This window comes from Glandiceps talaboti, chromosome 7 (assembly GCF_964340395.1).
Source record: "Glandiceps talaboti chromosome 7, keGlaTala1.1, whole genome shotgun sequence".
NCBI lineage: Eukaryota > Metazoa > Hemichordata > Enteropneusta > Spengelidae > Glandiceps > Glandiceps talaboti.
Genome location: NC_135555.1, coordinates 4,766,948 through 4,911,126, shown reverse-complemented (window position 1 = coordinate 4,911,126; position 144,179 = coordinate 4,766,948). Strand labels below are relative to the sequence as shown.

The 144,179-nt window shown below is 36.2% G+C and overlaps 9 protein-coding genes across 10 annotated transcripts in view; 4 read left to right on the top strand and 5 right to left on the bottom strand.

Moving 5' to 3' along the window:
• LOC144437802 (cathepsin Z-like) overlaps positions 1-4,335 on the bottom strand; it is a 4,730-nt gene extending 395 nt beyond the window's left edge. Inside the window, exons 1-7 of the mRNA XM_078126826.1 lie at positions 4,139-4,335; positions 3,601-3,764; positions 2,810-2,989; positions 2,296-2,446; positions 1,903-1,978; positions 1,096-1,185; positions 1-520 (exon numbers count right to left, since the gene is read on the bottom strand). The exon at positions 1-520 is cut by the window's left edge and continues 395 nt beyond it. Of these exons, the coding sequence (XP_077982952.1) occupies positions 407-520; positions 1,096-1,185; positions 1,903-1,978; positions 2,296-2,446; positions 2,810-2,989; positions 3,601-3,764; positions 4,139-4,254 (891 nt within the window). The 5' untranslated portion in view covers positions 4,255-4,335 and the 3' untranslated portion in view covers positions 1-406. The remainder of the gene's footprint in view (positions 521-1,095; positions 1,186-1,902; positions 1,979-2,295; positions 2,447-2,809; positions 2,990-3,600; positions 3,765-4,138) is intronic.
• A 1,304-nt stretch (positions 4,336-5,639) lies between these two features.
• Positions 5,640-11,898, bottom strand: LOC144437791 (alpha-L-fucosidase-like). Its single transcript, XM_078126813.1, has 9 exons — positions 11,657-11,898; positions 11,018-11,302; positions 10,282-10,388; positions 9,197-9,327; positions 8,485-8,618; positions 7,992-8,089; positions 6,939-7,071; positions 6,539-6,709; positions 5,640-5,892 (listed from the first exon to the last, which is right to left on the bottom strand). The coding sequence occupies exons 1-9, from the start codon at positions 11,884-11,886 to the stop codon at positions 5,640-5,642; spliced, it is 1,542 nt and encodes a 513-aa protein (XP_077982939.1). The 5' UTR covers positions 11,887-11,898.
• Positions 11,899-38,258: 26,360 nt separating this feature from the next.
• Positions 38,259-87,597, bottom strand: LOC144437158 (CD109 antigen-like). 2 transcript variants are annotated; one of them, XM_078126027.1, is made up of 32 exons: positions 87,411-87,597; positions 80,138-80,232; positions 79,267-79,456; positions 78,349-78,502; positions 77,324-77,394; positions 76,542-76,676; positions 74,678-74,717; positions 73,804-73,888; positions 73,261-73,378; positions 71,645-71,878; positions 70,454-70,624; positions 67,974-68,138; positions 66,242-66,433; positions 65,208-65,357; positions 64,317-64,487; positions 63,338-63,398; positions 60,018-60,213; positions 55,995-56,112; positions 55,282-55,395; positions 54,107-54,202; positions 53,456-53,599; positions 52,758-52,902; positions 50,889-51,065; positions 49,482-49,720; positions 48,750-48,853; positions 47,948-48,111; positions 47,508-47,716; positions 46,277-46,438; positions 41,221-41,393; positions 39,706-39,868; positions 38,757-38,859; positions 38,259-38,610 (listed from the first exon to the last, which is right to left on the bottom strand). In XM_078126027.1, exons 2-32 carry the CDS (start codon positions 80,209-80,211, stop codon positions 38,423-38,425), a joined length of 4,506 nt encoding a protein of 1,501 aa, XP_077982153.1. In that variant the 5' UTR covers positions 80,212-80,232; positions 87,411-87,597; the 3' UTR covers positions 38,259-38,422. The 2 variants fall into 2 exon arrangements, with proteins under 2 accessions (XP_077982153.1, XP_077982152.1); XM_078126026.1 differs by having other exon boundaries at positions 47,948-48,125; positions 48,764-48,853.
• Positions 87,598-87,684: 87 nt separating this feature from the next.
• LOC144437279 (adenine phosphoribosyltransferase-like) lies at positions 87,685-94,170 on the top strand. Its single transcript, XM_078126199.1, has 5 exons — positions 87,685-87,868; positions 89,999-90,102; positions 92,562-92,695; positions 93,149-93,227; positions 93,423-94,170. The coding sequence occupies exons 1-5, from the start codon at positions 87,786-87,788 to the stop codon at positions 93,557-93,559; spliced, it is 537 nt and encodes a 178-aa protein (XP_077982325.1). The 5' UTR covers positions 87,685-87,785; the 3' UTR covers positions 93,560-94,170.
• A 4,368-nt stretch (positions 94,171-98,538) lies between these two features.
• LOC144437280 (ubiquitin-like protein NEDD8) lies at positions 98,539-101,445 on the bottom strand. Its single transcript, XM_078126200.1, has 5 exons — positions 101,342-101,445; positions 101,087-101,104; positions 100,300-100,329; positions 99,878-99,960; positions 98,539-98,899 (listed from the first exon to the last, which is right to left on the bottom strand). The coding sequence occupies exons 1-5, from the start codon at positions 101,357-101,359 to the stop codon at positions 98,815-98,817; spliced, it is 234 nt and encodes a 77-aa protein (XP_077982326.1). The 5' UTR covers positions 101,360-101,445; the 3' UTR covers positions 98,539-98,814.
• Positions 101,446-101,761: 316 nt separating this feature from the next.
• Positions 101,762-107,887, top strand: LOC144437305 (GMP reductase 1-like). The gene is made up of 7 exons (XM_078126229.1): positions 101,762-101,863; positions 103,299-103,502; positions 103,894-104,067; positions 104,767-104,955; positions 105,624-105,666; positions 105,968-106,127; positions 106,544-107,887. Exons 1-7 carry the CDS (start codon positions 101,777-101,779, stop codon positions 106,731-106,733), a joined length of 1,047 nt encoding a protein of 348 aa, XP_077982355.1. The 5' UTR covers positions 101,762-101,776; the 3' UTR covers positions 106,734-107,887.
• A 1,728-nt stretch (positions 107,888-109,615) lies between these two features.
• Positions 109,616-112,813, bottom strand: LOC144438212 (DNA replication complex GINS protein PSF2-like). The gene is made up of 5 exons (XM_078127254.1): positions 112,683-112,813; positions 111,549-111,663; positions 110,995-111,094; positions 110,184-110,310; positions 109,616-109,738 (listed from the first exon to the last, which is right to left on the bottom strand). The coding sequence occupies exons 1-5, from the start codon at positions 112,770-112,772 to the stop codon at positions 109,616-109,618; spliced, it is 555 nt and encodes a 184-aa protein (XP_077983380.1). The 5' UTR covers positions 112,773-112,813.
• A 2,440-nt stretch (positions 112,814-115,253) lies between these two features.
• LOC144437415 (uncharacterized) lies at positions 115,254-122,509 on the top strand (the record flags this gene model as incomplete). The annotated part of the gene is made up of 12 exons (XM_078126346.1): positions 115,254-115,305; positions 115,743-116,614; positions 116,947-117,114; positions 117,230-117,560; positions 118,316-118,635; positions 119,029-119,286; positions 119,590-119,728; positions 120,025-120,195; positions 120,809-120,932; positions 121,450-121,570; positions 122,068-122,202; positions 122,435-122,509. Coding segments are annotated over exons 1-12 (2,766 nt in total), but the record flags the coding sequence as incomplete, so codon positions are not given.
• Positions 122,507-124,359, top strand: LOC144438306 (anillin-like). The gene is made up of 3 exons (XM_078127367.1): positions 122,507-122,629; positions 122,787-122,959; positions 123,803-124,359. The coding sequence occupies exons 1-3, from the start codon at positions 122,525-122,527 to the stop codon at positions 123,924-123,926; spliced, it is 402 nt and encodes a 133-aa protein (XP_077983493.1). The 5' UTR covers positions 122,507-122,524; the 3' UTR covers positions 123,927-124,359.
• Positions 124,360-144,179: the final 19,820 nt, after the last annotated feature.

Below are 144,179 nucleotides of genomic sequence, written 5' to 3'. Positions count from 1 at the left end.
ATTTGATTAAGTTCTTCATTTCATAGAACTACATATAAAGCAAATCTTGCAAGGAAAATTATCGTATAAAAGTACCTTTCACCTTTAAAAGACTAGCAACTTGATTATTAATGACGGTAAATGTCGCGCATAATCGAAAATATAACACAATCCGTTTATCTTATTATTATTTATTTATAAGCTTTTGTTTGTTTGTTTATTTGTTTGTTTGTTTGTTTGTTTGTTCGTTCGTTCGTTCATTTTAATTTTCAAATGTAAATCATTGCTGAAGTCTATTTATGGAAAGGATGGCCGGATTTTTTGATTGGCATATTTGAATATTGTTGGTGTATAATTTTTTCAATAAAATTGATTTCTGTTTAAAGCAATATTCAAAGTCTCACGATTGTTGTCGTTACATAGCGTCTCAAGACACAATAGGATCTGCATATGCACAACCGCTTTCAATACCCAGGTTGTAGTCATCGCCTTGTCCTCCCTTGTATGTGCTGGTAACGATGCGAAGCCAGCCTTGTTCACCCTGTAATGCAACGATGGTAATGTTAAGACGAAACAATGAAAATCGTCATTTTTGCTGTCAGAAATTGATTTCAAATTGTGGATTTTCTTGGACTGATGATTCTTTGTGAATATGGTGAAAGTTCATGAGAGTCAGACCCTTAGAAACATACTAAATACAATACATACAGCGTCTGTGCAAATAACATATACTTATTGGGATTTGAAAATAATTAATATAAAGTAAGTCTCCTCGTGATGTTTTTCTTCTTCTTTCATCTTGAATGTCTACTGTATACAGAATATGCTCTTACTTTGAAAGTGTTCAAATTATTGTAACAATGATAAATTCTTATGTGAATGGAGAGTTCATTCTTTCTGTGTACTTCATGTTCGGCATGTGTAATCTTAAAACTGCTTTCAAACGAAACTGAAACAACTATGAAAAGTCAAGTCATCGAGGTAATCTCTCTTATATTCCGACCGCAAGGGGCGGGCTTCATATTTTAATTCTCTAACCCTGGAAACGGTCAACCTTTCCTTGACAAGTCAGGATTTAGTATTTTAAAGATGTCGTACAGTACGTATATTTCTTACCCATGGTTGTCCCCATGAATTTCTGACTATCCAGTATTCAACTCCGGTTTCATCAACTCCCCACCCAGCTACTGACAGGATATGGTTGATCTGGAGTGTAAAGTGGAAATGGTACATGAAATAGTAAGAATGATTGCTACAACTCTTCTCACCCGTCGATGGTCAAAACGTATCATGCATGCATACTTCCAGTGTTGGCTGGTAAATTTTGACGCTGAAATTTCTCGGTAAAATCTTCAACAATTAATCATTCGTGACAAGAAATTCTTTTAAAACCTAACAGTAATAAGTTGCATGAATATATATTTTTAGGCGTCATTATGCTAATAAAGTCACACATACAGATCAATGCGATAGCGCCCTCAAGAGTAGGTTCGTGTTGTTTTACATACGATAGCGTTCGTCCCTAGCTTAAAAGTACATGTACCTTTAGTAACATGTCACTATGAAAGGTTGCGTGCACACCAATTAAATTACACATATAGTGCGAAGTTCCTCGCACATCATCCAATATTCACACATCATAGAGGATCGACCCTTATATATCATGTATCATTTTTATATTACTTATCAAACCAACTTCGTAAATATATTCATTTGCTGGTTATCGTTTTGTGGTCTGTTTACTTCTTTCACATATCATTCATATTCCGTCTAGATCCCAAAACACTTTGTAATATTGATATATGATATCGTCCTCGCAAGCTTTAGCACGCATTTCTGCTGAAGCAAACAAAGTCTCTTTAGCGGGCTTGGACGGTGCCGTAAAGAGCGAGGCATGTGGTTTACTACAATGTATATACGTACCCCTGGTGTTGGGTTATATTCCGAGTATACACCGCCTGTGTAGGAATGCAATGCTGTCGTGGCGTCAATACCACAGCTGTGCAGAGGAACAAAGGGTGCATTCGGTAATTTTCAAACTTAAATAATGCCAACATATACAGAGTTATTTGAACCACTTAGAGATAAAGATATTGTGTATATTCGAGAGTCCTATCGTATCGTATTCTAATAATATTAGACCTACATCTCATAGAGAAGTTAGGATAACTTGAAGTGGGATTATCAACACAAATTCCCAACAACTTTCCATCGATTAAAATGACTTTATAATAAGCATATGATTATTTATTTATTTATTTATCCATTTAATTGTTTTAGTCATTCACATATTTTATCTCATTTATAATAGAGTACCTGATTGGCCCATTTTGATACACCTCTGCCATCATTTTATCCCGTCCACTGACGCTACCGAAATCACCAACCTTCCATACAGTGTAATTGCTGAGTTTAGCACACTGACCAAACGTTGTACACGTACCACACTGATTGAAGTCATTGCAAGCTGGAATCAAAACATACGTCATTGGCATATGCAGAAGTGTTTAGGAACGGACTGACCAGACACGATACTTATTTTCAATACAGGTACATTTATAATCTGCGATTCTTGGAGATAATTTCTCATTTCTTGACTGTTTACGCAGACCTACAGATAATCAACTTTCAAAACGTCTCAGTAAAGATTACATATATTACTCCACAACAGTAGGCTAAACATAGATTTAGACTTTTCTTGAAGCATCGGCCAGAAACGGGCCACAAATTCTCACTGGGTTTTAAATCTATGGCCGATCTAACCTAGCGAAGGGTTACCACAATACAGAGTTTAACCCCAATCCTAGACACAATATGGACGTGAACTTACGTTGATCCACTGCTTGGTAATTGTTACATGTTTCATCTGGTATGCCTTTATCATGGGCATACTGATACACACCCAAATCACCACCCCCTTCACAGGTACCAGCATTGCCACAATCTATAACATTCTGTACAGATAAATAGGCTGATGGCCACACTCCTTTACGCTTGATGTTGATACGATCTAAAAAGCATGACAACGATACGACACGATACAAATCAAATCATATCAATATACAAAAACAAACACACATACAGTCAGACAAACAAACACTCACATGCTTACACGCAGGTGAAACTCAAACTGTACACACGGTTCTCATACAAATTAAAATAGTTTAGTACGGGTGTGTGGTTTTGGTCCAAAAATGAAATAATACAGAGTATAATTATAAATAAAGTATTAAAATTGAAAGACTCGTGTAGTTGCATTCTATCTAAATGGCTGTATGTCTATCTTCAGTCGAAGTTGGGCTTATTACGGTTTAATCGATGGGCCGTTCCCTTGTAGAATGTGTCTGTAATGTTTACACAAGGTGGTGGGCTGATCCCAAGCTAAGGTACTTCATCTGAGTCCTACTCTTACTATCGAAAGCTATGACATCACTGTCACTCCAAACCATTGTTGTTATCTAGGCTGTCACCTAGAAGTCCTTCAGAAGGACTTTGCTATAATGTCACAATAACGACATACTCCCACCACGGAATATATAATAAGCACAGACTAGGCAAAGTTAAAATTTTAGATTTTTTTCTCAGCTCTGGTATCTGTTTCTCTTTCAAGAGTACACGCACCTGCCATTGCACTAGTACTTCCCATAGCCCAACAAGACCCACAGTATTGCGGTATATGTTGGTTCCTGGTTGTACTTGCATAGCTAGTACCATTGACGTTACGCCAGTCCCATGACTTTGGTAGATCTTTGACATTCAAATACTCGTGAGGCCTTGGATATGTCCTGGAGAAGGGTCATTAAAACAGTTATATGCCTAATATGATTATGAGTAATCAACGAGATATTAATAATTTCCTATATCATGGTTACGTTTATGCGGTCAACCCAAAACTGGTTTATTTCCTTCTTCTGCTGCTGCTATGGGTTTCTTCAATTTCGATCAAAGTTTATGTGACCTTTTCTAAACAGTTCACATTATTTATACAGTGGCGAACATTGCCCCCTTCCATACATGATATACATTTTGTCAAACAAGTCTTGTTATTCGGTGTGATTATATCAAAGCGATCAGGACAATACTCATTGATACAAAAGCTGGTCACACTAAAACATTTTCGGGTATTATTTTTTCTTCTTTTCCCCTACGTGTATATTACCTGACTCCTTCGATACCCTTGTTAAACTCGGGGTTGTAACAGGATCTCGTGTACAGCGAATCGTGACTGTAGACAGTCGCTACCACAAGCGATACGGTCAACAAGAACAGCTTCATGGTGCCGACACTTTCTTCAACAACCTGGCTTCTCAAAGAAATGATGACTTGTAAAACCTACATACAGTTCAGTGACATACCTGAATCATGTGACTCTTCTCACGTGCATTGTTGACGAACAAAGGTCATATATCGTTGACAGTCCTGCGGCTATGAGCGATCGCTACCGTACTCTGACCACGCCGACGGTATAGAAGCTAGGCCGAATATACCGGAGTGATTGCATCATGATAAATCGTCTGCTGTCTACGGATTCCGAATTTGTGTTGGTTAAGGGATTCTTATAACAGGTCAAGCCAATATTTGCAAGTATAACCCTTGACCCGTCCTCCGCCTGTTATTCATTCTACATTTGGAAACTTGCATTGACAGTCGAAACCATTCCTTTTTAATGAGTTAGACAATATAGACTGTGTTAAGCTAAGAGAAAGCCGACTACCACGGGTTAGCATAAAACGTCACCGTTGAAATCGTCATGTTTACCACGTACCATGTTTGCTTTTGCATGCAAGAGTATGAATATCTCTTTTTATCACTTTAATTCCACACTCTGTACGTCGTTTTGCTACTATAACCAATTTGTCTACCGTTTTCAGATTTAGCTTATTGTACATCTCTTCATGATTGCGTCTTTTCCTTTTTCACATAAGCTTTTGAATATAGGGAGTAAACTGCCACTATCAAGCTCTACCGGTGACAGATGCATTTACCCACCGACCTGTTACTGTCATCGTCGTATTAGACTTTTTATTGAACATTCACCCCCCCCCCGCCACACACACACACACACACACACACACACAACTGAATGTTTACTGAGCAACAAGAGACAGAAACATATGCAAATCGGTACAAGTCAACATAATCAACATAAACCTTACGATTACACACGATGCTTCAAAAACAATTTTTATTTTTCAATATCAAACTCTTGTTTGTAAACATGCCAAAACATGCGCTCGCGCTCCGGAAGATGCGCAGCGCACGACCCCCCCCCCCTGCTTTAATATCCATTAGTCAACATCACACCAGGATGCATCCATCGAATGATAAAGAAATTCCATCATGATATAGTGTGAATTTTTTAGCAAGAGGAGTACGGAAATATTTATTGTTCCCTTGAACAAATATACCAGTATCCATGCAGTGAAATTACAAAGACCCTGTGATTCTCCTTTACATTTGAATATGTTAAAGTGTCATTAATTAACCCTAGTGAAATGATAAGTACTGTGGAGAAAAAATAAGTACAAACTCTTCATACTTTGAAAGATGACCATTCAAATATTCCATCCATAATACGAAAATACTTCCAATCTACGATTATACTGTTATGAACACTTTGTAAAGATAACCTCCCACTGCACCTCCACCCCCACCCCCACCTATTTGATATATTCAATCTTCAGTGTCCAAGCCCATTGACATGGCAGTTTGTCGAATGAGATAGTTGATACGTCGATGGTCAATCCTTGTGGTTCGACCGGTTTCCATGACAGCGGTGTTTCGTACCCTAACATATATACCCTTGTTTGTTTGGATATGAGGGGTGCATGTAATTGTATAATCCCACCAGCAGGCCAGTCCAATGCAATCGCATACACAACAAGGATTCCTTCGATGTGTTTACTTGTATACCTAGGATATAAACAGATTAAAAGATGACTTGTGAAACATGTCATGATCACACACGCACACACACACATACATACACACATACATACACACACATACACATACACATACACATACACATACACATACACATGCGCGCGCACACACGCACGCACGCACGCACGCACATACACATACATATTCTGAAATATTAACAATGGTATTCTAAAATGATTGTGCTATGGAATTGTCCTACAGTTTTCATATGTTTTCACATAAATGAAAATAACAACAGCACTACTTCTAAGAGAGTTAGGCCTATTAAACGCAAGAAAGATCTAGCCAAATCACATATTAGTTATTTTCCCAATAACAAGGAGTCGAGAGCAACCTAAAAGACCCATGTATATTTCGATGGACACAGAAAATGTCATGTTTCCCCACAAAATAAATACTAGTTGTTGCGTTTGTTTTACAGCCTCTAAAATATTAATAGTCGGATGTCGTTGATGACATATATTCACCCAAATAAAAGGTTTACATAATATTGCAAAATTGGTTTTGTTAGTCTCATATATGACTGACGTTTCATTATCATAAAAAGACATTCTCATTTACTTAAGATTGCAGTTCTTCCCGTAGCACACATTTACATGTATCTTATACTCACCATACATTTGGTGTTGCCTTGTCCTCCTGTGTTTTCCATGGCTTAGTACCATAGATTGCCTCGCCATTCACCCTAAGCCAATCTCCCAGCTGACGCAATCTTTCCTCGTATATTGGTGGGATTAAACCGTCGGCAGTTGGACCAATATTCATCAACAAATTGCCACCACAGCTAAACGAAAAAGAGGGTAAATATTTAATACCGTGTTTTAGTAACGTACCACTATAAGACATATGCGTAATTGTGTCATTGATATATCTACTTATTTATTTGTAATTAAAAAAACCAAAAAGATTTGTCAAGATGAAAATGACCACTTAACAATTAAAGCTACATCACAACACAATTACCATGGTAACTATACTCCATTCAAAGACACAACACTAAGTTAAAACCATACCTGACAGTTTCTACCAACTTTCGTGTTAAACTATCCATATCCATAAAGTCTTGAAGATTTGCATTTTTCCGATAACCCCAGGATTTCTTATCAATAGTCATACAGTTCTCCCACTTGTGATTCTGTACAGACCCTGAAAGCAAATTTAACATCATCATTTCAAGTTGTAAGCGGGGAATATTTGATTATTTGACTCATGCACTTTGTATTTCTTAATTTGCATAGTCAATGTGACAATTGCTGTACTGAAAGTCAACAGAGCAAGGCAACGAGCGAACTATTGCATAGTGGTAACTATACTGCATACTGTAGTATCAACGTATTCGGTGATTGGTTCAGAGTGCATCACGTGGTAACAATGGTTCCTGTATTAGGAATGATTTGACATCACCATGCACTGGCGTTGTAGAGAAAGGCAATCAGTGTATTGTCATAGACGTTGGAGGGCCCCAACATGAACGGTTGGTGACGTCGTAGTTAATTTACCACATCGTGGGGTCAAATGAATTATAAGGACTACAATACACGAGCAGTGAAACTTTAATTGACTTCTCATTCCTGGTCAACGATCGCCATCCATCGTCGCAAACCTGTTTTACGGCAACGTTCTTAACGAGCCTCCCACTATTTCTATTATTTCGAAGTGTAGTGGTAGAAGTAATAACTCTGGTTTGCGAGAATGTCGTCATCAGAACAAATGTGCATCGTATCGCTCGTTAACATGAGAGGAAACCCTTACAAAAGATGAAGATTTGTTACTTGGCTATACACGTGTGTGTGGTTATACACGTGTGTGCTGAAGCACTACTAAACGTGTGTACGATTTGATAGTAAGAAAGCCAATAAATGGCATATATATGAATGCAATGATTGGCCGTATAGAGACGCTATATGTCAATCATTTTCACCTCCTCCCCATCACTTGCAATTGTGAGGTAAACAGCTATTTTGCTCAGCCTGAGATTCTGGAAAACGCTATCACTCTACGCTCCTTCTTTGGTCATGTAATATCATTGTGATAACGCCATTTGGGAGTAAACTATATGTACATACCTGGATTAAATCTGTTACCACAAGTGTAGTAATCGCCATGTCTACACTGCGCGTCGTTTCCCCAACGATCATTGACAACAACAGTATCCCTAACAGGGCTTTAAATAATTGTAAAGAACAATAATTTCTAGTTAACTCCTAACAAAATGAAAGCTGTCAAAATTGTTATTCTTCTTTCTAAATGGTACTAACTGTATACTGTTGAAACAGTACCAGTTGTATCATGACTGGCAATCTGACAAAAGAACCGTCAAAGAAGCGTCTTATGAATTAGACCAAAGTTGATGACGAAATTGTGTCTGTCTGTCTGTCTGTCTGTCTGTCTGTCTGTCTGTCTATCTGTCTCTCTCTCTCTCTCTCTCTCTCTCTCTCTCTCTCTCTCTCTCTCTCTCTCTCTCTCTCTCTCTCTCTCTCTCTCTCTCTCTCTCCTTCAGTGTAAATAAACCATACGCTCTCGCTAGCTACTTTCACCCTGCTTTGTAAGTACCCTTACCTATTACTGTACAGCCAGGCTAAAAATCCTGTACTATTCCAATAGGTAGAATCCGAACTCCAAGCCCCATCTGCCCAAATTAATTCCGGTCGGTATGTCGTTACCAAATCTATCAACTCGGGCATCATTTTACTCTACAAACAATTGGGAATAAACTGTAAAATGACATATATTCTCAAGTTTGGATATCCTTGATTTCCCGATAGTATGAGAAAGAAACGACTGATATCGGTCAAAATATCTCCACTGTGTTGTATTGAAAAGTAAAGAAAGTCAATGAAAACAACATCTGTACATTGAACCAACACGACAAGAAGAAAGTACTTCATAGATTCAACGATAGATTCAATCATAGACCCTCCATCCTGGTCTATGATTCAACTGACAGTCTATTTATGCTAATCACAGACAAGTCTTCTTACTTGTCTGTGTACTAATTTATACAAGCCATGATTTCTTTGGAATTTTTATTTTCACCCAAAGTAACCCAAACGACCTCATCTTACCATGAACAAATCTGGATAGACTCAACCCTAGGAATATGTATTATATCAAATATAAAAGAAAATCTATATAGCATATATACTGTTTGGGCAACAACAAAAATTCAATTAGAAAACACATAATCATTCTCCCTGGCTTTTTGGTCAAGTTTTGCTATGAATTCAATCAAAGAGTGATAAAGGTCTGAATGAAATATGTTTATACTTACCCATATATAAAGCTGGGTTTTAAAATCACCGTTCTGATCCTCAATATACAGTGGGTTAAACCATTCTAACAATGAATAGTACAGTCCAAACTTAATACCGGTAGTATTACGAAGAGCTGTCGCCAATTCTCCTGTGAGATACATGTTACATGAAAATAAGATTTCATTTTGAATGTTACTGATCGCCAATTTATAGAAAATATTGAAGTCTTCCGATCATGCAATCGTCCCAAGAAACATGTGAACTTTTATATAGATTTGTACCAGGAGGGAAATTAATACCCCACATACACATTATAATTATATGTTTTGTGATATGTAAGACTTCATGTAGGTTTAGTATCAAACCACTTTCTATAGTGGCCCGAGGTTTAGTCAACCTCTTATCATGATGAAAATACTTAAAATAACTATAATGTTTCTTTTATTTACAAGAGGAAAGGTTTAGTATGGGTATCACTCATGAGACATGTCACATGGTGTTGTTTTTACATAAAGATAGACACATTTGGACACACCTGGATGTTATTTCTGCTAAAATGATTACACGTGGCATTGATGATTTCAATGGCAAATGTATTTTCCTATTGACAGAAAACACGTGATTACTTATCTGATTCTACATCCCAACTGTGCGGGGCACCTCAATAATCATTTATTGCCTCCCGTACGGAGAGGTTATGAAATGTGATGTGATGTCTGTCTGTCTGTGTTATCAGCTGGGTCAATTCAAATGAAAGTTAGTACATGTACACATCTTCTTCCTCATGAGTAAACGAAGAACCGACTTTGTTTGGTGTAAACATGATGATTATTAATGAGGCATTTGAATGAATTAACAATTTCAGAAATTAGATAGTTCATAATTTCGCATGCTGATGTGTGTTGGGGACTGATCGAAAGTTTGTTTTTGTCCTTACAGAGTTTACATCACATTAATGTTGAATTCCTACCCCTTTCGAGAAACACATCATTTAAATCTGGGTAAGGGTTTGTATAAAATGTTATGTCTCATCACTGAAACACCATGCTAACCTCATCTCTGTTGTATTTGACTTTGTAATAGTCGCTTGTAATTAACCTACCCACAAGATCTCTATGTGGTCCAGCATCGACCGAATTCCAGTTCCAGGAATACTTAGATGGCCAGTTAGTCCAGCCTTCATGGTGTTTGCTGGTCAACACTACGTACCTATCATTCAGTTGGTGATATTGAGAAAGATGTTATCAAACGTTTACACACGTACTAAATATCTGTAAACATTAATATAAACAATACAAACTGCTGTGTTCTTTATGACATGCATTCATACAGAAGCGTCGAAATTTAATAAAATTAGTAAGACTATGGCAAGATATGTTTTAATTTGTTCAGCTGGTATGTATTAGTACAAATGTTGATATTCTATATTATCATGTAAAATGTTGATAAATTATATATGTATTGAACGGAATACAAATGAATTTGTGAAATAAATATTTTCTCTACACATATTCAGACATGTCAACGAACAATTTGATCAGCAAATATTGTTTCAATGTCCATATTATTTGGGATATATGTGCACTACTATTGTAAAATGAGAGAGAAAGTTAGTAAAAACTAAAATGTACGACTGCGTTATTCAAGTTTCTAAAATTTATTTCAAGGCCAACAACTCATGTTCAGATATTTTCAAAACTGTATTTATGATGTATGACACTTTTTTTTAAAGTTGAAAAAAGTCCGAAAGATTCATCGTTGTCGGCGCTGCAGTAACTGTTCTAACGAGTAATTACAAGTACACACAATGAGTACTATTCCAGTCTGGTAAAACATACCTTGCTCCAGATGCTTGAAATAATTCTGCCCATGAGTTTGGGTCGAAAAACGTTGCGGTAAATTGATCAGCAAAGTCCTGGTATTGGAAACCTGGCTTATAATTCTGCTTCATGAAATCCACGTGTTTTGGATTTTGTTTCCCCTTCCACTTCCACCAAAACCACTCAGTTCCATAAGCAGGTACAGAAAAAAGGCCCCAGTGGATAAAAATGCCTAATTTGGCTTCATCATACCAAGACGGAAGAGGACGAGTATCTAGCGATTCCCAAGTAGCGTTGTATCTCCTGAAAAAATTACAGTGGCATTATTTTATTGTTACCATAGTAACGACTCAGAATGAGGTTAATTGGATGTTTCCCTGGGTTTGCATGCGCGTTTGAGTTTGTGTTTCATGTGTTGTTCGTTTTGTTACAGGCTTCAATCGAATCGGTCTACAATTCTAAGAGTCAATAGCAGATGAATGAATGAATGAATGAATGAATGAATGAATGAATGAGTAATTTATGAGATTATTAATTAATGTTGAAATTTATGAGTTACATGCACATATACACACAGAGATAGTCAAGGACACACACACACACACACACACACACACACACACACATTCATTCATTCATTCACTCACTCACGCTTACCTGGATGGTTCTGTCGGTGAATTATTTGCGTCACGTCTATTGAATACACTTTGTTTCAATTTCGCCTCGTCTAGCTGTTGATGGGGTATGAATGATCGTGAAAATATCCACGGTGACGACTGGATGTACCGAATAAGCGCAACGTTTACAGCCAAGGACATTGCTAAACATACCAATATCATATCGCGTAGAACAAAACGAGACTTCATGCTTGGCAGAGAATCCATCATTGCTGTTCCATGTACGTGTCACCACGAGTTCGAATGGAGTGCAGCATGTAGTCTAGTAGTCTAGTAGTGACGCTGTTGGCGACAGGTGGAGGGAACCAATCAACCGGGCGATATTACTAATTGAACATCTACACACGTCCTAATGAAATCTGCCATGAAAAATATTATGTAGGCCGCTGCCATATTTGCAACGGCATTCTCCATAAAACGGTATAAGCAAATGTTCAATTCAACATGTCACCTGCTGGGGCGTAGTTAATAGGTCACGTACGGAGAGAGTAAAAAGTGGCTCCATAACGGAGAAAAACATACACAAATCCCTGTGGATATAAAAACAATGAGGGCTGTAGGAATTGAAAAACAATCACGTGTTCAGCACAAACGTCATTTTTTTCTGCCATTTGTCATAAACAGTTGTCATTGTGTGCTCGTCAATTGTTTTCTATTATCATCTATCTCGAATCGCGAAAGGTGGGTGAGTGATCTGTAAATTAGGCTGTGTTCGTGATATTATGGGCGATCTATGATCAACAAGGGGCACACAAACAAATAGCAATATACTGAAAATGATTATTGGAAATTAGAATTACCACTCAACATTCATATTATAAAAAGTTATATTTAATTCCAGGCAATAGATGGAATAAAACCCAGTCCACATAGTGGTGATCAGTTGAATCAAGTGAGGGCGTCCTTTTATAGCGTCAAAGGGTGTATGAAGCCATATATATACAAAAATGTATATATATATATATATATATATATATATATATATATATATATATATATATATATATATATATATATATATATATATATATGTATATATATATATGTGTGTGTGTGTGTGTGTGCGCGCGCGTGTGCGTGCGTGCGTGCGTGCGTGCGTGCGTGCGAGCGTGCTTGCGTGTGTGTGTGCGTGTGTGTGTGGAGAAAGAGAGAGAGGGTGTATTTTACTACTTCTAAAAAAATATTTACATTGTTTGCATCACTGAAATAACTCCCGAAAACCACAAATAGCATATCAAATCATATCATATGATTTATCGGAAACAGATTTCGGTCATACCACTTTACAGATAATTCGTGTAAATGGTAACTATTGAACTACACACAAAACCAAAGAGCATGGAGTCGCCTAAGTGAAAACCCTTCCTTGAATTGATTCTCGCCAACTTCACCAAGAACGGAGGAACCTGTTACAAGATTCTACATATTCTTTGTTACACTTTCTTCCGATGAAGAAAGAAAGCATTGTTTAATCCACAGACAAGGAAAGTTCTTCCTTGTCATTAGTCGGCAAGGGTTTGTATTGGTCTACCTAGGTGTGTACGGGTTCCGTATCCCTGTTACCATGTAAGGTATTGCACAGAGTCGTTGTAGTTACGAGGCGCCTCTTCCTCAATGTTTGCAATCGTGATGGTCGATTGGTTATAGTTGTCAACTTGAAATCTGCCAACTGATAGTTATAGGTGAAGTCAGAGGCCCGGACAAAATAATGGAGCTTTACCCATGAGAGTGTCCGATTATTTTCAGTTACAATGGCCGAGGTTATACTTCGAATTCGACGAGTTTTTAGGTTTTTCACCAGAGAGTCAACCTTGTTATCTCCAGCTCTGTTACATAACCTCTTACCCATTATCGTGGTAATTACAAAATTCACTATAGAAATCCCATCCAGTATATCTCGACCAAATAATCCGATGTTTTCCCCAATTAAAGTTCAGTGTGAAATCCATTAACAATAACCTGGCAAAGACTCGTAATGTAGCAAAGTTACAGTTCCAATTCGAACAGTATTTCCGTTTTTACCCACCCATAGCTCTGTTGCTAACCATGGTGCACATACGCGTTGTCATGTCAATGAACAAATTCTCAATGGAAACCCACTTTCTGCTCAAGTCACTTTGTAGTGAAGTGGTTATAGAGCAATGCATGTCTTTGGATAGATACGTACAGAACTAGAGGTAAGGGCGATTTTTTACACACACTTTACAGTATGACAGGTGTAGAATTAGGTGCGGCAGAACACGGTGTTAGGTAGGGTAGCACATTTTGGTTGCATTGTAACAGTTGACAAGTTGGGAACAGTTCTATAGAAATGACAAGATGACAAGATCATTCATTGGTTTAAAGTGTTAGAGGAGAGTTCCTTTCAGGGATTAACGGTATGCAGACACTGTCTTGTGTAAAAAGTGTCCCGTTAACTGAAAAAATGTCCGCTAAATGAAATTGAGAGCACAGTTGAACCAATGGGGAAGAGTCGGAAAGGGGTATAACTGCTGGTTCGAGCCTCCCCTGTTGTTTGTTTCTCGACCAAGCTAAAGTCCTTGCAAGATTTGAAACACAATTGTGATATTATTAAACCGAGTGGGGCACAGATTACTGTTAAAACGACAGTATGTTATTGACAATCTTTGAATATCTTTTCAAGGTCAATAACAACTATCCATAACTTTTAGTAGGGAATTACTCATCGAGGGGTACACACGGAATCACTGTACAGGGACACAACAGAATATAACTTGAAGACATAGCGTCTGGCCCACCAATCAAGAGGAGGTATGGAGATGACCAGAAACATGGATCGTCCAGCTGGATCGATCAGATAGATCGTCCAGCCTAGATAATCTAGCCCCAGATTCTCCAAAGATCGAAGAGACCGAGTTCGAGTAGATAGTTCTATCCTTCCTTTTTTTAAAACACTCCAGGTTACAACAAATATAGCCCACAAAAGAGGCGTTTCTCAATATGTAAAGCATTTTAAAATCGTACTGCAATTCTTATTTAAATGCCAAGTTTCACGTCACTAGTCATTTGAGATATTTGATTGGATTGAAGTTCTTGATATTTGCATAGAATGACGTGATATTCAGATTATCATCTCCGCGTACCGACGCTTGTTACTATTAATGTTATTCTTAAGAAATATATCCAAAATACTTTACTATTAAAATATTCTTATGACAGGTGTTGCCGACTAGCAATGCATATAAATTCTACTCCTTTGAAATTGTAATAAGTTTGTATGATATCAACCCGCCACTTGACGTCAGTAGACAATCTGCTGCTCATTCTGATATTGTATGTAATAGTTTCTTTTGCCTTGAGTCAGATTGAAATTGATTTTACATTAACAAAGGCTATACAAATACAACCTGAGACCAATTTCACACTCATTGTTATCGCTAAAAAATACTTTTCTCCATTGTTTCATCCAGTTGCTTTCTTTTGTTATTCATGTTTCATTGTATCTAATTGGAATTTCTTGCTTTGTTTCCAAACTTGTAAATTGGTTTTGTTAAAGTGCTTAGGTTAAGACAATAGAAGCCATTAAATCGATACCATATTGGTTTTTTCTTAGCTTTAGAGCTTTCTAGGTACAAAATATCTCAAGTTCATTTCTACGTTTGGAATGTATGAGGCATACTGTATGAATGAATGAAATGCACTGGGATGCAATGAATAGGTATAACACATATTTATATTTATTCATAAAAAGTAGCAATATAACTGCGGAAACTGAACTTTCGGCATTCTAAGATAGACACAAATTGTTGTTCGATGTGGTACTACTATTATATATTACATAAGTGCCTTTGTTAGACACTGGTATCAAATTACCTTCTTAAAGTGTCACAAGTTGAGTTTATAAGGTTTTACTCAAGCGAAAAGCCTTACAAAAAACCTTCGACTATTCTAGTATAATGTTAATGTCGATGTGTGCCTTTTAGGACATTGCAATTTATTTTCTGACATTGTTAGAACTGTTGGTGGCATAGAGCTTCTATACATTTTTTGCTACGTATAATAAATTACGTCATTGTATCGTTTGTAAGTTATATCTTGATACCAAGTTTGAGTTCAGTAAATTGTAAGTCTAGAAAACTGGAAGTTCATGGAAGTCATCAGAAATGACACCCTACTATGGGTTCAATTATTCCCACGTTCATTCAAGAACTTATCTCATCAAAATATATCGCAATAATAGTCTTATTTTGTGTCTATCGTCGTTACTAACTGAAAAGTCAGTTTCCGCTGTCACAATTCATAGAAATACAGTTAAACTTGAATTCAGCTATGCTACAAATAAAAGTGACTTCAGATAAATAAACGTAATTCACAAAGAGTGAAGTGATATAAAACTCTCATTGTGACAGTTCATCTCAATAACATTGCGACAAGAAGATGTCTCACCAATCATTGTCAAAGCATCAACATACTCTGGGTTAGAAAGTATGTGATTTATGTATAACCAATCTGCTTTATGGTAATAAAATAATCATTGTGATAACAGATAAAGAATTCATAAATATGAAAGTAGACGAGTGCTCTAAAAATAATTCTTTCAAGTAATAAATAATTACAAGCGTTAGAAATTAGCATGTTAAAGTATACGTAGTGATCGACTGTAGAATTCAAAAACCACTAAATATTGTACATTTGTTAATAAATATGAGTCAAATAAAACTACAAGAACATTGTTTTAACAATATCAAAGCTTTGGCAAAATAAAAAAGAATGTTTCCGATAACATGACTTCAGAAAATAGGGTAGGTAGTTTTTTTTTGCTTTCGTTGTTGCTATTGATAATGAGAAATTGCTTCAACTCTGTGACAATATTCTCATTGGTCACAATACTGTGGTAGTTTGATTGGGTGTAAACGAACTAAATGAAGACAATTATGTGTGAAGTAGATGAACACAATGTGCAATATGAATATCCTGGTTTCTCTGGAATTGGGATATTAAAAATAATTGACCATTGATACTTTAGCGAGAAAATTGGCTTGGAAACAGAAGTAAATTATCACCATTTTACCTTTCTGAATGTAAAAAAAACTGCTTCTGCTCAGGGTCGGCGGCTTACACTAGGGTCGATGGGTTATTGGAAATACACATTTTTTTATTTGGCCTTAGTTTTGATCGATTATAAATAAAATAACAGAAATATAAAAAATAATTAAAGCTTTATTATCAGTCTACAATTATACGATTATGCTTACTACAGAGCACATCGTTTGGTCAAATGGTTTTGTTGGAACAGCTTCTACTGAATCTTTAGACCACTATAGATAAAATAGACGTTCGTGGATGAATCCAAATTAAATATGCATAAATTTTGTTTAAGCATTAATATCAACAATTTCGTTGGAACATTGTATGAACTTAACTTATAGCACACATAGGGTAATCGCAATGTCTTCTATTCCAGTGAACCAAATATACGGAGTTTTCTACTCTGTGCTCATGGTGTAAGGCACGTCTTTCGTTTTGTTATAAATAAACACAAATGAAGACGGTTTATAAATAGCCTTTAAACACTAAACTGAATCCAAATTTCAAAAATTGTACGACTAGAACAAACGTATTAAAACTAATGCAAACATGTAAGTTATTCGTTTAACTTATTACATAAGCAAAATTGCTGAAATATAAATAAAAAATTGCAACCTTGCCTTTGATAGCCAGTTAGTACAATAGTTCATCATAGTCCGTTCTTTACAGTCAGTAAGTTTGGAATACGGAAACTAGAAATCAGCTGATTCACGTTTTCGCAAGCATGTGTATATTTTCGCTCAGGGAGAATGTTCTACCGTTGTCGCAGACAGGTGTAGTCAGATATGAACGACGGTGTAGTCCATGTTGTCCATGTGGTTTGTAAAGACACATGTTATAAAGACGGTACCGGGATATGTTACCTGTTTAACTTTTGGTGTTTCTTGGTAATGTCCGTTTTTTTATATCTCCAATGACTAATTGCAATCAAGCATCTCAGTATTTACAATACAGTCATAGGAAAATGTGTAAATGGTTCAAATGACATAATTTTTGTTTTGTCAATCAGGTAATTTTTAATTGTTGAGCATCTGCAGTAAGCAGGGGCAGGCTTAAAGATTATTATCATAGATACTGATGTTACCCCAATGGAAAAAAAACCCACATTTTATATCACATCCCTTAAACATATGTTAATAAACCTCTAGTAGTAATCTGAGGAAAAATACCCAGTCACACCCAGTAATAATTCATAACGCGCCAAACTGCAAACTATGTTTCTGGTCATTGGCGCCAAAAAAGAACCAATCCTCTCAATGTTCATAATTGTACTGCTTGTAAAGACCAAAGTTTCCAACTAAATGTATCGATTATTTCCCTGATTCTGTAACGTAACATTATGTAATGAAGAATAATCGAACAACTGTAACTTTCTTCTAAAAAGAGGTGACCGGAATCAGTTTTGTATTTTGAGACGTTCATGAGAAGTGAAGGCAACGAAAATAATTTATTTTGATGTTGAAGATGATCAACCTGAACTTGATTTATATTGCATTTACTTCTGTTGTTGGGAACACGAGCAAATGAAATGTGTTGTACAGCAGAAAACGTTCAGACTACAGGTTTGTTTTTCCTCACAACCTGTGCCAGCCGGATTTCTGAGCCCGGAGTCGTTGTTCGCGACGTTTGCGCAGTCTCGTTTTCTTACCGGTTGTTTTGCTTCTTCCTTGCCAACCACTCCGTCTTCGAAAACCGTCTCTTCTAAATCAACCTCGTTCTCATACACGAAATCTTCAATATCTCTTGCTCTACCTTGCTGCCGTTTTGGTTCATCTTTAGTTACAGTGCTCACCATCATATCTTCTATGTTTAATTTTTTACCAACAGCGCATGTAAATGTCCTCTTGAAGGCTCGGCGATATTTTTCGCTGGTGGCGTTGTACACGATGGGATTGATAGCAGAATTGGTATAGGCCATGAAACGACCAACTTGTAAAAATATGCTTGGTAAGATGATTCCGTGATGATATCCGAAATACTTAAAGACAGCCAAAATGTCATCGATGTAATATGGTAAAACGCAGATGTAGAAAATAACAGACGTCACTACTAACATGCGGACAATTTGTTTCCGACCTTGAACGGTTTTGGAATCTTGGGCGGATCCTAAATTTCTACCGCTTTTGTTCAGCGTGCGAATAATGCGAACGTTTAAAGCCAAGATTACGATGGCGCTGAAGAAGAAGGGAATGGTCTGAAGAGCGTAACACTGCAGAGTAACACCACCGGAAAACGTTATTGGAGGTGGGCCGCATTTCATGATAGAGTGAGGCAGATCGGCTGAGTTTACCGACTTGGACCAAATCAGTTTGAAAACCTTGCCATCAATGAAAGAAATGCATGGTGTAGCTAAGATAGCGGATGTTATCCAAATACCGACGACTATACCCAAAGACTTGCCTTTGTCGCTGATATGACGACGTTTCAATGGTTTGCAAATTGCGTAGAAGCGCTCGAACGTGAACATCGTAATAGTCAGTTCGGAGACATAGTGAGGGATGAAGATAAGACCGGTAATTAGTCGACAGCCGTACGGACCCCAAGAGCTGTAGTCTGACGGGAAAGGTGAAGAGTAGTACCGGACCAGTTTATCTGAAACGACTATGCTCAGGAACGTCAAGTCAGCAATCGCCAAATTAACCAGGTAAATGTTCGTAGTCGTGTGCATGTGTTTGTTGACGGCAACTACGATGAGGAATGCAATGTTGCTTACACTCCCTATACCAAGTAGAATAGGCATGACGATCGTTAGGATTACGGTTTGATCGAACTTATAAAAGTACGTCTCCATGTCATCGCCGCCCAGGTACACATCGTCATAATTGTTTGATAAATCTGTAGTGTTATCGTAAACAGTAGATGTATCATTGCCCACCAATTGTCCTGAACTCAGAGAGACAGAAACGTTACCTGTAACATCTTGGGCTACTGTGGATAAAGCTGTAGATACAATTGAAGCCATCGTACCATTTGTTGTGTTGTCACCCATCGCCATGTCTCTGTTTCTCTTCTTATTAATCACCCTACACTGCTGAAAATTCGTCCAGCTATGAATAAGTCGTTCTGTACTAGAAGTGATCTCTCTTCAGAAACAACGAAGATGGAAATAATTCAAACGGCCTTGTAACTGAAGCGTATAAACCAGTGGCCGAAGTGATTGACAGATACAAGTAACCCCTGTCAGGAGGTGGACACATTGTCCAAATTGTAAAATGACAATCACGTGTCGGCAGTACGATATCGATATTATGAATATATAGTGGTGTGAAGTCCCCCAAGCATACAAAATGTCAAACAAATTTGCATGATGCACCAATGGGGAATGATTTCATCCTCTGTCTTCCCATATTTATTGAAATTCCTTACATAGATTTAAGTATACTCCGCCCAACCCAGCGCATATCATCTGTGAAAAAGTAGGGACAACATTTACAATCGGCCACGAGTAACATGGCACATTGACTCCTCAAGAATACAAAAATTATTTAGAAGTACATACATTTCAGAAGATCAATGTTTTTTCATATTTCTAAGGGAAGGTATCAATATGTACTATGAATTCGTTGACCTTTTTTTAAATGTAAAGCATTCGAAAACAAACCAGATACAAACCACACAGTTACACAATTACTTACATACATACATACATACATACATACATACATACATACATACATACATACATACATACATACATACATACATACATACATACATACATACATACATACATATATATATATATATATATATATATATATATATATATATATATATATATATATATATATATATATATATATATATATACGTCATGTTTACTATATGATACAAGCATGTCACATGGTTCTACATCTACAAAACATCGGCCAAGATAGTGATATCCATGATATTATCAACACATTCGATGGATCGGATGAACTACGCTAAGTATTAATTGCCTTAGACTTAACACGCGTTATTGCTTTTCTTCTTATTATACATCTTAGCTTTTAAATTAACTCAGTTTTACTTCCCGACGTCATTTTCCAAAAATTAAGAAAAGAAAATATGAAAGGTTTTGTATTAACATTCTGTAGCTAAGATAACTCCGTGTGTCCAACAAAGAATACCCCGAGGGGAAGCGACAAGCTACAGTGTGTCCAACAAAGAATGGCCTGAGGGGAACCGACACGCTTCAATGTACGCTTACCCGTCATATTGCACAGGCTGATAACTGTGCGATCTTGTTACAATTTATCAATTTTGATCTCGGAGCAAGCCATTAACTTTGACAACACTGAGATCATCTTAAGTTAGTCATTCATTGTATAATATATTAAAATATATTTATTGGTATTTATAGTACAGGTTTGTGGCATTTAGGTTTAACGCATACGATACAGATGTAGTTTAGTTCGTTATATTGGTTTTTAGAGTTGAATACAATTCAATAGCTGAAGGGGTAGGTCCAACTTGGCCCATTGCCAACTCGGCCCATTACCAACTCGGCCCAGGTGATTACTAACTAGGCCCAGGTGATTACCAACTCGGGCCAGGTGATTGCCAACTCGGCCCACGTGACTGCCGACTCGGCCCATTCAGTGATACCAACTCGGCCCACTGTGTCGTATGTTAATTTTATCATAGAAATGATATTCTGAACAAGCAGATACAGAGGACAAGCTAAGGTCCATCCAGACTCGGCCTAGTCCTACTGCACCCCTGCACTTTTAAGGTACACAGGGACGAATTGCCTCAACTATTTTGGACTTTGAACTTTTTATAGCAAAGTCATGAACGTCAAAGAGGAGTAACAGACATCTCGATATTCCTGATCCTTTCCCAAAATATACACAAGAACTTTCATTCCCAACTAAAAATATCTTATTTACTTCACAAATATATTAAAATTCCCGCGATGTCACGACTCATGTGGGCATTGATCGGGCATGATCGCGGGCCCATCGTAGCAATCCATTATGCAAAGAATGGGTGACGCTTATTGTTTGTTTACAACTGCCGTCAATCAAATCATTTGAACTATAATAATAAAGATGCATTCATTTCAAAAGTTATACCGACACGCACAGGTGCCAATAGTGGCATGCATGGTGTGTTACCGCACGCAACTTGTTGTTCACGTCCGTCACTATACCATCAAATTAACCCGAGAAGTTCACACGCTAAAACAATGGTACATTGTATTGTGATAAACTAAGTAACAAATTAATGAAGTGTCTCTGCAAGATACCTTTTGGTAAGAAATCCGACACTCACACGTTATAGACAATTAATGCTGATTTGATCTGGCCATCTCCATTTCAATTTTTTCCCTTTCAAAATCATTTATTAACTTATATTTCATAAATTCATAACGATATATCGATGTGCACGAGAAAGATGTGTGACTTACGCAGAGATACTAACGTGATGATGATGAAAGGTACTACAATATATAGCCATGAATTATGTCGGGTTGCGCCTTAGCCTAAGCATTGCAGCAATTTTCTCTTCAACAATAAAAAAGTACAACCATTTTACTCATTTTGCTTCAAGGCTGTTTCAAAATTAAACTATCATTCTTTTTTCTCAACAGTTGAGGTAAAATTAGGTTTAGGTCTACTTTATATGAAACACCGATAGCAATGTCGGTATCGGCGTATCTCTACAAAAAGAAAAGAGAGTGTGCAAACATTATAGAAAATGTACAAGTTGTTCGGTGTTTGTTTGATGGTTTGATAAATCGGCCGTTATCAAAAGTGGTCGCGGTATATTTGATAGTGATGGTTATATTGTTTCAAAGGACCCTCGTATGTGTTAAACATTCACACATCGTAGAGAACCTCCCTGCAAAAATGGCATCATTATCACCCTCGTCAAAAACAATCGCCGATGATGTCGTGCATGGAGGGATGAAGTTGACGATTTGCAATAGATTCCTGTCGCGTGTATTTTCCCATGGTTTTCCTGAACATTTGTCTTACTTTGTTTGACGTTTTGTTTTACCTTCGCGACTGGACAAACGGTTAAATTGGCATATATTATTAGCATACACGTAGACCTGCCAGTCATACATAGTCTCATAGATCAGTTGTCAGCACTCTGCACACTGCCTTTTGACACTGTTTGCTAATGATCATAGTCATTCAACAACTTCACACTCAAAAGAAACACCATTTCGTCATAACAATAACAATAACACGAACGTAATATCAATGTAATAAACTTTATTTATCTTCGACAAGATCGATAAAAGCGTTGAAATGTGTGCATCAAACAGACCGAAACAACGTCGTTCCAGCATAATGGTGATGATGTGCATATTGTAATCTGACAGCTGACACATGCATGTACGTACGACATACCTCAGACAATGCAATTGTACGTGTATCAAGTCTATGTATGATTTCAATCGATGTCATACATTGCAGGAGTTTCATTCTCAATTATGAATTTAAAAAAAACATCTGGACGTGTTTTAGATTGCATGTCATGTTGAAGTGGACGATTAAAAAAATGATAAAATGTGCTTTAATAAATGAATACAACTGATTCAATTGATTGAAGATAGTTCCAAGATACGTTCAAGATGCCAATACATGTATATTCAAAAGCAGATTCAACATGACACAAGTACGCACGCACCTCTATTTTACACGAAGATTCGAACCGTTATGTAATAATTTACCATTATGAAACAGATACACACTTGAAAACAGCCATTATTTTATAGATAGAAGCTACCAAATATCGTATACATAACATGGTTTGTCATGATTTGTCACATTTACTCTGTTTTGAATAGTCTCGATAGGGTTTCGAGAAGATGTATCGAACTGTTGGCTAGTTATGTTCCTTTATTTGACCAGCCATTGAGAAATCGAGTCATCTGTTAAAAGAGTATACATATCAGATGTCAATTTAGCCTTTGTGTTATCTTTTTCAAAGTGCAGTAGAATGCAATCTTGCGTGTTAAGTAAATTATTGTACGAATGGTGTACATTATATCTTTTTCGGAAAGAGGTAGGGCTCAAAGACGCTAAAGGGTTGTTTGTTTCAAAGGCTTCAAGCCAATCTGAATGAAGTTATAATAGTTCCATCATAGACACTGTCTATGGTTCCATCAACACTCTTAACTTTTTTTGAGAAAGAAGTAAGGTGCATAGACTTGGAACTTTCGGAAAACATTATATTGTATTCTCTAGGCATGAGGATGGATTATTGAAAATACAAAAAGAGTCTCATTCAATATCTCCTTATCTCCCCCTCTCGTTCTGCATAAATGATTTGATGAGCAATGGGGACGAAATACACACTGTCATCAACACCGTGGTAACGTCGTTAACAGAACAGGAAAGAGACGTCTGCAAGTACATTCTTCAAGTGTACCATTGGGCTTCCTTTAATATAATGGTGATAGTAATTCAACCCATGACTTGTTTTCCACATAAACCGTTTCCTTGACAACTGAACCAAACTTGTCTAATTGATTCCATTCTAAACCTAAATCATTCTGAATCGTAGTGTTGAATTGAAACTTATTATACTTCAACTGAAAGAATGATATTGTGATCGAAGAATTTAATCGAACAAGGTGACGTTACTGTGTGTTTCATATCACATCAATGACATACGTTTCAATGAAAATGGCGTTCAAGGATATTCCCATGTCTGTAGCTGCACAGTACAGCTGGACAGGTATATAGAAGACGTCTATATCTGCTGGACAGCATCAATTCCACATAATATTAAATATTTGCTGAAGTATAACGTTACTAACGTTACAATTTCCCCCTCATTGCAATATCACATTTCAATTTTCAACTGCTATTCATTTCTTCCTACCCTACCTATAGACTTGAGAATCGCTATCGCTACACTATTCCGCTTTCCTAACTGTAGCCTACCTGTAGACTTGAGAACTGTTATCGCTACACTATTCTGCTATCCTAACTGTCGCCTACCTGCAGACTTGAGAACGGCTATCGCTACACTATTCCGTTATCCTAACTGTAGCTTGTCTATGGCTACACTATTCCGCTATCCTAACTGACATTTTCATTTTTTGCTCTCAAAAATTCAAAATGTCAGCCGTTCACAAGTCTACAGGCTGGCTATTTTCTTCCTGGGGATTGGAAATATTTAACTTCAGACACAGTACTCATTTTGTTGCCATTAAGGATAACTGCATCAAGTAAGAAATAATTGTATTTCTGCATACATCCTTCACCTACAAAAGACTTCGTTTCAGCAGAGTTGTATAAATGCATTTGGAGTCTGAAAGAGAACGATTAACAACACAGTATTAGCTGGCCGGGCTATTATCTCCAAGACGGCAGTTACATTAATTAGACAAAAAGATGTGATCTGTGTTTAACTGAGAAACTGTGTATAATAAATATATTAGGTAAAGCCAATGGGCAGATTTGTGGTTTTCATTAATTATATATTGTTTCAGACCAAAAATAATGCTTTTATTAGAGTCACCCCCCAAATAAAAACTACCAAAAAACAAAACAACAACAACAACGAGCAAACTAATTGTGGCGAGGGTGTTAGCTGTTTGTATGTACCCTCTCACTGGTGCTTAATGATATCTACCCTCCCTCCCTCCCTCCCTCCCCCTCACTGAGCTTTAACTTGTCCACCAGCTCACTTCCCACGCAATATATTGCGAATGATTATGTAACGTACACAATGTCTCCGTACACAATAGTATAACAGCTCTTCCTGTCCCTTCCCCACAATTCCATGGAATAATTGTGCGTGCGAGTGCAACAACGACAATATTTCACTTCAGTGATAATCATTCGAAATTACCAGACCCATTACTTTCAATACCAGGAGTAGTTGGTTATCTCAGACATGTGACAATAAACATAATGTCTACACCAAATAAAGTATGTCTGAGTGTATTACACCACAGACAAGTAAGTCTTCTTACTTGTCTGAGTGTGTTACACTGTAAATATTCAGTCTGTACCAAACACAACTTTGATACATGTTCAAAGATGCATAGTCAGATGGAAAAACGAAGATTGGTTCAGTACGTTACAATGATGATATTGCGTAGACTATATACAATACTGTGATATGGTTGTAACGATAAAAGTGCTCAAATATCCCAAAGACGAGAGAGTGCGAAATATCATAGATATATCGACACGTCGTCAATAGGGAACTTGCAATCCAGACTGAGCATGCTCAGATGCAAAAGACTATGGGATTATCTGTGGTTATCGTAATATCTTATCTGGAGTTACCGATGAAATAAACCTCCCACACTGGTTAGGCTAAATATGAATTGATCATTCGTGATTATAAACAATGTAGCAATATTGTTTACAATACTAATTGACGAGTATTTATTATCACATTTCCCATGATGCAACATTCAACATGGCGGGTTTGCAAGTTCCCTATTACAGCACTACCATCTCTGTAACCATTATGGCGTAATGGTGATTTCGTTATAACCTCTTTGTACTTAGTGTTATATTCTCCTGTCAAATAGTAGATACAGTGTATATGTATCTATCTCTTTCCTTCACACAAATTTGATATTTTTTATGTACATGTGATTCTGTGTTATTCAGCAGATGGATGTTGTGGCAACATAGACACTCATGTTATCAGTTGAAGGTTTTCAGACGTAATTTTTCAAAGTACAATTATTCATATGTTAAATTGCACTGACAAAGGAAAGCGTTGCCTATTGTTTTGATAATTGAAGCTATGGCAACTATTCAAACTGTGTCTTTTTCAAGATGCCCAAGTCTGTATTGTCAGATTTTCACTTGCCACAGTCTAAATTAACCAAAGTTAATGTCAGCACAATTTTAACACCGTAATTCTCACTTTAATATCGGTCATAACAGTACTTTCACCTTTGCCAGCAATGTTTATATGTTGAACGCTTCTGCATTTATTTATTTTTTTTGTTGATTTTGTTTTCGCTGAAGCGCACATGAGCATTGTTGTGATACATGACACGATATAGATGTACATTAAATTGTATTCATCGTATTAGCATAATGTATCTCGAGTCAGGAAACCTCTATAGAATACATCCTTACTTTGCTGTTGTACGTGATGAAAATTATGAAAAGATCAATGTTTACGTTCGCTGTAAATTCGCCAAGGTTTTGCTAGTCTAAAACAATCCGAAATTCACCTTTTATTCCTAAAAGAGCAAAGTAAGAGAATTGCAATACATACATTAGCTGACTCCCCCCCCCCACCCACCCCAAATTGTTTTTTTAACTCCTTCATTCACCAAGGTAACGATATAAAAATTATTCATTTTATGAAATGCAATATCTCGCGCCATAACTCTTCAGGCATTTTTCCTAAATAAGTAAAATAATTAATATATTAGATTGAATATCAAGTTTCATTTTTCGCATATCCTTATAACATTCATCAGAAACTATTACTTTACAACATTAGACAATTGAGACATTATATCACTTTCATCAAAGAAAATTGAAATACTTTATACCATTATTCATGAATGTACTATCTTTAACACAAATGTTAATCATATACTTCGTATTCGTATTTTCTTTGTAATAAGCCTAAATCTACCAAAGATTTTTGTCGTGGATTCTATTCTATCCATAGATTGTGTCATTGGATGGGAAATTTGTAAAATTTCAACTAAATCTTCTGAATATAACATTAGACTCATCTGAGTGTTGTGTTCCATGAATGGGAATGGTGCGTGTAAGTGTGCGACTGCTATGGTTCTATGTTTGACTCCTATACTTCTATAGAACCCCTGGTATGTGTGTCACCTGTCCTACATGTATCTATATATTGTGTACATTAAAATAATATTACTCAATTAATTACGGCAAAATGTTCTCTCTCTCTCTCTCTCTCTCTCTCTCTCTCTCTCTCTCTCTCTCTCTCTCTCTCTCTCTCTCTCTCTCTCTCTCTCTCTCTCTCTCTCTCTCTCTCTCTCTCTCTCTCTCTCTCTGTGCCTCGATACACACTCATATGTATATGTAATATATATAATATGTGTTTATGTGTTTGTATGTGTGTGTGTTTCACACATTCTCCATCTGTACATGCGTCTGTCTGTCTGTCTGTCTGTCTGTCTGTCTGTCTGTCTGTCTGTCTGTCTGTCTGTCAGTCTGTCTGTCTGTCTGTCTGTCAGTCTGTCAGTGAAATAACTGTTTCTCTCTGTATCTCTTTTGTTTCTCGTTCTTTGTGACATTCTCTTTTGTCCGAAACTCTGCGCATAGTATCGAAGATATCTTCTTGCTGGCCACCATTTCACATCATTCAATAAATAAATGTCCTTTCTGTCATATCATGATTTATTCATATCTAGTGATATTTCCCAGTACCGTCTCAAGGGAAATGTGTATTTTGTACATGAAATATTTACTTGCAATTTAAGTGTGTAATATAGCCAATGGACTTGGAAGTTCTTTATTCAACAAGTGTAATTCGTAATTCGTAATTTTTACAACTTTAAGGATATTTGTACACAAATTAAAACAACCTTAGTTTACTTCATGAAAGCCACAAACCTATAGAACATACTAAGAATTATTTATTTAAACGAAGAATACAAAACTGGTGAAGTCGCTGTCATATATAATGAAAAAAATGTAACAACTTTATATTCCATTATATGGTACTGTATTTAAAAGCAGACAGTTGATTCTAGTATGTTACATTGGTGGTACTGAGAAGAGAGTTAACCTAAGTTTTCAATACGGCGGATTGTTGTTGAACCAGGCTGGTAAAAAATATGTCTAGGATTCTGATACCGAGGACACGTATACTAGCTAAGAATTTTCAAAAGCAAAAACTACAGAATATTTCGTTCTCAGGGATACTACCATGGCACCCCTTTTCATATTTTACACAACAATACGCAAGATGAAAAATGTAAACGTTTTCATGTCAAATGAGTTCATGCAACAGAAATTTCAATAGGTTTCAATCACTTTTCACATTTGACTGTGAGTAATGGGTGAATTATTAATAGATTAATGCGTTATGAAATTTTAATTTGAATTGTCATTGCCTTGAAAGCTATGAAATCACACGTGTAACAATATTGCTTTATAAGTATGAAATAGACGGATTGTTATATGGATCGTATACTAACGTTAATATTAAATAAATCAAATCAGAATAGTGTTTAGGTTTATTACTTGGGAGGGGACGGAGACTTGAGTTTAGCTTCAAGGATAGCTATAAAGTATATATTTTAGATATAAAGGCGGCGATTCTCTGTAGTCTTTGTATTTGTGAGAATTCATTCACTATTTCATTTGTAGTGTTCTAGTTCCTTGCATACGAAATTATCTGTCGATCAATCACGAATTTTATCCTTATAATAGATACACACACGCACAACGCACAAGCACACATACACACACACGCACACACACACACAACGCACACGCACAAGCACACGCACACACACACATACATACACACATACACACGCACACACACACACAAGCAAGCACACGCACACACACTCACACGCACACACACACACATACACATACACACACACACACGCACGCACACACACACACACACACACACACACACACACGCACACGCACACGCACACGCACGCATATATATTTCGTCTTTAGTTTACTAAAATATGTTATGCATAATGTTCAGGCAAAGACAAGAACCAATGTCCTTTCACTACAAAACATTAACTGTTTTTCTTGTCAGCATTTACATTCTATTATTTTTTTTAATTTAACATATGTTTTGTTAAACCCTACTGTAGATTTATTTCAGATTTCTAATGATGCGAGAGACAGAAACGTAATCTTATACACTCGATTGAATCTAGTGACATTCTTCTTACCAAACTAGTCGTCAACGTCTGATCAATCCCCCTAGAGCAACGTCGAAACAACAAAGTGTAATTCTAACTGTAGTGGATTGATGAAATACACTCAATAAACCAAATTATAACAATACATGGCATAAATATGTCGATACGTTTGTGATACCATATGCTTTAGCACGTAAAAAGTATTATAACAATATGCGTTTTAGACAAGTTACCCGCAGTGTAGTCTTAGTGTATAAAGCCGAAGAGAGTGTTGATTATCCTATGTAGTAATCAAGAATGTCAGATAACTCATCTTGTGCTAGATGAAAATCTGTCCTGTCTACACCATGAGTAAAGAGATTGCGGTTTGTAAAGAAACTGGGTAAACAGTCACAAGTAATCATACCTTTTATGATATGAGACTTAAACTCATTGAGACATAAACATATACATGTATTTGATTATTGTGTTCTGGCATTGTTAGAACTGTTGATTTTATTATAGGGAGTTCCTGTACATGTTTTTGATACGCATAATAAATTACGTCATCGGAACTTTTATAAGTTATATCCCAATACCAGGACTAAGTTCAGTCAATTGCAAATGGTGGTTAAGTATACATTAGTAAGTAGAATACTGTGAGAAAATTATATCCCAAAGATGTGTAAACTCAGCTTGTGCCTCTTTGAAGTAAAGGATATGTAACAGGTACGTTTAGCACGTTTTCTCAACCATTTTAATGTTTATTCAAATAGTTCAAACTTACTATTTAGATACATTTCCATACACATTTACAATAAATGCCACATACAACAGTGCAGTTATGATCACAGGACATTCACGCTTAACTGTTACACCTCAGCCTTCTACAAACATGTAATCGTTTACTGAAATAAACACGTTTACTTTGTCAACGATTATGGGATACGAACGTACACAGACCGTGGACAAACTAAAAAGTATTTTACTTTCGTAGAAACCTGCCATGCGGTCAAATGCACTGTTGACAAGTATTAGTACTGCCTGCAAACGGAGTAAGTCAGGACTCGGTTCTGACATTGTCCCAGTGGGACATAGTCAGTATCACGTCCTGTACACCGTCTGCAAGCAGTACTATCAGCCAGGAGACGAATATATATAGTATATCCCGCCATGTCTTACTGGGCACTAAATACATGTGGAACTCATAACAAGTCGTTAATGCTGGACTAGAATGATATGACTGGTGAGGACAAACATATTTTACTAGCGACAGGCAGCCTTTGTATACATCGGGTGTTTAGTTACTAACTAGTGCATTCGTCAAGGAACGTTCTAAACCACCGAGGGTGTTATCATGCAAGCAGACGTCGGTTGTCAGGGGCAACATGGTATTACTTAAATGCTAATATTTAAACCCATAAAACCCTAGACAAACAACACTGATACATGGCCGTAGAGAAATATTAGTGGTCCTTACAGCTGCCAAGTACCTGTTTTGATATCCGAGACTTTTTCGCTGTGGTTCATTTGAATAAAATTCTGAATGATAAATGTGAGATATTATCTGTACTATTGTATACTATTTATTGTACACTACTAAGCTAGAAAGTTACGTTGCTTTAAAATAATATACTTCTACATTTAATATGAATTTGAATTCGATAAGTGTTGTCATACATATCATATTAGATGTTATTTTAGTCCTTCGGGGAAATGGTCTTTCCGATTTTGATGAAATCATTTCATCGTGATTTCTGTTAATATTGCAGCGTCCAATATTTTCCAGAGTCGTTAAATTATTAATTTCTTCATAACTTTTATGTAAACTCCATTTGATTATGATGCCGAATGGTGTCAAAGTGAGTGAGAGAGATAGATAGAGAGAGAGAGAGAGGGGGGAGGGAGGGAGGGGGGAGGGAGGGAGGGAGGGAGAGGGAGGGAGAGAGATGAGCGAGAGGGAGGGAGGGAGGGAGGGGGAGGGAGGGAGGGAGGGAGGGAGAGAGGGAGGGAGGGAGAGAGAGATGAGAGATGAGAGAGATGAGAGAGAGAGAGAGAGAGAGGGGGGGAGGGAGGGAGGGAGGGGGGAGGGAGGGAGGGAGAGGGAGGGAGAGAGAGATGAGTGAGAGGGAGGGAGGGAGGGGGGAGGGAGGGAGGGAGGGAGAGAGAGATGAGAGAGAGAGAGAGATGAGAGAGAGAGAGAGAGAGAGAGAGAGAGAGAGAGAGAGAGAGAGAGAGAGAGAGAGAGAGAGAGAGAGAGAGAGAGAGAGAGAGAGAGAGAGAGAGAGAGAGAGAGAGAGAGAGAGAACCAAGCAAGAGCTCCAGTAATCAATAATACGTGTCCCGGTGTATAATAGTACAAGTCATGGTTCATAGATCTTCATAAAGATTTAGTCATGATCTGTTGACATCTTGCAATATTTCATGCCAGAAATAAGAACCAGAATAGAGATATAAAGTGTTCTATGATAGCTTTTATTTATACAAGTTTTTTTAGTCATGTTCATTTTCCTTCGAATTCAAACTTTATGGAAAATACTCTAACTGCAAAATGTAAACAAATGAAAATGATGACAATTCTGATTTAAAGAAATTAGAAAAAAAGCCTCTCGGAGAACATTATTCTAGACACAGCAATTATTCATTTAATATGTTAACATTTCCATTTTTTAATCTTAATATTGAGGTCAAATGATAAATCGAAAAATTTGGGTTTTTTGTTGACCTTTGGCCTTAACATGTGAATAAAGAAAGCCTATTCTTATTTATGCTATATCACCATACACTGTCTCACATATTAGCGGAAAAAATGTGTTGTACAGTGGTAGTCCTGCCATCACGCATCCCATCACAATAACTTTAGTTAGCTTGTTCATCAATAGATCTACTCCACAACTTGAGTTGATAGGTGTACAATAAACGAAAGTAGTGTGCGTGAAACTTTGATTGAAGCACTGATACTTCATGTACATTAGAATACTTGAAATCGAATTCGTATTGTGTATAGAATATTGTTAGTCAAATCATTCCCATTGTTTCAAGGCAGCATTTCTATTTTGTACTCATTCACAGCATGGATCGATTCTTGAGTAGTACTTGTTTGTCGTGAATATGAAAGGTTCATTACTGTTTCATTGTATCCTGAAACGATTGTTTTCATGTCTGTAGGGTTCTGGTCCGATTGTTACCATGATCATGTTGTTATTATCCACTTCAGCTTTTAGTCTATCTTCTGTTCGGTGGATATCATTGAAAAGCTTACTCAGCATAAGTTTGTTTATTGAGTTTAACATGTGTCGTCCATCTGTTGTTGTTTTTAGCCCCCGACGGACGGGGGGGGGCTATTCAGTACCGTAGCCTGCAGAGGGGGGGGGGGCAGCTGGCCCCCCCTGAGATTTTGGAAAAAAGAAAGAAAAAAGCTACTTTTTGAATACATAGCGATGCTATTAAAATCGTTATATTTATGTGACGATTCCTAGCATGCGCGATTTCAATTGATAGTTCACTAAAGTGACTGTACACTGACTCATGGCTAATATGTATCTTATATCGCTATTGTACGCTGGCTTAACTTTGAATTAAATTGTGTCCCGTTAAAAATTGTAACTTTTTGCAGCAAATTAAAAATTCTTTGCGCGGGAAAGTACAAAAGAAGTGTACACATGCACTGTGCATTTTCTGCGAGTAGTAGTCTTGAAAATCTCCTTCATTTGAAGATAGCAAGTCGCAATTATAATGTCAGCGAGTGAAACTCAAAAAAAAGACGGAAAAAGTCGTTCAACGTGAGGTTGCCCGCTATGCTGCATGCCGTGACTCCGAAGATGCGCTCGATCTCATTTCCATCTTGTTCCTTATATTAAAACATTTCATGCTGATAAAACGGGAGATCTCTTTTTGGAATATTTGGTGGCATGAAAAACTATTAAACTAGGTACGCAGTTTAAGATCCACTATTTGAAGATATTTCTTTCAATAATTGTGTTCGACGTTGTCTTTGGTTAAAATGTTGTTTGATATAATTATCTCATTGCACACTGACACTAGCGTTATTACGCAATTCATTTTGAAGCGATAATTTGCTATGGAAAGAATGGCACTGAATTTGTAAACAGAGCTGTACCTTCGACATCAAAATCCAAACTTCAATTCCCATTATAATGATAATGACAAGGAGAATTCTCTGAGTTCACCTTGGGTTCCGACATAAACGAGGCCATAACAGTTTTGAGAGTTGGGTAAAGAAAATGATTATTTTGTTGTGTTACTTATTTGAGAAAGCACCATCCATTTTTTTTACTTTGAATGTGATATCTCTTCGGCAACTACTTTGAAAGATACGACATTAGGCCAGAAAAAATGAAAAAGCTGTTCAACCTACCCATATATTTTTGTCTGGTGATGGGCAATATAGCCTCATGCGGCCTTCGCATTTTTTTCTTCAAAATTAAGGATATTTCGTTATATTTTCTGAATAGTACATGTAACAATATACATTTGAGTCTATTCCAAATTATATAATATCTTATACAGTGGTTTACTTGGCTCTGATGTTGCATACAAGCATAAATTGAGATTAAATATCCATTGTGCACTAAAAAGAATTGAACAAATGTTTACGACCATTGGGCCATCAAAAGTCTGAAAGTCTTGAAATGTTTTGCTCTTTATTCGGGATTTTTTGGAACGAAATTAAACTTCAGAAGTCATTTACCATGTGCACATCCGCATAATATCTTTCAGCTTTGCCACAACAAAATACACTTCCAGATAATATGTAATGCATAGCATAATTGTTTCAATTCTGGTATTTTATTATGTCTGTGGTTTGATATTTTATGCCTCTAAATGGCCTCCTATACTGTCTTATTTTCAATTTTTCCACCTTTGGAGTTGTCTCCTTCCAATGCATCATTGTACCATATGATTTTATATCTCCACTGTAGTGTAGGTGACAGAAGGGGTGGCTAAAATAATGCTTGAGTTTCAATTGGCGGGGCTTAACATTTTTTGAGAAGAGAGGGTGCGAGGAACTACACCATTTGTTTAACCGTAAATTGTGTACATTTCCTAACTGTAGCTATGCGGACAGATTGCATGAGATAGTATCAAGATGACTGAATAAGTTCTATCTAAACTCGACCTGAAATATTTTGCTGTCATTATATATGGTTTGTTTTATCCTTGTCAAGCATTGTGAAAAAATGAAATCGACCTACTTACCCAATGTGATGGGTTAGGTTACCCGTTGACAAGCATTTTTTATTTTTTCTGACCTTACATATGATATTTAATTGCGTATGTTTATATATATATATATATATATATATATTATGTAAATTGCATGCAAATGTATGTAAATTAGCACTTATCTAAATTTTAAATGCATGATTGCACCAAGACAAAGTTCTGTCCCCCTTGGCAATTTGGTCAGGCTACGGCCCTGCTATGATATTGTCCACGCCACATGTTGTTTTTAGGCCCAACGGACGAAGTCGGGGGGGGGGGGGGGTGCACGTGGGAGGGGGCGCTATTATATCGTCCATGCCACATGTTGTTTTTACAGACGAAATCGGGGGCGGGGCTATTATGCTGGCCACGCCACATCTTTTTAGCCCCAATAGACGAAGGGGGGGGGGGGGGCTACTACATTGATTAAATTCCACAGACATACTAAATATGTTAATTAAACTCATTTATATGCATGGACTAGGCTAAAAATCAAGTCAGTTTAAGTTGAGGTAAGTGTAACTTGTGTATCAAATCTCACAATGATCAGTCCAGTGGGTTTTGAGATATTGGGGATAGAGGGATGATATGGACACACATCCCAATGCAACTGGGATATCTAATCTATAAAAAATAGACACAAGAACATAAAAGAAGTAATGTTAATATACTTTTATTACATATATCTACGAGATCGTCATAACATACACAAACATATACAGAAATATTTAGTTCCAGGAATGATATATTACACCAAATACCAAGAAAATGAAGTAAATACAAGACGATATCTCAGCATTCTTTTATACATGATAAAAATTCAATTATGTCATATAACTAGTTCTTTCCAAATGTTTTTAAAGTTTTAAAAAGTTTGAACAAAAGTTGAACGGGGAAACATTTCTAATACAGATTGGTGTGAATTACTTTTTTTTTCCTCAAACCTTACCGTCGAGGGCGCTAAACAGTCAATGGTGGTACCAAACAGTTATAGGTGTATTTTAAGAACTTCTTTTGTTTTTCTAAAAGTCGAAATGACAGAATGTAAACATTCGAAATCTACTTCATAATCATGACAATTCAGTTTGACTGTCATGACAGATTTACATTATCTGCTCATCAATGAATAAAATCACAAAACATATTTGCTGAAAGATATCTATATAGGTGACATTACAGAATGAGACACAGCCCGGCAGTGAATATTATTAGCTCTAGTGTCTCTACATATACAGATGATAATAAACTAAGGTTAATGTGTAAATGTCAGGTTTCAAAAGCCTGTCTTGTCTTATCACAATTCTTCTACAAATTAGACCAGACTACCACAATTATACATATACAGATGATAATAAACTAAGGTTAATGTGTAAATGTCAGGTTTCAAAAGCCTGTCTTGTCTTATCACAATTCTTCTACAAATTAGACCAGACTACCACAATTATACACTGTGTCTGTCTACTATAATCTGTTATTATTGTATCTGTCATTTCTGGTCATGATGATATCATTTTGTGTCTGTGACCTGCACAGAACTACTTTTTAGCCATAAAATCATGGTTATACATCAAATTGTATAAAATTCATAACATCTTTAATCTGTACAACCTCTATGATTCTTACATTTTGGTTTAGTCTCACTGTGTCTTTTATCGATGGGTAAAACCATTTTCAAAACACAGGGTTATGAAAGAAAAATCTGTTGTCTATTCAGAATCAAATCATTTGCGCTGTTATGAATTTATACACTATTCCATCAATCACATACCAGTTATCTGGTCATTCAACATATTTATACAGACACAGATAAAGCTATGAATATCCTTACAATTCCCATTTTACAAATCATTGCAGTCCGAGTGTATATAAAAACAGCAAATTTTCCATTTCAGTGTTTTTACCAATACTAGCATTTGGAAACCCAAGAACTAAGTCTGGTAATACTTGAATATGGGGTAAATTCAAGATTAAAACTGTTTGCAATTCATTAGCTAGACTGTCCATGCTGCTGTACCTATAACCACACTAGCTGTGGTAGTAGACAAGAACTAGCACAGCACAGCGCCAGCAATGGTGACATTCTAGTTCATGGATCACAAAACATTTTTATCCTGAATCTGCCTGTATATCAATGCAAAGTACTTCATTTAAGGTAGGGAATCCTGGTACAATGCCCAAGGAATGTTATCTTTATCCTCCTTAAATAACAAATACACTGAGTGACAAGTCAAATGAAAGTATAAGTATCAATAACATGGGAACATTCATACTAAAATATCTGTTTGTAAGATGTTCCTCAACCATTCCTTTAAAACCTTCAGAATAATAAACTCAGAACAAGAATGAGTATTGACTGTATTTGTACAATTATCACATGTTGTCTATATCAACTAGTAAAGATGATATACCTTATTAAAGATACCAAGATAGATAACATTACAAATATAAAGTTCTTTTCCATGAAAATGTTATTATCAATTTTATGTAAATGTCAAGATACTAATTCATAAAATTTTAATTTCAAATTGAGTTATACAGTTGATATACAGAGTTGATTATTTTCTAATGACAATGTTATATAAAAATGATGGAAAAAATTTGAAATATGAATAAAAATGTTGGTTCCTAATAGCGATTTGTAACTTTTTTTTTTACATGTACTCTTCATGCAGGCAAGTATTTTGTCTGATTACTACAATTTGGTCTGGGTAAAAACAATTTAAACTCTTACTCAACTTTTTTATTCAATTTTGTCAAATTTTCCATGCAAAACAGCCAGCCATGTATTTTAATGAAATTCAAACATTTTAAAAATATTTTGGACATTTTAAATTCTGCATAATATCTGTTTGTGATCACAGCATGGTAAGCAATGATTCTATTTATAAGTACCAAGAAATTCAATAATGGGAAATTAAACATTCTGGTTGTGTGTGTGTGTGTGAATAAAAGTAAAATTTGGAGTGCATTCTACGACTAAACAAAAAAAACATATAAATAAAACAAATCCAAATTAAAACACATGAATTCAAATCATCTGCTTTTGACTACGATGACCTTTGACCCAATATAATTTTGACTACGATGACCTTTGACCAAATGACATGATATAATTGTATCTGTTTGCTTGTACAAAGTCTACTCCAGGTTTTAGTACTTAAGACACTTCTAGAAATATTCTCAAACCAAAAATTTTATTATCAATAATTTCAACAATATTTTAATACGTTTTACAGGAGATCTCATCTTAGCTTGCAAACGCCATGAAACGATGTATCAAGATTAGTGAGACCGATCCTAAGGTTTCATGTTGAGATAGACACAACAAAGATAACACACAAACATCCCTTACACAGTGTCTGCTCTGTATTTTGTTAAATTTGTATGTTTTTTGTTATCATTAACAAAATACAGAAGATACTATGTAATACGGGATGTTTGTGTGCTATCTTTATGGTGTCTATCTCAACATGAAACCTTGTGATCAGTCTCACTAATCTTGATACATCGTTTCATGGCATTTGCAAGCTAAGATGAAATATCCTGTAAAACACCTTGTATACAAATGATTATGACAAGAGTTACCACTGAATAGTGCAATGAATATTATGAACAAACAATCAAAATCATCTTCATCAAAGCTATTTTATGACAAGATTGTGTGACTTAAGCAGACGATGGTTAAAACTGATACAGAATAGCTAAGGCAATAAAGAGCATGGAGGCAAACAGAGGGAAAGTAGCGGCCATTTTAGGTTTGTTGCTGGTTGGTGTTATTTTCATACATCCGTCTCCACAGTCATCACAGACATCACAAATTCCAGTGTTCTGTAAGGTTTCTGACACATACATTACAGACCCCTTTTTTTCTGATGAAAAATGAGAAAGACAAGACAAGGAAAATTATATACTGTGGGATAATAATCAATATGGGAACAGTGCAACAATCACCCCACCCCCTTCAATATAAGAACAGTGCGACAATCACCCATTCCCCTCCAATAAACTGACTTACCTGGTTTGTAGTAGTCATAGACACGCACTGCAGTTGGTTGAGACTTTGCAACTGCCGCCAACCTCAGTACTGGAAAGTTTACACAAGTTTCTTCAGGCCCAATCTGAAAAAATAATTGAGACAAATAAAAGGGTATTGGTGGTCTGAGCTTCATTTCAGTATTTCATTTTCACCCTACTTTTCAGCAGTGAATGTCAGACCATCCAACCTTTAAGAGGTGAATGTTTCAGACCACCTGACTTTTCAGCAGTGCCAACTCTTCAGCACTGAATGATTCAGACCATCAAACTTTCCAGTAGCGAATACAGAGGTTTAGCTACATGTAATTACATGTGCATAGCATCATAGTCACATGATTCACAGGCAACACATGCATTCCATATATCTGTACATGAAAAGGGTGAACTACTCGTAACTGTAAATACTTGTTAAGTTTTTATCATGTTTCTTCTAGTAATTCAGAAATGTAAGTCTACAGTGAATTTTTCTTTTAGGTATTTTGCAGGAAAATGTCTAAAATGCTAACAACTTTGGAAAACAATAGCATATCTTTGGCCTTCTGAACAGGTGATGCAAGCACACACGCATGCACATGTTTGACTATCTTTCAAGTTTGTGTTATGAATTATCAGGTGTACACCAGCAGCTTATCCTTTCTACTGTTTCAGACTACCCAACTTTTCAGCAATGGATGCCTCAGACCATCTGACTTTTCAGCAGTGACTGTTTCACACAAGCCACCATATCAGTTAGAGAAAACATCATGGTCATACTTTACTTTTTAAAAGACAGCAAATTTGTTTTGAGTTTCTACCTTCAAATTGATTAAATCTACAACATTTTTGGTTTTTGGCGGATTCAAAGTGTCTATAGTCTAGGGTATATTTTGTTTAGAAACTTTACTAACCAAAACAGTTTGGCAACATGACCCTTTAATTGACATACATACCTCATCAAAATAGAACACAACTTTTCGATCTTCTTGTTCAGTACGTTTCAGTTTATTCTCCCCATTGTTAATGAGCTTAGTCAAAGATTCCTCAATGGCATAAAATCCAGACGGCACACCAACTTCCATGACAGCCATGCCAGAGCTCCCATCATTAAGGTAACTATTACCGTTGGTACAAAAATTATAGAATTATAGAATTTAATCATTGATTGTGATTCAGCTCTTGATAAATGTAAAGGACCACTGATATGAATGCATGGAAAGTAAAGGCAAAAGAGGGGAGTAAAGTTAGGATAAGTTGTGAGAGGGCGCACTGTACTGGTATAGGTCTATTGATAACAGAGGGGACTTTCAATTGCTCTCCTCAATGAGCCTTGGGTCAGGGTAAAATGACATGTCACTTGGGCAACTTTGAAAATCAAAGTGACATATTTGGGGTATCCAGGGAAACCACAGAGCCTACACGCTTTAAATCTGTGATTAACAATATATGAATTGGTCTATCTTTCTACAATAGTTGAAATTTTCACTTATCCACTTATCCACTATCCTAAACTACTGACAAGGGGCTAGTTCATGATAACAAGTCATTGAGCATGACATAGTCCTCGCTATGATTGTTTTTTAAGGAATTATCAATACTCTGATCATGCAACAACACCTGTGAACCTAAATCAAACAGACTTAGATATGTTGTGTCTGCTTGTTGGACATGGAACATGCCTACAACAATAAAGGATGGGTCAGGTATGGGGGATCGTATAACGACGAAAATGGATATGCACATGTATGTCATAGAACACTGACCTAATACCAACTTTGAATGAGATCTGTTCAAGCATGTTTGAGTTATGGCTTTGGACATGGAAAATTCGCAAACAAAATGGCTGCTAGGCGGCCATATTGGATCGTATCATGAAACAAATTGACGTGCATATGTATGCTATTGTATGTTTCCCCTGTACCAAGTGTGAAAAAAAATCGGTCCAGGCATCTCCAAGAAACGGCTGCGGACGGACGGACGGACGGATGGACGGACGCACGGACAGACGGAACCCAATCCATAAGTCCCTGTCCCGGACTTTGTCTGGCGGGAACTAAAAATGGTTTGTAATCCATTAGCTAGAATGTTCATGTCACTACTGCTGTGTTGTGCTGTGCTATTTCTTGTGTACTACGAGAGCTGGTGCAGTACAACGCCAGTGATGTGGACATTCTAGCTAGTGAATCACAAACTGTTTTATCCTGAACTCATCCAAGAGTTCCTGAAAAGATGAAATTCTTTTGTAACTGACAAAATTAACTAATCATGCGTCATCCCCAACTTGGGTCAGGTCAGGTCAGGTCAGAGAAACCCCCACCGTATCCCTTGCTCTGTGAAGACAGTCGACTTGGAACACCCCAAGTATGATTTTACATAGTAATTGAAACAACTAATTCAGGCAACTTGAGGTGCCTTTAAGTCTCCTTAGGTAGCAGAATCTAATGCAGCCAATGATATCTATTACATACCTTGCACATGCTCCTATTTCAATCCTGTTTTTATTGACATCATGGGTAACAATAACCACGTTAAATGCATCATTTGAATGTTGTGTTTCTATGTTGTAGCTTACAATGACATGTATTAGGGCTATTCCTGAGCCCACAGCATTCACTGTCACACTACCCGATGTCACTGGTAGCTTAAAGGATACAATGAAAAGTGTAATTAGTGACAAGAAGACAATTAGGTAACCAAAGCCTAGCGACTACAAAAATTCAGTCCAATAAGATATTTTTTCATCAAATATAATTAATCAGCTAGCCCAGAGACTTGTCGTGGTCTCATGTCTTTGAACGGAAAAGAGTTAATTATGTTGGTTTGTCAGCTTGCGATAGCTTACCTTTGATAACATGGATGTAGACACTTGAATGAAGTCTGATAATATGGATGTAGACACTTGAATGGAGTCTGATAATATGGATGTAGACACTTGAATGGAGTCTGATATGGGTGTAGACACTTGAATGGCGTCTGATAATATGGGTGTAGACACTTGAATAGAGTGTCATAATATGGGGGTAGATACTTGAATGGAGTCACATAATACAGGTATAGGCACTTGAATGGAGTCTGATATTATAGGTGTAGACACTTGAATGGAGTCTCTGTGTAATCAACTTCTTAAGTTACGGTAGAGACAAATTTGGCTATTTGACCTTGAAAATGTTGGTAACCAGTTCTGGTAGCAGTGTTGTATTTGATAAGATACCAGACTTTGACCAGAAACCTATGTTTATTAATGATGTAATACTAGGGTAGGTGGCAAGTAGAATTAAAATGATCATTGAATCAGATGCCATGGTCAAGTCATGGCGATTAGACACCTTTTACTGCATAAACTATACTGATTGGCTGCTACCAGAACTGGTTACAGTGTACTAGGAATTGGCCCATTCACTGCTACCAGAACTGGTTACAATGTACTAGGAATTGGCCCATTCACTGCTACCAGAACTGGTTACACTGTACTAGGAATTGGCCCATTCACTGCTACCAGAACTGGTTACAATGTACTAGGAATTGGCCCATTCACTGCTATCAGAACTGGTTACAATGTATTAGGAATTGGCCCATTCACTGCTACCAGAACTGGTTACAATGTACTAGGAATTGGCCCATTCACTGCTACCAGAACTGGTTACAATGTACTAGGAATTGGCCCATTCACTGCTACCAGAACTGGTTACAGTGTGCTAGGAATTGGCCCATTCACTGCTACCAGAACTGGTTACAATGTATTAGGAATTGGCCCATTCACTGCTACCAGAACTGGTTACAATGTATTAGGAATTGGCCCATTCACTGCTACCAGAACTGGTTACACTGTACTAGGAATTGGCCCATTCACTGCTACCAGAACTGGTTACAGTGTGCTAGGAATTGGCCCATTCACTGCTACCAGAACTGGTTACAATGTATTAGGAATTGGCCCATTCACTGCTACCAGAACTGGTTACAGTGTACTAGGAATTGGCCCATTCACTGCTACCAGAACTGGTTACAATGTATTAGGAATTGGCCCATTCACTGCTACCAGAACTGGTTACAATGTACTAGGAATTGGCCCATTCACTGCTACCAGAACTGGTTACAATGTATTAGGAATTGGCCCATTCACTGCTACCAGAACTGGTTACAATGTGCTAGGAATTGGCCCATTCACTGCTACCAGAACTGGTTACAGTGTACTAGGAATTGGCCCATTCACTGCTAGAACTGGTTACAATGTACTAGGAATTGGCCCATTCACTGCTACCAGAACTGGTTACAATGTACTAGGAATTGGCCCATTCACTGCTACCAGAACTGGTTACAGTGTGCTAGGAATTGGCCCATTCACTGCTACCAGAACTGGTTACAGTGTACTAGGAATTGGCCCATTCACTGCTACCAGAACTGGTTACAGTGTACTAGGAATTGGCCCATTCACTGCTAGAACTGGTTACAATGTACTAGGAATTGGCCCATTCACTGCTACCAGAACTGGTTACAATGTGCTAGGAATTGGCCCATTCACTGCTACCAGAACTGGTTACAGTGTATGAGGAATTGGCCCATTCACTGCTACCAGAACTGGTTACAATGTGCTAGGAATTGGCCCATTCACTGCTACCAGAACTGGTTACAATGTACTAGGAATTGGCACATTCACTGCTACCAGAACTGGTTACAGTGTGCTAGGAATTGGCCCATTCACTGCTACCAGAACTGGTTACAGTGTGCTAGGAATTGGCCCATTCACTGCTACCAGAACTGGTTACAATGTGCTAGGAATTGGCCCATTCACTGCTACCAGAACTGGTTACAGTGTGCTAGGAATTGGCCCATTCACTGCTACCAGAACTGGTTACAATGTGCTAGGAATTGGCCCATTCACTGCTACCAGAACTGGTTACAATGTACTAGGAATTGGCCCATTCACTGCTAGAACTGGTTACAATGTACTAGGAATTGGCCCATTCACTGCTACCAGAACTGGTTACAATGTGCTAGGAATTGGCCCATTCACTGCTACCAGAACTGGTTACAATGTATTAGGAATTGGCCCATTCACTGCTACCAGAACTGGTTACAATGTATTAGGAATTGGCCCATTCACTGCTACCAGAACTGGTTACAGTGTGCTAGGAATTGGCCCATTCACTGCTACCAGAACTGGTTACAGTGTATGAGGAATTGGCCCATTCACTGCTACCAGAACTGGTTACAATGTGCTAGGAATTGGCCCATTCACTGCTACCAGAACTGGTTACAATGTACTAGGAATTGGCCCATTCACTGCTACCAGAACTGGTTACAATGTATTAGGAATTGGCCCATTCACTGCTACCAGAACTGGTTACAATGTGCTAGGAATTGGCCCATTCACTGCTACCAGAACTGGTTACAGTGTACTAGGAATTGGCCCATTCACTGCTACCAGAACTGGTTACAGTGTACTAGGAATTGGCCCATTCACTGCTACCAGAACTGGTTACAATGTGCTAGGAATTGGCCCATTCACTGCTACCAGAACTGGTTACAGTGTACTAGGAATTGGCCCATTCACTGCTACCAGAACTGGTTACAATGTACTAGGAATTGGCCCATTCACTGCTACCAGAACTGGTTACAATGTGCTAGGAATTGGCCCATTCACTGCTACCAGAACTGGTTACAATGTACTAGGAATTGGCCCATTCACTGCTACCAGAACTGGTTACAATGTACTAGGAATTGGCCCATTCACTGCTAGAACTGGTTACAATGTACTAGGAATTGGCCCATTCACTGCTACCAGAACTGGTTACAATGTACTAGGAATTGGCCCATTCACTGCTAGAACTGGTTACAATGTACTAGGAATTGGCCCATTCACTGCTACCAGAACTGGTTACAATGTGCTAGGAATTGGCCCATTCACTGCTACCAGAACTGGTTACAATGTACTAGGAATTGGCCCATTCACTGCTACCAGAACTGGTTACAATGTACTAGGAATTGGCCCATTCACTGCTACCAGAACTGGTTACAATGTACTAGGAATTGGCCCATTCACTGCTACCAGAACTGGTTACAATGTACTAGGAATTGGCCCATTCACTGCTACCAGAACTGGTTACAATGTATTAGGAATTGGCCCATTCACTGCTACCAGAACTGGTTACAATGTGCTAGGAATTGGCCCATTCACTGCTACCAGAACTGGTTACAATGTACTAGGAATTGGCCCATTCACTGCTACCAGAACTGGTTACAATGTATTAGGAATTGGCCCATTCACTGCTACCAGAACTGGTTACAGTGTGCTAGGAATTGGCCCATTCACTGCTAGAACTGGTTACAATGTGCTAGGAATTGGCCCATTCACTGCTACCAGAACTGGTTACAGTGTGCTAGGAATTGGCCCATTCACTGCTACCAGAACTGGTTACAATGTGCTAGGAATTGGCCCATTCACTGCTACCAGAACTGGTTACAATGTATTAGGAATTGGCCCATTCACTGCTACCAGAACTGGTTACAATGTATTAGGAATTGGCCCATTCACTGCTACCAGAACTGGTTACAGTGTACTAGGAATTGGCCCATTCACTGCTACCAGAACTGGTTACAATGTATTAGGAATTGGCCCATTCACTGCTACCAGAACTGGTTACAGTGTACTAGGAATTGGCCCATTCACTGCTACCAGAACTGGTTACAGTGTACTAGGAATTGGCCCATTCACTGCTACCAGAACTGGTTACACTGTACTAGGAATTGGCCCATTCACTGCTACCAGAACTGGTTACAGTGTACTAGGAATTGGCCCATTCACTGCTACCAGAACTGGTTACAGTGTACTAGGAATTGGCCCATTCACTGCTACCAGAACTGGTTACAATGTGCTAGGAATTGGCCCATTCACTGCTACCAGAACTGGTTACAGTGTACTAGGAATTGGCCCATTCACTGCTAGAACTGGTTACAATGTACTAGGAATTGGCCCATTCACTGCTACCAGAACTGGTTACAATGTACTAGGAATTGGCCCATTCACTGCTAGAACTGGTTACAATGTACTAGGAATTGGCCCATTCTGCAAAGTTAAGATTAACCAGTACTGAAATTTAAACCATAGATAGTGGTCTCTTCTCTGTCTATGACTACACTAGCAGTATATTCTTCATCACTAATAATAATGACACAGCATCACTTTCAAGGGGAACAAAATTGAGGTTGAGTTTAACTTAGCTGCATTTCTTCACACTTTGGACCAAGAAAAATCATGTGTCATATGAAAATTTGGCAAATCTGGTTTAGAACACATCTTCTGTACACCGGGGTGAGGCATTCTGGGTACAATGAAAGTGAGAAGCTTCTTATCTTTTTAGACAATAGCCTCAGCATTGATTGGGCAAGGGCTGCATGATATAGGGTTGGTAAAAAATGACTTTCTAGGTCCCCTTAATAAGCATACAGACATGCTGCAAAAATAATTCCAAATTTATTCTAATCTAGTAGAAAGAAGGTGAAATGTATCACTTAATATTAACTTACAATGACTTGGTGCAAAATCAGTGAATTATCAGTAGTAATTCTCACAGGTTCAGGTTGGTATGACGGCATTTCCGATGATGTTAATGATATTACGAGATTTTGATGTTCACGTTTCATGGATATGGCAACCTCAGACATCCCCTCAATCGCTAGTACAGTATCCTAAGAAAGTCATCATCAATACAAAGTAAATTTCAAAGTGTTTTTATAAGCTTTGTATGTATGGACAGTTTGACAAAGCATGTCCATCTCAACAGCTGAAATGTTACTCTCAACAAATAATTAGAACCCTCAGTTGTGTAAAAATTACTTTGTACAGACTTGTTTGTTATGACAGAATCTGGTTGATGCCATGGTGTGTGTGTGTGTGTGTGTGTGTGTGTGTGTGTGTGTGTGTGTGTGTGTGTGTGTGTGTGTGAGTGTGTGTGTGTGTGTGTGTGTGTGTGTGTGTGTGTGTGTGTCTGTCTGTGTGTGTGTGTCTATGTGTGTGTGTGTGTCTATGTGCGTCTACGCGTGTGTGTGCGCGTGCATCCCTCCACGTGTATTAATACCAGTCAGTACAGTAATGGTATTAGCCATGGTTGTCTTTCAGTTAGTCAAGTTGATAAAGTGGTGCCAGCAAAGCACTGTAGAACTTGGCAAAGTAAGGTCAACCCCTTTTATTTGTATGTTTTTCAGAAAAACACCATGAAATCAGTCAGTTGGTTAAAACTGCATAGAAAATTATATGTGTGCATACATGTTGGTGATGTTGTAATGTATTTCATTAATTGTACTTTTACAAGGTCTAGATGTCTTACAAATGACAAATGAAGTCACAAGGAAAATACAAACCATTTAATTATTTCATTAAATGTCCCTACTTTCAGTGATAAATAACCATCTTTGTCCAGATGCAAACTTGTGGTGTCATCATCTTACCAACTTTTTGATATGGTTATAGAGGGCATGATTTTTTTATCATTATAATATTATAGAATCAAAGTATGATACAGAATCGGTGGTGCCATGAAAAACATCAAACTAAGAAGGAGCACCCTCATAGCAACTTAGCACACAACATGTGAAAGGTAACTTATCAAGACGTTTTAGTCGCATGGCTGGCTGCCCATGTATTTACATTTTGTAATGGAATTGCAGTAAGATTAGTATACTAGCATTTATATGTTGCTGACACATGATTTTCTGACATAGACTCGATGAAATGTTATGAACACATAGTTTGGCATACCTGAGTAGAACGGTAACCACCTAATGAATTGGAATTCTTTATAAGCCATCGTAAAATCAGTGCTGCCGTGTTATAATCACTTCGTAAGTTGTACGTCAGCAAGGCGTATGAAGTGATTTCAATATCAGCTGATACAGCTGCAAAATAAGCGGGATAACGGTACTTGTCATCGGTCACATCATCTTCGTCAGTCCAGTACATCAAACCATCTGCAGTAATTAAAAAAAATATTAGTTACCTTACTTTGAATGAATGCTTTTAGATTATTTGCACATTTCAAGTTATAAGTACATTGATGTCTACATTCACAAAATCACAAATGAGAACTGGTTGGTCTCAACAAAACTACACTCATTTAGGATTTCCAAATGTTCTGACCTGTGATCACCCTGTTAACAGAGAATCACCAGGTCAGTAAAAAAAAACATAACACAACTTACTTTCAGTGGTTGCCTTCTGGTTCAGTTTAGAGAAAGCACTATCTTTGTGAGCACTTTCAAGATAATGCAATGCCAAGGTCATAATAGCAAGGGTGTATGTATCATCCACACTATCCAACTGCCTTTCCAAATAGATTTTGGCATCATTTTTTGCAGTGCCAAGTCTGTTTTTCAAACCCTACAGGATATAGTGACACAGTATTAAAACCCATTTACAATCTATAAGAACACCCATTTGCAACCCATAACACCCATTTACAGTCTGTTTTGCCAATTGAAAACCCATTTTACCCATTGATAACCCACTACACCCAGAACACCCATTCACAACTGGCTGTAAAATGCAGACTAAAGAGTCTGTAATGACAATACATACATACATACATACATACATACATACATACATACATACATACATACATACATACATACATACATACATACATACATACATACACACACACACACATACATACATACATACATACATACATACATACATACATACATACACACACATATATACATACATACATACATACATACATACATACATGCACACACACATACATACATACATACATACATACATACATACACACACATACATACATACACACACATACATACATACATACATACATACATACATACATACATACATACATACATACATACATACATACATACATACATACATACATACATACATACATACATTCACACATACACACCAGTATAACAATAACACTCAGCATCATTACATATACAGAAGCTCAATATGCATATACTTATAGAACACAACATAATACATACCAGTGACATTTCTTTATCAAGGTTTTGATGGGACTGAGATAGAGCAATCACTACAAAGGATGTCATTGCCACATCACCAGAAATTCCTCCCTAAATGTTGTTAAATTGGAAAGAAAAAGCATAATTCTCCTTCACTAAAATGTATGATTCCTTGATCATTGCAGCAATAGCAGATGTTTGCAACAAAAAATATGGTTGCTACTCAGTCAAATGTGATATCAGCACCAAGGTCATGTGAGTAGGAAATGTGATATCAGCACCAAGGTCACGTGAGTAGGAAATGTGCTCATACATTATGGTACATGATCTTTGTGCTATGTTTAAATGAAATTGGTTGGTGCATGTTGAAGATATGGGGTGTACGAATGGATGTGAGGATAGAACGATAGGCAACCAAACATAGTAGTTGCCAAAAGGTAGGAGCACATTCAACCTCATTCAGTTTATTATACTATAATCTTTCTTATGGGGTGATTATGTCAACATAACCAAGGCGCTGCTGTCCCCAATTGTGTTATCTATTAAACACATGCAACAACAATAGTTTTAGTTTGTACCTATCTCAGTTTGCCTAAAACTTAATATTTGTATTAGTATTTCAAACGAAGAATACACAAAATGCACTGAATAATATGCTAATTAGTCATTTGAAGCCAATGTAAATTTTTCAGATGGCATGAAAATTTACATAATACATGATAAATGTACAAATACTCACTTTAATAATAGTATCTACAACACGTCCAACTTTCAAAAAGGCACCACTGTCACCCTGTGTTTTAATCAACCATTCTATAGCACGGATAAGAACGCTTGGGTCAATTGGGATAAAATCCATAGCTTGTACAAAACACTTCACCACAAAGGCTGTCAGCCATGAACTACCGGAGTCATCGTGTTTACCAAAGGCACTGAAAGATCCGTCTTCATGTTTGTAAGTCAGCTCCCTTTGGTAGCCTACAGAAAAACAAGTACATGCATTGTTTTGTAATACACCCCTTAAACAATGCTGACAAAACATCAGCAAAAATTTGGGATTTGCGTCCATTAAATTGTTTGACTCTGTGAAATAGAAATTTTCATTAATACTAAGAATGAACCCAGAGTCCAAGAACATTCATTCTTGCAAATAGTTTACTGTTGTAAAAATCTACATTTGACAAGACACAGCACATGTGTCCTTCAATGTGTGCCATATGTTTGATCAGTTCAGAGCTGTATTGAGTCTTGACCATTTGGTTTGTCCATTTCTAATGAATGAGCATAGTGCTCAAAATATATTTTAACTATTGCTTCGTCACTCATAGTTTCTTTGTTTCACGGGTTTGGGTGCATACTCTTAATTCCATGTAATAATTGTGAGCACCTTGAGCTCTCAGGAGGAAAGGTGCATTATAAATTCACATTATTAGTATTATCAAAATCATTATTATTATATAAGATTTATTTAATTATTATGTCTCTCATCATAACACCTTAAAAATGATGGGTTGGTCGGTTAAAAATATAAAAACTATATAAAAAAAGTAAGTGCATGAGTATATGTCAATAATACTTTTCATTAAAATAACACTTTAAAACTCTGAATGACTCAGAAATAACAATTACAGTCATCAGGAAACTTTGAACTATTTCTTTTATTACAGTTCCCAAATTTCGGCAACAAATGATAACTGTTACTCAGATATGTGCTGATGGGGTCCCCATCTCTTGTCCCAACATACTTTCTCCTGTAGTTAATAATCATCAAATAACTTCAATCTATATAATGTCATACTTTACACTTTAGAAAGAATGTAAACTGCTGGTGGACTTTGCTATGAGATTTAGGAAAGACCCCCCCCCCCCCCCCCCTCCATACACTCACTTGATGCTCTTTATCATTATTGCCAAAAAAGCCTCCAAAATACCAAATAATTCATACAATCAACCAAATAATCCTGATACTCAAAAATATGTGGTTTCTTTCTTTTTTGTTAAATTTTCATTTTTCTCTGAGACTGTTACAACCAATATTTACTCAATAAATAGGCGAGGAAGATTTATGGAAGTATGAAATCTGGTGCCTGTTTTCTTAAAATATGGACAATTCATCACACATCACTGCTAATTTTTTGCAGCCTACCTGTCTTCATGTATCTGAGTGCCAATGCACGAATCTCTTGGTTATCCAGGCCTGTTGCCTCTAAATATTTGTAGACAAAGACATCTGGTGCAAAACCAATCATTGTTTGTTCACCACAGCCAGTTGGCACTCTCAACAATGCATCCAAATTATTCAATGTTGTGCCCATAATGTCACCTTTAGTAAGCAATGTGAAAAAAAAAAACATGTTAAATTGGAGATTATTTCTTAAAATATTCCAGAAAGGCAACACAGAATAAACATACAAATTTAATTACTGGGGAATGCAGCTGCTGGAAATAAAGACATTTCTTTTAAAGTTTGGCTTTTGGTGTCATTTCATGATTTTACATCACATGTACATTGGGTCTAATTGTCAAAAACACTGAGTTGAAACTTGCTCCTCATGCATTGTCCAGTGGAGGTCAATGCCATGGACATGCATTGCCTAATGGTAGTCAGCAGACATGTTTATGTAATAGCAGAACATAAATATTCATGACTCCTAAGTGCTTATACCTTTCAAATAAAACAATCATTGATACTCATGTTCTGTGATCACATGACAAATTAAGCACACTGACTCTGCTGATTCTCATTGGATAATACATATCCATGGCAAGGCCTTCCACAGAAGGAACCAGTTTTAACATAATGTTTCTCACCAATCACACATAATGTAAGTGATGTGAAGTCATGGTATGACTCTTCAGAAACCAAAGATTACAAAAATAATTTGATTTCCTGTAGTAGCCGTTCCACTTTGGATAACAAAATGCTAAAATAAAAATCATTAACAGCCCTCTACAATGTGGTCAAACACGGTCAACTACTTTCTCTCCAAAATTCAAGGGATTTTGGGCTGAGAGCTGGTTTTATGGATTCTTCTTTGATTTTATTTTTCAATTATTTGAAAAGAGATTCATGCTGTGATAAGACATGATTTGACTGATTCAATTACAAAGGGACAACTGCAAAAAACATTATCATGAAATTATGCTGAGTGAGGATACAGAATACAACACACTGGAATGGCTTCTGGTTTGTAATTGTAACCAGTAGTGCAGTGGGCTAGCTAAAGGAAAGGTCACAAGGTCAAATTGTTGAAGAAAATATGAGGATGACTTTATCTTAGTATCTTAGCTGTCTTTCCCTATGTTATGGGAACCAAGATTTATTATCTTTTGAGGGAGACTTGGGATGAAGGATGGTGGAAGAGTGAGATGACTTTAATGCTAAAAGCAAAAAAGCCAAGATGGCGGTCTTGAAATCTCACTTCATTGGCAAACATAAGTTTTAAGTAACATACATATTGCACATCGGTTTGATTCACCTCTGCAAAAACAGTCATATGGAGTTGACAATTTACAATTGGCCATGATATTTAGAAATGAAAATGCTCATTCACATAATGGTATTATTAATAATTTGATGAACACTGAGAAGTGGAAAATAACTTGAGGTCAAGTCACAGGTCAAAGATCACTTTGTCAGAGAAAGAATAGTACAAAGATAAACAATGTTTTTTCTGTTAAATAGACATTCTTGCATCCTGACAGTACTGCAACGGTGTGATTTAGTTATGCAAATTTTGTCAGTGATAAATGCTGATTCTAGACAAAATTGCAACAATTTTCCATTTGAAGGTTCCAACACCTTTCGTTTTTCACATGCAACATGTGCAATACTGTCCAAAAGAGGGCCAGGTTAACCTGGCCAAACAATTTGCCTGATGAATGCGCACCTGAAATGCATTCCAAACAGCACTCCTAGTGGCCAGACTATAAAATCTTTTGTTTTTTGATAACTGGAATATCGCATGTTCTTTGCTCATAAATAACGTCATCATTAATATTAATATTAACTTACCAACAGCTGAAAACTTGACAACTACAGATCCTTCAACAAGTCCAACTGATGGAAGATTAATATCATAGACATTTTCCTCAATGCTATCACCCTCATCCAAATCAAGCAGTGTGTTGTAGGCGTAGTCATGCGCAACACCTTCAGGCTAAAAATAAATTATTGTATGATTTCATAATCTTATTACATAAATCATATTACATATGTACCAGAGATTACTTGCACTAGTGTGCCCATATAATAGTGGTACTTGCAATTCAGAGCAGTATCCAAAACATTATTGCACACCTGCATGCAAATGTCATGCAAATGATATGCAAATGATCCTTGCACATAAAATTGTGTGATTGTACATACAATGTTCGTGGAAATTTGCTGTTTCAGATAAACATATGTAATAATAACAGAATCCAACGCAACATGAGTGCTCGCATGGGTACTCAGGGATATTTGCATTCATGCTTGCAGTGTTTTCTGCTGCACTTTCACTCACCTTTTGCTACTCAAAAGTACAACTGCAGAGAGCACTGCAATCACTCATGCAAATACCCAGAGTATGTCACTTGCACTCACACGTCATGGTGTTCTACCATCTTTAATAGTCTTTTTTGCTATTATGTTCAAATAAAGCATAGCCATACTGATGTTTTACGTTCACTTGCTGATCAGCTGGTAATGTTTGAAGGTTTGTTATACCTTACCTCCACCAATAAAATTCTCTCAAGGGCATCTGAAGCAGTAGTTGACTGGGCACGGATTTTGATGGGTATTGGACCAAGTTTAGTTGGCTTGATGGGGAAAGACAGTGACTTCCCTTCACCAGCAGCTACAGTAACTTTTTTTATCTGTGAATGTAACAATATTAACACAAATAATTAAATGGCAGAATTAATGTGTCCCAGGGCAAACTTTCTTGAAAATCAAAGCTAATCAAATCTCTCAAAACTTTGTCATATGAAGTTTGTCCCTGATCAGTTTCAAATAATTAAAGATATATCCTTAGTAGGGGTGGAGGTGGGGGTTGGAGGGGGAGGTTTTCCCTCTTGTTTTCAAGGAAATTGATAAATGACTTAGAGATTATGTCAACTGTTTTACATACATTTGCCAGTCAATACTCTCCAAAGGCTATACATGTATGTGATCCCATACTATATTGCAATCACTCACTCACATTGACATTTCACACAAAAGAACACACTTGTGTTTATGAAAAGTATTCAAATACAGACTGAAAAAAGCCGAGAGACTTGAGCAAGTCCTCAAAAACATGAGTGTGCAATCGATCACTGTGCATAAAATTGCTTGATTATATATTGTTTATGTATCGTAAGTAAGGAAATTCAAATACAAACCTGAGCTTCAGACACATATTCTGCAACTTCTTCATTATCTTTCAAAGTAAGCAACACATTCATGAAATCATTAGACTGCTCCAAAGTCACTGTTACCTGAAAAAAACATAAACAACTTTGAAATAATGTATAATAGATTGTACATGTCAATAAGGCTTTGAATTCGAAGAAACAGAAATACAAACTACAACTGAAGGTTTTCTCAAATTTATTGTGCTTTCTGAAAAAAGGCACAACTTTCTGAAGTGCACTGCATATGTGCATGTTTGTCCATCCATCCATCCATCCATCCATCCATCCATACATACATACATACATACATACATATTTAAACATACATACTTGCACTCCGGTGTGGGTGTTAAATGTCGACTGACAGTTACAAATGAGGCTATTGACCAATCAGGGAAAAGCATGAAGACCGGTGTATCAGCTGAGTAGCAAATTTACCTAATATCTTTGGCGGGAACCTAAACTTATCTTGGAGCAAATCAAAGTCGATAAAGTATGACAAGGGTGGTTGAGTTTACTCAGAGGTTTGGTAACTGAATTTGTTATTTTTCAAATATTTTGGTACCCAAAAAATGTATGATCTCATTCAAATCTTAGCCGAGTACATGTGGTTGAGAACTTTACCACTTGCTAGACACAATAAAACTACAAAATGTGTCCCTTGCATCAAGAGAATTTTAATATTCATATCAACATTATAACATATGCAAAGAGATAAGCTTAATTGCTGCTACTTAGATTCCATTCTAAATCTACTTTAAATGATTGAGTCTTGTACATTTTGTATTATATAAAAACTCAGCCAAAATTTTAGGTGATGTGAAGCCATTGCAAGGTTCCAATCCATTGGAAAGCATATGCAAATGTTATCATCATAATCATTAGTAATACAGGCAACATACAAATTTGTCCACTGTTGGCTAACCAATCAGAATGAACCTTATGAAGTGTTTCAAATCAACTGAATTTTTTTTACTTTTTTCTATTTATTTTTTGTATTTGCGTATGCCATGAAATGGAACTGTGAACTGATAACTATGCTTGTCACTAACATTATCTTAGATTATTTTTGAATTTTGCAGTGTACACACTCATCCAAGGACCAACACTTTTCCCAGCTATGTTACTTAGCTGAATTTCCTACAATATATGATTTCCTATACCTCCATATCATAGGTTTGATAGTTGAATACCAATGCCTTCATGGCTAATTCTTCTCCACGGACCACAGAATATGGGAGACTAAGAGACACAAAGAATGGTTTAAAAGCATCCATCTGCAATGAAACAAATCAAGATTCACTGAGTTGAGTCACAAACAGGTATATTTTGTGGAATACTAAATTACAATTTCACACTAGGACACCAATTTTGACTTTCCAGTAAACTTCAAAGTAAAGACTAAATCAGACAGTTTAAAACATTCCACTGCAAAGACCAATGGTATGCACACAATGATACAAGTATCGCTGGTATAGATATTTATAATCACAATACACTGCATATTGCGTAATAAATGACCAATAAGATTAAGAAAACTTGGTTACACACTCTCCTGCCATTTGTCATATTATATTACAAGCTTGACATGGAATCTTATACAAGAATCAATTTTTCTTCTTCTTCTTTTTTTTTATTTCTAATTGAATGTCATGTTTACTAAATGACTTGTACCAAAAACAACAACAACAACAATAAGAAAGTCAAAATTCTTATATTTCCTTTAAATAGAAATGGATGATTTTATGGAATGTATAGAGAAAAGTAACTGGGTGTTGGGAGTCATAAAGTAGTTGGTATTCTATTTGTTAAAGTAGAGCTGATCTGAAAGAAACTGATACTGGGTTTAGAATCAATATTGTACATGTATACATACCGAAGTTGTAGTTGGAGAGACGCCAAAACCATCTTCCGTTGAGACAGAAAATGCACTGGCCACCCAAGAAGTTATAGTATCCGGTACTGTACCAGTGAAGACTGCTCTACCATCCTCACTAGAAATGAAAAAAATTGAACACTTCATATATCATTAAACTTTGAGAGATTCAATCCCAGGTTTTTACATTAGTGTTAACATCTTATCTGTGGAGCTATACGGAAAATGTAGGGCCTAGGGTCATTCTGGACCATCTGTTTTTACCTAAATGTTACAGTCATGGTGTTTACTTATCAACCAGTCATTTAGCTAAAACACTTTGTAGAGTACTAGTCATTTTTGCAAGATTACTTGTGAAGTGGCTGTTTGTTTGACTGGATAACATTTCATGAAATTGTAGACATTGTCACAGCTGGGCTGCCATGTCCAGGTATATAGTACATGTAAAGGGATCATGTGAGTCCCATAAACACTTGAATCACATATCAATACAGCCATAATGATATGCAAATCGGCGACAAGGTGGTTACACAGGGCAATTCATCGGGCAACTCGAGAAGCAGCTTATGACGAGTTGCAGAAAATCTGTCATGTCGGATTCATTGTGACAAATCTAGTGATATCGCAAGGCCCTGCAATTATGATCATACATGAGGCAATTCATCCCATGTGACAAACTACTTCATGCATTGCTCATCAAGTTGCCTCATTTAACTGGGCCTGATAGAGTGACATGAAGTGTAGTAATAGATATTTGATGTATGAGAATAATTTGATTACTGAGTAATTCTACTTTGTGGACTCATTCTTGTCCCTCCATATGTGTTTACTAGTCAGTAGTAATGGTATGAGCCATGGTTGTCTTTCAGTCAAGTTCATTCACTGCAATGGTAGCAGAATGTCCAGGGTTTCCTAGCTAGCACTGTAGATCTAGTTAAAATAATGCTCGCTTAACAAACATCACCATGTGATCACTATGTGATTAGTAATTTACCAAGTGAGTTAGTCTTGTGTAACTGGTTGAAAAGTAAGGAACTCTGTAATCACCATGTGATCACTATGTGATTAGTAATTTACCAAGTGAGTTAGTCTTGTGTAACTGGTTGAAAAGTAAGGAACTCTGTAATCTTAAATAAACTGGTCCTTTCAACAGTCACACTGACTAGAAATAGAATCTAGCCTACTAGGGTCACATAATGTTGTGTGATTTCAATGAGTGAAGCACTCACGGTACTCCTACAAAACTTACTTTTTAGAAACATTTCATTTTTTTCTATACATGTACCAGGTAGTTGGTGGATAAGATAAAACTCTGACCACAAAATTTGTTGGGTGGTTTGAGGATAAATAACCACCTACACAATTCTCGGTACCTGAAATAGCATTTTATCACACGCTAGAGGGTCAAAATAGAACAAGAAGGTTGCCTCATTCTCATGTGTGCCTATAGTAATGCATGGGTAGCGTGTCCAGCAGAAGGTGTGGAGTCATGATGGGTGAATGGTTAGCGTGACCGGCTTGGAATCTACAGGTTGCAGGTTCGAGCCCCGTCGCTGCCTGCTGTTTGTTTCTGAGTGGCTAAAGTCCTTGGGCAAGATTTGAACCACGACTGTGCCTCAGTCAACCCAGCTGTATAACTGGGGACCTGGTAGGATGTAGGTTGCAATGTGAAGGCTTTAATCCTATGCGCTTAAATGGCTGCAATGGATTGTATGCTCCCCGGGGAGTTGAGGAAGACTAAAAGGGCCGTTGTGCTGTTCTGATCCGAGCCAGGGGTAATAATTGTAAAGCGCTTTGAGCACGGAGTGGGAAAGCGCTATATAAGAAACCAACATTATTATTATTATTAAGGTATGGTGTCGACCAGGAAATTGAACGTTCATTATTTTTATGATGCACATTGGCAGTAATAATCTATTTCAGGTACCAAGAATTGTCTGTTACAACTCTCCATGAAGTTTAAAATAAGTGGTAGTAAAATTTCACATTTATGGAGAAGAAAGATATCAAGAGTTTAAGAATACAATAACATAGAAGTGCAAAAAAAAGGTGATGTCACAACCATCACAAAGAAACACATAAGCTCAAAAAAGCAACTAACAAACTTCAAAAGTAACAAATATGAACAGTATTAGTAATAGTAATAGCTGATGAGAGATATTAAGCTTTGTCTGCCACACAACATGATATTTGATTACAGCCATTTTCTTTGGTGAAACAAATTTCTCTTGAATGACATCTAAGGTTGACGTCATTAATCTGATGTACACGTGTAAACAAACATCACTGAAACTGTGAGGCGTCCAGGTGATCGCGTCACTGTATATGACAAGGAAGCAGGCTGTATCTGGTTGTTGTACATTTTAATAACAATAGCCGTAGTATTTCTTATATTTCTATTTCAAGCGTTTGTACGGTTTCTGGAGATGAAGATCCTCTCACTGTCTCAGGCAGAAGGAGGAACAAATTATATTCCACTTTCACACATTGGAAGCAAAAGGAATTCCTAAATAATTCCATTCATTCCTTATCATTTTAATAGGTGGATCTGTTCCATATTTTGAAAAGTGATTCCCACAATAGTACATACTAACTTTTATATTGTTTTTTCCTTCTTTATTCCATTCTACTCATAGATTTCCTACACTTCGAGTAGTGTTAGGCTTTAACTCATTGAAACAGCAGCTATTTACAACTTTGTTGCACCATGAACATTTTATCTCAACAAGATTTCATCTCCAAAACTTGTTCATCCTCATCTCATCCAGACACCTTCTGACACTCAGCTGAAACCTTTCCTGAAACTTCCTGAAAATGAGACACTCCAGTTTCAAGACAAAGTTCAACTATTTCAACCTGAGGCAGGCAGGAGGACCACCAAATGTGGCAGACACCTATGAGCATATGAACCTAATTATGTTAAAATTTGAAGAATTTGTGACTTCTAGGTAAACTTAAAAGTTATTATTGTAAGCAGCAAATGAAAAGTGTATAGGGATAACAGCAAATTTTTAATAAGTACCATACCAATCCGTGTTAGCGCCCTCACTCAGGCAAGGGCCCACTGCTTTTGTTTTAACAAGGCCATTCAATGTATATCAACAAAGGAAGTGTGACAGGCTGACTATAGTGGTATAACGACATCTGCAACAAGTCTTAATTAATTAAAGAGGCACACTTATGCAGAAACATAGCAACATCTGTAAATATGTAATACATAAATAATGATTTGATATCTGATCTTGGCAGTGAAGATCAAGGTCAATTTTCATTTTTGGACAGAAATGTCAACTTTCATAACATGGGTGGGTGTAGTCACATACAATGAACCTCTGTGTATCAAAGTTCCTATACAAATGACGGATGTTTTAAATACAAAAATGGCCACCATTCGCTCATTACAAGGTTTATAAGGTCTAAAAACAAAGTAATGTACACATCTCCTGTTACATTACTGAAATGTGAAAGATTCAAAGATTTACAAGAATTTTTAAAAAGTAATACTTACTACGTATAAAGTATGTAAGAATTAGTCTGAATTTGACCTCAAAGGGCAAAGTCAAGGTCAATATGCATGTATGTCCTCAAAGAAAATTTGAACATGGAGAATAATGGGTGAGACACTTGAATAGAGTCTTGATGTAGTGTTGTTGGTGATATTGAACAAGTGGTGAATTTGAAAAACAGGCCACTGCTTGGCCAAATTGGATCAAGTGACAACAGAAAGACTAGCACTATGCCTATGAAGCAAAAGAGTGTCACACTTATACCAGGTTTGAATGAAACAGGTTACAGATGGACATGGGCACATAGCTGCTGGAGTCCAATGTTAAAACCCTTGTGGGCAATGCCTATTAGTGGCTACAAAGCTATGGAAGATGTCCAGATGTGACTCAGAAACAGAAACTGATGATGAAAAAAATGCAGAATAAAAATAAATTTATAAAAAGGGCAAAGCACGGAGAGGAACAACTAGTTGAAAGCAACCAGGTTAAAGCAAATTGTGTTTGATTATTTGATTACCCAGAAATTGAATCTGTCCAAAACCAGGTCTCTGGGAATATCTTTCTCACTTTCTCTACTGGTTGCAAATTTGCATCTCCCCCTGACTCTGCCTTTTCAAAGGTTGCACCATCATCTGCATTTGCGGCAACTGGAACTCTTTCCATCATATCATATGCAATGCCTGGCTGTAGTTCATCAACATAATCAAAATCATCTACAAATAACAAGACTCACCAACATTAAACATTTTAACAGACTACAAACCATTAACACAATGATAAGTGCAATCACAATACTTTACACTGCTCTGTCTAATATTGTAATGACATCTTCCCGCCAAAATTTTTGAAATCTTCTGTAACATTTTGCACAGTTACATGCCTATTTAGGGTAACAGTGAGATTTTATTAATTTATTGGATGAAAAGATGTTTTTGTTTTTGTTGTTTTTTAATAATTTCCATCCCAAAAACAAACTTTTAGAGAATATGCAAAATGACTGACAACAGGGATTATAAACAGAGTGTTCTTAAGGCCAAGAAAAAAAAAAGCTGGATGGTTTATGTGTTAAATTTTGAAAAATGTTCATTCCCATGACGACTCATCTATGTTGTTACCTATGCAATATACACCATCATTTTACTGTTGCTATGGTTAGTATCTTAAATTCTGGGTCATTATGTCAACTTTTAAAAAGTTTTTCTACTTGCCTAACCATTTCTGTTGCTATATTTGCAATATACATCATTTCACTGTTGCTAGGGTCCTTGGTGCTGTTGCTAGGCATTTGTTAATTTTATTAAATGTGTATCCAATAGGACACTTGCAAACCCACCATCTTGAATATCCTGAATGTTGCACCATGGGAAATTTAATAAATATGACTCAATTACTATTGTAAACTATATATTTATATTGTTTGTAACCATAAATAATCTAGTCATGGTCACCATGACTATTGTTGGAGGCCAAAGTTTATTCTATTGATAGCTCCAGATGAGGTACTACGATAACTATACACTGATCCCATAATCCTTTGCATCTGAGCATGATGTCTGGACTGCAAGTTCCCTATTGCCTATTCATCCCTGTTATCTTTGCAATATACACCGCAATTGACTGATGACATGGGTGTGGTCTTGCTTCAAGGCATGTTTGCATACATGTTTTGAATGCTTATTCACTTGCCTACCCATTAATGTTATCTTTGCAAGATATACTAGCATCTGGCTATTACTAAAGGCATGTTCATGGTTGTGTCATCAGGTGTGTGCTACAATGGGCTATTGGCATCTGTCTTGGAAGAGAAATTTTCCTGCTGTGTAAAGTGCACTTCACAGGTTTGGAAAAAAACATGGGAAAAGGGAGGGGGGGAGGGGAATAGCTCCAATGTTCAAGAACTCAGGTGACAAGCATGAGAACGAAACACAACATGTTTTTTTTTTCTTGGCCGAAAAGATGGAGTAACTGTATTCTTGTCTTGGGCAGGATAACACTACTGTCTGTTTACATGTTAGATAGAGCAGTGTTTTGTTTAGCAAAGAAGTGGTGGTAACATATCACTAATACGACACATCTAAATTTACCCAGAGACACCATGTTGCCACATCCATATCTCTGGAAATACACTTCTTGCAACTATGTCATGGTGGCCTGTTGACATATGTCTATCTCCCGCTGGTTGCTGTCCTTGTCCTCTGTGTGGGTTTCCTGAAGTGTGAATATCCATGAGTTTAATAACAATATTAAGTCCTTTTCACCCCAAGAATCAGTTGAACAAAAATGTACTTTTGCAATTTTTTTTTTTTTGGTAACTTGTTACTCCACTAACATTCAAGTGGCACAAACTGAGTTTATAAGCTTTGTACTCATACAAGTGAAAATACTTGCATAATAACCTTGATTAAACTATTTTTAAAAATAATTTTAATGTCGATGCATGCTCTCTACAACATTACGATTGTCTTCTGGTGTTGTTGAAACATTATATTGCATTTCTTGAACATTTTTTATGTGTATGATAAATTATGTTATCAGATCATTTATGAAGTATATACCAGGTTTACGTTCAGGAAGTGGTGGCTAAGTGTACTTCAGTTTTAAAGTACAGTACATCATAAACTATGCCCAAACACATGTAAACTTAGCATGTGCCCCTTTAAAAAAAATTCTTGAGGGCACATCATATGAAGTGTTTTTTTTGTGTATGTGATACTCTTTATATACACCACTTTTGTACAGATACATGTATTTCACAAAATGTTCATGACAATAATGCTATCAAAAGTACCCTTAAGGATATCAAGTAATATTAGGTAGTCAACATAGTGACTTGTATGAGATAAAGTTTCCTTGAGATGATGCATGTCACCCCTCCCCCCACCCACATCAATATCTGTACACAGTATATGTTTGTTCTAGTATTGAATTGATTGTAATTATGTTTGTTTGCCACAATACACTATATTCCAGTTATCAACTTTGCAGTTAGTTTCCAAAGAAGTGTCCCAAGAGGGCGCCCCACAAAATTGAATTCTAAAATTACATGGCAATACATAGGAGGCGTCAACAAAATGTGGCTATAACAACTCTGAGTTCCTTACAATTACGTGATCTAAAACAAAGCTAGTAGAATGTCTAGACAGGTTGAGAATGCTACTAACTTGCGCCTTGAAACACTGGGAACTAATGATTTTTTTAACAGGAGCCTATCATACTATCATGGTTCTAGGTTTGATCCTGGAGCTTTGTACAGTGCTCCTAGAAGTCATCGTCGCAAAACCACGACCTCTTTTACGGCACCACCCAGAACGCGCCATCCAGAAGCGTAGCAGAAGAAATAACAGCTCTGATTTGCGAGAATGCTAGAAGTCAAAATATACAATACTGTAAATCTAGATACTTTCATCATTTTTAAATTTTGCAATTTTACAGTCATCATCTGGTTCTCATAGACCATTTTTTTTTTACTAATTACCAGACTGAAACCAGTCCATGTACAAGAAGACATTTTAGTCACTACTTATTTTCATGTGTTTGGTTTCTAGTAAAAATAAGTCTTGAATGAAAATTTCCAGGTTTCCATGGTTTTGTTCTCAATAGTGATGGAAACAATATATGTTTTTTCAGGTGCTGAGATACTCAAAAAGGAAAATGTCTTTGTAGCTTTTTGGTTCAGCAATAACCTATTTTGTGTATTAAAGTTGATGTATTTGTGAGTTTTAAAAATGAATAGTTTTGTGGAGACATGCAGCATACTTGTATACATATGTAAGGTCAATGTGTGCAGCAAAAAAACCATCTGATGACAATTTTAGACGACAAGTTTGAAACACTTACTAAAGTGGTTCTTTGTAGTGCGATATATACCAGCATCTGAAAGTACCAATAAGCCAGCATTCTAGAAAGATAAAAACATATGATTTTATGAATTTGATAAAATCCATTATGAGAGAGAAAAATGACATTATATTATATCATGCTACTATGTGCCATTCTGATTGGATAATAACTGTGGCAAATCCCATTTTACCACGGCAGGCAGTGGTAAAATGGGCCCCTAAACTAGCATATGAATAGTACATACAAGCTGAATGTGGAAACCAAAGGGAGGGGGGCGTTTGACTATTAGGAAAATATGGGGTTTAAAACAAATAAATAAATAAACAATATGTAATATATCAAACCCAGCTAGCCAGGGGACCGTGTAGAATGGCTCGAGTCCATGTTTTGTGTTCATGCAGCTTGTGTGTATGGGCGACATGAACGTATCAGACAAAGACAGACATACATAAAATTCTTGTTGTTGCATATACATGTTACATAGACATAATATGGTAAACATAGATATCTTTGCCACGAGCAAATTTTGTGATTTTACAGTCTTCAGCTAGTTCTCAAAGACTAAATTTCATTATTTGCCAGCCTGGTACATTGTGTTCATGTACAAGAATGCATTTTAGTCACTATTTATCTTTGTGGTTTAGTTTTCCAGGGAAATAGGCAATAATAAGTCTTTAGCAAAAATTTCCAGGTTTGGAGTAGTCCTGTAATCAAAAACAGTGAATGAATGAGGTTGAATGTGCAGCCACTTGACAGAGACACCATATCCTACTGTGAATATAACTACACCAATGTCCATTGATAGCTTGTATCAACATGTTGCAACAACAGTCTTAGTTTGAGTCTACATTTGCCTATAGCTTGATTTCAGTAAATCTACTAGTACAATGTAGTACAGTATTGCCTAGCCAAATACTCCCACACCTGAAGGAAGTGTGGGTAGATGGATAAAACAGTATAAATTGATAGAACTTACAGTAATGATAGAATAAGCATCAAGGCCACCTGGAGTCCATGGCATCCACCACAGTGCGTCACGTTTACTTCGCACCGGGGAAGCCGAGCGTTTGTACATTCTTCTTGCCACATCTGGGTTAAAATTTCCCCCACCAACACTGGTATCAAAGCTGCGCAGAGATTCTACAGCCTGTATGTTGAATAATAAAATGTCTTAAATTAGTATTTAAAATCCTGTTTTTCCCAACTTGTAGTTCTTTGTGTACAAACAAATATCCCCTGGTGAAAAGAGGATATGTTATGATACATTCACCGGAGTAAAGGGTTGTCAGTGGCCGTGGGGTTGGTTAAAAATATGTCTCTTGCCTTTGGAATCTGGGTTCACACCTGTTCACACCTGAAAAACAATGTCTTTTGATCGAATATTGTACATTATTACATATGTACCAGAGATTATGTGCCCCATTGCACACAACATACTAGTGGTATTTGCACTATACAACAATACCCAAAACATTATTGTATACCTGTATTCAAATGATATGTAAATGAGGACACACTTGTTCATTGTATATGAAAGTGCATGATCGCACAGTATCCTTTTTTATGGAAATTTGCTGTTTTGGTTAAACATATGTAATGATAACAGAACCCCATTCTGTGTGGGTATTTACACTCATGCTTGTGGCATTTCTGCTGCATTTTTACAAGCATAGCGGGAGAAGTACAGCTGCAGAGAATACTGCAATCACTCGAGCATCATGGGGGTTCTGTCATATTCACCTAATAAATACACACCAATGAGAAACACTATCTAAAGATTGAACATATTGCATGTAGGATAAAATGTTTGAAATTTTGTAATAAACCAAATTGAGAAATACACAGGTGAAAACAGTGCAAACCTCACCTCTGACTCAGTGATGTCATTTCCTGATTTCAGCAACAAGACACTTTGATCAACTGCAAGGATGGCGACAAAAGAATTGGGACTGGCTGTCACATCAACTTGTATATTCTCTGATGGTTCTGCTGTATCTTTGTTGAAGGCTACAGTCACCTATCATTAGGACCAGATAAACAAAGTAGTTTTATGTAACAACATTTCAACAGAACAAATCGTCACTGTTTATCTGTGACCATGCTGCTTAAGCCTAATAAAAAAAAATGGTTTTCCACGGCAACCCAAAACTTTTTTTTTACGTATTCGAGAAAAAAACTAATAAAATCACGAAAATTGTGAAGTCTCGCAAGAAATAGTGGATATGGAAACTGACAATATAAAACTGTTCTTCCATTCTGTAATGGCTGTACATCTGATAAAAAGAAACCAATAATACAGACACCATATGGAAAACATAACTACCTGAACTAGACACTCACATGAAAAAAAAAAAAAATAAAAAAAAATCTACCTAACCCACCTATTGAGTGTAATCAGAACCACACAACTTTTTTTTGTTAGGCTTTAGTGAAAGTGTGACTGAAAATATTTGTATACATGTATCAATGATAATTGTATTTGGTACAGACAGAGTTACAACGTAACATTCGCAGACTTGGTTCATTTGGTATAGAGATTGTTTTCAGTAACACTTTAGACATTGTGTTGGTTGTTTCAGATAATGTCAACTGTTCCCGAGATTTGTCTGGTAACATTGATTGGTTATCACTCTAATGAAACATTGTTGCAGTTACAATTATGCAGTTACTACAAACTCATAAATAGGCATCCAGGCTCTCTCTGAGTGGCACTTTCAAAGGTAACAAAATTGACAGTCGAGTCAATTCTGCCGATGTTCAACAGACTGTACTTTAGACAAAAAATCAAGGTCTTGACTGTTTATAAGCATTATAAGTTATAGGAATTACAAGCCGGATCAGTGCCCCTGTTGCCGCCTTATTTACAAAGAAATGGTTAAGACATTTAAAATCCTTCATTACCTTATTGTCAAACGCACCCTTTACATTAATGGTCAAGCTGTCAATAACCACTTCACCATCATTACGAACGTAATAAACCACAACTTGTGCTGTTGGTGCCATTGCACTGGTAATCACCAAGTCATATGTGTGTACAGACAGGGCAGCTCCTTGGATTACATGCACTGCAGCTATATTTCCTCTGGACAAAACCTGTATCCCCAACCCCCAAAAAAAGATGTTAATGTGATACTTCAGTTCTAGTCTGAGTCTGAGTAGACCTTGTGACTTCAATATGTTTAATAAAAACTGTGATGTTAAACAAATAAAATGAGTTGGTTTAATTCAGTTTTATTTATCAGTATGCCACTAACAACAATCAGAACGTATGTGGCAGTGACATATGAACAACTTCTGTTCAACAGGTTGTCAACTGTATCAATTGTTATTGTAAATGTATAACAATGCCAGCAGACAACAATAAATTTTAACAGAAATTGTCTACCAAGGCCTGTACTTCACTACTGCCTAAGTGCTGATCATTGCTATTTCTGTTCTGACAAGTGAAAGTGAATAACACAATGTATTTTATCTTATTTAACATCCAAGGTTTTACTAACATAGTGATTTCACAACGTATCTTTGCCTTTTAAGATATCTTACACGATGTCATGTAATTTAACAATATTTACTCAGGACAGAAAAAAAAAATTTCTACTTTATGTTATCTTCTAGCTGGACAACAGTTTACCAGTGGCAGTGGGTTGACAATTTCTAAGACAGTGTTGATGAATCTATAGCCGACATCAAATTTTTATAATCAGTTTAATAATTACCATAAAATTCCTAATGTAGGCAGCGCCTTAATTTATACAATAACTGACTTTATTTGTCAAAGTAAAATTGGATGGTTGCCATGGAGCAACACTCTAGTGCCGTAAAAGCAGAAGGAAAGGAGTATCCCAGGAAAACCTGTGTTGTTTGGCAGGTCAAACTGAGTACCACTATTCTTACATACAGACCTGGTTAAAGTTCAATCAAACCCAGTCGATGTTTGGCAGGTCTGAACCCATGCTGTAGAGGTAAGCAGCAAACAAGCTCACTGCTCAGCCACCAACAACCCACTATGTTTATGTTGGATAATCTATTTTTTTAAAGAGAGATTCAAAGTGGACTGAAGTTGCCACGGGGCTTCTATCAAGAACTTTAGTCACACAGAAATTGAACCAGTCGAGGACAGTAAAGAGTTGCCGCGGGTTTAATAACCCCGATTAGGATAAGAAGTATATTTTTTAACCATTCTGAATAAAGATTGTCCTGAAGTTTGCATACATTTGATAACAATACAATTTACAAACACAAATGTAAACTGTATGTTTTTGAAAAAACTCAAAAACCAAAGGTTTCCAAAAATCTGACTCACTAGCTGTTGTCCCATTAAGAGCACTGTCTGGTTAGCAAAAAACACATAATATAATGTCACACAATGTCTTTATCAATAAAAACTTATTTTTTCTATAGGCCGATAAGCTATCATTTTAGTGTCGGCAAAGAATTTTCAAATGCTTGCCACTGGTAAATGGTTGTACAGATAGAAGTAATGCTAGCTAAGTTGTGCAATGGTCATCAACTGCTGTACAGATAGAAGTAATGCTAGCTAAGTTCTGCAATGGTTGCCAACTGTTGTACAGATAGTAGAATATATTCTGCAATGCTTGTAATGTTCTCTATTGGGTCTATACTAGTAACTCACCTCAAGGAAATAGCTTGAAAAGGGCTCAGTTGCTTTGACAGTAAATGTGGCAGTATCTCCAGCTTTCAAATTGTCAGTAGTTGTCGTTATTTGAATATAATTATCACTTGGTGATTCTGCCGCTGTTACTGTGTGAGTTTCAGACAGCCTAGTACCATACTCAGCCTATTGCAGAAATTGGGAAATGCCAAATTAGAAAAAAATAGCACCAATGACGTTGTGGCACAACTGTGTATTTTGGACAATGAGTGATGATGTAATTTATAGACGGTTTGATTTTCAGGCAAATATCCAATCTTGGCAAGTCGATTAATTACTCATCCAAGTTGCTATCTGTACACAAGACAAATTGTTGTTCTGTGTGTGTCCTTTTCTTCTGTATCTTAAGCATAGGACAGTGACTTTTAGTTGTTCCTGTGCTCTAGTTGCTAGGCATATATGTGTCAATTCTTTAAAAGTGATTCAAAATGCTCCACACCACAACCCTGAAAATGACCTTTACATGTCTCTTAGCTAACTATTCAAAATTGCATACGTCAGAGTTGCTATATAGGTGTGTTCTTGATGCTAGGCACATTTACATACATTTTTATACATTTTTGGAATGTTTATTCACTTGTCTATTAACCCCTGTTCTTATCTTTGCAATACCTGGCATATGTGATCATTTGGTTGTTGCTATGGGCGTGGTCATGGTTGCTAGGGATATTTGCATACATTTTTTTAATGTTTACTCACTTGCCTACCAAATGATGTTCTTTTTACCAAAATATCACAGTTGCCAGGGCCAATTGTGTCAAAATGTATTGAAGAAAATCTGTAGAATAACACTTCCAAAAACATCACACCAAGTTTCAGTCTCATTGACCTAGTACTTTATGAGGTTTTGACCTAAATTCACATTTTTACACCTAATTTGCATATCACTGATGAAATAATTATTTGCTTAATACATCTTCATCTATATACCCCCAGGTGCATATCCATTAAATTTTAGCCCAATCTGCTTAGTAGTTTCGGAATTAAAAGATTTTTGACCAAAAGACACATTTTTATGCAAAATTTGCATATCACTGATGGGTTTGTCATGTCATGAACAACTCTTAATCCAAACAAGAATGTTCCAACCAAATTTCAAAATGATCTGCCCAGTACTTTTTGAGTTTGACCAAAAATCCAATTTTTTGACCCAAATCACACACACAAGGTAAAATCATTTTGATTTGAACAATGTCCCAACTAGACACCCACAGTAATACCCCCACCAAATATCAAAGCAATTGGTGTAACAGTTTTTGACTTTAAGTTCTTTACACACACACACACACACACACACACACACACACACACACACACACACACACACACACACACACACACACACACACATACACACACACACACAGAGACAGACACTTTGCCATGCCTACAGCACTATTGAACCTAATATTAGTTCAGTTGTGCTAATAATCAAACATTGGACTTTAAGATATTATAAGGTCAAGTATGGCCGCAGGTACTTAGGCCAGCTTTGTATCTATCTTATAGGAGTATTATATGTGAGTTTGGAATGACCTCTGTTTGTCAAGATTACAGGATTGTATTCTTTAAGTAAGCATGATTGTAAATTGCTGTCGCTTGTGATGCTCTATTAAACAGTCTATACACATTCCTATGTAGCTTACTCAAGCTAGTGGAATAGGGTAGCTGAACAGTTAAAATTGATCTTAAAAATATGCCACACTGTTAGCCTATGGGCTGCTAGCATTGGATAAAGGACACTATACATGTGCATTCCTACTTCCATTGTTTGTGACCCCCTAGCCTATACTTTATGCACACACTTTTATGACTAGAAATTCAATGATTTTCCATACCATAGCCTCACTATTACAGCCATATTGAGAATTATAACAACTGCTAGGGGTCACAGAGTATTTCTATGTCATCGCTAGAGGGTCACAGTATTTCCATGTCATTGCTATGGCTAGCTCTATGGTCGTGTTGGTATGTCACTTCAAAACCTGCATGAAATCACTAAAATGCATGTTTTGCGATTTGGTATTCAATTTTTATAGGCACGCAATTAGTTTTATCTAAAAATGTTTTAATTGTGTTTAGTTTATGCATGTGACGTCTGAGAAAAAGGGGTTATTTTTAGACAAAAGTTGCAAGTTCAAAAATACACCGAAAATATATGAAGAGGAATATTTCAAAACCTGATGTTTTATATTTTGTCTATGAATCAAATGATATGAATAAAAAAAAGAAAAAGTAACATTTTAATGTACTGAATGACAGAAAATTAAAATTTTGGAATATTCATATTTACATCATATTTCATGATTTGTTTACAAAATTTGAATTGACGACAATTCTTCAAATTTTATTATCTATTCTATCATACTTTCAAAACAAGAGCACATTTCGCTTAAAATAATACTCATCATGCTAGATGAGAGAGTTAGGTTCTTCCTTACCGAAATGTATATTGTCCTTGAACGAGTAGTCAGTGCATCTAGTGTTATCGTTACTATTCCATTCGGTGGTATAATATACTCCTCAGCAGTAGCTGGACCATCCCAATGAATTTTCACTATTTTTACATCTTCTTGTCGTAGTGGTTGCCCATCCATCAAAGTCACTGACAACTGAAGAGAAATTGAAGTAATTTTTTTCAATTTTCATCTGGTAAAGTTGATTCAAATTACAAACACCTGCCACAATATGGACACACTAAGTGTGAATAACTGTACCTTTCCAAAAAGTTGCCCTTCTGATTATAACCTTTATCTGACTTTGTTGATGGCACTTTTTCAGGAAGAAACTTTTATTTCATATTTTTTTTGTGCTGGGGATTGTTCCCAGTGAATTTTATTTTATACAGATACACACAAACATACATACATACACATATTTCTTCAGAACTCCATTCAGGTTTGGGATTATGTGACAGGCTATGTTGCACCCTGAGTCCCTCGCTATCACATTGCTATGGAATTGTCAAGGCTTTCCCTGTCAGTCCACAGTCTATCCTGGAGTCACCCAGATCCGACAATGTACTACACCTGTGGGCGCGCCTCAAGAGTTCCCCAAATTCACACTCGTCTTGTGAGAGAGACACATCTGAGTGATAAGTACAATCTGTAGAATACTCACTCCGGGTTTGGGAAAGAAACTCACACAATAAACTCACATAATACACCATACATATTGGTTTTGATGACGCATACTTGTCTTCCTTATCTTGTTGTCTTGAAATACACATCCAATGTATTCATAACATGAATGATATGGTTACTATTATACTATTGTAAGTAATTCTACTTTGAACAAGTTCACTCTGGCATGTCATGACTATTTAAATTTCTAGGATTTACTTATACATTTTCACATACAAAATAGATGCACACATGTCTCTCTGGAAAGTATCCTAGTGAATGAAAAATGAGGAAACTCACTGTCTATTACTTCAATAAAGCAATACTTGGATGGTGATCGGTCTCTTATACAGATAGATCATAAAAATTTAATCTAATTTCACATACAATTCAACATATGAAGTGAACTTGGGCACAAACTTGGAAACCAGTTTTAGTAATCTCTCAACATCCATGTAATTATTTTCATTCGATAAGCTCTTAAAAGAAGTAGTAAGTACCCATACTTACAAATGCAGTGTACTTCATTCCTGGCTTGTAAGTGTTAGGTGATATTGGTAGAAACTCCATCTTGACAGGAAGTGAATAAAAATTCATCTCTGCTTCTGCACTTTGGGATATTCCTGTCAGCTTTTCAGTGACCTTAGCCTCTACTGTTAATATATCTCCATCAGGGAAAGCCCTATTATTCAATATGTTCTGAATGTCAGTCATGCTGAATTCAAAGTCTGTTTCACCATCAATCTGCAAATTGTGTCATCAGAAAAAAGAAAAAGAAAAAAAGGATGATACAACAAAAACCAAATGCCCGTAAAGAATTCAATAGCACACACCTCCCTGTGTAAGAGCCCGAAGCCCATCAAGAATTCCATAACATACACCTTCCTGTGTAAGAGCCAGAGGCCCATCAAGAATTCCATAACATACACCTTCCCGTATAAGAGCTCGGGGCCCATCAAGAATTCCATAACATACACCTTCCTGTGTATAAAAGAGCCCGGGGCCCATCAACAATTCCATAACATACACCTTCCTGTGTAGGAGCCCGATGCCCGTAAAGAATTCCATAACATACACCTTCCTGTGTAGGAGCCCAGGGCCCATCAAGAATTCCATAACATACACCTCCATGTGTAGGAGCCCAGGGCCCATCAAGAATTCCATAACATACACCTTCCTGTGTAGGAGCCCAGGGCCCATCAAGAATTCCATAACATACACCTTCCTGTATAAGAGCCCGGGGCCCATCAAGAATTCCATAACATACACCTTCCTGTGTAGGAGCCTGAGGCCCGTAAGAATTCCATAGCATACACCTCCCTGTATAAGAGCCCGAGGCCCGTAAGAATTCCATAGCATACACCTCCCTGTATAAGAGCCTGAGGCCCGTAAAGAATTCCATAGCATATACCTTCCTGTGTAAGAGCCCAGGGCCCGTAAAGAATTCCATAGCATATACCTCCCTGTATAAGAGCCCGGGGCCCATCAAGAATTCCATAGCATACACCTCCCTGTATAAGAGCCCGGGGCCCATCAAGAATTCCATAGCATATACCTCCCTGTATAAGCGCCTGGGGCCCATTTACTAGCACTCTTGATTTGCCCAACATGCATGTAGTACTGTAGTAAGCCCTTTCTTGCACACCTGTTTCAGTGTTTGTAATATGGCAGTGAAAGGTACCCATACTGGTCACTTTACATATGAATGTAAGTTCTTTAATGTAACATTTTGATAATAATTAAAATACTCTGATATTCCCTTTCAGTTTTGTACATGGCTTGAATGTATTATGTGCTTCAAGGCAAATGCCACTCCAGGAAATAAAAGGCATTTTCATAAAATGTGTGTTCTTGACAGCCATTTCATGATTTTACACCTGCTACAATTAAAAGTGATTTCAGCGAAACATCAATGACCTTGTACCTTTATAGGGTATCTTTGCTAAGGGCTAGTGCATCATGGGAGTCAGCAGAAATAATGTATTCAAGTTGCACATTGAATATTTTCATGCTAGCAGTTTTATACTGAAGAGCATAGGCACTCAAGGGACTCATCTCTTAGATGATGTTTGTTCAAATTGTCGAATCACCTACATTACTTTTCAAACTATTTGCATTTTGCCTACCTCTTTTGTTTGTTCAATATATTGATTTTGTATTTCATCAAGGGATCTACCATAAACATATCTTGTTAATTGTGCTTTCAGTACAACAGTTCCTTTGACTGGTTTTCCATACGTATATCTGAAATGTTTTAAAAAAAAATATCAATGTCAGTGAATTATGAATGACCACAATATATACTACCAAACCTGATCCACGCGATACTCTACATTAGTGGTGTTAACATGCCTCTCATAATTTTTGTAGTTTGGGCACCACTTTCCCCAGTCGATGAAATGAAAAGATGTGTAGCATGTAAAATGTCATGTGATTCTGTATGACTTATTTGTTGACTTGTTTGCTGTAAAACCTAATGAAATTTTAATTTCAGGCATAATATCAAATCTGAGGATTGTTTGTCATGAATTTTAAGTGAAAATGGTAAGCCATATGATGTATTTCAGAGGCAAAACTGAAAATAGTGAAAATAAAGTTATCCTTTTGTTCACAGTATAAAAACATTTCTAGACATACATACAAAATATATTGAATAGACACTGACTTACTCAGATTTTACTGTACCCACAACTTTCCTGTCCTGTTCCACAGCAAATGATGGTAAAGTCACTTTCACTTCAAACTTTGGTAAAACTATGTAATGAAATTAGACAAGAAATACATGTATATTGACTGTACGACACATCATGCTTCTCAAAACTGATGATACTAGAAAATTTTGCGATTTTACAGTCTGCAGCTGGTTCTTAAACACTAATTTCCAGACTAGCACATTGTTTTAATCTAAAAGAAGGCATTTATTTTTGCATTTTTGTTTTCTAGCGAAATTAGTGAAGGTAAGTGTTCAGCAAAAATTTCCAGGTTTACATTAGTATGGCATGACATGTCATATCTATGAACTATGAACTATGAACTATGAACTATGAACTATGAACTATGAACTATGAACTCAACAGACCTCATCAAATAAATAGGTCCTTTTTTCATCACAACAACAATAAATCTGAACAGTACAATATTGAAAATACTACAAATAGCTTTTGTGTTGCAATAGTAATGTCTTGTCATTGGTATTGCCATGGTAACAAGATTGACCTGAACAAGCAAAACATTGTTCATAACTAATTAGAACCCTTGGACGTGTAAACAAGAACTATTTACTTTGTTTTACCAATGTGATCAACACATTTAAGTATATCTAGTTATTTAGTAAATTTTGCTTTTTAACAACAAATATGACTATCATTCAATCAAATTTGCATATGTCATATACCCCATTTTTGTGCCACGTTTGATAGAAATTAGCCATGCTGTGTCAGAGATATGAATACATACTAACCCATGGCAAAGCCCATTGTAATAGCCCCCTTGGGCACCACTTGAAAGGCTGGGGGGGGGGGGGGTGTTTAAAAAGTTACTCACCATACTCTTCAATAGTAAATACTTTCTCTTGAGCCTGGCCCTGAAATAAAAAAAAGACATATCAGATAAGCTTTCTTCTCAAAGAAGGGCAAACAAACTTGAAATATATTTTCTAGGTATATGGTAGGCCAAAAATTAGAGACAGCTATAGCATTTCCATGTTAATGTAATGTGTGAGTGTTTACTACACTAACATTCCTAGATACTCAGTTAATTCTGGTAGTTAAAAAAAAGTCTGTTTGCTTTATTTGTCTGTAAGGAAAAGATACCTAAATTTGGATGGTGCTCTAAATCCTTGAACAGCATACAGGTTAATAGGGAACTTGCAAACCCGCCATGTTGAATGTTGCATCATGGGAAAAGTGATAATAAATACTTATCAATTAGTATTGTAAACAATGTCGATACTTTGTTTGTAACCACAAATGATCACAATTCATAGTGACCCTGACAATTTTAATAGGGGTTAATTTTATCAGTAGCTCCAGATTAGGTATTATGATAACCACAGATAATCCCATAGTCCTTTGCGTCTGAGCATGCTCAGCCTGAATTGCAAGTTCCCTATTGTAAAAAGATGACACATTCAGATCTTTGTTGTGACTTTCTGGTGAGGTGCAATATCGGATGAGATCATAGTCTTTGTCCTTCAAAGTTAGCACATCCCATCGCACATTCTAATGGAATTTGCCATGTTTTTGCTAGCCGATGGTTTATACTCGAACTGATCCAAAAACATATTTTCTTTGTCAAAACATATATGAAAGGTAAACTACTTAAATTGATTTCAGTGTCAAACCATGGGCAGAAGATACAATAGTATATCTAAATTGACTTCAGTTTCTGGAGAGAATGAAATTTTACAAACAACTCCCAAAATTTGCCATGGTGGCACTCTACTTCCTGTCTATGTGTACACTGGGGGTATACATGGTATAGGTTGCTTGGTTAATCATAGAGCACTGCTGCTTTCCTTGATGTCTGAACAATATGATAAACATCCCTGATTTACACTTCTACAGAATACCAAGAGGAAAGCTCTAAAGAAATGGTACTATGAGGTGATCATACCCCCAATTTGAGTGAGGGTGCTGTATTCTCAATTTCCTGTTTGCAGGCTGCAATGGCCTATTGTGTAAGAGTATGACTAGGTAGTGATTGAGATGTTATAGTTTTGTGAACATTACCATTTCACAAGTCTGAAATATCACAACTGACAACTTGTAATACAATGTAGCTATGATGATGTTGATGACATGATCAGTCTATAGTTCATGATAAAGGCATATGCTCGTTACAAAGTCAAGTAGAATCTATATGTTGTACAAAGTCACAATGGTATATTATCATGTTGATTTGAACAATTTCCCCACTAGACATCATAAGTAATGTCCCCACCAAATACCAGGTGAGGTCATTTTTACACAAACATTTGAACGATAGAGATTTAAAAAAAAATCTTCTAAGGGACTGATGACAGCCTCATAAAGAGCTGGCCATTTTTAACTACATGTATTCAAACATTATGACCCAACAGATTTGCCTGTCCTCAGGTCTTGTAGCTAAAGTAGTTTCTCTTTGTATTGGTACTGGTAGAAATTCTAACCCTATAGTCAAGGTATGGGTATCAGTATTCATTAGAGTGCATTAACCTTTCCTCAGGTTGGTTTAGAATTGCTGAAAGACAATCTGTGTGGCGCCTTAGTGGAACTGGTACCTGGAAGCTACAATCCGAGTACAATATCTCCTTTAGGGACACATATGCTTTCAAAAAGAGAGTACATAAATATGTGGTTAGTGTTTCTGTCTAATACTGATTCTACATCCCAGAAATGTGATGTGTACAGAAAATTTGATATCTTACAGTTTCTGTTGCAGTAACTATGATAGTCCAATCTCCTAACAAAGGTTGGGTTGATGTGATCAACTCTCCCTCTACCACACCATATACAGAATCCTGCAGGTCTGTGTTACGTTGTATCATATTATCTTGTGGGTCCTGGACCAAAAAAAAAATATCAGAGAAAAATTAGCCATAACAGAGTGACTGAAATAGGAATTTATATTGTATGGGCCAATGTGAAGACCTCAGAAAGGTCAAACCCCTCCCCCTCCCCCAACCCCCACCAACAAGAGAAGTTCATTCAATGAGCTTGTGTGACATTGTGGAATCATCCCTTAGGCTTGAAGTTGTGACCTTTTCCGTGTCATTGCCAGATGACAATGGCTGTCAGTCATCCAAATACTAAAAGTATTTGATATTTTTATTGCACTTTTAATTGCTCAAATTAACTCTACTTAGTGAATGAAAATATTTAAATATTAAAACTAAAATTAATGACATAATAATAATCTCATCACCAGTGTGCCCTCTAAGCCAATTTGACGTGCCACTGATGCACATGAATAATTTCTAGTGACACTCCGAAATTTGGTGTTCCCCTATCTCTTACTATGTGGTGACTTGCAAGAAATTCCAGTTTTTCTCATTTTGACTCAAAACAAAACAAACTGGCTATCATTAAAGGGCATGCTGCTCATCATCCCTATCTAATACTAACTTTGGTTGAATCCTAATACATTCTCTAAGGACTAGGCTGTTTCACAAATAGAAATAGGGTTGTCAGGTCCATACATTCACAATACCTTAATTTCTATATCAAATTTTCCGGTGTATGTTCCAGTGTATGGATACATAGCCAAGGCTCGGTATTTCACTAAAAAGGAAAGGAAACAAACTCAACACATACAAAAATAAGTTTTTCATTGCTTGTTTTTACTGTGAAAACACAGTTAATGAAAACTGTATGCTTATAACAAATCTGAATAAGTCAACTCAACTTTTATTACAACAGAAGCCAGATACACACATCTAACCCAACAAAAAATCTTACTAACATTGCTAAATTTTCTTGGCATGATTGTCACCCATGAAAGATTTAAATGTAACGATTGTCCTTGATAAGATCAGGGGTGAACAAATCATTTTGTGAACTGGTGGTCCCTGGACCAGTACCTTAAAAATTCCAGTGGTCCTGCTGAAAGAATTAGTGGTCCCAGGTCCCGCTAATGTGAAACATTAAATGTTGCCTACTAATATGTATATTCAGACAACTTTTTAACATATGTACTGGTCCGCTGGACCAGACAACTTAAAATTTGTGTGGTCAGCCCAAAAATCGCCAGTCCCGGACCCAGGACCAGTTGATTTGTTCACCCCTGAAGATACATCATAAAATACAGCAAAGTTGGTCAGATTTGTTGGGCCTGAGAACATTTTATTTATTCCAAAGATAACCAATGGGACAAGTCTGATTTACTGGCTCCAACAATAAAAAATATACTCAACAAATACCAAAATATGGATTGTGATGATACTACACTTGTAAAACAAGACAAGACAAGACAAGACAAGACAAAGAATTAAAAATCAAACTTTTGACATTACAGTAAAATACACCTAACACAGTAACTGAAAAATAGAGTTAAACTATCAATCTAAAAGAGTATTACATGTATATAGGGTAAAAACTTGAGAATTGAGTCTCTGTGTGGGTATTTGGGGGTCAAGTTGGGAAATGTTTCAAGGCAAGTAACATGATTGACCAGTAATTTGCAACTGTTTTCATTTTTTTTCAATTTCTGGTGGAATAAAACGCAATTCAACTGACCTGTCTGTCCTGGCTTGTAGATTGCTTTATCTGTCTGTATTAGAATTGAAAAACTCTTGGAATCAATGGTGATATCAGTAGAGTTCTCAAATGTAAGTCCACCAGACCCAGAAACAGTCAACTGATAAGAGTTTACACTTGTATCTGTAGGCAACTGTAAAAAGAACATAGTTACAAAAATAAGACAAGTCCTACACAGAACCCCCCCCCCCCCCCCCCCCACCTCTGATTTAAAAGAGAACGTTGGTAACAAATAAATACTGCAAAGTGTCTGTGATAAGCAAAAAATGGTTCAATTTTGATAATTGATCCTCAAGGTCAAGGTCAAAATCTTAAAAGACAGCTTGTATCTAATGATAATGGGGTAGACACTTGAATGGTGTCTCTCAATATTATAGTTTTCTGGTTATGCAGTAAATATTTATTTTTTGACGACAGATATGGCTGACATTTGGTAGAATTGGCATACATGTATGTACAAAAAATAAAGTAACATGCATATGCATATATTCTCTATGATATGTCACCTCTGTACCAGGTTGGATTGAAATCATCCGGATATCGCCAATCAGAGAAATGACACATTATGGACAAAGACATATGGACTGATGGACAAGCCCATTGTAATTACTATAGTCTTCCTTTCGGGGGACTTATATTACATTTAAAAATTACTTGACAAAGTCTTGAAAATCAAGGAATCAGAAATTCACTTCTTGTTTACCAGGCTAAGGAACAAACGCCTTGGAAGTCTGAAGGTGAAAACATAACTAAGATTTCATTTCAGAAGAAAGGAGGCGTTGTTTGTTGTTTTCCCAATACTCTCAATAACCTTGGTGAAACCCTGACAGATATGCAGTCATGTACATTCATGAGATGAAATGATATCATTACATTCAGGAATTTTCTCAAACTTACAGTCAGTTGAATTTCACCCAGTTCTCCCTGTTCCATGTTCAAAGTGTTCCTGACTACTGGTGTGTCTGTATCTTTGTTACCAAGGGCAGCCATCACAGTCACAGGTTGACCATTGCTTTGCAATATGTTTACACTAACTGTAAAAGGCACACCAGGTCTGATTGTTTTCGGGCACAGTACAATATATGAACTATCATGGAAAAACAAAGAATGGTGGAAAAGAAACAATTGTACATCAAAAATGAAAATAATATGCAGCATGAAATCTTATTTAAAAAATTCCATTTTCACAGTGCTTAACTCAAAGTAGATAAATCAGAAAAGCAAAGTATCTTTCACAGTCAACTGTGTTCAAATAGTTTCATTCTGTGTAGAATTCTCAACTAAACTTAATTTCATCAATCACATGCGCAATAAGATATCTTAGTCTTCCAATATTTCGATGACTAACAGCTATCTTCATCTGGTTCACTGTGTACAATGTATGTACAGTGTATTGTCTTTCCCAAACTAAATTAGTATGCTACCTTTCCCGAACTACACAAGTCTCCTGCACTGGAAGATATAGTACCCGACACAACATGTACTGTGCTGTCTGAATTATAGTTTTCACAATCTTACCAGAAAGGTTAGTATTTTATGATATTAGTGTGGAGCAAATTTAAATTTGACCTTGAAGATGACAGTCTCAAAATATAATAAACTTACGTCTAACAATGTGAATATGAAAGTGAATGTGAATGATGTCGCTATGTATAAAACTTCCAAAGGAATACAATTTGTGATTTGACTTTGGGGGACGAAGGTCATGGTCAATGCTTAGCATGTTAGTATCAGTGTTCAGTTCAGTTGTGCTAAAAATGTCACTTACTTCTCGCCTTGCACTGAAATAATTAGGCTTGAAATACACAATAACAAGACAGTGAGCTGTGAAGCCGCCATCATGACAACCTTCTGGTAATGAACCTGGAGAGAGATGACAAAAAAGAAAGGAAAAGATTATGTCATTAAAATGGAACCATTATGTGTGAAGTATTACTTATAGTGACAGTGACAGTATTGATAAATATAATGTGACAAGTGAATGATGCATGAAGGTGTGAACTAATTTACTACAATCATCATGCACTATGAAGTACACAGATCAATGTACCTAAAATCACAGACCAGTGTGCCCTCTAATGATAGCTAAATTGTTTTTGTTGCGAGTCAAAATGAGAAGAACTGGGATTTCTTGTGAGTCACCACATAGCAAGAGATAGGGGAATACCAATTTTTGGTGAGTCACTAGAAATTATGTGCATCAGTGGCGCGTCAAATTGGAGGGCACACTGTCACCGACTTACTTGTCTGTGCTAAACTAGAACATGTTATAAGTGAGACGTATAAACTGATCATTTGTTTTACTGTTTATGCTGTACATTGTATTGTCCACCCTTAGACTGTTCCATTTGGTTAGCAGGGGACACAAAAATAGTATAGGATGGGAACATTTGTTGTCATCGTGAACACTAACTCTGTACTACAGAACACAGGGTCTTCAATGCTCTTGTCTCTGTCACTGCCACTAAGTAATGTACCTCTTATAGATCAAAGGGGGACTTGCACAGAGATTTGATGTGCACATTTTTTTGAACAAGACAAAAACTACAAAAACATGTTCCAAAGATTGTCTGTACTAAAGATTGAAAGAAAAATTGACAAAATTGAAACTGCCTCATTTGTACAGATAGTCTGCTCTATATTTTTGTTCTTGTAATTGTTTGCTTGTATAACCATGTCCATCAAATTGCTCAACAGTCCCCCATTTGGGCTATATAAGGTACCATATGGTGGGGTTGAAAGTAATGAACACCCCATAGCATATAACTGATAGTCTGAAATTGTCTGCAGTACAGCACACCTGCACAGTAAAAGACACAAAAAGAAGAGACAACTTCTAAACATCTTTTATGTTGGTTGCAGAATAGACAAAATAAAGTTTTGTTAGGGAGACATAAGGGGACTACAAATAGGAGACTTCTTTTCTACATATGTGTACAAAAGTCTGTATTGTATATATTATAAAACTTACAGAAAGCTCAAGTACACATAACTCAAGTCGTTTCATCATACAGTAAGGACCTGTTTTCGAAGTTGAGTCGCACCAGAAATCGGCCACGTAACTTTCCCACATTCAAAATGTAACAGTATAGTGGTGATGACGGAAGACTTGTCCTTGGGAGGCTTTAAATCTAATACTTTTACTTACGACAGCATTTATTTCTAATGGTATGTTGGTAATCTTTGTTCTTTTATTTGTTGGAAAACGATCTGTACATTTAGCAAGGTCGTGTGTCAGCCACATTTGCCCCTCAATATGGACAGCTAAAGGCGTTGTTATAATCCCTAGTGTCTACAAATTCCATATGACAGACAAAGCTTCATATTATAGTTTGCATAGTTTGCTGAGTAACTCTAAAGTGTGGCACTCCTACCAATCATGCTTTCTATTTCTTTCTATTTGTACAAAATCATAAATCGCCTGTGCCAAATTACAACGGTTGAATCTAGTACTCAAATGAAAAAAAAATGAAAAAGACATTTGTGTATTTCACAAATTTATGAGTGACCATGTAAATAATGTAGTTAATAATGCAAAACCAACCAAAACAAGCAAAATTAAGTCTTTATCGTAGATTTCCCAAACTATGATGTACCTGATATTCAACCTTTCATGGTAATTTATGTTCACTGTACAGTACCTTTAAAGGATCATCACTGCAAAATCCTAGCACTAAGACTTGTCTTTGTGTTCGTATTCTCAAAAAGCTCTCTATACCATGCCAAGGCTTATATTATGCCATTGGAGGCACAGGAATTGGTTTTGAATGCGAAATGACCACCCACTGCTGTACTAAATCTAAGCTGATCTTCAGGCAAATTATAATTGGCTACCCTCCCAATTTATAAGTCATGTGTGATTGTGAATGCATGTATGTCATAGGTCTACATACAAGATCCACTACAAAGATTTTTTTTACCATTTAAACAAAAACACCAAAGACAAAAAAAAAAATCAAAAATGATGCTGTTGCACATGAACAAACATAAAGACATGGCTTATGTGCGTGTTTGTACATCACTGTTGTGTTTTCAGTGATTTACACAATGCAATCATCGACTCTCTCCATTTTTGCCCATTTACACAGACTAAAATGGAAAAGGATCATTTCTTCTGTAAGGAAGAGATATATTTATGGGTGGAAGTCTGTGTGTCTGTGTCTGTGTGTCTGTCTGTCTGTGTCAACGTTTTCTCCATAACGGCTTGCTCAATTCAAACGAAATTTTGAAGACGTATTCCGTAGGGTAATGGCAAGACTTGATCAGGTTTTGGTAAAAATCATGTGAATATTAATGAGCAATTTACGTAATTAATGATTTTTGGTAATTAGGGTATATCTCAAGAATGCACGCTTCAAATTCATTATAACTTGGTACACACATTTGCGATACCAAAGCGCACCTGTCCTGAAGATATTACTAATGTAGCTTTTAGTTTTAATAAGTTACTGGCATATTTTCGATTGGCCACAAAAAAGAATAAAATAGTTTCTCTTCAGGAAATGTCGTCTACAGTGGTGCGACTTTATCACCATTTTCTAAAACACGACTGGCTCAATTCAAACGAAATTTATTGCATGTGTTCTGTAGGGTAGTGACAAGAACTGATTAGGTTTCGGTAAACATCCCAAGAATATTAACGAGAAATTTACATAATTAATGGTTTTCGATAATTAGGCTATATCTCAAGAATGCACACTTCAAATTCAATATAATTTGATACATGCATTTGCGATACCAAAGCACACTTGTCCTGAAAATATTGATGTAGCTTTTAGTTTTAATAAATTTTTGGCATATTTTTGTAGGCCACTAAAAAGGAAAAAATAGTTTCTCATCAGGAAATGTTGTCTAAAGTGGTATGACGATGTGCTTATTTTTTTTTTTTACATTCTCAACAAATGTCACAGTACATGTTGTGGTTGGCCAGGAGATCACTAAAAGCAATGAGCAAATAGCAATCAATGAGAAAAAACAACTGATTACATATGTTCTGCTGTATTCCAACAACTGTCTGTAGGAACGACAATCTCAAAACTTTGCCCTTACGGAAGACATTCAGTTTACATCTGGTTTTGAAAATGATTTACTTTTCAAATTGTTGAGATTTCATGTGCATTTTTGTCATATCCTGGTTAACGTTAGGTGTAAACACAACAAAACTAGTTGCGTTTTCATATGAAAATGACATCAAGTAAACAGCCCTAAAACAAGTTGCTAGCAAGGAACAGTGCAGTACAATAATTCAAACTCTAAACTGAATGATTTGCCATTGTATACGCACACTACTGTGGTAATTTGTTTAGCTTCAGATGTACACAAAAATTGTTGGGAGAGTGTTTAGCTGTTCTTATGTGCCCTTCCACGGGTGGTGAATAATATCCACTGGATTTCAACTTGCCGGCCAGCCCACTGCCTTACCCAATATTGTGAATGATTTACCCACTCCCCACCAGGAAAACATTTGTGCTTTCAAATTCCACTATACCAACAATTCATTTTGATGAACACAATGATTCCAGATTCCGGGATTTTCCTGCTACCCTGATTAGAGTAATTGGCAGTACCACAGTTTCAATTTCTCACCTACTAGTTACCAAGCCTGTCCAGTAGTACACCTGGTGTAATCTATTCCCAGGAAATTATCACTCTGTTGTGTCACTAGTTGTTGATCGACAGGGAGCCTTTTTACCATGCCAGTATTATGGCATATAATAGAATAACAGCATTCCCTGCCCCTTCCACAAATTCTAGACTTCCATTTGTATCAAAATCAGGACATTATTGAAATCAGGACTTCTCTGTCGCAATTTTCTCGTTTGCTTCCCTCTCACTAATGATCAAAAAAATTGCCCGCCCACTGAAAAACTACCTTAAAACAGTTTTTTGCAAGAAGAATTTCGTTGACTGCATCTGTAGCTTACAACATGTATGGTTACAGGAGTGCAAACTATTCTAACAGTCTATTCTAAACCAAGCATACATAATGTTTGTCCTTCATTTGAGAAATATCACGACAGCAGACAGATTATTTTTTCAATATCTCCACTAGAATACTACACTACCGCCTACATATGATGCTTGAGACATGTTGACTCTAATAATACGGGAATAAGCTAATTCTTTGTTCGCATTGTTCAAATGTCAGACGATCACATTTTGTTGTGAAAGTTGCTTTCCATTTCTTTTATATCATTACTGTTATTGTGCCATTTATATCACCATCATTAGTAATCTATTGTGTTTTCTCATCCAATAATTTAGCTTGTTCTACTTCAGGTTTTAAAACCCCACTTCCCATCATAAAATGAAGTGTCAGTACTTTACATATGTCTAATTTCACATCATGAAATGATGTCACTCAACTATTAAAGTTTCCCTTGTACAGAATTTAATAAATAATACATGTGCCATTCATTCAGTCTAGTTTTTGTCAGTAATATATTCAAATACAGATCACTGTTGTAGGACCCTCTCCCCAAACATCCATCCCAGTTCATCATTAAACGCAAGTGTTGTTGGTGGCAACCCCCTCCCATCTATACATCCTAATTACAGTCATTTCCAAACTCACTTTGACTGAGTGAAAATGATGAAGTGATGTAACAAATATAAAACTGGGTACTAGTTGCCATGGTAACTAGTTTCCAAGGACACAAGAAACACTATTTGTAGACTGACTTATGATCTATGTTTTACATGATAAAACGTTTAGACTTTGACATTACTAAATGGTGTTAGCGATCAAATGAATATTATCACAAAGTTTGCATGCCAGAAGTATGCAATAAAGCACACTATCTGTGAGACTTGGTGTCAAACACGAGACATTGCATCGATCATTTCCTGCTGCAAGTACACATATTTCAAATGTTGATGCAGCCTTGTGAACATTTAAAAAAAAAATAGTATTAATGGCATTGTAGCACAACTGTCCATACTTTATGTTATTTCTTTTATGCAAATGAGAACATTTGTGGCCATTTTTGGAATGTCTGTCCACTTGTCCACTCATCTATTAATCCCTGTTGATATCTTTGCAATGTACACATGGTTGTTACTATGGGCATGGACTTGTTGCCAGGCACATTTGTATATTAATCCATTTGTCTAATGTGGGGACCTGGGATTGAAACTCTGGCCTTTAAACCAAAAGAAGACCACTAATCTGTCTGTGTGTACACAACCAAAATAAAATGTCTGGTGACGCACTCAACACATCTGTTGCATGTGAAATCTCCCATTACCAATCACCTCTCACATCATCAGGTGTGTGCTTGATGTGTTGTGCATTGCTAATAAACTTAGAACTTATAGAACTTTTAAAACTGTATTCAAACTAGAAAACTACCTAATCAAGATTAAGAATCCCACTTGTCATAGATTAATTACAAAATTTAGAGTCTCTGATTTTCATTTACAAATAGAGTTGGGTAGAAGGTGTATGCCGAAAATTCCTGCCAATGAAAGATTTTGCAAGTATTGCCCCTCAATGGTTGAAGATGAATTTCATTTTATTATTCATTGCCCACAACACGAAAATGAGAGAGAGGTTTTATTTTCTTCGATATCTTTGAAATGTGCTTATTTTAACACTTTAAACAGTCAAGATAAATTTTTGTATATTCTAAGTTCAGATGATAAACTTCCTTTTGCCAAATTTCTTTTAGATACATCTCGAAAGATCCCCCCAGCAGAAAAGTAATGTGTATTGTATTTTTGTCTTGTATTGTATTGTATTGTATCGTATTGTGTTTACTATACCATGCTTTCCACAGCATGTTGTTAAGTAATAAAGTTAATTAATTATAACTGGAGTCAAAAAAATGATGTCACTATATAAACATTATAGGTATTCAACTGGTCAACAGGTTCCTTTGTATATGAGCAAAGCGACTATGTGATAAAACTATAAACACCTACAGTTGTAAAGTGTTGTCCACAGCATTCATGCAGTGAAAGTCTTTTGTAATGTGGTTGTGCCAGGAACACAACAGCACCAATCATGTAATGAGATGTAAGTAGGTCATATTTGTATGGGCAAGGCAATACATAGAACCAAACACCATATATGCTTGGAAGTACATATTTTCGCAAAGTAACTGCAAATTTGAGTCACACTTCTAATTTTGTATGTATACAAGTTCTATCAGGTACATTATAGATAATGGCAATATATTGTTTATTAACCCGTATACATAATGCAGCATAGAAATAATTACTGGTAAAAAAGTGACATAAGGGAGAGATAAAAACACTTAAACAGAAACATTTCTTTCTGCCAGGCACTACATACTGTAATGCTGACAGGAAAACTTACCATGATGATACCCTATTAATTATCGTTCCTGTGGAGTATTACATTGTATTTTTTATTATATAGTAATATTTTTGTAAATAAAACCTGACAGTGTATGGGAAATGATAAAACACACATTGTTATAATATATCTATGATCTCAAACACGATATCAAGGTGATATATATAAGTTGCAGTAACTGCAGTGTAGCCTTCTTTTTGTTTGCTGAATCTTTTATCTTTTACACTTTTTTTATTTTCTGTCAAGCTTAGCAAAACAAAACAAAACAAAACAAAACAAAACAAAACAAAATCCACACAACAGCAAATTATTAATGTGACAGAGCAGAACATTGCTACAGTTACCACAGGTAGGAAGAGATCTACCTCCAATGCATGAAAGGCCTCCAGATGATGCTTCCCAAGACAACACCCCCCCCCCTTCCCCCACGACGTAACTATTACCCTTGTGTTTTACTGTATTCTCATTTAATGCCAATGGCCTTCAACTTCAGGAATCAATCATTCATTGAACTAGGTGGGAATCAATGCGGACTGGATTTTTTACATTCGTCTTTCCAATCAAATGGATTTCAGGCTATCATTGAACTCAAGCACAACAGTCCGCCAACAGGGTTTCTACTGTGAGTGGAGGTGTAAATGCTAACGTAACGATACTGTATTACAAACTAGACCAATCTCCGACAGTCAACACATGTAAAACTATCGGAACGCTATCATACCTCTGTAGAGTCGATCTGGAAACTTATTCTCCCACGTCGTCACAATTTTACCAGTTACAACAAACGTCCATTCAGCTGCCTAGCGAGATCTCGATCCGTGCTGTCTGCTCTGTGAGAATGTGTGGTCCTCACACTTCTGAAGTTGTCAGAGAAGTTGTGTAGTCTCACTGTTTTTCTCACTGTAGTTTGTACATAAATACGAGTGATGCGCGCGTACGTATATGATTAGCATAATCAGTTCACTGACGGAAGTGACATCATTACGATATGGAACACGAGGCTGACTGAATAAGGCACGCTTATCTGGCTACTAAACCCATTATTACATTGAATTGGTTGCCTTCTTGAAACTCTTTAAAATCGTGGCAACGTGACATGGCTTCCAAAGATGCTATCCAGACAGTGAAAGAATGCATCAGATCATTCCCAGACTTCCCAAAGCCTGGTATTAATTTCAGGTAAACGTTTCGTACGATCCGAATTTGTAATCAAATGAGTACAAATCAAAACAGTGGTCTGAGATGAAACATGTCAGGCGAAGACCGTGTTTCATCTCAATTTTGGCTAAAGTTATGTCACATTTCTACCTTGTTTGGGGAATGTTATTGTTAGTGTCATTGTATATGATTATTGAAATCGATATGGGAACGAGCAGAAATTAAGGAGGAGGAGGGGTCCGAAGGGGAGGGTGGAGCCATGATACTATAGTGTGAAGTCTGAAATGACCATGTATGAGATACTTTTGTTCATGCGTTGTAACTATTTTAACAATTAAACCCCAGGAGCAGTCATTTCCCTTCTACCTCCATGCCTCCTAACCCCATGCTTCCTACCACAGTACACTTCTTTACAGCAATCAATACATTTCATTTGCCAACTATACAAAAATATTACAATAGTATTAATTGTGAGGCCAGCAGGTGATAGCCAAGAGTATGTCTACCTTAACATCATGTCTTTGATAATCAATCAAAGAATTCTGCCCAATCATACATTGGTGTACAACTTCATTGGGGGCTGCAGTTACAGTTACATAATGTCCGAATATTGTATATTTGTCAGTTCAGGAATTGCTGCTTATACATTGTTTACACCATTCTAATAGTTGAAAGTTTTCTCATTTGCATGAACACTTTTTTTTCACGATTTCTCACTGAGCTATATGGGCTGAAGAGATGATTTGATATATACCACATGTAACATCAAGACTATAGGTACCAGAATGTGATGCCAACTTCTCTAGTGTAATGGCCTGAACATTAGTCATTTTCTATCAGATTTAATAGTAGGCTGTGATTGTCCACTCCTCTGGCTGTATATAATTATAATGTACATCCCTAATTAATGTGTCATACATACATTGTATACCTATCTACTGATCACACCTATCACATCCTATACAAAGTTGTGTGGAGAATACTGTCTACACAACATCATTACAATTGAACCTGTTGTCATTTTTTCCTGCTGCTTACCAGTGAAAGTGCCATTGAAAATGTATGACACATGATTGTTTATATGTTGTATGCAAATGAGTATGCAATCTTTCCATGTATGATTGCACAGTATGATTTTTACAGACTCTGTTTTTGATATATATTATAAGTTTATGTAATAATAACAGAACCCCATGACATACAAGCTCAGACCACTATAGTGGTCTGAGATACCAGTGACAATGTAAGTAACAATGTAAGTTTACATGCATTCTTGCAATGTTTACTGCTGCTCACTGTTTCTATGTTCAGACATGGTTCAGACTGCAAGTGTGAGTTTCACTCTGAGGCTTACACAAAGTAGTAAAACTAATAAGCTAGATTTGGGACTCAATTCACACTGAATTTTTGTACCTGACACAGATCACATACCAAAGTCATCCAGTATTAGCTAGCCTTCATTTGATACTCTGAACTTTAACCCTGGAACCTTCTTTATCTAGGAAACTATAATTAATAATCAAATGGAATTTTGTGTCAGACACTAAAGATATAACTCTAAACACCCCATTGTACCGGACCTAAATTTAACCCTACTCAGAGTCGACATTAAGTGTTCATATTTGTGATTTTATGTTAGGTAAGACTAGAGTGACTCAGAGTTAAGTGAGAACCCCAAACGATTGTGAAAATACTGCCCCCCCCCTCCCCCCCCCTCCCACCAACATCACAACCACTTGTGCTAGTACTTGGAGTCACAATATGCCACACTTACACTCACACGTCATAGGGTATACTGTCATACTATTATATTATTAGTGTCTGTGGGTGGCCACTGTCCCTTTAAACCTATTGTCTGTTTTCATTCAAACTGACGTGAAAAAAGAATCTAAAGGTGTACTAATCAAATACAACAACCAGTATTAAAGGATATCAAACACCTGTGGGTGTTTTTTTTACAAGATTTGGATGTAACATTTGCATATGAATGGTGCTAATGATGACAGAGATTCCCATTTGTGTTTTCATAAATATCATAATTGAAGTCGTGATCTGGATCTATTGCTCAAGTGCTTTTGAGCATGTGTTGTTTTCTCTCTCATATTGTTAGAGGTCTTTCCATTGACATGATTTATCATCTTTATTTTTCAGAGACATTTTTCCAGTTTTAAAAGATCCCAAAGTATTTGCGCTATTGATTGATATTTTGGCAGACACGATTAAGACAAGAGTTGGTCAAGTTGATGTGATTGTTGGTAGGTGTTGGTACAAATTTGTAGATTATAGCTTAGGGTATATCAGCTGCTGACAATCTAGCAAAAGAAAAATATGATATACTGTGAATGTAGGTATTTTGGCTCTAAACATATTTTTTCAGCATATTTAAGGGAACAAGACAAGGCTGGTTTTTTTCCTAGCTGCTATTAGTTGATATCCAGTTAGTCAATGTTTGTAGGATAATAAATCAGCATAAAGAATGGAATCATTTCTGTTAAATCCTTAGTGACTACAGACAATAAAAGGCAGATTTATTTATTAAGCATGAATAATAAACATACAGAAATCATGTAGTTTAAGTATGCTACAGACTAAACGTTTTTCCCGCCAAAAATAAAGTGGAGCCAAAATTTCTTTCCTATCAAATTTTTGATGGCCATTCACAACTACCAGTGTCTAATCTGACTGAAATATAATGTTTAGGTTGTGTAGCTGTTGGATTCAGTCATATTATGTGTATTTTTGCTAATTTGTGCATTACTACCGTTAGTTTTGGGAACTGAAATCATTTACCCCAAAATCACATTTTAGGGCTAATTTGCATCTTCATAATGTGGTCATTACAATTAGAAAAAATTATCTTCAGAGATGTCATTTCACATTATTAGAACTAATTTGCATCTTCATAAGGTGGTCATTACATTGAGAACGATTTTTTTATCTGAGAAATCCTTTGACCAAAAATTACATTTTTAGACACATTATCGTGCATCTTCTTACGGCCCAGATATGGGTTTTGTTGCCCGAGGGTCCAGACTTTAGGAGGACCCATATGCCATACCTCTGAGGTCCACAAAACCCACATCTGGGCCATAAAATTGTTATCATATATATGCTATGTAGTGGCACCTAAACATCATTTAAATCACGTAACCACATAAATTCGTAGAAAACATTATTTTATGCTCAAGAACGTAAAGATAATGGGAGAAAATCAAAACCGAATCACTGAGCAAACAGATATTGATGAGTGGGCTACATACCATATCTGGGCAAAGTGTACCAGGGAATGGTACAGAAAATGATGCTAGGTATATGATATGGGGGGGGGGGGGGGGTGTCATTACATTTCATCTGAAAGCCATAAGATCATGCCACCAAATTTCAAACCAATCTGCCGAGTAGAAGTAACCAAAATAGGATTATATAGCTTTGGAAAGATGAAAGTTCACACTTGATAGGTTTAGGAAGACGTATTATACTTCATCATAATGTATTACGACTCCAAGGGAGTGTTTCTCTATTTGGCCATGTACTGTTGATATTTCAGTTCTTAGAATTTTGACACCAAGGTGTCTTCAGAAATGTGTCACATTTACGCTATTGTTGAATGTGATAAGTACCATTACTAAGAATGATGCCGTGATGTATGATGTGGATCTCAAGTGAGTGTATAAACAGTGCATGTAAGATAAATATAGGTAGTATATTTATCTTACATGAGTGTTGGCTACAAGGAAGGCAAGACACATCACATCTTGTCATTTAGTCATGTTAATCTTTTTTTTTCAATATTCTGGCAGTTAGATTTCATATTTGGTAGGAGTGTATAGTTGCTAGGGATGGCTATATGATAAATCATTTCAAGATGATGGAGTCATAATGGTCAAAAAGTTACTGAAGCTGGCTTGGAATCTGTTTGTTGCTGGTTCAAGCATAGACCCTACATGAAACCTGTATAGGGTATATGGTTCAAGCCTAAATGTTTCCGAATGGTGAAAGTCATTTAGCAAGATTTCAACTACAATTGTGCTTCAGTCAACCCAGCTGTGTAGTTTGGGAACCTAGTTGGAGAGAGGTTATAATGTGAATGCTTTAATCCTATGCACTTTAACAGATGCTGCAATGGGTTGTATGCTCCCCGGGGAACTGAGGAAGTATCAATGACCATTGTGCCATTATAGGTCCATGCCAGGAATGATATCAGATAATTGTAAAGCCCTCTGAGTTTTGAGGATAGTGTGAGAAAGCACTAAAACATAAAACTAGCATTATTATGATAATTATCTGATCCTTGATATTTCACCAAAATGTACTTGGGGTGAAAGGTCTCACACTTTTTGGTAAATGTTTTGATATTTGTTGTGGATGTTCATGGCAATATCTCCTGACTGAATACTGTGATTCATTGTGATTCAATTTACAAGTCAGCCAATCAGTTATTGGTGTTTCAATATAATCAGTTGTGATACCGTGCCATTATCATTATTTCAGTGTTTGATCAAGGATTTGTAAAATGGGGGCCCTCTGCTCAACAAAAAGGTGGCCATTCCCAAAAAATGAGGGCCATGAAAAATGTGACCAAATTTTAGCCCATATTTAGGTGTCCGAAAAGATAATATTAATAATTATTATTATTTGAATAAAAAAACCACAATGATAGTACATGTAGTATGCTGCACACACTAATTTTACCAACTAATGTTTACATTCTTAGGCTTAGAAGCAAGGGGTTTCTTGTTTGGGCCAATGGTTGCAGTTAAACTTGGGGCAGCATTTGTTCCAATTAGAAAGAAAGGAAAATTACCTGGCAAATGTGCAAGTGTAGAGTACACCTTAGAATATGGCAAGGTAAGTTGATGAAAAGTGTTTGAATTAACTATCTCGCATTACAGATTTTTAAAATGTGGAAAATTGTGTTGGTCCAACATAATAGGTCTGCAATGCATATGCACAGCCACTGTTAAGAAGGTCGAGCTATAGCTGAAATTAATCAGCTGTGTGCAAAGTCATAATTTGAACTTCATTATCATTGAACAAGCCAAAAAAATTCACCATTTTGGTAGCAAGCTTATTTTACAGCAGCCATATTAGATTCTTGCAAGTCCCATGGCTGTATGGTGTTACTTGCAGACAACCTGAAAATGACAACAAGCGTGTTGGCTGTAGTCATAAATTGCTGGCTGGCATTGTGCTTGTTGAACAAACAAACAAACAAACAAACAATGACATTTCTTTTATTGGTTTAAAAGTAGATTTATGGTATTATCAAAATTCACAATTCTGTTGTTTGTTACTTTCCAGGATATATTTGAAGCCCAGAGTGATGCCATCAAAGAAGGCCAAAAAGTTGTCATTATTGATGATCTGCTTGCTACAGGAGGTAATGGTGTTGTTTTGTTTACCTAACAGTCTCTCAAAACCACAGAAATAGTAACTTTGGACAATTGAATTGAATTGAATTGGGATTTATTCCACCAGAATTTGTACTTTCTCTTTTTCTATGTATTGTGTATTTCTATTTTTATTTTTATTCAGAATTTAAAAAAAAAAAATTTCATTTCCACTTATCTTGCAGGTACAATGAAAGCTGCCAGTAAATTGGTGTCTGATATGGGAGGAGAAGTAACGCTATGTTTGGTTGTCATAGAGCTGATAGATTTAGATGGCCAGAGTAAACTAAGTCATCCATTCCATTCCCTAATCCATTATTAACATATGTTAAATATATTAATGATGGCAGATCAGTTATCGGCAATCTAACATAGACACAGACTACAACGTATGTTATGACATATTGACATAACCTATCTGTAGGATTACACTCACAATAAGGTGGCATTTCTTGTAGCAAGTTGTTTTCAAAAATGGCCACACATTCAACCTCATTCAGTGTTCACACTATCTCGATTCCAGGATGATTATGTCCTTGTAACCATAGACACTGTCTATACTACAACCAAGACACCACAATCACCCACTTGTTTCATCTACTCCATGTAACAACAATAGTTTTAGTTTGTGTCTATCTTAGGTTGTCGATAGAGCATTTTCCGTAGCAGTAATTTTTTCTCAGAAAGAATCTCTCTGACCCAAAGTGTGATATCATTGGTGTAGGTTTGCTTGGAGAATTTCCACCAGAGACATTTTTATGAAATTACATATATCATAAACCAGAATTGTATGACAGTTCTGAATACTATAGCCATTAATTCATTTATTTATCAGGAACTTCTTAATTGTAAAAATATAGGTATTTTCAGTGATTATGGGCTAGTTTACAGCACAGATTGAGTAGAAAGACTTGTAATGTTTCAAAGGATAGACTGAAAGATTTGTTTTTGTGGGGGGTAGGGGGAGGGGAAGGTTGATAAAAAGAACACCCACAATGGTAAGTCACTTCACAATGAACTGCAGAGTTTCAATATTGGAAAGTTTCCATTCTGTAAGATTTTAATGATTTAAATGAGTTGCTAAAACAATATTTTTTTTCTAAAATACCATGGTAACCATGGCAATTGTTTCGATTTTGATAGTGACTAAGTTTGTTGTAATTGTTCAAAGCATGTGTAATTGATCTCATAAAAAAGCTGTCTGTACAACCTATTTGATATAAACATACTGTGACTAATTTTAGACAAATTAATGAAATCCAAATTTGTACATTTTGAAGAATTGATTGTTTTTGTTGGTTGATTGTATTATTTGGCCTGTGTTCAAAAACAACTTATGAATGAAAGTACGTCATATACCTGACTGTAATATATTTTTTGTAAGTAATCTGAGCACTGTAATTTCAATTTGAGTGTGTTTGAAAAATATATTTATGCTGCATATGAAATACAGACTACCAAATGTGAAATGCCTCGGGATCAAGTCCTCACTCTCCATGTCTCAAAGCTTTCCCCTATTTTTCTTTTCAAAGAAATTACACTCATTTCATCATAGTAAGTCATCAAAGATCTACAAGTTAGTCATTATGTATTCTGTTGGCTAAAGGCTTTGTAAATGGCAGTATAGAAAATGACATTAATGAGTGTATGTCTCCACTTACGGAAAACATATTGCCAGTGCTCCTATGTAATTCTTATTGTTCAGCAGTACAGTCTTCAAATGTCAAACCACTTGACATTTTCATCTCATATTTTCAGAACTTCAACATTATTTGCATATGTATAAGACCTATCATGAGATTTTCCATTGTCATGGTGATCTTGATTGTCTGAAATCATGCTCCTTTGTATTTCCTGATTGATTGGATACGGTTGTTTGTCTTGACATTAAAGGGGCACAAGCTGAGTTTATGCATATTTAGGCATATTTTTTGCTGTATATTCAAAAAGTACTCGCAGTATTGTACTTACTGAAGTAGACTTAACCACCACTTGCAATTAACTGAACTAAAACCTGGTATTAAGATATAACTCATAAATGATCTGATGACATAATTTATCATATGTATCAAAAATGTTCAGAAAATCCCTACCATGCAATCATCTGTTCTAACAATGCCAGAAGATAATTGTAATGCTATAGAAGACATGCATCAACATTAACATTATACTGGGATGTGGGTTTTTAGTATTTTCACTTTAGTAACAACTTTATAAGTTCAACTTATGCCACTTTAACCAAGTAAAAATAGACACCTCTCATTAGGGTGCCAAGGATATGAGCAGAGGAGTTTGTGTATGGTTAAATACAAAAAATACATTTTTACTCATAACTAAGAATTAATCTTAACTTTTAACTTCAATTCTTGAGACAAGTAAATGAAATATACCATCAAGTACAAAGATTTGAAGTTGCCATAACATTTAAATGATGAACAAATGACATGTAATGTACTTATTATCAGCATTCTACTCTGAATCAAATGTTTCTGAAGAATTAGTCAACATCACATCATATTCAGAGAGGATTTGGTATGAAATTTATCCCTTTAAGGAACATTGTCAGTTTGTCATGTCTTGCTCTTCTCTGGTATTGAAGGAGAAAGTATGAACAACTTGCAAAATCATTTTATTAATCTGCTGTCCTTTGATGTAAGATATTTATTTTAACTGCTCGATATTATGGGCAATTTGCAATTATTGTGAAAAAAATGTCAAGTTTAAATATGATGTGTGTCTTATCAATGGGAATAGTGATACTTTGATAATTCATATTGATATTCATGTAATATTGTATTGGAAAAAATATGACAAAATATTGCAGTAATTGTGTGTTTGAATGTTAGGACTGGTATCTGATAGTTGCAATGAATATGATGGACACAAGGCTGTAAAATATGCCACCAGAGTGTCTGTATCATCTCTCCCCCCTCAGGACTGTTGGCACACTGTAGGATAGTGCTAAGGAATCCAAATAAAAGACTCATACCTACTGTTGCCAAAAGAGATGTCAGATATGTGTATATGTGTTCCTTATATGTCAACAAAACTTAAATTCATCAATCAACAGTGCAACAACAGTTGCTTATATGTGATATGTGATCTCCTATTTTTGGACTGATATGATTGGATGCAACAACATTTTGTTGCAGAACAGCAATCATGCAGTTCATTTGTGGAAAGGGATGGGAAGAGCGCCCTCAGTGGCCAATGTTTCATTCTAAATAGTCACATGTACAGTAATGCAATTTCATGAAGCACTCAAGAGTGCACGATATTAAAATCTTGTGCTTTGAAATCATGAGAATCTTCAGATCAGCTGTTATAACAACATGGCATCAACTAATTAATTGCGAGTGTAAAGACTTCTGCTTTTCTTCAGGGTGAAGAAAAACACTTGAAAGTTAAAACAGAAATATTTTATAAAACAGAAATTTTTCAGCATTTGAAGACTTTGCATGCCCTGCCTGCAGAAATTCATTACTTGCTACCAATGTGTTTGTAATTTGTGATGGACATTCGTTTAAAACAAGTGCCTTGTTCACCGTTATTATTTCTGGGTAATACACATAAGAGTGTCAGTTTACTCATAGCAAAGGAACTACAATATCTTGTGTACATAATCATTGTATGATATTCAGTTTTTTGAGACATCATTATGGTGGTGGTAGTCTTATCAAATCAGATACATGTATATGAATAAAGATTTACTTTGAAGGGAATTGAACGAACGAATGCATACAGATTTATCTTCTTTCAACACTACATCTTGGGTCATTCATTTTGTTAGAGTGGCTCAAATTAGTTCTCTTTTTTGTTTCTCAAGTGTCAAAAATGTGATTTTTAGTTCTATAAAAGTTCAACTCAAAAACTACTAGACAGAATAGGCTAAAATTTTGTGTGTATGTTTCTGGGGATGTGTATATGAAGAATTATTCAGGGCATGATGATACCATCAGAGATATGCAAAATTGGTCTAAAAATGTGAATTTTGGTGAAATGTTACGTTTGGAAATCTACCATGTGGATAGGACTGAAATTTTATGGAGATGTTTCTAGGTGTCAATCTGCAGATGTTGTGCAAGACACTGACACAACTGTGCCTAGTAGCAAATACCTTATGAATATATTCCATTACAACAATTGTGCAGATAGCAACGATATCATATATTTATACTAGAAGATTACCATTCGTCACTTGCAAACTACAAGACAAACCAATAGAGGGCGCTGTTTAAGAAAGATGTACACATGTATTGTGTTGGGACAATCTTTCCACCTTCCTACTGAAAGGTAAATACCGTGAGATGTATCTAAAAGTATACAAACTTAAAAACCAATGTATTAGAGCCTCACAAGCTTGTTGTTTCCAATGGTTATGAATATAAACCTGGAATTATCCTAGTCTTGGTTTCCCAGACTTACCGCTCTTCCAACTCATAAAAAATATGTTTACTGGGCTTGTCTGTTGTAATTTAGATGTATTACTCACTTGAGAAGTGATAACTTGATGTGAAAGTACCTAAATTGTTTAGCCTACAATGTTGGACGTGAAGTATAGTACCCCAGCATGCACTGCTCTAGAAGCTACTTCCTGCGTGGGCGAGTTGGAATCTTGTTTCCCCAGACTCTCGTCTGGGTGGTCTCGTAGAAGAGTCCCCAGCGATGAGAGTCTGGGTAACCGAGACTAGAATTATCCTACAGAATACTGTGTTCCATCACAACATCCCTTGTTTCTATAAAAGGAACCTGTCACCAAATTAATTCATAATGACTGTTGCACATTCAGAACAAACTCACTAGATCAGTTCCTTCTATTGGAAGCAAAATGTCATCTTGATGTCCCAGGGTGTGATGTCCAGATTGATTAATACAGTCACAGGCTTACACTATGTCAGGTCATGTGATATCTTACCTGGGGCTACTATAAATGACAGTCCAGCTGTCAATATAGGGCCTGCATGTGTATAAATGTTCGTTAGTTTCTGCGTGTACAACTATATTAAACATGTGCACAGTTTCAGAGTCACATGACATTTATTAATACCATGGTTCAACTTCTCATTCACGACAGTCATGGAACAGTTGATGTATATACATTTTCATACGCTGTAATTAAATTTGTGATATATATGTTATGATGCATCTTTGGTGTCTACAATTTCAACCCGTTAAAGGCTAACACCCTATTTTAGGGTGTAATTACAAAGGGTTAATAGTACGATGATGTACATGTTATATTTACGGAAATCAAAAGAATGCAAGTAGGCATGTTTGTTTACATGTAATTCATGTCTTTATTTTCAACAATTACCTTTTTTAAGAAACCATAGACTAATTTCGGTTGGTAAAATGATAAGTATATGATATTGAATTTCACATTGAAAAAATGACATAAATAAAGGTAGAAAGCAAACTACTCTACTGCACGTCTATTACATCACAGATTTACTCTAACTAGGAAGGGCGAAATGTACATGATGATGATGTATTTGGGGGCTTGTCTGTCAAATTGATGACTCCAGCGATGTTAAACTTTTGATTGCTTCATCTCCTTTAGCCTATTTCTACTGATCATCATTGTCCACCTCTGAGCGCTAAGACTAAATGTAGAACTGAACCTCCTTGCACTTTGTAATCTGCTGCTGTTTTATCATCATTCCTGTAAGGAGAGGAAGGAAAAGTCCAGTCAGACTTATACTTTTACTTTAGTACCCTTGCATTGATTACTGCTATCAACTTAAAGGAAAAGTCCAGTTAGACTTATTTTTACTTTACTACACTTGTATTGATTACTGCTATCAACTTAACTCTTTCACCACCGACTTATTTCTATCTTTAATACACTTGTATTGATTACTGCTACCAACATAACTCTTTCACCACCGACTTATTTCTTTAGTACGCTTGTTTTGTGTTTTGATGACTGATATCAACCTACATAGGATTTGGGTGATGAAATAGTGACTTGGTGTAACCTCTTCAACTCTGAAATCTTACAAAGAAGCCCTAGTGCACTTGACATATCCCCATCTTGGGGATTTCCTGCAAGAGTTTCTGGGACAAACTTCTGGTGATGACATCATATATACTCGTTGTCTTGACACTCTTGGTATTTTTCAAAACAAAAAGATTAGGGTATACGTGAGCTCATCAATTTTGAATTTTGCTGAATTGCATATATGACCAAGTTTAGAACAGTACTTTTTAGCATTGGTGCTCTATTAAGTAAATTTGATTGTTTTCATTTTTCACTCTTTACAAAATCAGTGCAAACAGTTACAGACATCAAACACAAACGTACTACAAATTTAGATTTCAGGGGTAGGAAACTAATTTCTAACAGTCTGTAAAATAACATGTCATTTATCAGTCATGGTGGTTTTAATAACAAAATCAAATGAATACAAATGTACTCTATTTGTTTATGAAGAATGTATTCATATGTGCATAAGGCATTGTAATTTGCCTGATTATAAATAAACCTAACAACTCTAGATGTAAGCAGCAAATGCTGCTCGTTGGATGAGATATCCATAAAACTAGATTTGTATGTACTAATTTGGAAATAAACTAATCACAAATGTTATCTCAATTGCCCAGTGATGTGTGATAGGGATGTTTAGTCTCATCAACTTACATTTGTTTACCGCTGAAAATCAACCTCTGTTGTGGTGGTGGAATTCCTTCTTTTTCTTCAACTCGTTCCTTAATCCTTTCAACCTGTCAACAAAAAGCACAGTGCAGAAAGTCTCTGAATCAGTTCACAAGTATGCAGCATTATAGAAACTGCATTTCTGTGTACGACAGCCATCCTTCTCCATGTCATAATTCGAGATGAATTCACATTTTTTAATATTCAGAATGGTACGTGGTAAGATCCACCCAAGTGCCTTAGGGTTGTTACCGAATCTGAAAATTTATGATATAATGTACAAGGTAAAGTACTGAATCTATGCAATCTAGAATCCAATTTTAGTCTGCTCACAAAATAGCTCGTTTTTTTTTTCTTCAAAACTGGATTATCTGTCCACTGACTCTGTACAAGTGAAATATACATACCTTGTCTGTAGGTTCTATGTCAATTTCAATCTGAAATTATAAATAAGTATTTTAGTATATTGTCACTTGGTAATTAAATAACAGAGCTATACATCTAAAAAGACTCTTTACGGCTGGTGCGTTCCTATGATTGCATTGAATACAATGCATGATGTTGTACATTTTTCCTTTTACATGACAAAAACATAATTTAATATTGCATGGTCACCCTCCCTGGTGAGGGCCATGGAAATAGTTCAGTGGAATTAGTCTTAATCAAATGGCCCAGACACACAACATATAAACTACAAAACAGACAATAAAATAAAACAAAAACATATCTGAAAACAAGTTTTCTGTAAGAAATATATACACGAAGTTACCTAAAGACAATGTCTTGGAATAAGTATGAGTAACTGTATGTATAATGTAAATTTACTTGTACCCTTGACATTTTAATCAATACTGAAATATCAATGATAAAATTTAAGAGCTTCCATTTTAATTGTATATTCTGAAAAAAGTATACTTGACATTAATGTATGACAAACACTGCTGTGAGGTGGAATAAAAATGTTCAAATGATTAGTCAGATCATAATTTTCGACGATACCGTAACTATACACCCAGAGCTAGCCAGATCACAGACCCAGAACTGCCTGGATCTGTTGTGAATTCAAGAATCCATGAGATTATTTACTTCCGGTTTCTAATTACGTATCAAAAACATCTCAACAATTTCCGCATCTAGTAGGAAGGCGAGAAAATCACCAAGCATAAAAACGTGACATAGCAAGCAACTTCTTACCTCCTTCCCCGTAAGCGTCTGTTATTGTGTAACGGAAAGTGTACATCATCGCAAAAAGTTGTTGAGTCATTCATTTGAAGTTAAAGTTGATTTGAATGAGACGGCGACCGAGAAAAGAAAAGAGACAACCAATATATTATAATCTAGGACTCGGAATCTTCTCCGTCAAAATACTTGAGGATACTCAAGAGGATAGTTACATAATTCTTTCAAATTCCACAAATAATCAAAACATTCATAAATTACTGATCTTACCTTCACTTTTATCAACATCGTGCTTCAAGTACTTCTGTTGCGACAGGATCTTGTGGTGATGAAATGGCGTTTCTAACGACCGATGTGATTGGTCCATCTAGTAATTGCACTTAAAGTGAAATATTTTATCTGACTAGTTTGAAAATCGTTATTTTTAAAAATCTTTATTTAAATTTGTAGTTTGTGAATAGTTGAAACCGTCAAACATATATCTAAGTCGCTTGAAATACTGAAAGCTTTGTTTGATAGGCGATAAAAATAACCAATAGAATTTACCCGTACAAATGGTCTAGGGTTGTCACCCACATGACCTCAGTTGACCTAAGTTGAAAGGTTTTACATCCGCTGACGTTTTGGCGCGGAATTCCCATGCAAAAAGTGGTCTAAATTTGTTCACTGTGTCTTGCTTGGTGGTAACCAATCGAAACTTTAATCATGCCGAGAATCGACAACGATTTGAAATTGGATTTCAAAGATGTCTTGTTTCGTCCGAAAAGAAGTACTCTGAAAAGCAGATCAGAGGTAATGTATAATTTTGCAAGGCCACAGCAGACGATTGCAAGAATGTGAAATGGAAACTATATAGGGCGCCGCCATGTGATTTTGCGGGGGGGGGGGTGTGTCGGCTGAAAAATGTTACACAATGTAAAGCTCAGTTTCTCAAGTGCACATCGAATCACTCCTTAGTCCTTGTAGCTATTGGAAGAGGAGTTCTTTCATTCCCCGATTAGTATTTTTTAACAGCTGTATGCAGATTTACTTAAATATATAAGTTTAGCTCTCATTTGAAAATCTTGACAGAGTTCACATCAACAGAATTATCAGAATTGATCAGTATGTGTAAATTTTATGCACAAAAATCACTGAGTGACCACTGTGTTTAGTCACAACTTTTGTGATTTTGTGTTGCAACCTTTCATACAATAATACACTCCCCCAGTAAAACAATATAGGACTGATCCTAATACACTTAACATAAAGTACATATGAACTTGTGCATATTTGATATATTGTTACAGAACTTATAATATTCTGCAATGGGAGACTTGGTAAAATCAAATGGAAAATCTTGTAGGAAACACAGGATATTCTGCCCCCACCCCAACATTTAGAAAGCACATCATTTAGTATTTTACAAGTTTCATAGCAATTGTGCAGCGTGATCATTCTTTGTATTTAACCTAAAAGGCTGTTCAAATGTTAATTTCAGTAAACCATATACAAACTGAATGCCTCTCATAAAGTTTTAATTTTTTTTGACGTCGCAAACCAACATTCCTCTTGTGACTATATATTAAAGTCTTTGTTACTACATTTTTCACTCAGTATTATGTATACACAGATTGATACACACACACACACACACACACACACACACACACATGCATACGCATACAATCTGATTACCCTCTACACTACATTTTCATACCTCTCCCTACAAGTGGTAAAAAGAAAGAATTTGATATACAGAAGTATATAGGCATGTACTGGCTTGTTGTAATTCTATGCATGATGTACAGTGAAATTGTAATGTAAAGTAGATGTGTGATGTAACAGGAATTCATGTTTTTTTTTCCCATTATATAATGATTCATAATTTGTTTGTACATACATACTGTCTTATCCTTGATTCTCTGCTTACAGTTGATTTGGGCCATTACCCACAACTGGCAATATGTCAGCTAGAAAACAGGTAGAAAGTCTTATTCGTTTTAAAGGCTGGTCAAAAACAACCCGGTACTACTATGCAGAAAACATCATTACTGGCCCAGGAAAATACACTAACCCATTAAAATTTAACAACATTATCCATCCTTCAACCGTGACTGTGGTTATTAGTATTACTCAATAAATTTAGAAACTCAAATGAAGCCCCCTTAAGCAGTTGTTATTTAGAAATATGTTGTTACCATTACAACTATATCAAAATTTATGTAACTTATTTTTCTCTCAATAGGTTGACCTCACCAGGAGTTTTCTATTTAGGAATTCCAAGAAAGAATTCAACGGTATTCCTATAATAGCAGCTAATATGGACACTGTCGGTACTTTTGAAATGGCCAAAACATTGGCTAAGCATTGTTTATTTACCACTATACACAAACATTACTCAGTTGATGCTTGGAAAGAGTTTGCTGAAAATAATCCAGACATCATGGAAGTAAGTTCCTCTAAGTTGTTTACTTGTTTAGAATGTTGATGTCTAAATGTCTCATTCAAAACATTGAAATGTACACAGTGTAACACTAAGTTCTCATGTATGTATGTAGTATAGTAGTGAGCAGTAAGTTACATGTAAAGGGATATGTTTCAATCCTTGGTCATTGCATTAGTGTTATCTGAATTAGGATTACATAGGATTAATCTTTTGTTCTAAACCAACCTTTCTATATCTCTGCCAAACAGTTGGTTTTCACATCTAGATTTTAATACTAATCTGAAGTGGTTCTCACAATGCTGATGCCAGGTTAGTGGAGTGGAAAGCAGTTCTTTTGGTTTTACTCTAATACCTTAGGATGCTGATCTAACATGAATTATTGTGTTCATTTCAGAATATAGCTTGTAGCTCTGGTTCTGGTAAAGCAGATATGGAGAAACTTAGTGCTATCTTAGATGCCGTCCCTAACATCAACTATCTCTGTTTAGATGTTGCCAATGGATACTCAGAACATTTTGTTAACTTTGTGAAAGAAGTTAGAGGCAAATATCCCAGTCAAACCATCATGGTAAGTCTACTTATATCTTGTTATCCCACTTACACCATCATGGTAAGTCTACTTTATAGCAAAGAAACATATCGTGATCATACTACAGTCACAGTAATATAAACTTTCCAAACATGGGAATGTAACTTATTGATAAAGACTGTAAGGACCTCTGGCAATGTATTCTCTACACACAGGTGGATGTGGTCATTTCTATGTCATTTTAGATTAATCTTTTACAAAAATAAAAATAAGATATTTGACTTTTACACTGTAATTGATTTTGGCATTATCAAATATGAAATGATCATTATGTTGTCAGTAAAATCTATGCCTTGCATGATATGTTTGGAAATTTATTTGATAGTGACTCGCCATCAGATTCAATAGAATTGTCTGTGCCTGTATTTTCATTTGCCTGCTTTTGTTGGGTGTTCAATATCATCTTTTATCTTCATCGCCATGGTCAAATTTAAAATAGAGCATATTTCTGTGTATTTCACAAAAGCTGTATTTCTCTACTTTTATGTGATGGCCTGAAATAAGAAAATGATAATAATAACATAGAGATATGGTACAAGTGTCAGGTACTACAAAATACACATTTTCATGAGTATACATTTTAACACATTTGATCCAGTGTCAAATAAATATTACTATTTCACTACATGCATGTCTTTATGTAGTCAACTTAATGAAAGAGACATTCAATCTTTTCAGGCTGGTAATGTAGTGACAGGTGAGATGGTAGAAGAATTGATCTTGGCAGGGGCTGACATCATTAAAGTTGGCATTGGACCAGGATCTGTGTGTACAACTCGTAAGAAGACTGGTGTTGGATACCCACAGTTGAGTGCTGTCATTGAATGTGCTGATGCAGCTCATGGTCTAGGGGGTCACATCATATCGGTATGAATAGCATCAAACATTTTATTCCTGATATTCCAAATTTTTGTAATTTTCAACAGATTTTGTTTTACCCAGTAAAGTGCTATGCAATTTATTTTTGCCCATAGTGGTGTGCCCTCATGTTTTTCCTAATTGCTGATGTATGTATTATTGCATTATAATATGTCAATTTTTTGCTTATGTATTATCACAACTGTATGATCAATATATGCAAATATGTGATATTTTACCTATTTCATTAATTCATGTCAGAAAGTGACAATTTGCATAGTACACCAAACTCTGATGCAGCTCACCAAGAAACAAAACTAGTATTTCCAAAGCGAAATATGGTATTTATACATTTGACAAACTGCCTGTATAGTTGTGAAGTAGGTAACAAGGAAACAATACGAAGACAGGACCGAGACATAGAGGGAGGAAGGGAGGGAGGGAGAGACAGGAAGACAGACAGAGACAGAGAGATTCTGCTGCTGGAGTTACCCTATCTTTGCTCATGAATATACTGTCACATATACACCATATATTTATACTCAAACCTACACTCAACCGTCACATGACTCTTTTCTATCAGTTGCCAAGGCATGATACAGGTAACATTGATTACTATAATAATCTGTTTTGAGGATTAAATAAATTTACCACAGTTCTCACTCTCTTATTAACAGGATGGTGGATGTACTTGCCCTGGTGATGTGTCTAAAGCATTTGGTAAGTTGAAATCATTTTCTTTGCGCCATCTTTTTAACAAGAACTTTGTATATTGGTATGCTAATTAAAGGGGCACTCCGTGCCAGGATATAAAGGTATTTTCATAAACTTCGGGGTTCCGGAGTCATTGCATGATTTCACATCAAATAGATTTTGTGCGATTACCAAGAAACATCAAATTGAAACTCCATTTCAACCTCATTGTTCTTGTAGTGATTCACTGTTGCCTTCTGGGTCTTAGCAAATATGCATATGTATTAGATTAACACCCATGACTATTTTGGTGTCTGTTCACCTTCAGGTGCTGGCGCTGACTTTGTCATGCTTGGTGGTATGTTTGCTGGTCATGATCAATCTGGTGGGGAAACAATAGAGAAAAATGGCAAGAAAATGAAGATGTTCTATGGAATGAGTTCTTCCACAGCTATGAAGAAACATGCAGGTGGAGTTGCAGAGTATAGGTAAGTTAGGGGTTCTGAAACATTTCATGACACTTACTTTTGTTCAGATTCACTTGTTATTTTATTAGTTCCCATCTATCAATTAAATGAATCAGATCTGTGCTTGCTATGGTCTGCCTGTATCATCACTATCTCAATAATTTCTGGATGGACAGTAAAATATAGAAACTTTGGAACAGTAAATTGAAATGAATGCAATATTTCGATCCATCTACTAAGGACCTTGATCACACAAAATGATCATTGCGTGATCTAGGTACATAGTAGATGAATTGAAACATCGCATTCGTTTCCAATTTACCATTCAAAAATAACCATAGTTTAATGTCTTATTGATTTTTGGAACCATGAACATTATGTTCTATGGATCTGGATTAAATATGGTTACTTATTGTGGTGTTGTTGTATGTTTACAGAGCATCAGAAGGTAAAACTGTAGAAGTCCCATACCGTGGTGATGTAGAAAACACCATACTTGATATTCTTGGTGGTGTGCGATCTACATGTACATACGTTGGTGCGCAGAAGCTCAAGGAACTTAGCAGACGAACAACTTTCATCCGAGTCACCCAGCAAACTAATGATGTCTTTGGCATGACAACTTGATAAGGAACTGCATGGCAGGCAACCTAGAGCAAGGGGTGTATAACTTCACATTTGCTCATTACCTCAAAAACTTCGGAGACATAAAACAATTCTTAGCAGCTTGCAAAATAACACAGTATGACCGAGTGTAAAATTTTAACATTATCAATTGTGTATTATCAGTAATCCTTGCCATTTGTGTATTTATTATGATTTGTTGGCTGTGAAGAAGTATCTCTGAATATTTGCAAGATTGCTGTTAACTTCTACTGAACATACAAGAATATAAAAAAATAAGGTGTTTGAAATTTTCATAGCTCAATTAATGAATGATTGAGAAATTGAAAATAGTTAGTTTATAATTTGGGTGTATTATACTAGTATACGCACAATGTACCCTTGCACCTATTGTCATATTATCACTAAGATCACTCATGTAGCTCACATCTTTAAAGTGGCACAGTCTGTAACTGAGAGCTATTTTTTGCTCAATTTCAAATACAAAATGCATTCAACATAATACAGATACATATTAAAACCTATTTAAAAGCAAATATGACAGGTCTGGAAATAATAAAGGTGTTTAAGTATGTGCAAAGAAACTTGATAGCTGTAAGAAAGTATTTCAAATTTATTTGGTAACTAATATATTACATCATCATATCATTTTTATGTTGTACCTAAGTTCCTGGGGAGATTTCAACCAGTTTCTGGACATGATTCAGCAGGTTTTGGTGTATTTTAATTCTTTAGAATACTTCAGTTTGAAACAAAACTAATGATACAAATTCATGTGTTGCAGACTATGCCCCTTTAATTTCACAATTCAAACACCAGACATTTACATGTGTGTGATATATGTATTATACAAATGATGCAGAAGTGCCTTTAAAATGTGTGTGTAAGAATTTTTAATTAAAACAAGTGTTTGACATAATTTGCAATTTTACCCCAGTAACACATTTGTGCTGTGTATATGTTATTTTATTGGTTAATAACAAACTTTCAGGTTATTGTTGTATTTTATCACTGCTTTACCACATTTCAATGAAAACTAAAGGCCAGTAGTTCTGTACTTGTGGTCTATGCACATCTTACAGGCTTGGTAACTGATACTTTGCATAGCCATATTTCCATATTTCATGCCCTCTATCGGTGAGTAATCAGCTGATAGCGTTCCAAATAACAATTTATATTTGAAAACATTTCGTATTCTTGGTCAACCAGACTCTCAGTGTTGGCTTTTGCATATGTATATATGTACATGTATATGTATATGTATGGTATATGTATATGTATATCATATATATGTATATGTATACGATGTCTTGCAATTGAGTGAAATAACTTGCATGATTATAGCCGAGTTACAAATTAGCCATATTGTCCATTTGGAAATGTTGAATCAAATTAGACTTGCTCTTACTTCTGTTAATAATCTTATTTGTAATAACACAAACACACTGGTGCTGGAATTGTAGACGATACAAATTTTTGAAACACATATTTCATGTGGCCATTTTTCAACCAGTGGAAGGGTTGAACACTTGCTGCCATAGGTTAAAAACTGAAATAGGACGAGAGACAAGTATTTTACAGTTTTTAAGCTTTATTGTGTGGCTTGTTGAAGGTGTATTACTACAGAGTAATAAACAAAGGCGATAGTAATAAGCTGTTGTATCAGTGCCACCAATTTAGAGGTGCATTATTTATTGGTAAATTCAATTAGATGGTATGAATCCAACTTTATACTAGAGGTATCTGTTTCTTTGCATCTAAACACATAACTTGTACCACTTGCTGGGTATCTAGTAAACACATTACCCAAAGGTTGGTCACTGGAACTTTGTAATCAGTTCTTATTACCTGTAATAGAATTTTAACTTGTGCTAAAAACGGAATAGCAAAGTTGACTTACTCTCCCAGACACCTATACTAATATAGTAATGCATGTGTAGGGCATAGGGCAGATGTCAGTGTCAAACAAGAAATTGAATATTGTTATATATATACATGACATGCCTAGGTAGTAAAATTCTATATCATGTAACAAGAATTCATGCACTGCCTTGTGGTCTTTTTAGGTGGCATAATTACAAGATAATAAGTCCAATCTTGGGTTCTTTGTCTTGGTGTTCATGACATTTATTTACATGCCTATGATGTGGTGCAAGTGACGATATCTTATTTTGTTTTCTTGGAATTATTCACATACCTGCCTCTACAGGGGCACAAGATAAGATGCATTTCCTTCTTTCTTTCATTCATATTTTAATAAATGGAGAATTAAGTTTGATTTTATCCATTTTAAAATGCAATATTTTGTATAGAAGTTACAATAGTGTGTAAAGGTTAATATAGTATGCAATAAAGATGTCCTAATATGGAACTTGTCAGTGTGAATACATAGACCTAGGAACAGTGTGATGCAGAGTGTGTGAATACATAGACCTAGGAACAGTGTGATGCAGAGTGTGTGAATACATAGACCTAGGAACAAAGTATGGTGTAGAGTGTGTGTGAATACATGGACCTAGGAACAAAGTGTGATGAAACCCGAAATGAATGTACTGTTCCTCGTAAATACATGTACTTATATTTCAAATTTAAATCTGAGAATTCTCATGATCATGCAGTAGTTATACAAGTGAATACCAGCTATGTTGATGTAACAAGGATTGACAGAAATTGTTCTACTATGAATATACCTTTAGAAAGCCTGAACAGATTGAAAATATTACATAACTTTGTGAACTGAATACTTCACAGTCATACACACATATGGTAATTAGTGTGTTTTATTGTTCCAAAATTTGACCAGCATAATGTTTCAGTCTGCACAGTTGGTAGTAAAGTGGTCGGTGCAGTCGTAATGTTTCTAACACAGCAATATTTTAAAAAGTTCAGTCCTGTGTAGCTCCCCGCCCACTCAGGTTAATATTAGTTCTCAAAGTGTGCATGTGATCCAAGGCTTGTGTCAGAAATGGACGTATTGTGTTGATTTCCATCAATGATAGATTATCCAGCTGTAACACAATAGAAAGACTTGTCACAACACGTTAAAACACAACAAAGATTTCTAAGATTGATAAATTTCATTGTTGGCATGGTAATTACTATTCAGAAGATTTAAAAAATGTAACAATGGTGATATTGTTTCATGATATATAAATACATTCTGATTCACTACATGAACAAATGAAAATTATTCATAAAAAAAAATATAAATTACAAAAACTTTGAATAACAAAAAGTTGTCAGTCGACATCTTTGTTAGTAGACATATGACATGAAGTATCACAGGTTGAAATCTGGTAAAAATTGGCATAGATCTCTATAACTTTGACAATAATTTAGTTGGGAAAATAAATAGATATTCTAAAACACTGATACCCTATGCCTATATATCCTATAATAGCTCTGAGGAGAACATTGAAATTCAAAACCCTTGAGGAATGGAAATCAACATACCTTGGCATGTGTTTCTTGGTCACTTACAAATTTATCAATACTGCTTCTAAGTTTGGCAATCCTTATGTCCCAGATATCTTTTATGTAAGTACGAACATCATCAGCTTTAGGGATATCATTTGTAGCGCTGTGAAGGAAATACAAACACATAATAGTAAACATACTTATGAACAAATCCACATATTTCTGATACTACTAGTAGTACACTGTCAGCCTACAAGATTTAGATTCTCCTTTCAATGAATGATTTGTAAAGTCAATATATTTGATCCATAGACAAAAACCATTGGTTTTGAAAAGGTCTTTATCCAATTAGGGAGCCTTCAGTAATTACAAGGGGGGAGGGCAACTTTTCAGCACAGTAGAATATGGCGATTGTCACACTTTATGCAACTGGGCTTGACCCACCCTCCCTGTAGTTACTCAACCCACACTTAGATACAGTATCATACTTCTTGCAAGCCAAGTTGAACATGTTTGAACAAAAAGTATGGAATTTTATACCCTGGTTATTCTAGCCAATGCATGTCTCCATCGTTTGTTCAGCAAGGCTCAAATGCAAGTCAAAATGTTCCAAATTTTATTCCCCAGTTTTTCATAAACTATATGCTTGGAGCCTGGAGGCACATTTACATTATTCCCCAATGTTTTTCTTCATTCAGCTCAAAAATACTTGCAACCTAAGGGGTTTTGTCACTACTTCTCTATTGACTCTTAGACACAAGGCCTCTTAGTCACTCATAATTTCCTTGGCTGAACAAAGAAAAGTATTGGGGAACATGTTGGGGAATACTATTTATCTGTTACTTACCAACTGAGTAATAACTGTGCAACTTCCATGTAATGTTCATTTAACATTGGTTGAAAGATTGGAGAATCTATCTCTTCTTGTTTCTTGGCTTCCAATATTCCTTACAAGACAAAAATCACAAGTGTTATTAGACTTATAGTTAGCATTCTCCATACTGTATATCTACATCAGTTCTCTTTGAAGGCAAATAATATATTATATATCCCATAAACTGGATGACTGGGTTGGATCAAGGATGAAAAGTGAGTCTTGAAAAACAATCACCAATGTGACACTTAAAATTTGGAATTATAGTAATATTAATAAAATGTGAATTTATAATGCACCTTTCCTCCTGAGAGTTCACGGTGCTCACAATTATTACCCCTGGCATGGATTACCGACATGGTCACAGCCCTTTAATTTATACTTCCTCAACTCCTTGGGGAGCATACAATCCATTGCAGCCAATTAAGAATGAAAACACTTGTTTTGTCTCTCTAGTATGCTGAATAAAAGCGTTATGTATTAATATATGCAAAGACTAAGCAGAACATACATATATAAAAACTTACCAACATCCATCCATTCTGGTGGCTGTATTCTGCATTTCTGCCTTTGTTTCAAACTGACTGCCATCCATAGTGGTACTTCCACTGGTAAACCAGGGTTAAATGGACCTACATCACCCTGCATATAAACATATTATATATGGTTGAGAGACTGTTATTTTAACAGTATTCTTAGAAAATGATGCCATGATCTCACTGACGTTTTCAGCAAGATCTTTCGGTCATTCACATTTTAAATTTTATGGTGCTTCGCAATTTTTGCTGTTATTTACAGGATTAGGGCTACTTTGGAACATTATTAAGTGGGTCATCATCAATATATTTGATTTTTGACAGATAAAATCATCCAACTTGTGTGATGTACATTTGCACTGCACCTGTGTATTCGGGTCTGTGCAGTTGGATTTATGGTGTTAGATTTAAGTGCAAAGCCTGGAATGATAAGCTGAGAAACAAAAACTAACCTTACAAGTATTGCAACTATAGTTAAAGTCCATGTCCCCCTTTCCACTATGTTTCACAGTGTACAATCCATAGTAGATACACTTAATAAAGATTTACAGTATTACATCAGTTTTAACTTTACTCCAGAAAAAAACCCAGACTTTAACTGAAATATCCTAGCATCACCAGAATACAATAACTTGAAAGTTTGAGGAACATAATATGTTTAATTGCTTTTTGTTGTTCTTTGTACTCTTCTTTAGCAAAGCAAAGTGATCAAACTCAGCAGATAGTAGTTCTGGATGCACTAATATATAATTACGGAGTACAGTCCAAAATTTTACACAGTAAAACTGTCACTCAAGTGTTACTGTTCATATTAAATCCATTCTAGATTATAGAATGACCTTGACAAGTTGCAGTACAGTACCCACTTGTCAAAACTCTCAAATATATATGAAATGCAAAAATGGAAACAAGTCACACTGCGCACTATTTAATCTTAGATATTTTAGTTACTTCGTCTGACAACATAACCATAATGAAAGGATGAACATGCTTTCATAAGTATGTAAATAAACCATATAAACTCTACATGATACATATAATGCAGTGTAAAATCTATGAATAACAGCGCCCCCATACCTTTGGCTTTGCACTGCAGGTCATGCAAATTGAAATAAGCATACTTACGCTGATTAAGTAGACTTTATCTTGTGAAAAATTTGGAATAATCACCACGGTTTGCTTTTCGGCTAGAAATTCAACTTCGGCTGGATCCATAACCAAAATCAGCTGGTTTCTCTCATATTTATCCTTCGCGGGAAATTTGGCCAAAACGAGGCTGAATTTCGACCTCCTAGCTCAATACGATTTAATCTAATTTTAACGTGATTAAATATTGTGTGGATTAGAACGATTTAGGAGGAAATCAAATGATTAGTAGCGTATTAAATGACATCTTTAGTTCAAGAAAAGTTTCCAGCGTTCATAAAATCACGATAGGTGATGACTCTATAAAGAAACTTTCGAAGAAAACAATATACTTCCCGTTTAGCCTAAAGGTTCTTAATTATTACCCAGGGTTCAATGCTTCGGAGGCAATTTCAAAATCAGTGAACAACTGACATCGACGTGCATTCATAAACAAAGTATCCGTGTGTCTTGAATCTTGACAAATTTGCCAAATATACGACGGATAAGTGAAGTTTGACTGAGTCCACAATGGATCCATTCACGGAGGTAAGTGTTGTCACGGAAAAATTTACGATATTCTTTTCCTTTTCTTGTATTTTGATAGGATTCATTGGAATTTTGTGTTGCTCTTCTCATTGATGGAAGATTATCGTCACGTCATGGATTTGAATGAAGGACGTTGAGAATTTCAAATAACACATTTTTTGTTGCTTTTGTTTTCCTATAAATATCGCCTTTGAGCAAACTTATGCCTTGCTACATTAAACGTGATTTCCCTCTCCAATGTTTTCCGTTAGTGAACGTCGGACGTGACCCGAGTACTCGAGTAGGGATCATGTGATAAACGAAAAAATGCCGACCGTTACACTTAAAATGTCAAACATGATAACTAGTTTCCGGGGTGTATACTCTAGAAGCCTTGCGATTTTGTTAAAACTTATATTTCGTATATGAAAATATCGACACAAAGAAGGTTGAACTTATACAAATTACAACTTGTAAATAGTCGACGATTCAAAATTTGAATTCTCATTAAAACTTCGACCACTCAGAATGTACCTTTAAAGTTTGATTGATATGTAAATTTGATATAAAAAAAAGCGGAAACCCGCATTAAATTTGTCAACTGCTTTTACGAAAAATAAAATGTATATTTATCCCATTGGTCTACTGATAACACTCATCTTTATATATTAAGTTAAAGTAAATAAAAAAAAGAATTATTTATAACCCGTCAACTTCAGTTTGCTGGAGTGCTCCATCATGTGTGTATCTTGCTAAAGTCTCGGGACAAATGACCATATAAAAGTTAACTCAGGGGGAAAAATCATACTGCAGTGTGCATATTTCATCAAAATCATAGAGGCACTTAAATCTGAAGGCTTGGAAAGACATCTTGCTCATGAAAGATTGATGACTAATTCAACTGTTCACAAATTCCTGTGGTCTGTTCCAGAGCATGCAATACAATACCACATTCCATCTGATTGGTTCCCAGACTTTACTGATTCCAATAGAACTTATAGAAGAAAAGATATTGAATCATGAAGAACCATGCTTAAAATTGAATGAATTATTACAAATATGGGAATGTTCTTCCTTATCCAACTGTTACTTTAAAAAATGGTATTCTAAATTCAATCAAGAAGACATTATAATGTGTACTGTAATTTACAAGGTAGAGTTTAGCTGAAAGTTTGTACGTATTGAACTGAAGAGTAATATAAACAGACTCCTTTGAATAAAACTAACTATTATCATTCATAGTGATATTAGTTAATATAATTTATATATATTCTATATTTTATGTTAGAAATTGCTTCAGAGAACGAGAGCTAGGAGGGAAAACCTTCAGAAGAAAATGAATGATACCAACTTGTCTCCAAGAAAAAGGAGGACACCCTTGGCAGAGGATAATACTGGCAAGGAAAGGGAAGGTGTGTGGAAATCTTGACATTTTATCATATTAGTCTTTCAATGCAAATTTTGTTTATTGTCAAAAAAAAACATCCCATTCCTTTCACAAATTCATAAAGTTGTAAATTATCAGAACGCCATATCAGTTCATGACCCATATAATCATAGTTTGTTGTATCTTAAATAACTTGGATTTTATTATCATTAGCTCAGAGACTTGGCTATTTGACATTCATTTGAAATACTTACTTACTGTAATACTAGACTAAAATCAAACAGTTTATACAAGGTCTAGTGTATCATGGTATCATATGTTGATGATCACTATATTTTCATATTTATAGTATACAGAGATATAATAGTTGATATTTTAACTGTAAACCATAAATGTGTTTCAAACATTTCTTGCACAACATAACATGTTGGCTTGAGGCTTGTATTTACAATGGTAGACTAGTGTGTGTAGTGGTCTGGTTTATTTGTTCCCATGGCAAGTCAGAATAACAGGTTAAGTTTATCGTGATATATTCTTTTACTCCTTCAGTATCACCAAGTAAGAAATCCCATCACACTGATATTGATGGATATAGTAGACAAGCCGAGAATGGAATCAAACCAGATACACCAGCTGTGCCTTCTGTTCGTTCACGTATGCGTAATTTATCACAGCAACGTGCTGGTTGGGATGACTGTGATTGTCCAAGTAAGCTATTACAACCTGTTTGGCATGAATTATCAAAATGATACATAATAATTTTACATTTACAAAATGTAATGCTCATTGCTTAGGGATGAGATGGGATGGGCAATTCTAGCAATGGTGACGCCATACTATATTTATTTTGCAGTTTATTATGTACTTCAAGATAAAAAGTTATTACCGATTATAAAGGTCTGTTGTTACTGTAACTTGACATTGCTGCTCTTTTTAGGTACCTTGTGGTAATGATAGATTTTAGACATATATCAGATCATTCTGATGGGAAATTTCGCTTTTAAAGACAGGTGCTTCCCCTTGATTCAAATCTGTAGATGGAATGAACAAACTTTGGAACATTGTATTCAAAAGAAGACTTCTGAGAATTTTTGTGGAAAAACAACAAAATTCAACTTTTCTTCATATTGTTTTGTCATTGCTAGGTGATACACATGCAAAGCTTGAGGATGATTATGTTCCAAGCCCTAGGAGAACTGAAGACAAAGTAGCAGCACCTCAAAAAGTAAGTACAGCACCACAACCCACCAACCGAAAATCTAGGTTTGCTGCTCTGGCAGCCAACATCAACAACTGGGAAGATGACACCAGCCATCCTGTGAAGAAACCAGAAGAGAAGAAACCAACCCGCAGGTGGCAACCACCCAAACCAGCTGAACAACCCATGGAGGAGAAACAACCAGTAGCTGCCCCTAGAAACTCTGCTGCCAAGGCAAGTCCTGCCAAACCAAGTAGATCAAATCATGCTTCATACAGGAGTACACCTGTATATAGTCCTAGTAGAGAAAGGGAGGGTAACAACCCTGCCTACTTGCAGACACAGGTACAAAGCCCTGTTAAGAACAATAAATGGGAACCTGTAAAAGCACCAGCTAGCCCCAATGCCAAAACACCACATTATACCTCTCCAGGACCAGTCACTCGCTCTGTGGTACAGAAACAAGAGAAAAGTAATGCATCTCAGCCAGTTCCAACCACAAGGAACCAACAACCTGTCAATGTACGTGCAAGCAGTAGTGTTGATGTACAGCCAGTTCCAACTAGACGCACTACCAAACAACCAGTTCAACCTGCTAGTCAGCAAAAACCAGCCATGACAACTACAGTGCCTAAACCAACATCTCAACCACATCAAAGTAGCAGAGTAAAAACCTTTGCTGATCAAATTTCTCAGAAAAGTCAAAACTTGAAACAGTCGCCCACAAGCGTGAGTGCAAAAGCAAAGAGTATACAAGCACAGTTGTTTAAGCAGCAAAATGGTGGCTGGAAAGGAAATGAAATTAATCTCAAAGCTCAAGTAAGTGTATATTGATATTTATGATAAATGAGAACATGAAGTATTTGGGGTGGGGGAGACAAAAAGTAGTCATGAAACAATGGAAGTCTTGTTCAGATTATAGTGTGAGGTATTCAAAATAGAAAATGGAGTGTAAAACTATGTTAACTCACATTTATATACATGTGTGATCTATACATTCTACACTCAGTGGCCAAACAACCAGTTCAAGACTTTCTGTAGGTTCTTTTGTATTTAAAAAGACATCTGACAATTCATGAAGAATGCAATGAATATAATATCAATGGAATTCTCTAACTTTACATTAATTATAACGTAATTTTGATGTACAGACTGAGAGAAATGCAGAATTGGAGCTGCTGAGAAACAGATGGAAGGTAAACACAGAGCTTCCAACCCCATCAAATACTAATGAAGAAGAAAGTGAAGAGGAGGAAGAAGATGTACCACCTCCCCCAAAGAAACAGAAAACACCACCAAGACAGGAACCAGTACGAAAGGTGAGAACATTACTGTTGACATGTTACTGACACTGATAAAGAATCTTGTATGTTTCATTGAGTCCTTATCATTCAAACTAATAAACCTTTTGCCTTTTCTCAATATTTTGTGTAGGAAATGCAAACAAAGCAATCTCGTGCTAACCAGCAAGCTGCTCCTGTATCCAATGCAAGAGAAGATCCTGCCTTGAAGAGAAAGGCCCCTCAACCTCCCACCATGTCAAGTACAGGCAAAAAATCTTCTGGTAACACAACAACACATAATACAGGTACAGGTCACCATGTTCCATCTCACACTCATTCAGGCTCTAACAAATACAAGAAATACAACCCGGGTAGAGCACGGTTAGTCACTGTACCTCAACCTGTGGCTCCACCCAGGAACAATCCCAGGGAGTCTAGACCTAGCAGGGCACAGGCTGTAGCTGAATATATGAAAAGACAGGGTAAGAGTTTGAGATTATAGATACATGTCAACACTGGTTGCACCGACTGTCTGCTTCTCTTGAGTCTGCCCTGTGTTTCTTGGTCTGTCTCCTTTTATGGTTTAGTGGTGATGGGTAGGTTTTTTTTTTATTGCTGTGAGGTTCTGGTAACATGTTGTCGATAGTCATTCATACAAGCAGTGACACTGATAATATTCTGTACACAGTTTAAGTGTTGTCTTCCTTTCTTCTGAGTTTGCATTCTACCATGCCTATGCCTTGTTTTATACTTTAGTATATCTATACACTTTGTGATATTTCCTGCAATCTTCTCAAATTGTTCTTTGTTTGTGTTTCGGCTGTTTTCTCTTTGCACATCAGGGTTAAATTAAAACAAAATAAAATTTAATGAGCTTCAACCTTTACATGTTAAAAGTAGAACCTCATATGTAGGAAACTATTTCTACAATATTCGGCTGTCTTCACTGGGAATTTCAGCCAGTTACCAGAACCTCACCTGTTTATTTTAGTGTTCACTTAATTAAACCATGATTTCCAATATTTCATGGTACAAATATGTATATATGCACCTATGATATCTGTTCCTGTCACCTGAACTTTTGCCTCAATTTTTAATTTCTTATTACTACACTGTATTTGAAGTGTGATTGTAGTTTGAAAGGTGGTATTACACAACAGATATTGCCTCAGATGCTCATGGGTGTTTTAAACAAACAAGTTGAATTCAAATGTCATATGCCGTTCATTCTCAGTAGCTGCACCAGTAGAGAAAGAAATAGAATACATGGATGGTGAATCTGAGGAGGAGGAAGAAGAAACTACCCCCATAACCAAAGAACCGGAATTGCCAAAAGAAACTGTAGAACCTAAAGAGGAAACTGTAAAACGGAAGTTTCCAAGTGTTGAAGAAGATGGTGAGGAGGAGGATGATGATGATAAAGATGAAGAGATGGATATGATGGGAGAGTTGGATGATCTTTTAGATGAAGCTATTGCCAAGGAAGATGAAGAAGAGGAACCTCCGAAAAAGGAGACGGTTGTTAAACCTACTGTCAAATTTGCAGAGGAACCAAAGGTAAGTTACACTGATTAAAAATATGAGGTCCTTCAAGTTTATAAAGTCTGTAATATTCACAGACAACTGAGATTGAGTTAACATTTTGAAGTGTACTTATTTTGAATGCTATATCAAGTGAGTATAATGATAGTAAACTGACAACAAAACAAAAGTACTGAAAGATTACCACCCAAAGTTACATGATGTACTGAAAGGCAGGATCTTTTTATCATTTTTTTTTCAATTATAGATATTTCTTGCAGCTCAAATATTAGAGATTGCATGCTTGGCTAATCAAATTTGATGCAAGCAGACTACACACTTATACCATACCATGATCATCATTGAAAAAATCTCATTCTTGTCAAAATACCTGTCATTAATGTCATTATAAAACTCGCATCTCTTCAGGCACCACCTCGCGGTCGCAAACCTTCAGGAAGCAATGGTGTGCCCAAGTCAACATCAGCTGATAACATCAAGTCATGCATGGAGGAGGAGAGAGATGTACCATTGCTGTACAGTGTTGAGTGTTACAGGTCACAGAGGAAGGTCAAAACTAGACCTCCACCACAGAAAATCATCAAAAGAGAACCCATCAGGAAGGCTACTGTAGAAAGACAGGAATCAAGGGTGATGAGACACATGTCTAACAGGGAAAAAATACAGGTATTGCATTATACTCTCTGAAATCTACCAATGTAGGCATCCCATCTTTGATTATGAATTTTGGGACATGTTACTTCATGACAGTTGTCAATCAAACAGTTGAAAATCTACAAGTGTTTTTCATGATAAGTATTTAGCTCATGGTAAAAATTATAGCGTTTGCACCTAGAAGAACCAAGTATACATTTTAGAGGGAAGTTTAGTTAGTTAGTGCATAGCCCTGTGAGGGTCTGGTTAGTGTGACTAACAAGTTTGGTGAACAAGTGTGACAATGATTATGGAGATTAAGATTTCTTTGTACAGACTCTGACTGAAGAGATATCACAGCAGCAGGCTATCATCCACCAATCCACTCAAGCCCTCAATCTCATATCGTCAAGGGGTGACTCAATGAAAGGAACTACTGAAGAGCTGGAAGCTGAGAGATTGCTTGTCATTGCCAGTGAGTTTAGTAATTATTAGAAACTTACAGACTACAACTCCTCCACTGTAGCTCGAAATTGTAATATCCTGCAAGATGTTATCAAGTATCTTGTAGAAACTGTTCCTACAATTGTAGCCACTGCTCTGTTGCGTATGTACTCCCTAGTCCTAGGTGTACATTACTGTTGTATATTTCTCACTTTCAAATATGTGCTTGGAAGTTGCAATAACCATATTTTAACCCACTATCTAAATAAAAATCATAGCAGACTTGGGAACAATGTTAAATTACTATGTTATCTATCCTTTTCACAGCTCAAAGGCGTTTGGCTTGTCTTGGTGAAGTACAGCGTTTGAAACAAGAGCATCAAAGTGGACGTGGTCGAAATCCAAGTGGTGAGACACCAAGTAAAGGTTCAGTGACAATTGGAAACATTAGACTGCCCCTGAAGACTGAATATATCTTTTCTATGGGATCTAAGCAAGGTAAATATATAATATGCCTACAAACATGATCCTAAAGAAAGGAAATCATTTTGAAACATTTTCTTTCTGTAGATACTCCAGATGAATTTCTGGACTAACACGAAAAGTGAAGTATATTGTGTGTGACAGTTATCATTCCCTACTAATCATCCTCTTCTATAACAAGTAGCATCCATACAGTATTCTTGTGAATTATCATAAAATTGAGAGAGAGAGAGAGAGAGAGAGAGAGAGAGAGAGAGAGAGAGAGAGAGAGAGAGAGAGAGAGAGAGAGAGAGAGAGAGAGAGAGAGAGAGAGAGAGAGAGAGAGAGAGAGAGAGAGAGAGAGAGAGAGAGAGAGAGAGAGAGAGAGTAAATATATTGGTGTGTGATAATGACAATAGTGAAAGGACACAGCGATTGGTTAAACATTGACTATTGCAAAGTTTGTCAGCTAAAGGAGAGTCAGAGTTGTAACATGTAAAACATATTTGAGGGAGTGGGTGTATAAAGTTCAGATATTCATATACTTTAGAGAACTGTTAATAGATAAAGAACCATTCTCTTTTCACTATTCGTGTGATTGTACACTTATTATATTTCATCTTCTCCTTTTCTTCCATGACTTCATCAGATCGTCAAATCCACCATTTCCTTGTGTTGATAAGAAATGGAGCTCATGTGATATCAACTCATCTCCTGTCTACCCTAGATGGCATCAATGGAGACTGTTTACCATTTACTAATATGATTACAATGTAAGTCAATATAAAAAACATTTGTAATTTTCACATAATTCACTCCTCATAAAACTTCTCTTTTGATATCTGATAAGTTTAATAATGTGCTGCTTTCTAGAGAAGCAAGGAATTTGAATGGTATTCAGTAATCAAAATTTGATACAGTAAACGACCATCCCAAAGTCTGGACATGTACACAGACCTAATACAGCAACCAAACTAGCAAACACACATACAAGTTATATAATAAGTGGGGAGTGTGAAGGAAATTTAAACCACCTATAATTATGGTCCTAGAAGAGAAAGACATACAAGGAGGCCTGACCAAAACACATGTTAGATTAACCATAGACCCTCCACCATGGTGGATTAACCAGTAAAATAATGTTTTATGCACAATTTCAACATATTTTTGTGTATCTTCTTAGTCATGTAGTGTGTATCTCCATTAGTACATCTTGCACCACAGTCTCCACCTGATTTAGTGTGGCTATTTCTATTAGTTACCAATCATGATCAATTCTCGTTGTTACAGGAATGACATTGGTAGTGATTTCATGGTGGACGTTGAAGTGTACAGCATGCAGACCAGGAGACAGGAAGTCAAGGAAAAGAAGGGTAATCTACTGAGGAATATTACTCCACGAAAGAGCAAGGTATTGACATTTTTTTATACATTATATTTTCTTTCATTTTCTGCACTAATTTTGAAATGATAGCATGTAGACATCTTTACTGATGCAAGACTATTACATCCTTACATTTAATATTCCATTTTGGTTATCATCAACTTGAAACTTATTTTCGGACCAACTTGAAAAAATTGATGAAAGGCTGTAACTATTATATCTTTAGATTTTAGTTTAGTATAATGCACAACTTCAATTTTATGAAGAAATACACTCACAACTCAAATTTAAGCATTGTGTGTTGTGAAATGTGCTCTAAAACTTTGTTAGCCAAACAAAAAATAACCGCAACATCACGGTGATCATCATGTAATTCAAACTGCTCGTACTGACGTCAAAATCTGCCCTATTCCTGGTTGTTTACAGTTACTGAATTAGTTGTGTGCTGTATGTACATTACTATTTGATATAGTAAGAATATGTTTTAACTTCTAAAATTTATATATGGTGTGTGTCTGTTACAGAGAAATGCAAGTCCGTTGCCAACTATGTGCAGCCCTGGCGGTCCTGGTGCTGTAAGAACTAGTAACTTTTTATTAGTTGGTACATCCAAAATCAATCTCCACACTAGCAGGAATGAGAAGTTCTCTCTTACCAAGGTATGAATAATTGAAGTTAGGGTTTCTCTTTGATAATTTATACAGTGTATAAGTGCTGCAGATCTTCAACTTATATTTCTCAAGTAATAGCATATATATATTTATCCTGTTTGTCAGCTCATGAGAGTTATGGTAATAAACTTGATACATTACCCTTTTATTGGTCCAGACTGTGATTTATTGTGATGGAAAAGGTTTGAACAATATATTGTTTTTTGTGCTTTCTTTGCAGGTTCCATTTTTATGTCCTCTTGAGGGAAGTATTCACATGAAAGTAAAATGTTATATTAATGCTGAGGTGGAAGAGAGAGGTTTCCTCACAATGTTTGATGATGTCAATGGTTTTGGTGCCTGGCATCGTAGATGGTGTGTCCTGTCAGGTGGATATATCTCATATTGGAAATACCCTGATGATGAGAGACGTAAGGTAAGAATGAACATATCTTGTTGAAAGCTTTTCATTTTCTTACATTGTGTGTGTATTGTTTGCTCCACATATTTCTGATTTATGCTGCACAAACAGACCACTTCTACTAATTATGCAATGGTAAATATTGTAATTCTTTGATGATGTCTTTCACCAGGCACCTATTGGAAGTATGAGTCTGAAAGAGTGTATAAATAAGAACATCACAATGGTAGCAAGGGAATTCTGTGCCAGACCAAACACCTTTGAACTGGTTACAAGCAGACCAGCTCAACGTACTGATGAGGATAACTTGGTATTGACTTGTGAGGGACCTATCACCAAGATCAAGTAAGTATCACTGCTACTTGTACTTCTAGACCTTGGACTTTATTTGTTTTGTACTCTAACTTGAAGGGACTAAATAAATATTGCCATATTCTCTAATATTTTTCTTTGCTCAGCTGAAGAAAATATGACTGGCATAAGGGGCCTTGTCATTACAAGTCAAAGAAAAGTAGTCACAACCCCATGTCATGAGTATTTTCTGGCTCAATGAAGAATACGTTATTATAATTATAACTGCACAGGTGTAATGTTTGAAAAAAATATGAAAATATCAGAGATTCTGAATTTTTTTTACTTGTATATTAAGGACCACAGAACAATGACATAGACACATGCTGTTGTGTAGAATGACCTGGGTATTTTTCTATCAATTCAATATTTTCTGTTCAAGCACCGACAACTTTATTTTGAGACTCTAAACATATTCAAGTGTGATGTAAGGCTAGCCTATATGATACCTACAGTATAATATACTGTAGATGACATTCAAAGAGAATGTTTGGTGTTTTGAAGATAGTGTGGATAATGTAACTTTGTTTCTTAGAAAGATTGAGAAATCAACTGGACAGGGTTTACCGCACATTTATGATCACGTTGATCTATTTATTATACAGTGTGTGTGAGTGAATATATTTTCTGTGGTAATATTGTGCAAGTTTTGTAATTAAAAACACAGGGAATATTGTTAAACTGTTATCAATGCACCTGTGTACTGTCTGTATGATATGATATGATATGATATGATATGATATGATATGATATGATATGATATGATATGATATGATATGATAGAATGACTTCTTCAATGACAAATCACTGATTGGTGTTTGTGATTTGTTTTGCCAGGTGGTGGATATCAGCTGATACCAAGGATGAACGCATCCAGTGGATGGATAAACTAAACAAAGCATTGGTCAACCTGAGACAATGGAACAAAGATCCATCAAAGCAATTTGGCACATTGATTTAATTATTACACACAATCGCATAATTATACCTCATAATCAAATTCTTCCAAGATTTCTGCTGAAATAGTAGTAATGTTATATTTAATTTCAATATCCATGTATAATCTGACAATGATAATGAGTTGTTTATTTTGGTGTGTTTCTGTTAGTCTAATTGCTATCTGTGGCTTCAAATCTCATCTCACATCTAGCTCAATAAGGTCCTGATATGAAATTTCAAATTCAAACCAAGCCACCCACACAATCATTAACACCATGTTAATCAATCAGTCACACAATTCTACCCAATGATAAGTTAGTGTTTATTGGGGGCAGGTACATAATGTCCAAATATTGTATACTTGTCATATCAGGACCTGCTTATATACTGTTTACATCATTCTAACAGTTGGGGTTTACTCATTTGCATGAACAACTTTTGGTTCATGGTTTCTCATTGAGCTAGATGGGGGGGGGGGGGGGGGGAGAGAGATCTTGAGATTTGAAGCCAAGGATAGCCTCTAGACTATGTTTCTGTACACAGTGCCTTGGAAAGACACTGGATTTAGTACATGAATACCAACACACACCATTCATGTTAACTATAATCAGATACTGCATGTAGTTATTATACCTTTATTATGATATTCCAGTATATTACAAGATATTATTTTCATAATACTCAATATTCATTTACAATTATGGACTTTATAATAAGGTGTTTATGAAATATGGTTGATAGAATAAGATAGATTAGTTCCTCAGAATATTGCTGAATTTTATCTGTATCTGTTAATGTGTATCATGTTTCCATATAATGTCTTTTACAGTCTGTCCCCTTTTTTTCTGCTTTAGACAAACTAGTAATCATGAATATATACATTTGCATTGTAGCATCTATTCATTTGATCCACATATACATAATAATAGCCCATATAGTACGCAATACAGTTAGACTGAATGTTTGATCCATTGCCGTCAGTGATTCCATACTCAGTCTCTCTTCTTTTTCTTTGTATTGTGTTTTTTGTAAAACTTATTTTTGTACTGTATCTTAAGATTCTAGAATTAGGGGTTTGACAGTTTTTTTGTATGACAATGACTGTACTTAGTATATTATTTAGCTGGAATGTTAGTCAGTTCATTCATTTGTTTTAAGTTGTTGCTCCCGCTAGCTGAGTTCCTTCAAAGGATATCAATTACAATATTTTCTCAAATTTATGCTGTTCCTTGCTCCCCTTTATCAGAAGTCCAACCCACTCACCACGAGTCATTTGCTATATGTACAGACCCCCACTCCATAAAATAAAAGCCCTCTCAATTATAGCTACTCTGAACATCACAACTTGCGAATGAACGATAATGGTTGGATGGTGCAACATCTTGGGTTTACACAAGCTCAGATTTAAGGGTTAGAAGGGATAGATTTGAATCCCAGTATTTACTGAAATCTATTTAATTTCCACAGTCAGCTGCTCATCTAAAAAATATAATGACCATTTAGTTACTACATTATGTCAATACTGATGTGTGGAAAACTTTAGCCTTCTCCGAGACATGATTTATTTTAGTTGCACGCATTTTTGCTTTTAAAGGTTACATCCTATTAAAGTATATCGATTTTCAATAAAATTATCAACTGGGAAATGGCAAACAAGTTAGTGCTAGAACTGTAAAACTATTGAAGTGTAAAACATTTTTCTCTTGGTAGTCATAGTATTCATGTTATTGGTTTTTGAAAGAATGACACAAACTACATTTTTAAGGTTACATGTAAGTGAGTCAATAAAATGAAATGAAATTTGGAGTTGTGTTGTCATGGCAGCAAAGGATGGTGTTTCCGTAGACGTTTAATGAAGAGTGCAATAGTAATGTTTAGATGTTGGTTTTTTATTTTATTTTTTTTTTCCAAATTTATTTTCCTGGTTGTAGATGTATTATAGTGTATGTAACCAATGTTGTAGGTTAGGATTGCTCCATGATATACTAATAGTAGATAATAAAACCATTATATTTAACCAAATGGTTGTTTCCTGTCAATTTATTCGAAGTGGAGTAAAGTTATGAATGCTTTCCATACACAGATGAGTTAAAATGTCTGGTTGTGTTGTGTTATCATATCAGCATAAAATGGTGGTTCTATGAATATGAAATCCGTAACAATTTATATACATCAACACAGACACTTAGACTGAAAGATCAGCTGTTGCCGGCACTCTTCTCATCCCTTTGCATGAAGGGATGAAGACACCCCCTCAACATGTTTTACAGTCTAATACACACCTTTTACATGTAACTTGTATTGAACCTTTGTTCAGTAGTGCTTAAATTACAAAAACATAAGTTGGAACCACTCATTGCCCAAAGACTTTCATCTTATGACTACAACTTACAAGGGGACAGGCTTTGATATACATCCTCTTCCCATACATAGACAGGGAGTGGTGGTGTGGACTATACTATTCACCGACAAGATGAAAGACTATAAAAGGTATTCACTACATATGATATATTCAGAGGGCTTCAATTTATTTTAGTTTAAGGAAAACGTTCCTATCAATAAAGGAAAAACTAATGTGTCTACATTTGGTTTTACATATAAAAAATACACAGTATAGAACTTTTAATTTTGAGAGCTGTAATACATCACCTAATCGATGGGGTCGGAGACAGTAGTGTATCCTCGTCATCTCTAAATCATTCAGTTTATACATACATACAAACAAACAAGTCAACACAACCAAAATATGTATATATATATAAATGTTTGATTTTATTTTCTGAAGAAACACAATACTTCAGTCAGCAAATCAATATGGTGTAAATTTAGTTGTAGCGCTATCTCAGGTGTATGCATTTGTTTTCATTCAAATAATTTACATAAAAGAGTACTTAAAATAGAAGCTGCCTTTACAATTAGTGTTTAAAATGAAGAGTATAAGGATATACACAGTCATAGCAATGTTATCATGGTGGGAGTAATTTTGTTATGTCTACCCATGGAGGTATATGGGGAGACTTTATATATATATATATATCCATGGTCTACCTGTAATACATTTGTACTACTCTATCAAGCATTATTGAGTATTATATTATAGCATTACCAATTCCAGTGAATTTTGTGACGTCATCGCTGTACATTATTACTGATAATGTACTCCGTTATTGGGCATCGAGGCCCTGGAACGAGCATAATAATACAAGCTTATTGTTCTGTTTCTTCATACGACTAGGTATTTTTTCGAAATGTATGTTGTTACTTATGATTGTCATTTCCACTGTTTAAAAATACAACGCATTCATGAAACAAATTTGTGTTCACAGCAGTTCACTGAAGTGTATATGTGTGTGTACGTGTACGTACGTGTGTCGCTATGATTAGTATTCAGCTTCCGGGCCGAACATGGCAGACGATGTTCAGCGCTGTGTATAGTATACGTTGTTTTGCGTTTCTCGGTCTACAAATTCACTGGAATTGGCAAAACTATAAAATAATAACAATAATGTACGTCCTCCCAGTCCATAATGGACTCAAGCAAACTTTGCACTCCATAATGGGCTCGGCTGTCGCCTCGCCCATTATGTCGTTCAAAGTTTGCTTTCGTCCATTATGGGCTGGGAGGGCGTACATTATTGTTTAAATATCATAGAACGTAATAATATGCATATAGTACAAAAAGTTGATAAGTTTTGAGTTGTTGCTGTTACTATGAGTTGCTTTACATCTTTGTAGTTGAAAACATTCTTAGCAAAATTGACCTGTTGATAGTTTTTATACACAAGTACTGGGATTCAAATGTGAGGTCAGATACATGAGGGAGTTCTGCAACAGCGTCCCTTACAGACTAGGTCAAATATAAGTATAGGCAAATATTGCTCAGATTGACCTCTGTAAACAGACATATCTTTACTGACTTGCCTGTAAACTCTAGCTGATATTCATTTTGCGTTCACCTCTAATTGTCATGAAATTGTTTACTATGTCATTGAACTACTTAGCTTCTAAACTGTTATCCCATGTACATACACTTTGTTGTCTCATCAACCATAAGTACCAAGTAGTGATATCTATAAGTTACTAACAAAGATGGATGGTACTAACTGACTCTTAAAAAGTGACATGATGTTCAGATAGTTATGATTGACCTAGGTTGCATGTTATGAATGACATAGGTGGTATTGTGATGTTTATGACTAACATAGGTGGCATTGTGATGTCTATAACTGACACAGGTGGCATTGATTTTTAAGACTTACATATGTCTTGTAATTATAGCTAGGGAAGCCAGACTTGCATTACAATTCAACCATAATATTACACAGTTGACTCAAAAAATATAATTAAGTGTTTGTCACTGTAGGTCAGAGATACACTACTTTGCACTTTGAAACAATAGTGGAGACTGAGTAATGCTATTGAAGTATATCAAGTTATTGTGTTATTTTTTTGAATTGTCTCTAGTCTATGGTATGTAGTTACACAATAATACAAGATAAAGTCTGCATTCATTTCTATTCATTCAATGCATTGCATTGCATCTTGCTTTGGAATAGTAAACAAACTAAAACAACACAATACTGAACAGTCAGTCTAGTCAAAGCATAAACTGAAATGTTTAAAATGCATGAAATGAGTACATAAATCGACAAATGGAAACTGGCCGATTTGACCTTGAATGATACTGGAGGTCAAGGGTCGCCAGGTGAAGCACGAAACAGACAAGTTGGATATAAGGATGGTCATGCACTTCAAAATAAATTTCGGACATAATCAAAGGCATGTTTTGTTGTCATGGCGTCATTTCATGACCTTTGACCCAGTAATAGCATTGACCAATAACAGAATTATAATTGCAAATGTAAACCAATTGGTTGTGTATATATATATATATATATATATATATATGTTTTGTATGTACATGTCTCCTAAAAAATGTTGAGTCTGCAATCAACGTCTGTTCCAAAAACCAGCCCTAAATGAATGAATGAACGATTTTTGTCTGAATGTGAACTTCAAATACTGTATAAAACAAATCGCACAATACAATACAATACAAACACCACTCACTGACAATTGAATGACAAATAATCTGGGCAGTGCATATGAATGTGAGAAGTTGCATCTCATGGAAGTATTAAAGGAAAAATAAAAGGTTTTCATAAATTCAATTTACACTAGACGTAGACAATGAAATATAGTTGTAGGTTGTACCCACATAATCTACATAACTATATCACAGTACTGACAAGCAGTGTCAGTGTTCTACAGTCTGAATTTGATAATAACAAAAATAAGACATAAAACAAGCACACAAGTAGACAATGCAAAGGTTTGTGCTAGATATAAAATATATACATTGAGTTGGTAAGCAGTGAAGACTGGTGTATACAAAATAAACAGTTTTCTGTCAACATCTATAAATGGCTTATAAGATACAAACAATGACAGTACAGTTTTGGCCTTCACAAGTTGGTATTGTTGTTTTCAACACTGCCTATGTAAGCTACTGTGGATAAAATATCATACAATTCCTAAGTCATAATCATGATTGATTTTATAGAACAATTCTGGAAGTGTTACAATATAGTGGAATTTGATAAATATCACAGACCTTCAGTGAATGTATTGTTCATGTTGTATATTTGATTTTGGCTGGACAATTAGACACAATCATGACAATGAACAATAATTTCAGTTCGTATAGGATTTGGAAATCAAATTGTTAAAAATCTCATCTTTTCAGGAAAAACAAACCGGTGCGCTCCATGTTATAACAGATTTTGAAGTGAACAACATCAGTCAGTTACAATAAATTTATCAACATGGTTATGTATCACTAAACCTTGATATACCAGTCTCTTTTAACACACGAGGGTCAAACACTGCACATCTTCCAGTGTGCATTTGTTTTGGGATGTTTAATGTTTCTGGTGTGTGTTTTTGTGTCAGCTCCCCCCCCCCCCCCCAACATGCAAATGTCACTTGAATGACCACTTTTCTTTACTGAGCAACAACGGATAGAGGGAGAAGCAAATAGATCAAACCAATATATACTGTAGGATTAAAACCACAAAATTTTGAATTTTAGTGACAAAATCTTGTTTGTAAACATCCTAAATATATGTGCGATGGAAGATGCACAACAAGCGACCCCTGAGGTTTAATTTGACTTCAGTCTAAGTTTCAAAACAGACTGCTGTAAACTACATGTACATTGGTTTCAGTGATATTCTTCAGTCCTGACAAAGAGTACGAATTTCTAACAAGATCAAGTATATACAACAAAATATCATCTATACCGCCTTGCCTTCATCACAAGAGAGTTGGAGCAAAACGAGCCAATACTGTTAATTGGGACATCCTCTCAATTTTCTACATGATTCATGACTATTGCTCTAATTGCTCTCAACATCTAATGAAGTACGGATTGGCAATGATATCTGTTACAAGCAGGTAAACTCTGTACGGATACTAACAAAAGAACTCGGTAGTAGATTTTACACAGTAGCTTAAGTAGGCCTACATTATGTGCATTATTCTAAATAACTTCTGATTTTCAGCACAAGTGTTACACAACATGCAAGACATGATTTGGTTTGGACGAGTACAAAAAAAATAATAACTGGTACAACACTAAGTTGTTATGTATTGAGTTTCAAAAAAACAGCATTCACTGCCAATAATCAGCACCAATTAAATCGTATTTTCAGTGAGTTTCATCGAATAACAAATTATTACATTTCAGTCTCAAATAAACTCCTTCCTGCCAATAACTGCCAAAACACTATAAAAAAACCCACAAAATTCTCCATTATAATGCAATGTAATCAATCTTAAGAATTTTAAAGCAAATACAAATGTAGATACAAAAACTTTGTCCACGTTTACAGGATACATTAGACATAATTGCAATTAAACAAATTAGAATGACAATCATTTTATAAAATAAAATACTCACATTTCAAAAGTGAAAAGAATACATGGCTTGAAACTGTCCTTTGTACAAAGTTTTGGCTGGCAGTGGGGTTCTTCCCTCATAGATACTAGTATATTCCTACATTCACAGTATTCAAAAAAACTCACAAGATTCCATTATGGATCTTGCCTATCTTTGAATCCAAGATACATCTACAGATACATTGGCAAACTTTGGTATATCCATGGTAACGATTTAAATCAACGCACCAAATGTCTAGTGACTACACAGCAAATTTGGAATCAAAATTGAATACATAAATGATAGCACTGCAGTAAATGCCTTGCGACTGTATACAGAAAGAGATTTTCAATACATCTTTACATCTGATATCAGGTATACATCTGTGCAGTCAACTTGTAATATGTTATTCAGTATATAGGGATAGCTATACATAGGTATTCTAAACAGACTTACTTTACAGTACAATACAGGGCATGAATGAACCAGACTGCTTTGCCTGATCTTTTTTTTCTATTTTATATTCTATAAGTATTGTAAGACCCTGTGCAAACCAAGTTGTAGTGTCAGTAAGTGATGAAATTAGAATATACATTCCATTTCTCCTCATTCTACATTGTATCATAAAATGTCATCAGTTTTGCAACACTGTAACAACGTTCAAATTGCTCACAATTCATTTCTCAGTTTCACATCTTGGTTTGTACAGAGTATAGCTGTACTATTTTTCCCTATAATGCTGTTCTCCAATACTTTTCTTTCCTTTTAGTTGGTAAATATTCAAAACACACCTTTCTATATTTGGTGCTTTATCTAATATTTATATTTCTCTCAACTGATCAATGAAAAATATAAGAGAATAATATTGTCTTCTTTGTTTTTTATCTTTATGACAATGAATTTACCCTGGTATCCATGACGACACATACAGAGATGAAACAAACAAAGCAAATATTAACATCTGCACACTCACACACACAACAGATACACCACTATACGATTCTCTGAAGCTTCATGTAATATATGACACAAGTATTAGAATCTTCTAATATTGTTGATATCCTGTGTCCACTGGTTCATTTTTGACAAGCAATGAGATACCATCAGCTTGCTGCAGTACAGTCATGGTAATTTCAGAATTATCACCTGTGTCTTCTGCACCCTGTGATGAACCTGGGCTATCTGACACCCTCTTCTTGGTCTTCACTGCCTTATCATTTGCCAACTTTCGCTTGTGATACAAGTCATCATCTGATACAGCTACATTATGCACTTTAAACATATGTATTCCTAAATAGTCTGTTCTGGCAAACTGAAGTCCACAAACATCACACACATATGGGCGTATGTGTGTATAGATGTGTTCTCGCAAGTTGTGCATGCTTTTAAATCGTCTGTTGCAGCTGTTGTAGGTACACATGAAGGGTCTGATATGGCCTGTCTGTGGGTCATACGGATCATCTAATTTTTTGTAGTATTTGTCTAGAGGTATTTGAAGCGCCCCTGATGAAACCTCCTTTGTGGTGGCCGTTGATTCAGCTTGGCTCTGTTGCTGTGATGTGACTGACACCGGGTAACTTGACTGTTGGGGTAGCCACTCTGTTGGTTGTTGGTTGACTTGCTGAGTTTGCTGGGAGTATGAATATTCACTGCTTGGTTGATGACTTGGTTGATTTGTTTGATACTCTGTTGGGGGGTGAATAATTTGAGGTGCAAATGTCTGAGCCACAGGTCTTTGAGATGTCGAGAAGGAGTTGACTGTCTGATGTATACTTTGATGTCCATGTATCCCTAATCCATTATTAACTGGATTGGCCCAACCACGAGGTGATAAAGTCGGTGGACTTAAATGGCTGACGTTAGCATTTGGGCCAGTGATTATTTGTGGCATGAATGTTTGTGGAGCAACTCTTAGAGGAGTGCTGTGTTGCACTGATGGATACATGAATGACTGTACAGATGATGGCTGAGTATTGATTGGAGAAATCATACCAGTTGCAACATTGTTGTTCATTGGCAATACCATACCTGATGGTACGTTGTTGTTCATTCCTGGTGGCATACTGTTGTGTATCATAGGTGGCATGGCATTGCTCATGACAGGTGGCACATTAATGTTCATTCCAGGTGGTATGTTGATGTTTACTTCATGTGGTACACTAATATTCATTTCGGGTTGTACATTGTTCATTCCATGAATTGTCATATTATTCATTCCATATGGTCCAGTATTATTCATTGATGGGACTACTATTTCAGGCATGGAGGTGGGTGCGTAAGTTATTCTTTGTGGTTCAACAACATTACTTGGAGACACAATAACTTGTGGTGCTGAGTTGCTATACGAGACTATAGGTTGATACTGTGGTTGTTCATTTACTGAAACAGTCACACTTGATGGTACAACACTTGTCTTTTGGAGGAAATCATGGCTAGTTTGTGTATTAAGTTGGTTTGAGGATGAGGAATCAATGCGTAGTAAGTCTTGAAGACCAACATTTCTTGTTTGGGGAGCTTGTGCAACTGGTACAGTATCCTGATGTACTTTGGGTAACTTTAGACATTCCTGAACTTTACTATTTGTAGAGTCAGCATTCTGTTGTCTTGCCTCAAGCTGTTTGTTTTCATTCTCCACCACTTCATTACCATCAATTTCCTCCTCTTCCTGCATATGTTGACGTTTGGGAGAAGAGTTCCTGATTGGTGAATAGCATTTCCTCTTATTGCTTCCTTGCGGTGGGCGAGAGATTTCTACCTCTGCTTCACTGGCAGCTGTTGCTCCATAAAAGTCAACCAATCCAGTTTCTGTTTTTTGAACTTCATGGACCACTGTTGTTTCCCCTTCTACCCTCAGGGATTCAAGGTCGACTTCGATTGGTACAAGCAAGTCTGGATTAACGTCAGTAAGACCATGTTTTTCTGTCAGATGAGCTGCTAAATATTGTTTACGAGTTGTTGCCCAGGCACACACTTGACATCTGAAGGGTCGTGTATGACTCATGATATGGTCCCGGAGATTATTCTTTCTCTTGAAGGCTTTGCCACAAAGAGTACATGGGAAGGGTCTTTCTATGGATACAGCAAAGTCTTTCTGTACAGATGGGAACCGTTTTCTACTGACAGGGGTTTGTATTGAAATGTCGTTTTCATTTGTGATGTCTAGTACCAGAGTTTGTGTCATAAAATGAGAACTTTGTGTTTCCTTCGTAGCCTCTGCTATTCTGGCCTCTTCAGACATCTTCTCAGCAAAGATTGAACTTGTTTCTGTAATATCTGACACAGAACTAGCTTTGTCCTCATCACCTGCCATTTTGTTAGTACTGTCATTTCCTGAGTTCTTTCTCTGCATCTCCTGACTGATATCATCGATACACATATACGATACTGGAGCTTTAGTTTCTTCATTCCTATCTTCAGTAGCAGTATTGCCTTGAGATGTTTCATCAATTTTCACATTGTCTTTATCTGCAATAACTTCTTCACTATCTGTACTGTCCTTCGTTGTTTCATCTTTCTCCTGTTCTTCATGTTCCTTTACTACCACTACTGTGTCATCCTCCTTACTTGTATTCTTTCCAGACAGTTTATCATCAGCATTATCACTATCATTATTTTCTTCTAAGTTCTGTTTTTCGTTTTCATCAGCAGTACTAACAATGTCACCATTATGTTGCTCATCTCTGCTATTCTTTTCAGCAGCAGCATCAATTTTGTTGTCTGCATCTTCAATTATAGCACCTTCTTTCTTGCCTTCATCCATCTTTTCCTCCTCTCTATCTTCCGGCACCTGTTTATCATGGACATCTTCCACATCTTCCATTGTATTATCCTGTGAATCATTTTGATTGACATCCTCTTCCTGTTTGGTACTCTGTTCATCTTCATTGTCTGGTATGTGTATCTCTTCTCTAATGTACCTTTGTCTACCACGTTTTGCTGCCCTTTCTGACCTTGGAATGTATTTGGGTCCTTGGTGTAGTTTATTGATGTGTCTTACTATGTTATCTTTTCTGGAAGACCGCCAATCACATACAGAACATCTGTAGGGTTTCACATGTGTTTTAATATGTTCATATAAACAATGGTCACTGGCATAGTCTTTACCACACATTTTGCAAACAAATGGTCTTGCTCGCCTTTTCTCTATTTTTCCATGTTTTGCTAGAAGAGCTTTTGTACTTGTTTCTCTGTCAGTTATAAGATGTGGTTCATCATACTCATCATCTTCCTCATCCTCCTCGTCTTCTTCTTCCTTCTTTGGGGCGGCTGTTACCTTTGGTTTTTGTTGTTGTGATTCACTCTTTACTTTAACTTGCTGCTTGCCTTTCTCTGCTGCCTTTTTCTTTTTCTCTTCATCAGCAATTGCCTTGCATTCATTAACATGTGACATGAAAGGAGTGTAATAGGTGAAATATCTTGAACAGTGGTAACATTCATACCTTTTGGAAACTGGGCTTGTTTTGGTTTTTGGAGTATTTTCAATTGTTTCCGCCGATTGGTCCATATCAGATACAACAGATTCTGATTTAACGGAAACACCATCAGTGACAGACTCTGATGTATCCACAGATTTACTCAAAACTTTGTCCATCTGGAGGACCTGTTTGGAAGTTTCTGGGGCTTTCTTTTCGTGAAAGTTCTGATAATGTGTATCAAGCTCAGGAATAGATGGAAAGTGGGTATAGCACCGTGTACACATGAAAGGAGTTGGTAGTGTTGCCTTTGATGAGTTAGAGTTTGTTGTATTTTTACAGATGCTTTGCTGGTGTAAGATCATTGATGATTTATAGATAAATTTCTCCTCACAATATTGACACGAGTAAGGCCGTGGAATCTCCCCTTGGGAGCTGCTACTCTCGATACAGGATCCTACATGGTTCTTGTATGTGTCTTGATTTGCAAACAAACGTGTACACTTGTCACATTTAAACACTGTTTTCAGCGTGACTGGTGAGTTTTGTTTTCCACTTGGCTTCACATTTAAGTCAACTGTCTTCTTGGTTGGTGAATGATTACTATTCTTTGATACTGACGGGGTGTCAGATGCTTTCACTGGTTCTTTCACTTGACCGGGTGCAAAAATTATGGTTTGATTTTGTGTTGTGTTTGCAACATTCTGGTAGCTGGCATTAGTGTTGACTTTAATGGCATTTTGTGAAGGTTTGACATGTTTGCTGCTTTCTTGAGTAGTCTGACCAAAGTAATCTGTCAGGGTAGTATCACTTCTCAAGGTTGTTTTTACATTTGAAGTTGTCATGGGTTGAAACATGGATAGTGGTACAGCTGGCTGTGATGACTGGTTTGGTTTCAATGCATTTAGAAGTAACTTAGAGTATTGTGATGAGTCTGTCTGTTGTTGCTGATGTTGAGGTTGAGATGTCATTGGCCTTTGCAAACTAACATTAGATTGTGTTACAGCTACAGGGGTAGCTTGCTGTATGCTTGAAACTGCTGGTTGATTTTGCTGAAGTATGGTATTACTGCTTGATGGTACAAACACTGGATAACGATTGACAGCACTCTGTTGCAGCTGTTGCTGTACTTGTGGTTGTTGTAGTAGTGACATTCCACCTGTGACCTGGCCTGTTTGCATATTCACAAACTGTTGCTGTACATGCTGTTGCTGCTGTTGTTGTACTTTTACCTGTGGTTGGTGTATAAAGGTGGGTGCCCTTGCTGTGATAAACTGCTGCTGTTGTTGTGGCTGCTGCAAATGCTGCTGCGGCTGTTGTTGTTGTTGTTGTTGCTGCTGCTGTTGTTGTTGTTGCTGCTGCTGTTGCTGCTGTTGTTGTTGTTGTTGTTGTTGTTGTTGTTGTTGTTGTTGTTGTTGTTGTTGTTGTTGTTGGTCGGGTTGTTGTTGGGGTTGGGGTTGTTGTATTATGATTGAGCCCTTATTTGCATTAGGTCCTGAATTGTTCTGAACTATTATTTGTCCATTTTGAATGATGATATCTGTGTTACCATTTCTTATCACAACAGATTGATTCTGCATACTTTGTGGCATTGGTATAACAACATTATTACCTTGTTGGACAACTTTCAAGGGTGGTTGTGCAGCTGAAGTTTGTTGTTGTGGTTGCTGTACAACACTGCCAGTAGGTACATGCCGTACTAGATTATTTCCACCAACATTTATAACAGATCCACTTTGTCCAGTACTGGAAACAGAGCCAAACATAATAGTTGGTCCAGCCTGACTGGGTGCAGAACTTTGCTGTTGTACTTGAAATGGTTGCATCGTGTTAACATTTTGTGGGACTACCTTCTTGCTAACATTTTGAGCAACTTTAGTCTGACCGTGTTGAAGAATAATTGGTACTGTATGACCAGGTTTGCTTACACCAGATGAGTATGGCTTGACAACGTTCAAAGGCTGAACTACTTGGCTGACAGTCATAGGTTGCATTGCACTAGCAGGTTTCTGTATTACCTGTGTATTTTCAACTGCACTGGTTTGAATAGACAAAGGTCGCATGTCTGTACAGAAAGGTAACAGAGATTTACCAGGAATTACTTCTTGTTGTTGTTTGGATACAGGCAAACTCTCCTGATTCGACACTCTTCTTGTCCTGCCTTCATCTTTTTCATTAGCATTAGAACCGAGACCAAATGCAGCAGCAATATCAGCAAAATCATCAACTGCCTTAGTCCAATCTTGTTTGTCTTCGTTAGTTTTTGCCTTCACAGATTTACTTCCATTTGCCTTATTGTTATCATTATCTTTCTCACTGTTATCATTTGTATTGTCTGTTTGATGTTCAATTGCTGAATTCTCATCTGGTGATTTCACATTAGCCCTCTCTTCTGCTTGACCATTTGTTGACTTCACAGCTGAACTTTGTTCCCCTATTTCACTAGCACCATTGTTATCATTGCAAATATTGCCATCAGGATTATTTTCTTCTGTAATCTTGCCATTTCCTTTATCACTTTCCTCTTTTGATTGGGGACGCTCTACTTCCTTCTTGTCACTGCTATCTTCTAATGGAACATCAGCTGGCTGTACTACAACAGTTCCTGGGGGTAAATCAGCTGGGAGATCAAATGATTTTTCACTGTCAGTTCCATTCACACCATCTGTTCCATTAATGTTTGTTTTTGTTTTCTCATCTTGAAGTAGTTTCAATCTGTTGCTGATAGCATCCAATCTGGACTTCTTCACTGCCTTGACAACATGATCTTTCCTTGGCAACAGACTCATTGTATGTTTTTGTGGTGGTGATTCTTGGGAACTAGAGTCTGTGGTTCCATCATTAGAGAGCAAGCTGTTCTGATCAGCATTTTCAATATTGTCTGTATCTGATTGGAAACGTGATTCAGGTAATTCAGCTTCTCTGGATGTTAAGTTATTAGTAGTTGGTGCATCTTCACTTGCAGCATTCCCTGCACTTTGTGCTTCCCCACTTGGTGAATCATCAGCTGCATCTATCTGCAGAATCTCATTGCCAGATACTGTCCAGTAACTAACCTACAAAGACACAGACAAAACAAAATCTGTCAATTCATTAAGATATACAATATTGCAGTATGAACAGTTCAAATCCATGATTCTAACTACGCTAATGATAGTTGGCAAGTTATTACTGTTGTGCCCTGATCATTCTCGCACACCACAACTTATTTTTCTCCTTAGATGGTGCTGTAGAAGAAGCTATGGTTTATGACAATGATATATAAGTATCATTATTGTTCTCAATCAATTTGATCAAACTTGAAAAAGTTGTTTCACCCACATACAAAATGTATATTTCAGATTTTTGACATTTTGAATGTACATGTACCATACTAACTTCTAAGGGACTGTCTGTGAATTGAGAAAATCATTCATTCATTAGGAAGTGGACTATCAGTGTCTCTGAGAAAATTGCCCATTCAAAATGAGAAGGGTTACTCATGCCAAATTTGATTTCTGAACTTTAATTTCGCTTTCTTGATGACCACATTTTGTTTAGAAAGTTTGAGTTTAAATGTTATAATTACTTTGTTTGCAAAGAACTATTTCAGAATCAGAATCAGACAATGAAGATTTCTATATTTAACTGAAACACAATACAAAGTTGTCAACCACTGACTACTACTATGCCAGCTGATCTAGTGAGTGTTACTTCTACACTGTTCATGCCCAGGCAACCATATTGTAATTCATATCATTATTATGACTCATCTTGTCTTTTCATGCATCACACCTATCAGCTTTTACATAGGAAAGGTTATGAGTTCACTTGTGAGTTTATGTGACAATTTCATATGCAAGATTTACAAATTATAAATTATATTGCTGACAGATATTCGTATGCCTTTCTTCTAAACTAACAATATCAACCTGACGAAGTGTTTGCTCATAAGGTACATGTACATATGGCAACATTATGCACAGGGCTCATTTCTAGACACAATCCAATGATAATTTCAATTTATCTGCAAGCCACCCTTGCCAAGCTATACATGAAAATTCAAGGCAAGATCTAATCAACAAGATGTAAATTCGTTTCAAATCATCAACACTAGCTCCATATCAACATAAGACTTGCAATAAATGCAGACGTTTACACGCTTTACTGGTAACGTCCTCAATATGCAAATCCTATTTGAGATTACTATAAAGTAACGTGAGACCAAGAATTTTATAGGTAAGAGGAGGAAGGTCAGTATCAGATCTTGAAAAGAGGATTCTCATTTCCTTACATTTCTTAGCATTAATCTCCATTTTGTTTCTTTGACACCGGTTACATATGTCATCTACATTTGTAGGTCTGACTGAAGTGTTGAATTACTGACATCACTGGAACAAAACTGTTCTGATATTTTTGTATCATCCATGAAAATAAAGTGGGAGTTTCTTATTACTGTGTGAATGTCATTTACCATCAATACAAATAAAATCTGTTATGTTCCCTGTGGTACTCCTGCATTTGCAATTTGCCATCTCTAAGTAGCGTTTTCTAAAACAACTCTTTGCTTTCTACTGTGAAGAAAGTGTGCAACCCATTTGACTACATTTGTGTTAATACCTAGATATTGATTAATTTGGACAAGAGAATTCAGTGATCAATTCTGTCGAAGGCTTTGCTAAAATCTAGATAACAAATTCTGGACATGTGTTTTTGAGTTGTGAGGCTAGGAGTCCACGACTGTAACATATCAACCATTGCGAATGTTGAAGATGACTTTATCACACTCGCATATAGTGTTTCAGGTCGATCTTTCCTTTGACTCCACCTTTGATCTATTTCTCAACTAACAACTCCATAATCTTTGCGATGGTATTTGTCAGAGAGATTGGCCTAAAGTCACTCAGTGAGCCTGGGTTACTGACTTTTGGTAGGGGAACGATGTTGGCCTTCTTCATTATCGCCGACACTCGACCTTCTGAAAATGACGCATTAAAGATGTCCAACAGCACATTGGAGAATTCCTCAGCGAACTCTTTTTAAGAATTTTGTTGGAGATTCCATCAGGGCCACCTTTCTTATTTGTGGGTACAGATTTTTGCTGTTTCACAAGACCACTGAATGAGACAGTACATGTAGAAAGGTCATGCCCTCTCGGCAAAGCAGTAATGAATGACTCGTAGTCTAATGGTTCGTAGTTTGTAGTTCTGTGTGGTTTGGGGTCAAGTAAACATGTAACACACACACATTGTCACTGAATGCTTTTAGTAACATATTTCTCACGAATGTGAATGTCTCTTATTTTGTTTGTAATCCTGAATATGAAAGGTACCAGTAATAGAATTTACTAAACATGGGAATGTTTGAATGACTGAGCCAGTCTCAGTGATAGATTGCTCAATGTGTTTTGCTAGACAAGTATCAAGCCATTAAAGGGTAATAACTAGACAGATCCTACCTCTCAAAGGGATGTACTACAGTGATCAAGTTAAAACTGTCAACTCTAGCCATACAGAAGATTTACAGGTGATATGATCGAGATGTGTAATATCTTGAATGGACCGGTTGCTATATTAGATCAGTTGCAAACATTCCAACACTCAACACATTTGATAGACCCGACCTCAATCTAAAACTCTTACAAATCACTCACACCTGGACATCAGAAAATACACATTCCCAAACAGCAAATCAACCCACAGAACTCATTACCATGCAGTATAGTTATAGCACCATCAATCATGCAATTAACACTTTTTAACCGAACCTGGACAAGTGCTGGAAAGATCATGACATGAAATTCAACTACAAAGCCAAGTTCAAGCATAGCATGTTTCAGAACACAATGTACTGGATATATACGCTTCTGAGCTGGTCAGCAGTCAATCACCTAATGTAACTATCAAACAGTATCTCAGTATCTGATGACATGATGGTATAGTACTGTATGTATATACTCAAAAGTTGAAGATGTCTCACACCCTTGAAAAGCTACATGGAAACTCACTCAAATGGTGTGAAAATTGAATTATCACTGTCACCTACTCAGAACAAAAACTTTCAAATGTGCAGAATGCGGAACCGAAGTGTCAGGTTCGTTAGCCAACTACATAAACAAGGTCAAAATGGACAGAAAATACCATCATTATTTGCACTAGTTGTTTGTAATGGACTTGAGATATAACAAGTTGCAACAAACTTTTATGAAAACAAACATTGAAATATACAATATCCAGTACTAAATTTAGACAAAATTGATATTGAAGGAAAGTGAGGGACCACAGTACACCAAATTTACAGTGCAAATAGGAAATTGTGTTTTCTTGATATTCATATTTCTGAGTCGATATAAATCTACCTCATGCTTTTACCAATAGCTGACTTCTATGAACGAATAATATCACTGAATGCCATACTTTATCATCATAGATAAAGTTTACCATTAACACATTTGAATTACACATTGTATGAAAGTGCTAAGCTAATGGCACTGAAGCACAACTGAGCACAAAACTATCTATGACTGTTGATAGTTTGGGTACAGCGCCCTCTATGGAAACATCTAATTTTACACTAGTTGCTATTGAACAAAAGAAGAGTAGTTCCATAGTTGTACACAATGACTATACGTAGTCTGTTTAACTTTGAGTACTGAAATTGTAACCTATACGTACACAACATAGTTTGATAAACTGAGAGCTTTCGACAGCAAACTATCTTATTCACTCTATGATAGATAGCGCTGTTTATGATCATACCACATTAGCCACATTAGTTTAAGTGAACCATCAGCAACACTTATTCCTACTTACAAACTCAAAGTACTGTGCCCACCGCATGTTATGTTCATTCACTTGCTTACCCATGTCTATTGTTATATACACCATCAACTTTACTGTTGCTATGGGTGTGGTCTTAGTTACTAGATATATCAAATATTAAATATTTTTAAATCTCCATTCATTTTACTACCATCCCTTCTCACAAGCCAGAACAAATGATATTTCTGCTGAAGCAAGGAAATATGAAGCGTCATCTTCTTCAATTTGTACCATTCAGTATTTTGTAAAGTAATAAATATTCATGAGCAATGACATCATGACAATCTGACCAATCAAGAACCTACATGTACACATCATGCCACAGCATTGTGTATCACATGGTATGCATGAGACAATCTGATTGGTTGTAGTGTTGGTGTACAAAGCCACCGTGATAAGTAATGTTTTTATATATGAATGAAACCACAGCATCTTGGATGGTACCTTTCACTTTCAGATGGTGCCATAAAGAGGCCTGTGCTTTACAAGTTCAACATTGCCATCCCTTTACATCATCTTAAACATAATTTGCATATCAATAGTGATGTCTCAAGCAATTCTTTGTTTATTCAACACTCAAACACCCTAATCAAATTTCTGACAAACCCATCCACCCATCCCAGTTTAATTTTTTAACAAAAAATCGCCAATTTTCCAAATTTCGCCACATGACACAGACAAGAAATTGTTGAGTCAATAGGGTCATCAAATTGGATTCAAGGGCGAACTGTACATGTTATATTTGCAACAACTTGACTATAACATGCTTTACAAATTACATCTAATATTCCTTGCACCTGCCACTTTGTCTCGTATTCTCAGTAACGCTCCATCAAATTTTCATTAACAAATTCATACCAACATAACGTAATAACAAACGGCTGATGCACATTATTACATATATTGTGTATCAAAATATCTAACCAATCATAAATCAATCAATGATTTAGATTTCACTGTACTTGTACAATCAAAACCATTCAACCTGAAACATTGTGGCGTCATGTCTGTCTCACAAAACACTTACTTATAAAAACAACAATCACTTGTAATATTGTTACATCATTCTTCAGAAGACAATATACTACACCCCTTACCTAGAAAACACAACCTATCAAACCTTTATAAGAATCAACAGCAGATATGAAATAATTGATTTTGCCAAATTTATTTTCAAAAGTTGCAAGGAAAGGGAAAATGAGTGCACTGCACTGTAAATCTTTTTAGTTGTGTATTTTTTTCTGTAAGCATTTCGTAGAATTGTATTGTGTTGTGTTGAAATTTAAATTATTTTAACTGACCTTTGAACCGCTAAAGTTTTTGAGGTTTAGAAATATAACGAAAAGCCAGTGGCTTAGTTTATGCAAACAAACACTGATTGATTGATTGTAAGATCGAAGATCACTCTCGGAGTCAATCCATCACCACGAGAGCCAATCCATCATCGCAGCGTGCTGTATTTATTTCAAGCAATTGAAACTCATTTGAATAACACCATCTATTGTTATGTAAATTAGCCTTCACACTATGTGAAACCCTGAATGTTTTACATGTTTGAAATATGATGTGGTCATATCCATGCACAATTATTGAAATGGTACCAGTAAGTCAGTGTCAAAACACAAACAAAGGAACTGATGCAGCTATTTTAACACGATTTTTGTGAGCTAGAAAAATTTGAAAATTTCATTTATGCAAAATATTCAATTACCGTTAGTCAATCATTCAACAACTATTTATTATATGTAACATATGTAAGATATTGTCAAAGTAAACTTTAACTATTGACTAATGTGACACCCCAAAGTGGTACCAGAATAATTTGTAATTTGTGGCCATTCATGGCAAGGGATGGTGCGAGCGTTACAACATATTTTTGACATACAGTTCTGTTGCTAACCAATACCAATGTAACCATGTGCCAAATAATTCCTCTCTAGTCACCATAACAAAATTTTATAGCAATCACAAATGTGCAATGAGTAAATTGAAGGCCAACAATGACAAACCATAACAGGGTTCTCCCCTAGCTTTTAAATATTGATCAGTGGTGTCATTCCGGGTTGCAAGAAAGCAAATATAAGTTAATTAACATGACAATAAGTTCTAACATTATGCAAATT

Coding starts and splice junctions, on each gene's coding strand:
- LOC144437791 (XM_078126813.1), bottom strand. CDS start 11,886: ATGATGGATTCTCTGCCAAGCATGAAGTCTCGTTTTGTTCTACGCGAT. Junction 10,389..11,017: donor TTTCAAGCATCTGGAGCAAG/GTATGTTTTACC, acceptor ACTGAATGATAG/GTACGTAGTGTTGACCAGCA. Junction 5,893..6,538: donor AAGGCAACACCAAATGTATG/GTGAGTATAAGA, acceptor TTTATATCCTAG/GTATACAAGTAAACACATCG.
- LOC144437158 (XM_078126027.1), bottom strand. CDS start 80,211: ATGATGGCGGCTTCACAGCTCACTGTCTTGTTATTGTGTATTTCAAGC. Junction 78,503..79,266: donor TGGGTGAAATTCAACTGACT/GTAAGTTTGAGA, acceptor TTCTTTTTACAG/TTGCCTACAGATACAAGTGT. Junction 38,611..38,756: donor CTATGACTACTACAAACCAG/GTAAGTCAGTTT, acceptor ATTTTTCATCAG/AAAAAAAGGGGTCTGTAATG.
- LOC144437279 (XM_078126199.1), top strand. CDS start 87,786: ATGGCTTCCAAAGATGCTATCCAGACAGTGAAAGAATGCATCAGATCA. Junction 87,869..89,998: donor AAGCCTGGTATTAATTTCAG/GTAAACGTTTCG, acceptor TTTATTTTTCAG/AGACATTTTTCCAGTTTTAA. Junction 90,103..92,561: donor TCAAGTTGATGTGATTGTTG/GTAGGTGTTGGT, acceptor TTACATTCTTAG/GCTTAGAAGCAAGGGGTTTC.
- LOC144437280 (XM_078126200.1), bottom strand. Junction 99,961..100,299: donor ACATAGAACCTACAGACAAG/GTATGTATATTT, acceptor TTTTGTTGACAG/GTTGAAAGGATTAAGGAACG. Junction 98,900..99,877: donor ATTTTCAGCGGTAAACAAAT/GTAAGTTGATGA, acceptor CTCTCCTTACAG/GAATGATGATAAAACAGCAG.
- LOC144437305 (XM_078126229.1), top strand. CDS start 101,777: ATGCCGAGAATCGACAACGATTTGAAATTGGATTTCAAAGATGTCTTG. Junction 103,503..103,893: donor ATAATCCAGACATCATGGAA/GTAAGTTCCTCT, acceptor TGTTCATTTCAG/AATATAGCTTGTAGCTCTGG. Junction 106,128..106,543: donor GGTGGAGTTGCAGAGTATAG/GTAAGTTAGGGG, acceptor GTATGTTTACAG/AGCATCAGAAGGTAAAACTG.
- LOC144438212 (XM_078127254.1), bottom strand. CDS start 112,772: ATGGATCCAGCCGAAGTTGAATTTCTAGCCGAAAAGCAAACCGTGGTG. Junction 111,664..112,682: donor ATAAAGTCTACTTAATCAGC/GTAAGTATGCTT, acceptor GTTTATATGCAG/GGTGATGTAGGTCCATTTAA. Junction 111,095..111,548: donor ACCAGAATGGATGGATGTTG/GTAAGTTTTTAT, acceptor TTGTCTTGTAAG/GAATATTGGAAGCCAAGAAA.
- LOC144438306 (XM_078127367.1), top strand. CDS start 122,525: ATGTTTGATGATGTCAATGGTTTTGGTGCCTGGCATCGTAGATGGTGT. Junction 122,630..122,786: donor CTGATGATGAGAGACGTAAG/GTAAGAATGAAC, acceptor GTCTTTCACCAG/GCACCTATTGGAAGTATGAG. Junction 122,960..123,802: donor GGACCTATCACCAAGATCAA/GTAAGTATCACT, acceptor TTGTTTTGCCAG/GTGGTGGATATCAGCTGATA.